This window comes from Pseudophryne corroboree, chromosome 7, assembly GCF_028390025.1.
Source record: "Pseudophryne corroboree isolate aPseCor3 chromosome 7, aPseCor3.hap2, whole genome shotgun sequence".
Taxonomy (NCBI): Eukaryota; Metazoa; Chordata; class Amphibia; order Anura; family Myobatrachidae; genus Pseudophryne; species Pseudophryne corroboree.
In genome coordinates this window covers 206,108,564-206,252,742 of record NC_086450.1, presented here as the reverse complement: position 1 = coordinate 206,252,742, position 144,179 = coordinate 206,108,564, and positions in this window count along the sequence as shown.

The window sequence follows — 144,179 nt, the reverse complement described above, 5'->3', positions numbered from 1 at the left end:
AGCTACAAGGGGCACAGTACAAGGGGGCAGCTACAGGGCCACAACTACAAGGGGCACAGTACAAGGGGGCAGCTACAAGGGGCACAGTACAAGGGGGCAGCTACAGGGCCACAACTACAAGGGGCACAGTACAAGGGGGCAGCTACAAGGGGCACAGTACAAGGGGGCAGCTACAGGGCCACAACTACAAGGGGCACAGTACAAGGGGGCAGCTATAAGGGGCACAGTACAAGGGGGCAGCTACAGGGCCACAACTACAAGGGGCACAGTACAAGGGGGCAGCTACAAGGGGCACAGTACAAGGGGGCAGCTACAGGGCCACAACTACAAGGGGCACAGTACAAGGGGGCAGCTACAGGGCCACAACTACAAGGGGCACAGTACAAGGGGGCAGCTAGTGCTACAGGGCCACAACTACAAGGGGCACAGTACAAGGGGGCAGCTACAGGGGCACAACTACAAGGGGCACAGTACAAGGGGCACAGCTACAGGGGCACAACTACAAGGGGCGCAGCTACAGGGGCACAACTACAAGGGGCACAGTACAAGGGGCGCAGCTACAGGGGCACAACTACAAGGGGCGCAGCTACAGGGGCACAACTACAAGGGGCACAGTACAAGGGGGCAGCTACAGGGGCACAACTACAAGGGGCGCAGCTACAGGGGCACAACTACAAGGGGCGCAGCTACAGGGGCACAGCTACAAGGGGCGCAGCTACAGGGGCACAACTACAAGGGGCGCAGCTACAGGGGCACAACTACAAGGGGCACAACTACAAGGGGCACAGCTACAGGGGCACAACGTCAAGTTGCACAGTACAAGGGGCGCAGCTACAGGGGCACAACTACAGGGGCACAACTACAAGGGGCGAACATCTTCCCGCGTCAGTGAGGGCATAATATTCATTCATTCGTTTGTAAGTATAATTTTCATTTTTATAGGTACCGACCCTTTTGGATTCTACTGGACAAGTGGACGTGACCGGCGTGGGATGTAGGTAAGTAATCTGTCTCTCATTCAGGTATCGTTACTGTTATTTTATTTTATGTGCGGCCCAAACCAAATTTTCATCTTCTAATGTGGCCCAGGGAAGTTGAAAGGTTGGACACCCCTGGTCTAAATAAAAATAAAAAATACCCAGAAAGACCAAAAAAATCTCAATATGTATTGTTTGGAGCAGAGAAGGGAAAGGAAAGAGGAGACATGATAGAAACTTTCAAATATATCAAGGGTATTAACAAAGTCCAGGAGGGAAACATTCTTCAAATGAAGAGACGTATTAGAACAAGAGGACCTGCACTGAAACTGGAGGGAAGTAGGTTCAGGGGAAATTTGAGGAAAAATTACATTACAGATAGAGTAGTTGACAAATGGAATAGCCTCCCATCAGAGGTGGTAGAGGCTAAGACAGTAGAGTAATGCAAACATGCATTGGAAAGACATAAGGATATCCTTATAAAGAAATAACGATGAAATAAGGTTTGAGGTAAAAATATGGTAAAAAAGGGGCAGACTAGCTAGGCCAAATCTTATCTTATCTGCCATCACATTCTATGTTTCTTTGTCATTCACTTTGATTTTTGGGGTATCCGAACTCCAGGTCGACACCAAAAAGGTCCACACACCTTAGGTTGACTCCAATTGGTCGACATGGACAAAAGGTCGACATGAACAAGGTCGCCATGGAAAAAGGTCAACATGAGTTTTTCACATTTTTAAAAACTTTTTCATACTTTACGATCCACGTGGACTACGATTGGGAATGATAACATGTGCTGAGCACAGCGGTAGCAGAGCGAGGCACCTTGCCCGAAGCATGGCGAGTGACGCGAGCCATGCGAGAGAACATAGTGCACTAATTGGGCTTCCTGGTCACTCTACGAAGAAAGCGAAACCAAAAAAACATAAAAAACTCATGTCAACCTTTTTCCATGTTTGACCTAAGGTGTGTCGACCAATTGATGTCGACCTAAGGTGTGTCGACCTTTTTGGTATCAACCTGGAGTCCCATACCCAGTTTTTGGCAACTGTGAATTTTAAGTTTGCACCGTCATGCCCCCAATGTGCCCACCAGCTTAGCATGAACACTGGCTGGCGCCTGGCTATAGACACTATAACATGTGACAGCCTTAGCTAATTAGAATTAGCCTGTCTTATTGGCTAATGCTGTCACGTGACAGCATACAGAAAAAGCCATTGTTTCAGTGAGAAGCAGCTGCAGCACAGCAAGCCGATAAGAGTCTGCCTGTTGAATTTTGGCTCCTGCTGACTGCGGCATGTCGCAGCAATCAGTGTATCAAGTCATGGGCCAAGAGGCACATCAGTGGTCACACCCACATAGCACTGGTCACACCTACTTCACTTCCCAAAATTCTCAGCCCCAGGCCCATGTGGTCCTTAATACAGCCCTGACCCAAGGCCAACATTGCTGTGGACTGGATCATACAGCCCACCAAGAGCCTTTAAAATCTGGCTAGAACAAAATGCAATATGTAACACTTATCCTTGTGTACAGTATTAAATGCCTATTTCTTTATAGATTTTAAGCTTTTGAGCTCTCTGTTACCTGATCTTGTTTAATTACTATTCTATTAGTTTTGTTCCCAATTGTAAATCACAACATAATATGCTGGTGCTATATAAGGAAATGTTAACAAATATTGAAAGTCATTAAAGCAGCATTTCCAGCATTTTCTGTAAAAGAGAGGCAAGGAGAGAGGAGCGAGAGAGAGGGTGTCAGGGAGAAAGAAAGGGATGAGAAGGGTCGTGAGAGGGAGGGTTGTGAGCGGGAGTGAGAGAGTGTGTGCCAGGGAGGAAGGGAGAGAGAAAGACAGGAGCAAGATACAGTGAGTTTCAGGGAGAGAAAAAAGGAAAGACAGGAAGATAGAGGGTATCAGTAAGAGAGAGGGAGAGAGAAAAGCAGTGTCAGGGAGAGAGAGTGTCAAAAAGAGTGCGAGGGAGAGAGAGAGACAGCGTCAGGGAGAGATAAAATAAGAGAAAAGAGTGTTAGAAAGAAAGGGCGAGAGAGCGAGGAAGGAGCGAGCAGGAGAGACACTACAAGAGAGAGGGTTAGGGAGAGGGAGAGAGATGGAGAAGGAGTGAGCGAGAGACACTACCTGACTATAGCACAGGAAAGGCGGGGCATAGATGGATATATAGATGGGGTGGCATAGACAGAGCACCATATGGGGCATAGATGAATAGATGGACAAACAGACATAGGGGGGCATAGAATGACGGATGGACAGAGCACCGTATGGGGCATAGGCAGAGACAGATGGATGTGGGGAACATAGATGGACGGACAGAGCACCCTGGGGGTATAGATGGACAGACGTATGAGGGTGGGGCATAGACGGACAGAGCACAATATGGGGCATAAATTAATAGACTGACAGACGGACATGGGTGGGGGGCATAAACAGACAGATGATAGGGGAGAGGAGAGTTTACCACCAGCGGGAGTGTGTGGCATGGATTATTAGTGCTAATGGGTCACGTGCCCCAGGTACTGGAATTGGGGGGCGCTATTAGGGAGGCAGAATCTGTTGCCGCTTATGTGAGGGCACTGCGTGCTGAAACGTTGCACTGTGTCAAATTGTGCACAGAGCTGTTATTTGACTGGAGTGCCACCATTTGGTGTAATGCATGGAGAGGCTGCTTAAAAAGGACTTTGTCGGAGGGCACACAGCACAGTATTATATGGTCTCTTGGCATGCCGGATTGTGTATAGACACATATAAATAAATATATACACACATATATATATATATATATATATATATATATATATATAGAACAACCAGTCAGGCGGCACTCCAATTCCTTCAGAGAAAACACATTGGACAAGCCGGTGCCCTCCAACTGAAGAAGGGAGAATCCTTCCCCAAACACACACCATCTGTTAGGCGGCACTCACGGTGGAGAAACAGGACAAGAGCCTAAAGAGCTGTCAACGTTTCAATGTAAGTAAAATTAAATTTTCATCAGAACAATAAAACCGTACAAACATACATACCTAAATAGCCTCCTCTGATTGTGCATGGCGCCGTCCGCCCGCCGCGTCCCGCTCGGTCCAATGACGTCATCTGCAGGCGCAGGCGTCCGGCGTCATGACAACCGAATGAAGCACACTACAGAAATTAAGAAAACATAAGAAAAACAAATGTGAACAAATTTTAACATATAAAATCAATACCAATACAAGATGAACGAACAGTGTGCACCTTTAGAGAATCAAAGCTGTTATACCTTTTACATTATTCAAAATTGGAGTCATAAATAGCAAAATGCAAAATGTCAGATGAAACAATCTGTACACAGGAGGTAATACCACTCACTGCATAAAGTATAAACGTCTAAAGACATAAATGGCTCAAGAGAACAATGCCCAGTGCACAATAGCTAGTACAGGTTGAGTATCCCATATCCAAATATTCCGAAATACGGAATATTCCGAAATACGGACTTTTTTGAGTGAGTGAGATAGTGAAACCTTTGTTTTCTGATGGCTCAATGGACACAAACTTTGTTTAATACACAAAGTTATTAAAAATATTGTATTAAATGACCATCAGGCTGTGTGTATAAGGTGTATATGAAACATAAGTGAATTGTGTGAATGTACACACACTTTGTTTAATGCACAAAGTTATAAAAAAAATATTGGCTAAAATGACCTTCAGGCTGTTTGTATAAGGTGTATATGAAACATAAATAAATTCTGTGCTTAGATTTAGGTCCCATCGCCATGATATCACATTATAGTATGCAATTATTCCAAAATACGGAAAAATCCGATATCCAAAATACCTCTGTTCCCAAGCATTTTGGATAAGGGATACTCAACCTGTATTGGAACTTACATTAGTACAAGGAACTTACATTAGTACAATAGCTAGTATTGCAACTTACATTAGTACAAGTAGAAAGTAACAGCTGACTATAGCCGGAGGTAGCGCGGAGAACATCCAAACTCCACACATACTCAGTCAGCGAAAAAGATCTAATTCATACAGACAGCCATTACCCACTAAATAAAACATGCAAGACCTTGATGCTCATTGAGCCCTCTCGGGGACAGTGTGTCAAGGAGGTGAATCCACTTAGCTTCCCTTTTCTCTGACGTCCTAGTGGATGCTCGGAACTCCGTAAGGACCATGGGGAATAGACGGGCTCCGCAGGAGACTGGGCACTCTAAAAGAAAGATTAGGTACTATCTGGTGTGCACTGGCTCCTCCCTCTATGCCCCTCCTCCAGACCTCAGTTAGAATCTGTGCCCGGCCAGAGCTGGGTGCACCTAGTGGGCTCTCCTGAGCTTGCTAGAAAGAAAGTATTTGTTAGGTTTTTTATTTTCAGTGAGATCTGCTGGCAACAGACTCACTGCTACGTGGGACTGAGGGGAGAGAAGCAAACCTACCTGCGTGCAGCTAGCTTGTGCTTCTTAGGCTACTGGACACCATTAGCTCCAGAGGGTTCGAACACAGGGCCTGACCTCGATCGTCCGTTCCCGGAGCCGCGCCGCCGTCCCCCTTGCAGAGCCAGAAGACAGAAGAAGGAGATAAAATCGTCGGCAGAAGACTCCGGTCTTCATTAAGGTAGCGCACAGCACTGCAGCTGTGTGCCATTGCTCCCACTGCACACCACACACTCCGGTCACTGTAGGGTGCAGGGCGCTGGGGGGGGGGGGGGGGGGGGGGCGCCCTGGGCAGCAATAAGTATACCATTTTTAGTCAGAAACAGGACAGAAGCCCGCCGCTGAGGGGGCCGGGCCTTCTTCCTCAGCACACCAGCGCCGTTTTCTCTTCACAGCTCCGCTGGAAGGAAGCTCCCCAGGCTCTCCCTGGCAGTATCCTGGTACACAAAGGGTGAAAAGAGAGGGGGGGGCACATAAATTTAGGCGCAACAAATTTGTATATACAGCAGCTACTGGGTAAACACTGAGTTGTAGTGTAATCCCTGGGTTATATAGCGCTGGGGTGTGTGCTGGCATACTCTCTCTCCAAAGGGCCTTGTGGGGGAACTGTCCTCAAATAGAGCATCCCCTGTGTGTGTGGTGTGTCGGTACGCGTGTGTCGACATGTCTGAGGTAAAAGGCTCCACTAAGGAGGTGATAGAGCGGATATGTGTGTGAGAGGGTGTCTCCGTCGACAACGCCGACACCTGTTTGGATATGTGTAAGTGCTAAGGTGAATTTATTGCACAAAAAGTTAGGGAACAGACAGGAAATCTACCCATGTCTGTCCCTATGTCACAGAGACCTTCAGAGTCTCTCAATGCTCACTATCCATAATAACAAACACTGGTATCGACATGGAGTTTAACTCCACTGTCGACTACGATAATGCAAAGTTACAGCCAAGATGGCTATAAGGTATTCAATATATAATTATTGAAATAATAGATGATTTGCATATCACTGATGACTCATCTGTCCCTGACACGAGAGTACACATGTTTAAGGGGAAGAATGCTGAGGTAAATTTCCCTCCTCTCATGAGGAAAAAGAGCGGGAATCTCCAGACAAGAGATGGCAGCTTCCCACAAGAGAATTCTCAGGCTGTATCCTTTTCCCACTAGGGCCAGGATATGTTGAGAATCTTCCCCTGGGGTGTCCTGTTTGCACAGACGGTAGCACTTACTATTCTCAGGGATCCTGCAGATAGCGTGCACATTCTAGTATACTACCCAGACCGGCGATTGTGTCGGCATGGGTTTATAGCGCTGTGGCAGCGTGGACAGGTACCTTATCAGCAGAGATGAGACCCTAGTATGCAATATAAATATATTAAAGATGCTGTCTTAAGTGATAGATATATAGTTATAAAGCATGCCCAAAGAGACATGAGTAAACTGGGTCCTAGAGTCAAAGCTATGTCGATCTCTGCTTGACGTGTCCTGTAGAATATGCATTGGACAGATGATGCCGACTTAAGAGGCATATAGAAGGCTGAGGATTGTGTGGAGAAGGGTTCTCGGGCCTGGTCTCCACAGCTATAGCTGGTAATTCTGCTAGTTTGCCTTATATTCCTGCACAGCCTAAGAAAGCACGACATTATTAAATGCAGCCTTTCGTATAAAGAAACAAGAAAGTCTGAGGGGCGTCCTTTCTTGTCAGAGCCGGGCAGTTAGTTCCCAGGAACAGAAGTCCTCCCCGGCCCCTACAAAAATCCACCAATGTCGCTGGGGCTCCACAGGCGGAGCTAGGCCCGGTGGGGACACGCCTTCGTAAGTTCAGCCACAAGTGGGTTCACTCCCTGTTCGATCCCTGGGCAATGGATATTGTGTCTCAGGGATACAAGCTGGACTGTGAGAAGATGCCCCCTCACCGACGGCCCTGCAGGCTTCCCCCCAAGAGAGGGAGCCAGTGTTATCTGCAATTCATAAACTGTATCTTTAACAGGTGGTGGTCAAGGGTCCCCTCCTTCAACAAGAGGGTGTTATTATTAGACCATGTTGTAATCCCGAAACCAGACGGTTCGGTCAGACCCATATTGAATTAAAAATCCCTGAACATATACCTGAGAAGGTTCAAGTTCAAGAGGGAATCGCTAAGAGCGGTCAGTGCAAGCCTAAAAAGGGGGAGACTTTATTGTGAATCGGGACATAAGGGATGCATACCTTCAGGTCCCCATTTATCCAACTCATTAGGCGTACCTCAGAATTGCGGTACGGGATTGTCATTACCAATTTCAGATGTTGCCGTTTGGTCTCTCCACGGCCCCGAGAATATTCACCATGGTAATGGCGGATATGATTGTGCTCCTGCGGAAGCAAGGTGTCACTGTTATCACGTACTTGGACGATCTCCTCATAAAAGCGAGATCAAGAGAGCAGTTGCTGAACAGCGTATCACTTTCTCTGGAAGTGTAACGGCAACACGGCTGGATTCTATATATTCCAAAGTCGCAGTTGTTTCCTACAGCTCATCTGCCTCTCCTAGGCATGATCCTAGACACAGACCAGAAAAGGGTTATCTCCCGATAGAGAGAGCTCAGGAGCTCATTACACTGGTCAGGAATCTATTAAAACCAAAACAGGTGTCAGTGCATCACTGCACTCGAGTCCTGGGAAGGATGTTGGCATCATACGAGGCCATCCCCTTAGGCAGGTTCCATGCGAGGACCTTCCAATGGGACTTACTGGACAAGTGGTCCGGATCACCTCTTCAGAGGCATCGGTTAATCACCCTATACCCTAGGGCCAGGGTGTCTCTCCTGTGGTGGCTGCAGAGTGCTCACCTTCTCGAGGGCCGCAGATTCGGCATTCAGGACTGGATCCTGGTGACCACGGATGCATTGCAAGCCTCCGAGGGTGGGGGGCAGTTACACAGGGAAGAAATTTCCAAGGTCTGTGGTCAAGTCAACTGACTTGCCTTCACATCAATATCCTGGAACTAAGGGCCATATACAACGCCCTAAGTCAAGCGGAGATCCTGCTTCGCGACCAACCGGTTCTGATCCAGTCAGACCGCAGGGGTTCATGTAAACCGCCAAGGCGGCACAAGGAGCAGGGTGGCGAGGGTAGAAGCCACCAGAATTCTTCGCTGGGCGGAGAATCAAGTAAGCGCACTGTCAGCAGTGTTCGTTCCGGGAGTGGACATCTGGGAAGCAGACTTCCTCAGCAGGCACGACCTCCACCCGGGAAAGTGGGGACTTCATCAGGAAGTCTTCACGCAGTTTGCAAATTGATGGGAACTGCCTAAGGTGGACTAGATGGCGTCCCACCTCAATAAAAAGCTAAAAAAGGTTTTACGCCGGGTCAAGGGACCCTCAGGTGATAGCTGTGGTCGCACTAGTAACACCGTGGGTGTTCCAGTCGGTCTCTGTATTCCCTCCTCTTCCTCTCATACCCAAGGGCTGAGAATTGTAATAAAAGGAGGAGTGAAAACAATATTCTTTGCTCCGAATTGGCCAAGAAGGACTCGGTACCCGGAGCTGCAGGAAATGCTCTCAGAGGACTCAGGGCTTCTGCCTCTCAGACAGGACATGTTGCAACAGGGGCCCTGTCTGTTCCAAAATTTACTGCGGCTGCATTTGACGGCATGGCGGTTGAACGCCGGATCTTAGCGGAAAAGGGCATTCCGGATGCAGTTATTCCTACGCTGATAAAGGCTAGGAAAGACGTGACAGCAAGACTTTTTCACTGTATATGGCGAAAATAGGTTGCTTGGTGTGAGGCCGGGAAGGCCCTACAGAGGAATTCCAGCGGGGTCGATTCCTGCACTTCCTACAGTCAGGAGTGACTATGGGCCTAAAATTAGGATCCATAAAGGTCAAGATTTCGGCCCTATCCATTTTCTCTAAAAATTAACTGGCTTCACTGCCTGAAGTTCAGACGTTGTTCCGGGGGTGCTGCATATTCAGCCCCCTTTTGTGCCACCAGTGGCACCCTGGGATCTTAACGTTGTGTTGGATTTCCTGAAATCCCACTGGTTTGAGCCACTTAAGACCGTGGAACTAAAGTATCTCACGTGGAGACTCCAAGTTGCTGGACGTAGTCAGGGCTTTGAAAATATATGTTTCCAGAACGGCTGGAGTCTAGAAGACTGACTCGCTGTTTATCCTGCATGCACCCAACAAGCTGGGTGCTCCTGCTTCAAAGCAAACTATTGCTCGCTGGATCTGTAGCACGATTCAGCTGGCTCATTCTGCGGCTGGATTGCCGCATCCAAAATCAGTAAAAGCCCATTCCACAAGGAAGGTGGGCTCTTCTTGGGCGGCTGCCCGAGGGGTCTCGGCTTTACAGCTTTGCCGAGCGGCTACTTGGTCGGGTTCAAACACCTTTGCAAAGTTCTACAAGTTTGATACCCTGGCTGAGGAGGACCTTTTGTTTGCTCATTCGGTGCTGCAGAGTCATCCGCACTCTCCCGCCCGTTTGGGAGCTTTGGTATAATCCCCATGGTCCTTACGGAGTTCCCAGCATCCACTAGGACGTCAGAGAAAATAAGAATTTACTCACCGGTAATTCTATTTCTCGTAGTCCATAGTGGATGCTGGGCGCCTGTCCCAAGTGCGGACTTTCTGCAATACGTGTATATAATTATTGCTTAAATAAGGGTTATTGTTATGAGCCATCCGTTGAGTGAGGCTCAGTTGTTGTTCATACTGTTAACTGGGTAAGGTTATCACAAGTTGTACGGTGTGATTGGTGTGGCTGGTATGAGTCTTACCCTGGATTCCAAAAATCCTTTCCTTGTAATGTCAGCTCTTCCGGGCACAGTTTCCCTAACTGAGGTCTGGAGGAGGGGCATAGAGGGAGGAGCCAGTGCACACCAGATAGTACCTAATCTTTTCTTTAGAGTGCCCAGTCTCCTGCGGAGCCCGTCTATTCCCCATGGTCCTTACGGAGTTCCCAGCATCCACTACGGACTACGAGAAATAGAATTACCGGTGAGTAAATTCTTATTTTCATTCATTCAGATCTAGGATGTGTTATTTTAGTGTTCCCTTTATTTTTTTGAGCACTATATATATATATTTATATAAAATATTAGTGGTACTGAGCGCTCCCCCTCTTTCTAGCCAAAGCAACCAAGTCACAACTAATATCAACAGTCCTGTCGCACTCCCTCCTCTTGATAAAGGGGTGGCTGCTCTTCACCAAATTGCCAGTTGTTTCCAAAATGGGCTCAACAGTTCAACTGTAAAAAAGTGAAAAAAGCGCCTCCTAGTGCAGTATCTATAACGACACAATTTCCATCCACCACCTCCTGACACCTACAAAGTGTGCAAGTACCGTATCTGGTGGTAATCCAACCACCCTTTCTCAGGCAGATTTAATATAACCACATGTAGTTCAGCAAGCACCGATTGTCCACGATCCCAAAATCCAAGTATGTCACATAGAAGAGATTTAAACGGACATGATAGTGCAACACGTTTTACACAAGTTTAATAGTAATAATAAACACATATAAATGCCCGTACATTTATAATAAATAAAACAGCTTATGTGATATAACACTTCCTCCCATCTGCAGTAAGGGTGACATTATAGTCCTTCCTTAACGCGTTTCGTCCATTTTGACTGTGCTGGACTTCCTCAGGAGTATGAGGTGTCATGCTCCCTGACTCCATATTTATACCCATATCAATCACATGAATGAGGGGGCGTGTGTAATCATAATCACAGGAATTGAGATCATTTCATGTGTATTCAATGTAAACATAGGTTTTCTATCTCTAAAAGAAATCTATTAACAGCCTCCATAGTAGCTCCATTTGTTCTGGATAAGTAGCGCTAGTTGGACTTTTTACTTTTTATTATTATTGTGCTGCAAAAAATGATGTTGTTGATGAACATCATCCTGATCACGCGCGACCGCCGGAAGTCACGCTGACCCAGATGACATCATCCCGCATCGCGAGAGCATGGCCGGCGGCGGCACGCATGCGCAGAGTTTTCTGGTCACAGTGCCGTCTCACGCACGGCACCCACCACCGTCCGCTACTCTCTCATTCAGCATAGTTGTCTCTCAGTGAGCGCCATCTTTCCGGAGACCACATATCAATTCTGTTAAAGTACATTAGTATACATTTCTTTTCAGGCAGAAAATATTCTTAAAAACAATAAAAATTAATTTTGTAATTTAAAATCTAAAATAAAGAGGGAGTTACAAATATCATAGAGATAAACATCATAAAAAAACACATTTAAATAATAATTAAATTATAATAAGGGAAATCATTGCTCTATTCATAAAAACGGGGCTATTTCATAATTGTCATTTAAACCTTTTGGGGTAAGGGAATCAAGTTCATAAATCCAGTCCATCTCTCACTGTGATAATTTTTTCTCATGATCCCCTCCTCTAGGGCCCAGCTTTACATTCTCTATTGCTTTCTCTTACGTCCTAGAGGATACTGGGGTCCACATTAGTATCATGAGGTATAGATGGGTCCAATAGGAGCCATGGGCACTTTAAGAAATAAATAGGGTGCGCTGGCTCTTCCCTCTATGCCCCTGCTACAAGACTCAGTTTAGAAAATGTGCCCGGAGGAGCTGGTCACGCTTTGGAGAGTTCCTGAAGAGTTTTCTATATTTATTTTATTTTTTGTTATTTTCAGTCAGGGCTGTTTAGGCAACAGCCTGACTGCTTTGTGGGACTTAGGGGGGAGAACGACCCAACTTCCTAGAGAGTTAATGGTTCCGTTTCTCATGCTGACAGGACACTGAGCTCCTGAGGGAGCTATTCGCAAGGCACACCATGGTGCAGCGTACTCTCCCGCAGCAACGCTGTCACCCCCTAACAGAGCCTGAAGTAAGAAGAGTGGTGAATACAGCGCCGGTGCCCCGGTAAGCGGGTCGCCAGCGGGAATGGCCGCACTAGGGTAGGAGCGCAGCTCTCAGCAAGCTGCGCTCAGGGGTGATTCAGATGGACACATGCTGCGGTGCGGTCCCGCTGTGAGGGGCGGTCTGAATCTCTTATGTTACCCACACTGGCTGACACACAGCATTAACAGTGTCCAGGCATCTAGTCAGCGCTGTAAAATGATTCCTCAGGGCCAGTATAATCTCTGAAGTGAGGGAAGCCGCGTGCCATTTTAGGGGGCGGGTTTCCCACTTAGCGGTTCCAGCGGCTCTCCGGCGCCATTTCTTCTGTAGCTCTGGGTGACACAGCACTGCTGAAGGCGTGCAGCTCCTCTGACAAGACCGTATGCTCCACTGTGGTACCAGGGCGTCTTAGTGAAGGGGGGGGGGAGCAGTTTGGGTATTATTATACTACACTATATATAATATATATATATATCGTGCCCCAGCTTAGTTTTACTACTGCTCATAGGGATGCTGTGTGGCTGGCTCCAAGCTCTGTATCTCTCTGATACTTTGCCTACATATACTGTGTTCCCCGTTGGTGTGGGTGTGTGTGTGGGTGTCCCTTACCACATCTAGGGACTGCGTTTCTTGCACAGCTGAATGTCTATCATCTCCTGGGGACTCACTACCCTGTACTCAGGATAGTGTGCACTCCCATGTTATCACGTAAGGTACTGGGGCGGCGTCTTTGAAAGACACGGCTGACCGCAAGATTGAGACCACTCTCAAATCTTTGTGCACTTTGGCTGGGGTGGCTCAGAGACCCACTATTACTTGCGCATGGATCACTAAGGCTATTGCCAAGTGGTCAGGTATTCTAATTGATGATTTAGATTCCTTACCAAGGGATGATGTTGTTTTACTCCTACAGCATATCTAGGATTCTGCTAACTTTATGGTTGAAGCCATTAAGGAAGTTGGTCTACTCAACACACGCACCACTGCCATGGCAGTATCTGCACGCAGGGGCCTGTGGCTGCGCCAGTGGACGGCGGATGCAAATTCCAGACGCAGCGTGTAAGGCCTACCATTCACGGGTGAGGCTCTGTTTGGTGATGAACTGGATAAGTGCATATCCAAAGCTACGGCGGGAAGTCTACGTTCCTTCCTTCCACAGCAGCACCAGCTAGGAAAACCTACTCGGCCCCAACACTGCAGTCCTTTCGTACAGCGAAGTTTAAAGGCAAATCCAAAGGTTCTGCTACCACCTTCAAAGGGAATAGATGTAAATCCAGAGACCCACAGCTGCAGGTTCTCAGGATCAGGCCTCCGGGTCTGCTTCCTCCAAACCCTCAGCATGATGGTGGCGCACACTGCCTGGAAGACGGGCAGGTGGGAGCCCAGTTGATTTATTTCAGTCACACATGGGCAGCTTCCTGCCAAGATCCCTGGGTAAAAGATCTTATCACCCAGGGATACTGACTGGAATTTCAGAAACTCCCACCTCCCAGATTCTTCAAATCAGGCTTGCCAGCTTCTCCAGAAGCAAGTTTGACCTTACAGGCAGCAATTCAAAAACTGGTACAGACTCAAGTCATTGTTCCAGTTCCTCTTCACCTACACAACATGGGTTATTATTCCAACCTATTTGTAGTACCAAAACCGGACGGTTCAGTAAGGCCCATTTTAAATCTCAAGTCACTGAACCCGTACTTACGGGTGTTCAAATTCAAGATGGAGTCTCTGAGAGCGGTGATCTCATGTCTGGAGGAAGGGGATTTTGTGTTGTCTCTGGACATCAAGGATGCGTACCTTCATGTTCCAATCTGGCCGCCTCACCAGGCTTATCTACAGTTTGCGTTACAGGACTGTCACTACCAGTTTCAAGCCCTGCCATTTGTCCTCTCCACGGCACCGAGGGTGTTCACCAAGGTGATGGCAGAAATTATGTTTCTCCTCTGCATGCAGGGGGTGAACATTATACCATACCTGGACAACCTGCTGATCAAGGCACCGTCCAGAGAGAAGTTGTTGCACAGCATTGCCCTGTCGACTCGCCTACTCCAGGATCATGGGTGGATTCTGAACCTGCCGAAATTTCACCTGTACGCAACAAGGAGACTTGGGAATGATACTGGATACAGAGGAAAAGAAAGTGTTTATTCCAATGGAAAAGGTATTGGTGATCCAGTCAGTGGTGGAGGATGTCCTGAAACCGTCCCGGATATCAGTGCATATTTGCATCCGCCTCCTAAGAAATATGGTAGCCTCTTACGAGGCACTACAGTACGGAAGGTTTCACGCAAGGCCCTCCCAGCTGGATCTGTTGGACAAGTGGTCCGGATCGCATCTTCACATGCACCAGACGATACGTCTGTCTCCAAAAGCCATGATCTCCCTTCTGTGGTGACTTTAGACATCTCACCTGACCGAGGGTCGCTGGTTCGGGATTAAAAATTGGGTTCTGCTAACTACTGACGCAAGCCTCAGAGGTTGGGAAGCAGTCACCCAAGGGTAACAGTTTCAAAGAAAATGGTCAAGTCAGGAGGCCATTCTTCCAATCAACATTCTGGAACTAAGGGCCATATACAACGCCCTTCTACAGGCGTCACATCTTCTTCAAGATCAAGCTCAGTCGGACAACGTGACGGCTGTACTGTACATAAACCGACAGGGAGGAACAAAGAGCAGAGCTACGATGTCATAAGTAACAAAAATTCTCCTCTGGGCAGAAAGACACATGGTGGCATTGTCGGCAATCTTCATTCCGGGAGTAGACAACTGGGAAGCGGGCTTCCTCAGCAGGCATGACCTCCACCCAGGAGAGTGGGGCCTTCACCAACAGGTGTTCGAGTCCTTGCCACGTTGGTGGGAAATTCTGCAGATAGACCTGATGGCCTCTAATCTCAACAAGAAGCTTAACTGCTATTGTTCCAGGTCGAGGGACCCACAAGTTGTGGCGGTGGACGCTCTGGTGACTCCATGGCTTTACCAGATAGTTTACGTGTTCCCACCTCTGCCACTGATCCCAAGAATTCTCAAAAGAATAAAAAGGGAAAAGGTTCATGCAATTCTCATTGCTCCAGATTGTCCGAGAAGGGCCTGGTACGCGGATCTACTTGGGTTGCTCCTGGAGGACCCGTAGCCTCTACCTCTGCGAGAGGATTTTCTGCAACAGGGGCCGTTAGTCTATCAAGATTTATCGCGGCTACGTTTGACGGCATGGAAGTTGAGCGTCCGATTTTAGCCCGGAAAGGCATTCCGAACAAGGTTATTCTGACCCTGATCCAAACTAGGAAAGGGGTACCATCTAAACATTACCACCGTATTTGGATAAAATATGTCTCGTGGTGTGAAATTCCTGCACTGGAATTTCAACTGGGACGTTTTCTCCTTTTTCTACAGTCAGGTGGGCCTACGTTTGGGTTCCTTGAAAGTCCATATTTCGGCCTTGTCCATTTTCTTCCAGAAACAATTGGCTTCCCTTCCTGAGGTTCAGACGTCTTGAAGGGTATTCTACACATCCAACCACCCTTCGTGCCTCCCGCGGCACCTTGGGATTTTAACGTGGTGTTGCGTTTTCTGCAATCGGACTGGTTTGAACCTTTACAGGAGGTTGACGTTAAGCTTCTTACGTGGAAGACTGTTACACTGTTGGCCTTGACTTCCGCAAGGCGTGTGTCAGAACTAGGGAAGTTGTCTCACAAAAGCCCCTATTTGATTTTTCATGAAGATAGAGCTGAACTCAGAACTCGTCAGCAATTTCTTTCTAAGGTGGTGTCTGCGTTTCATATCAACCAACCTGTTGTGGTTCCGGTGTTTATGGACACCTCGGCTACCTCTAAATCCCTTAATGTGGTGAGGGTTTTGAGGATATACGTGAAGAGGACGGCTCGTCACAGAAAATCTGACTCGCTGTTTGTTCTCTATGATCTCAAGAAAATTGGGTGTCCTGCTTCAAAGCAGTCTATTGCTCGCTGGATCAGGCTTACTATCCAGCAGGCTTATTCATCGACAGGATTGCCGGTTCCTAAAGTACAGGCTCACTCTACTAGGTCGGTGGGTTCTTCCTGGGTGGCTGCCCGGGGTGTCTTGGCTTTACAGCTCTGCCGAGTGGCTACTTTGTCAGGTTCGAACACGTTTGCTAAGTTCTACAAGTTCAATTCTTTGGCCTCTGAGGACCTTCAGTTTGGTCAATCAGTTCTGCAGGAACCTCAGCACTCTCCCACCCGGTTTGGGAGCTTTGGTACATCCCCATGGTACTAATGTGGATCCCAGTATCCTCTAGGACGTAAGAGAAAATAGGATTTTAATTACCTACCTGTAAATCCTTTTCTCATAGTCCGTAGAGGATACTGGGCGCCCGCCCGGTGCTTTGTTTCTGCACTGTTATTTGGTTAAGTATTGTTATTGGTTCAGCCATTGCAGTTCCTATTCAAGTTGGGTTAGCTTGGCTTTCCTCTTGTTTGTGTGTGCTGGTTCGAATCTCACCACTGTTCTGTTAAAACCTTTTCTTGAAGTATGTCCGTCTCCTCTGGCACAGTTTCTAGACTGAGTCTGGTAGGAGCAGGGCCGGTGCAAGGTTTCTCAGCACCCTAGGCAAATAGTCAGCGGCCGCCCCTGCCAAAATACCGAGCCCTCAGGTAAAATTTAGGGATAAGATATTAGGACTGTTTTAGCAGTTTGGGTTTAGGTGTCCAGATTAGGGGCTATTATTAGGGAGGTGTGTGTGTGTGTGTGTGTGTGTGTGTGTGTGTGTGTGTGTGTGTGTGTGTGTGTGTGTGTATATATATTAGTGATGAGCGGATTCGGTTTTACTCGGTTCTCAAAACTGCATCTTATTGGCTCACGGATGTCATGTGTTTTGGATAGCCAAGAAGATGCCGTTTTGAGAACCGAGTAAAACCGAACCCGCTCATCACTAATATATATATATATATATATATATATATATACACACATAGACAAACACACACACACACACACACACACACACACACACACACACACACAGTGGTTGAAGTGGAAATTTTGAAGTGGGGGTATGGAAAAGTGAAGGTTGTAATTATGCGCACGCTACTCCGAAAAAAGGGTGCGTGGCCACTTAAAAGGGGGCGTGCCCTTCAGTGTAGTTTACCACCCCTTATACACATTTTGCACCACAATAGTAGGACCCCTTATATTTTCTAGTACTGGTGCCCCTTTCACATTATACCACACAGTATGAGCTGAAAATCACATTATAGCACACTCTATGAGTCAAAAATCACATTATTGCACACAGTATGAGCCGAAAATCACATTATAGCACACGGTATGAGCCGAAAATCACATTATAGCACACGGTATGATCCGAAATTCACATTACAGCACACGGTATGAGCCGAAATTCACATTAGAGCACACTGTATGAGCCAAAATTCACATTATAGCACACGATATGAGCCGAAATACACATTGTAGCACACGGTATGAGCAGAAATTCACATTAGAGCACACGGTATGACCCGAAATTCACATTAGAGCACATGGAATGAGCCGAAATTCACATTATGCCATGTGGAATGAGCTGAAATTCACATTATGCCACACACAAAGCCACATATCTACATACTCACAGCCACATACAGTATACACACACACATATATACATATAAACACACAGCCACATACATATATATACACACACACAACCACATTTACACACACACACTGTCCCCACCCTGATACTCTCCTCCACCAGTTCCCCTCTGCTTACCAGTTGCCAGGTAGCCGGGGGCATCAGCATACGGGAGCCGGAGCTGGGCAGCTATGCTGTGGAGTGGGAGCTGGCCACCCAAGTTGTCATCAGGAGAAAGCCGGAGCTGGGCAGCCGAGCTGTCAGGGGGGCGGGAGCCGGAGCCTTGGCATAATCATGCCGCATGCAGGAGCCGCAGCAGATTTGAAATAGTAGCGCCGCGGTCAGCTTGATGTGGCGGCGGACCGGCGGGGGACAGTACTTGAAGAAGTGTCAGGATAGCATACCGTTGTACACCAGCTCACTTCAGGCACGGATATATATATATATATATATATATATAAAATTGATACTGCGGCACTCAGAGTCGTACAAAAAGTGCAAAGTGTAGTCAAAAAAATTTACATCACATAGTCCAACATTTCGGGGTGCCTAACCCCATTGTCACACCTTGACAAAGGGGTTAGGCACCCCGAAACTTTGAATTGTGTGATGTAAATCTTTTGGACTACACTTTGCTCTTTTTAAATGACTCCGAGTGCCGCAGTATCAATTCTATATACTATCCTCCGCACTGAGAGCACCGGGCCAATCAACATCCAAAACGGAGTGCCGGGCTGATGGTAATATATATAAAAAATATATATGGAATACATATGATATCTTGGCGCTTAGGATGCCAAAATACTGACAGCGGTATCCCAGAGATTAAAATCCCAACACTTTCTAATTAAGTAAGCTCACCCTGACCCCTAACCCCCCCTCCCCCAAACCCTAACACACCTTTCGCGCAGCCTGACCCTAATTGCCTCCCAGCTTAATCCTAACCCTCCCCGTTGGTACCTAACCACCCCCTTCCTGCAGCCTAAACCTATCCCTCCTTCTCCCCCAGCCTAACCCTCCCCAGGTGTGCCTAACCCTGACCCTCCCCCTACCCGCAGCTTAACCCTAATCCTCCCCCCTCAAGCCTACACCTAACCTCTCCCCTCCCTCCCCAGTCCCACCCACCCCCCACCCCCTGCGGCTTACTTCTCTAGGGTCGTGGCAGTTCAGGATCCCAGCATTCGGAATAGCGGCTCCGACATTAAGATTCAAGTTGGGACTCCGGCGTAGGTATTCCGAGAAGTGGCCGGATTCTGAACACAGAGATCCTGACTGCATTCCATATAGATTTTATGCATTAGCAACTTAGACCCATCCTAACTATACATATATATATATATATATATATATATATATATATATATATAATATATATATAAACACAGGGTAGTGTGATGCTGTGTGACACTGGGGCTGTAACTCACACTTCTGTAATGTTGCACAGAACCCAACCTCACTCCCCAACCACATAGAAGTCCCCCTGCGTATCCACAGCACCGGTGGGGGGGGGTGGGGGGAGGGGCAACATGTCGGGATAGCGTCCACACGGCAGTCACGGTGTAGGAGGAGGTGGCTCAGCCCCGTCTGCACGGAGCAAACAGATGCAGGCCAGGGAGAGCAGATGCCGGACGCTGAAAGGGAGCAATGTATGGTGCAGCGCCTGCACGTACCTTCGCTGCTACTCACCACTCGGCAGGATGAGTTGCGAGGTGGGGACAGGCAGGAGGGGGGGGGGGGAGTGAGAGACACTTTTTTTTTTCTTTGCTGCACTCAGAGCCGCCCCTGAAGTGTTGCCGCCCATAGGCAGCTGCCTAAAGCTGCCTAATGGTGGCGCCGGCCCTGGGTAGGAGGGGCATAGAGGTAGGAGCCAGCCCACACTATTAATTTCTTAAAGTGCCCATGGCTCCTAATGGACCCGTCTATACACCATGGTACTGATGTGGACCCCAGTATCCTCTACGAACTACGAGAAAAGGATTTACCGGTAGGTAATTAAAATCCTATTTTTATAGTTATGCTCTTTACATCTGAATTATGGAACATTTTAAAATCTATAGATTGTAAGCTTGCCATCCTACCTCTATGACTGTTTGTTATTACCCAGTTTTGTTATATCAGTTATTTCCAATTGTAAAGCGCAATGGAATTTGCTGCAATAAACAAGAAGCTGTTAATAAATAAATAAATAAATAAATAAATTATGGAACATTTTAAAATGTCTTGGGATAGTATGATGATCCTGTTTATTTTTGATACTTCTTATGTGCTCCTGCATTCTAATTTTCAGAGGCAGTTTGGTCTTCTCTATTTATCTTAAATGACAAGGGCACTCTAATTGGTCGATCACCCATGCAGTATTGCAAGTCATCTTGTCCTTTACTTTATACATTTTTGAGTCATCCGCATCAATGTTGTAGGAATGTTCTAGGAGTCGGATGAATAACTTGACAAACGTTACAATGATTACACGTATATAAGCCTTTCAAGTTACTATCCCACAAGCCTCTCTGTTTTGACTTTACCTTTGATAGCATACTTGGAGCTATGAATTTTTATTGTTTTTAAGAATACTTTATACCAAATATGCTGAATGATAGAGTAGCGGACGGTGGTTGGCACCGTGCGGGAGATGGCACTGTGACTGGTAAACTCTGCTCATGCGCGCCGACGCCGGCCATGCTCTCGCGATGCGGGATGACGTCATCCGGGTCAGCGTGACTTCCGACGCTCGCATGTGATCGGAATGACGTTTATCAACAACATAATTTTTTGCAGCACAATAATAATAAAAAGTAAAAACTACAACTAGCGCTACTTATCCAGAACAAATGGAGCTACTATGGAGGCTGTTAATAGATTTCTTTTAGAGATAGAAAACCTATGTTTACATTGAATACACATGAAATGATCTCAATTCCTGTGATTATGATTACACGCGCCCCCTCATTCATGTGATTGATATGGGTATAAATATGGAGTCAGGGAGCATGACACCTCATACTCCTGAGGAAGTCCAGCACATTCAAAATGGACGAAACGCGTTAAGGAAGGACTATAATGTCACCCTTACTGCAGATGGGAGGAAGTGTTATATCACATAAGCTGTTTTATTTATTATAAATGTACGGGCATTTATATGTGTTTATTATTACTATTAAACTTGTGTAAAACGTATTGCACTATCATGTCCATTTAAATCTCTTCTATGTGACATACTTAGATTTTGGGATCGTGGACAATCGGTGTTTGCTGAACTACATGTGGTCATATTAAATCTGCCTGAGAAAGGGTGGTTGGATTTCCACCAGACACGGTACTTACATGCTTTAATGGGTGTCAGGTTGGTGGTGGATGGAAATTGTGTCCTTATAGATACTGCACTAGGAGGCGCTTTTTTCACTCTTTTACATATATATATATATATATATATATATAAAGAAAAAGAAAAGGCTGCGGCACTCCGTTTGCAAAATGTTGGTGTATTGATTAAAAGGTCATGACAGCAGTACAAATAGCAGCGTACCGTTTTCAAGCTGCGTGCTGCTGAAAGGGAAAACAGAATAAACAAGAATAACTTAGATATACTTACTTAAATACCCCCCGCCGCTGAGAGAAGCCGGGTCGCGGCAGCGTCCCGCATGGAGTCCGTCCGTGACGGGCGCTTGCCGATGACGTCATGCCGCACAGCGTAAGGAGGTTCCAGGGGAGCGTGAAGCGTTGCCTGGCAACCGGACGCTGAGGACTGAGATCTCTCCCCGGCCTCCCACAGCAGCTGAAGGAGACACAAACTGATCGTTTTTAGTGAAAATTATGCATGCATGTGAAATAATAAAAATCGATTTGAAATAACAAAAGACACATATGTGCAATACAGTGAGGGCGCAAGCGGTATACTTGAACACACACTGATACGGGCAACAGGTAACCATGGTGATAATGATAACAAAACGACATGTCCAGGAAGAAATTAAGTGAACCTACAACATAACACAAAAGGGAAGAAACAATCATTACGGAGCCTGGATATTCTCATACTATCATAGGCCTCTCATAGTAAATAAAGAGGGAGGGCAAGCTGGTGGCCCAATGGTATACATTACTTATATATAAGCTACATGCAAGCGTAACGTATCACATGTACCAAATATAGTGGGTGTTACTAAACAATAAGATACCCTATTATAGAAAAGTGTTCCAATTATAGCGTTCGTTCAATCCAGCTGGTGATACTGTATTAAGACGGTGTATCCACGACATCTCACACTTCAACAGCTTTCCATTGCGGTCGCCGCCACGAAGTGATGGCGGAATGTGATCAATTAACATATGTTTCAGCGAAGATAGTGGATGTCCGAACTGTTGGAAATGTCGGGCAACAGGTTGATCGGAGCTTCCACTGGCAATGGCCTTTCCAATGGAAGATCTATGAAGTGCCATACGTTCGCGTGCTGTACGAATTGTTTTGCCCACATAATACAGATTGCATGGGCAGATAATAATGTAGATCACATGGGTGGAAAGACATGACAGGGTATGCTTCAAAAATATATTTTTTGAAGTGTGAGGATGTTGAAATGATGGACCAGTTAGCATATGAGAACAGGTGGTGCATCGCGGGCATTTGTAGCAGCCTGGTGGTTTTGTCATGAAGTGAGGCACCGGAGCCGGTCTATCAAAGCCAGTGATGTCCGTGTGGACAACCATGTCCTTAATATTTCGTCCTCTTGTGAAACACGCCATGGGCCTTTTAGACTTGAAACAGGGTAAAGCTTCATCGGATGCTACAATGGGCCATAAAGCACGACTCGCTCTCTGAACCACTTGACTGGATGTGGAATATTCCATCTTCCAAGGAATTATTGATTGAGTGTCCTTCACTTTGGGAATGAGCAATTGGGACCGGTCCAATGCTAAAATTTCCACTTTTAGTTTCTTTAAATCAGTGAGGTTGTATCCTCTGGCCACAAATTTGTCAATTATAGCATCAATGCTGTTGGCTGCTATTGTTTTATCGCTTGCTATCCTGGCCACCCGCATCATTTGTGATTTGGGCAGACCTCGTTTGAGGGGTTTAGGATGGAAACTGGAGGCTGATAACAAAGTGTTCCGGTCGGTGGGTTTGGAAAACACCTCGGTTCGTAATTTGTGGTCTATGATGGACACTTGGACATCCAAATAGTGGATTGAAACTGTGCTATAGTTAACCGTGATCCTGATGGTGGATGGTCGGGAATTGATGGTTTCAATAAGATTCAGCAAGGTTTTTTCATCGCCCAACCATAGCATGAATAGGTCATCGATGTAGCGCATGTATATTGAAATGTGACATGCACTCTCTGGAGCAGTAAAGAACATGGATTCTTCTTCAGCAAACATAAATATGTTAGCGTAGCTAGGTGCTACATTGCTGCCCATGGCACATCCCGACAATTGCCGATAGAATGTGCCATTGTAGATGAAATAATTGCGTGTTAATGTAAGTTCAAGTAACTGCATAAATACATCGATGTCGAGATCTGAAATTTCTTCTTCCAGATAGAACGTTCTCACTGCTGCAAGTCCCTGTGCATGGGGAATCGATGTGTAAAGACTATTGATATCCATGGTGACTAGAAGTGCATTTGCTGGGATATCAGTAATGACTTCCAATCGGTTGAGAAAGCTTGTGGTATCCTTGATTAATCTTGCATGTCGAATCACATAAGGTTGTAGAATCTGATCGAGATACATCGCTATAGGCTGGTACAAAGAGTCACGAGCCGAGATAATTGGGCGCCCTGGGGGAGACGCGGGGTCCTTGTGAATCTTAGGGACAGTATATATTATCGGACTCACTGGGAATGGTTGTTGTAAGGCCTGTAGGAGAGAATCATCCAGCTGGCCATTGGCTTTAGCCTGCTGCAGAATACCTGTGAGTTCTACTTGGTACTGATAAGTCGGATCGCCATCAAGCTTCTGGTATACGGCTGAATCAGCTAGTTGTCGTTCGATTTCCGCCATGTAGGCCCCCAGGTCCTGGACCACGATGGCGCCCCCCTTGTCTGCTGGACGAATTACAATGTCTCTGTACTCAGACAGATTTTTGAGGGCAAGGTGTTCATCCCTGCTTAGGTTTTGGTGTAGTCTGGGTTGAGCGTCCACAAATTTCTGAACCGAAGCATCCATCAATCGGGAAAACGTTTGTATGGAAGAGTTTTGTGAAATAGGGTCAAACTTAGAGCGGCTTCTCTTCCTTAAAAATTGTTGTGTAGGTGATGTAATAGGGACTTCCGGGGAATGTTGAAAATGCTCCTTTAATCGGAGCGATCTGGAAAATCTGTAAAGATCGATGTTCCAGGTGAGATCGTGATGTTTGTTGGTCGGCACAAAGGAGAGGCCCTTGTTGAGGACTTTCTCCTCTGTCTCAGTGAGCACGCGGGAAGAGAGGTTGTAAATCATTTTTTCTTTTGGGAGGGAACTTCTTTTTTGCCTCGAGTTTTGACCCCCGCGGCGGGTGGCTTTGACTTTACAGCCTGGTCTTTTGTTTTCTTGATCTGACCGCCTGGGGGCAGAGAGGTCACCTCTAAAGGGTCATCAGAATCCCGGATTTGAAAGTCACTGTCGCTGTTAGAAGTAGCAGTGCCTCTTGACCTGGCTTCACGGCGTTGCCGCCAACCTTGGCGAGATCCTCCCTTTTGTGATCGCATGGAAGGACGATCACCACCCATTAGCCAATGGTAGACTCTGTTGGTCTCGTAGTCTTGTACGACTGTGTCATATTTCTTGAGCTTGAATTTGGACAATTCCTTCTGATAAGTTTCAATAGTTGATTTAATTTTGGAAAGCCAATTGGTGCCCGTGTCAGCAGATAAAGTAGGGACGTTGGTCGTTTGAAATTTGTTAATTTTCTCTCTCACCAAGTGGAGTTCTTTTTCAGATTCTTTAATCACAAGTAACATGAGATCAAGTCCACACTTGTTGACAATCCCTATCCACTGCTGACAAAATTCCGGGCTGTACCGACCGATAGTTGGTGCATTGCGACAGCGGAAGCCGCGTGGTATCATCTTCTCCTTGAAGTATTTAGTCAAGGTAACTCCATGCATGAGATAGTCGATTTCACGTTTTTTTAACTTAACTAGCTGTTGAAACACTTCTTCAGCTGAAAGATCCGATGCAAAGGAAGGCCACGGTTCTTTAGATAGGATACCTTCTGCCTCCTCGTCAGTAAAGCTGCATAGTAGTCCTTTAGTTCGGGGCATGCTGCGGCAACCTGATGCAAAGCCACCACTGTCGTCCGACTGTGCTTCCATGATGAGATGTGTCAATGTTCCAGGAGGGGTGAATAAATGCAGCTGGTGGTGCAGGGTTCCGTGCGGAGTCTGGTGACTCACAGAAAGACAGTCCAAGGGATGAACCCGCACTCTGATGCTGATATGTCGAAATAAATAGAGGATGCCCTCAGCAAATGTAGATGCAAAGAAAAAGAAAAGGCTGCGGCACTCCGTTTGCAAAATGTTGGTGTATTGATTAAAAGGTCATGACAGCAGTACAAATAGCAGCGACGTTTCGGTACTCGCAGGTACCGTTTTCAAGCTGCGTGCTGCTGAAAGGGAAAACAATGGCACATTCTATCGGCAATTGTCGGGATGTGCCATGGGCAGCAATGTAGCACCTAGCTACGCTAACATATTTATGTTTGCTGAAGAAGAATCCATGTTCTTTACTGCTCCAGAGAGTGCATGTCACATTTCAATATACATGCGCTACATCGATGACCTATTCATGCTATGGTTGGGCGATGAAAAAACCTTGCTGAATCTTATTGAAACCATCAATTCCCGACCATCCACCATCAGGATCACGGTTAACTATAGCACAGTTTCAATCCACTATTTGGATGTCCAAGTGTCCATCATAGACCACAAATTACGAACCGAGGTGTTTTCCAAACCCACCGACCGGAACACTTTGTTATCAGCCTCCAGTTTCCATCCTAAACCCCTCAAACGAGGTCTGCCCAAATCACAAATGATGCGGGTGGCCAGGATAGCAAGCGATAAAACAATAGCAGCCAACAGCATTGATGCTATAATTGACAAATTTGTGGCCAGAGGATACAACCTCACTGATTTAAAGAAACTAAAAGTGGAAATTTTAGCATTGGACCGGTCCCAATTGCTCATTCCCAAAGTGAAGGACACCCAATCAATAATTCCTTGGAAGATGGAATATTCCACATCCAGTCAAGTGGTTCAGAGAGCGAGTCGTGCTCTATGGCCCATTGTAGCATCCGATGAAGCTTTACCCTGTTTCAAGTCTAAAAGGCCCATGGCGTGTTTCACAAGAGGACGAAATATTAAGGACATGGTTGTCCACACGGACATCACTGGCTTTGATAGACCGGCTCCGGTGCCTCACTTCATGACAAAACCACCAGGCTGCTACAAATGCCCGCGATGCACCACCTGTTCTCATATGCTAACTGGTCCATCATTTCAACATCCTCACACTTCAAAAAATATATTTTTGAAGCATACCCTGTCATGTCTTTCCACCCATGTGATCTACATTATTATCTGCCCATGCAATCTGTATTATGTGGGCAAAACAATTCGTACAGCACGCGAACGTATGGCACTTCATAGATCTTCCATTGGAAAGGCCATTGCCAGTGGAAGCTCCGATCAACCTGTTGCCCGACATTTCCAACAGTTCGGACATCCGCTATCTTCGCTGAAACATATGTTAATTGATCACATTCCGCCATCACTTTGTGGCGGCGACCGCAATGGAAAGCTGTTGAAGTGTGAGATGTCGTGGATACACCGTCTTAATACAGTATCACTAGCTGGATTGAACGAACGCTATAATTGGAACACTTTTCTATAATAGGGTATCTTATTGTTTAGTAACACCCACTATATTTGGTACATGTGATACGTTACGCTTGCATGTAGCTTATATATAAGTAATGTATACCATTGGGCCACCAGCTTGCCCTCCCTCTTTATTTACTATGAGAGGCCTATGATAGTATGAGAATATCCAGGCTCCGTAATGATTGTTTCTTCCCTTTTGTGTTATGTTGTAGGTTCACTTAATTTCTTCCTGGACATGTCGTTTTGTTATCATTATCACCATGGTTACCTGTTGCCCGTATCAGTGTGTGTTCAAGTATACCGCTTGCGCCCTCACTGTATTGCACATATGTGTCTTTTGTTATTTCACATCGATTTTTATTATTTCACATGCATGCATAATTTTCACTAAAAACGATCAGTTTGTGTCTCCTTCAGCTGCTGTGGGAGGCCGGGGAGAGATCTCAGTCCTCAGCGTCCGGTTGCCAGGCAACGCTTCACGCTCCCCTGGAACCTCCTTACGCTGTGCGGCATGACGTCATCGGCAAGCGCCCGTCACGGACGGACTCCATGCGGGACGCTGCCGCGACCCGGCTTCTCTCAGCGGCGGGGGGTATTTAAGTAAGTATATCTAAGTTATTCTTGTTTATTCTGTTTTCCCTTTCAGCAGCACGCAGCTTGAAAACGGTACCTGCGAGTACCGAAACGTCGCTGCTATTTGTACTGCTGTCATGACCTTTTAATCAATACACCAACATTTTGCAAACGGAGTGCCGCAGCCTTTTCTTTTTCTTTGCATCTACATTTGCTGAGGGCACCCTCTATTTATTTCGACATATCAGCATCAGAGTGCGGGTTCATCCCTTGGACTGTCTTTCTGTGAGTCACCAGACTCCGCACGGAACCCTGCACCACCAGCTGCATTTATTCACCCCTCCTGGAACATTGACACATCTCATCATGGAAGCACAGTCGGACGACAGTGGTGGCTTTGCATCAGGTTGCCGCAGCATGCCCCGAACTAAAGGACTACTATGCAGCTTTACTGACGAGGAGGCAGAAGGTATCCTATCTAAAGAACCGTGGCCTTCCTTTGCATCGGATCTTTCAGCTGAAGAAGTGTTTCAACAGCTAGTTAAGTTAAAAAAACGTGAAATCGACTATCTCATGCATGGAGTTACCTTGACTAAATACTTCAAGGAGAAGATGATACCACGCGGCTTCCGCTGTCGCAATGCACCAACTATCGGTCGGTACAGCCCGGAATTTTGTCAGCAGTGGATAGGGATTGTCAACAAGTGTGGACTTGATCTCATGTTACTTGTGATTAAAGAATCTGAAAAAGAACTCCACTTGGTGAGAGAGAAAATTAACAAATTTCAAACGACCAACGTCCCTACTTTATCTGCTGACACGGGCACCGATTGGCTTTCCAAAATTAAATCAACTATTGAAACTTATCAGATGGAATTGTCCAAATTCAAGCTCAAGAAATATGACACAGTCGTACAAGACTACGAGACCAACAGAGTCTACCATTGGCTAATGGGTGGCGATCGTCCTTCCATGCGATCACAAAAGGGAGGATCTCGCCAAGGTTGGCGGCAACGCCGTGAAGCCAGGTCAAGAGGCACTGCTACTTCTAACAGCGACAGTGACTTTCAAATCCGGGATTCTGATGACCCTTTAGAGGTGACCTCTCTGCCCCCAGGCGGTCAGATCAAGAAAACAAAAGACCAGGCTGTAAAGTCAAAGCCACCCGCCGCGGGGGTCAAAACTCGAGGCAAAAAAGAAGTTCCCTCCCAAAAGAAAAAATGATTTACAACCTCTCTTCCCGCGTGCTCACTGAGACAGAGGAGAAAGTCCTCAACAAGGGCCTCTCCTTTGTGCCGACCAACAAACATCACGATCTCACCTGGAACATCGATCTTTACAGATTTTCCAGATCGCTCCGATTAAAGGAGCATTTTCAACATTCCCCGGAAGTCCCTATTACATCACCTACACAACAATTTTTAAGGAAGAGAAGCCGCTCTAAGTTTGACCCTATTTCACAAAACTCTTCCATACAAACGTTTTCCCGATTGATGGATGCTTCGGTTCAGAAATTTGTGGACGCTCAACCCAGACTACACCAAAACCTAAGCAGGGATGAACACCTTGCCCTCAAAAATCTGTCTGAGTACAGAGACATTGTAATTCGTCCAGCAGACAAGGGGGGCGCCATCGTGGTCCAGGACCTGGGGGCCTACATGGCGGAAATCGAACGACAACTAGCTGATTCAGCCGTATACCAGAAGCTTGATGGCGATCCGACTTATCAGTACCAAGTAGAACTCACAGGTATTCTGCAGCAGGCTAAAGCCAATGGCCAGCTGGATGATTCTCTCCTACAGGCCTTACAACAACCATTCCCAGTGAGTCCGATAATATATACTGTCCCTAAGATTCACAAGGACCCCGCGTCTCCCCCAGGGCGCCCAATTATCTCGGCTCGTGACTCTTTGTACCAGCCTATAGCGATGTATCTCGATCAGATTCTACAACCTTATGTGATTCGACATGCAAGATTAATCAAGGATACCACAAGCTTTCTCAACCGATTGGAAGTCATTACTGATATCCCAGCAAATGCACTTCTAGTCACCATGGATATCAATAGTCTTTACACATCGATTCCCCATGCACAGGGACTTGCAGCAGTGAGAACGTTCTATCTGGAAGAAGAAATTTCAGATCTCGACATCGATGTATTTATGCAGTTACTTGAACTTACATTAACATGCAATTATTTCATCTACAATGGCACATTCTATCGGCAATTGTCGGGATGTGCCATGGGCAGCAATGTAGCACCTAGCTACGCTAACATATTTATGTTTGCTGAAGAAGAATCCATGTTCTTTACTGCTCCAGAGAGTGCATGTCACATTTCAATATACATGCGCTACATCGATGACCTATTCATGCTATGGTTGGGCGATGAAAAAACCTTGCTGAATCTTATTGAAACCATCAATTCCCGACCATCCACCATCAGGATCACGGTTAACTATAGCACAGTTTCAATCCACTATTTGGATGTCCAAGTGTCCATCATAGACCACAAATTACGAACCGAGGTGTTTTCCAAACCCACCGACCGGAACACTTTGTTATCAGCCTCCAGTTTCCATCCTAAACCCCTCAAACGAGGTCTGCCCAAATCACAAATGATGCGGGTGGCCAGGATAGCAAGCGATAAAACAATAGCAGCCAACAGCATTGATGCTATAATTGACAAATTTGTGGCCAGAGGATACAACCTCACTGATTTAAAGAAACTAAAAGTGGAAATTTTAGCATTGGACCGGTCCCAATTGCTCATTCCCAAAGTGAAGGACACCCAATCAATAATTCCTTGGAAGATGGAATATTCCACATCCAGTCAAGTGGTTCAGAGAGCGAGTCGTGCTCTATGGCCCATTGTAGCATCCGATGAAGCTTTACCCTGTTTCAAGTCTAAAAGGCCCATGGCGTGTTTCACAAGAGGACGAAATATTAAGGACATGGTTGTCCACACGGACATCACTGGCTTTGATAGACCGGCTCCGGTGCCTCACTTCATGACAAAACCACCAGGCTGCTACAAATGCCCGCGATGCACCACCTGTTCTCATATGCTAACTGGTCCATCATTTCAACATCCTCACACTTCAAAAAATATATTTTTGAAGCATACCCTGTCATGTCTTTCCACCCATGTGATCTACATTATTATCTGCCCATGCAATCTGTATTATGTGGGCAAAACAATTCGTACAGCACGCGAACGTATGGCACTTCATAGATCTTCCATTGGAAAGGCCATTGCCAGTGGAAGCTCCGATCAACCTGTTGCCCGACATTTCCAACAGTTCGGACATCCGCTATCTTCGCTGAAACATATGTTAATTGATCACATTCCGCCATCACTTCGTGGCGGCGACCGCAATGGAAAGCTGTTGAAGTGTGAGATGTCGTGGATACACCGTCTTAATACAGTATCACCAGCTGGATTGAACGAACGCTATAATTGGAACACTTTTCTATAATAGGGTATCTTATTGTTTAGTAACACCCACTATATTTGGTACATGTGATACGTTACGCTTGCATGTAGCTTATATATAAGTAATGTATACCATTGGGCCACCAGCTTGCCCTCCCTCTTTATTTACTATGAGAGGCCTATGATAGTATGAGAATATCCAGGCTCCGTAATGATTGTTTCTTCCCTTTTGTGTTATGTTGTAGGTTCACTTAATTTCTTCCTGGACATGTCGTTTTGTTATCATTATCACCATGGTTACCTGTTGCCCGTATCAGTGTGTGTTCAAGAATACCGCTTGCGCCCTCACTGTATTGCACATATGTGTCTTTTGTTATTTCACATCGATTTTTATTATTTCACATGCATGCATAATTTTCACTAAAAACGATCAGTTTGTGTCTCCTTCAGCTGCTGTGGGAGGCCGGGGAGAGATCTCAGTCCTCAGCGTCCGGTTGCCAGGCAACGCTTCACGCTCCCCTGGAACCTCCTTACGCTGTGCGGCATGACGTCATCGGCAAGCGCCCGTCACGGACGGACTCCATGCGGGACGCTGCCGCGACCTGGCTTCTCTCAGCGGCGGGGGGTATTTAAGTAAGTATATCTAAGTTATTCTTGTTTATTCTGTTTTCCCTTTCAGCAGCACGCAGCTTGAAAACGGTACCTGCGAGTACCGAAACGTCGCTGCTATTTGTACTGCTGTCATGACCTTTTAATCAATACACCAACATTTTGCAAACGGAGTGCCGCAGCCTTTTCTTTTTCTTTGCATCTACATTTGCTGAGGGCACCCTCTATTTATTTCGACATATCAGCATCAGAGTGCGGGTTCATCCCTTGGACTATATATATATATATATATATGTATATATATATGTATATATATATATATATATATATACACAAATTTCCAAATGCAGCACTCCTGGACTTATCAAATAAATCACGACTATTGTACCTGCCTGTCTGAGCCGTGATTTATTTGATAAGTCCAGGAGTGCTGCATTTGGAAATTTGTGTGGATACATGTACGTGAGGGCACCCGGACGAGTACTGTGACTAGAAGGAGAGCCGGACCATACGGAGATATATATATATATATATGTATGTATAAAATATACGTATATACATACATACATACACATATTTATTTTTTGGGGGGGAAAATTACTGGTATCCGGTTGATAGATAGACAGTGTCTAGTTAGACAGTCACTAGATAGACACCATGTTAGACAGACATTAGGTCAACAGGGTCAAAAGTTCAACATGAAAAGGTAGACAGTACAAAAGGTCGACAGGGTCAAAAGGTCGACATGAAAATGGTCGACATAAAGAAGATAGACAAATGTTTTTTTTTTTAAATGTAACATGTATTTGGACTATTTCATACCTTCTCTATCCATGTCGGCATAGAGTTGGTTATAAACCTTGTGGCGAGCCACCGAGCCCGAAGCGTGGCGAGGGTATGCCTTTCTACAACTGGGGGTCCCAGATGACAAATCTATTCACACAAACCACAAAAATGCCAAAAACATGGTGTCTACCTTTTTCATGTCGACCTTTTGATCATGTCGACCTTTTGTACTGTCGACCTTTTGACCCTGTCGACCTTTTGACCCTGTCGACCTAATGTCTGTCTAACATATGGTGTCTATCTATTGACGGTCTAACCAGACACTATCTATCTTTTATACCGGAACCAAAATTACTACCTTGTCCCGGGTGACGGAAATCCTAGTTTCGGCACTGTGGAGGAAAGGAAAAACATTTCATCTGAAAGGATAACGAAATGCAGAAATAATAAAACATTAATATGTAGCTAGCCAGAGGCGGAACTACCGCCAGTGCAACCAGTGCGTTGCACTGGGGCCCGCCTCTGTCCAGGGGCCCAAAGCATGTAATGAGTCAAACTGACTCATTACATGACGCTGTGTGCTGCGGGCAACCGCTGCCCGCAGCACACAGCCGCCCGGAGAGGAGCGCAGCGGCACGGGGGTAAGGAGGAGGAGGGAGGTGGTGGAGGGAGCCGCAGCAACACTTTGTTACTGGTGGAGGCGCTGCTGCTGCTGCCCCTCTGCTTCACTATAGGCTGTCTTCCGAAGAACAGCAGCAGCAGCGCCTCCACCAATAACAAAGCGCTGCTGCGGCTCCCTCCTCCACCTCCCTCCTCCTCCTTCTCTCCTGCCCGGGAATCGTCAGAAGCTGCACCGAGGAGCCTGAGCCAGCGGAGAGGGTAAGTATAATTCTTCTTTCTTTCTGTCTTTCTTGGGACTGCCTGCCGCAATGTGTAAAAATGGGGAATCTGCCTGCCGCAATGTGTAAAAAGGGGGAATCTGCCTGCCGCAATGTGTAAAAATGGGGAATCTGCCTGCCGCAATGCATAAAAATGGGGAATCTGCCTGCTGCTATGTGTAAAAATGGGGAATCTGCCTGCCGCAATGTGTAAAAATGGGGAATCTGCCTGCCGCTATATGTAAAAATGGGGAATCTGCCTGCCGCTATATGTAAAAATGGGGAATCTGCCTGCCGCAATGTGTAAAAAGGGAAAATCTGCCTGTCGCAATGTGTAAAAAGGGGGAATCTGCCTGCCGTAATGTGTAAAAAGGGGGACGCTGTCTGCCGTAATGTGTAACAAGGGCACGCTGTCTGCCGTAATGTGTAAAAAGGGGACGCTGTCTGCCGTTATGTGTAAAAAGTGTACGCTGTCTGCCGTAATGTGTAACAAGGGCACGCTGTCTGCCGTAATGTGTAAAAAGTGTACGCTGTCTGCCGTAATGTGTAAAAAGCGGGACGCTGTCTGCCGTTATGTGTAAAAAGTGGACGCTGTCTGCCGCTATGTTTAACAAGGGCACGCTGTCTGCCGTTATGTGTAAAAAGTGTACGCTGTCTGCCGTTATGTGTAAAAAATGTACGCTGTCTGCCACTATGTTTAACAAGGGCACGCTGTCTGCCGTTATGTGTAAAAAGTGTACGCTGTCTGCCGCTATGTGTAACAAGGGCACGCTGTCTGCCGCTTTGTGTAACAAGGGCACGCTGTCTGCCGCTATGTGTAACAAGGGCACGCTGTCTGCCGTTATGTGTAAAAAGGGGACGCTGTCTGCCGTTATGTGTAAAAAGTGCACGCTGTCTGCCGTAATGTGTAAAAAGAGGGACGCTGTCCGCCGTAAGGTGTAAAAGGGTCTCTACCTGGTGTAGTGGTGCTACTGTGCGGCGTAATTTGAATAATGGAGACTACTGTGCACCGTTTTATGAATTGGTATTATTTTGTGGCCACACCCCTTGCCCACGAAGCCACGCCACTATGTATTTTTGCGCGCGCCTACGGCGCGCACTGCCCCTGTTTTGCATGCAGGGGGTGGGGCTCCAATGTCGTTTCTTGCACACAGTGCTAAAATGTCTAGTTACGGCACTGTTGCTAGGTATCCATTTCCCTGGCCCTGAGCAGGTCCCCCTCACCAGATCCTCTTCAGGGGTGAGGGGGTGGACTTGGATGGGATGGGGGGGGGGGGGGGGGCAAAGCATTTGTCGCACCTGGGCCCACCGCTCGCTAGTTCCGCCACTGTAGCTAGCAATGATTCTATATTTTATGTTCTGGATCTACTGTATCTGTCTATATTATATTAGATGTATTCCCAATGTATTGTCTACGTTTTTTTCACTTTCCGCCTCTCTATCTTTAGCCCTCACTCCCCACTCCTCTAATTCACCCTAATACTCTGTTTCTCTCTACCATATCAACCCCCCCTACACACACACACACACACACACACACACACACACACACACACACACACACACACACACACACTACCACAATGCACTCTGTCTCTCTTTCTTTGCTGACATGGTTCCCCCTCTTTCTCTCCCCTATTTATTTTTTTCTATTCTTCCTTTTCTTTATCTCCTGCTCTTGTCCCCCCTTTTGTATTTCCTCTCAATCTCTCTCTCCCTCTGTGTCTAGCTGTTCTTCCCCATCAGTTGTTGTTAAATATTATTAATATTAGTTATATATGATTCATGAATAAAGAGAATTATGGGCCATTCATTTCCTGGCTGGAGGAGCTGATGGCCCAAAGCTGAATGGAAGGACTTAAAGCTAACCCCCTACTGATGTGAAGGTGCAAACAGCGCTCCTAATTTGTAGCACAAATTTGGAGTCGGCCTATTGTAGTGTTGTTGCAAAGTAATGCAGATGCTGTTTTCTCCCAGGTTGTCAGCTCTGACACAAGCAGCTTTTATATGCTGGCTGGAGGCAAGTGCTCCATAAATGTGGGTTGGTGTCTGAGACATCCACAGTTATTCTAAATGGGGGAAGTGGTTGATAGTTAAAATATATATAGATTTCGGAGGAATTATCCATCCAGACTGCCTTTGCAGACCTCTCTGATATAATTAATGAGATGAAACTGCACAGCGTTCATGCTACATAATAATAATTTTATTTATATAGGGCTCTTTCTCCAATACAACTCAAGACGTTTAATAGACTGAACATAAAATAGTACAGAAACAATGAAGTACAGAAAAGATTTTCATAAAATACAGAAAGCATAGAGATACTAAAGGGACATTACGGAAATGCTTGAGTATACAGGAAAGTCTTGTGTCTGTTTTTGAAGGATTCTAGAGTGGGGGACTCTCAAACTGTGCGGGGAAATGAGTTCCATAGAGTCGGAACCGTATGACGAAAAGCTCGACCCCCAGATGAATTATGGGAGATTATAGGTATTGCTAAAAGTCCTTCATCTACGGACCGCAGTAATTGACTGGGGCAGTATGGAATTTAAAAGCTGATTCAGGTACCTTGGGCCCTGGTCATGTAGTGCTTTGAAACTCAGTAAGCCAATCTTGAAGATGATTCGCAATCTTACAGGCAGCCAGTGAAGGGAGGAAAGAATGGGTGTTATGTGGCTAGAACTGGGCTGTTTGGTTAACAGCCTCCCAGCTGTGTTTTGCACCAGGTAGAGAGCATTGTAGTAGTCTAATCGAGATGATTCAAATGCATGTATGACTTTTGGCAGATTTTCTGAGAGAATTAAGTGCTTGATGCTATGTTCTTCAGATGAAAGAATGAGGATTTGATTGTGGCTGATATCTGATGTTTAAGCGTCAAGCCACCATCCAGGATAACGCCAAGATTCTGCACATGATCAGTGGTTTCTAATTCTGAATCCCCAAATGTATGTCCAGATTGTTGGCTATGCTGCAGTCTTGTCCTTTGATGTTGCGGTCCTATAATAAGGACCTCTGTTTTATCCAGATTAAGTCGCAGCCAACTGGCACTCATTCAATCCTGGAGCTCAGCTAGACAGCCATTTAGGGTTGCTATTGGGTTCTCAGTGCCCAGAGCAAAGGACAAGTACAGATGTGTATCATCTGCATAGCAGTTTTAGACCATTATTTCACCCAGTGGTAGCATGTATACTGCAAAAAGCATGGGGGATAGTTAGTGATGAGCAGGTTCGGTTCCTCGGGATCCGAACCCCCCCCCCCCCCCAGAACTTCACCCATTTTACACGGTTCCGAGGCAGACTCGAATCTTCCCGCCTTGCTCGGTTAACCCGAGTGCGCCCGAACGTCATCATCCCGCTGTCGGATTCTCACGAGATTCGTATTCTATATAAGGAGCCGCGCGTCGCCGCCATTTTCACTCATGCTTTGGAGATGATAGCGAGGGGACGTGGCTGCGTTCTCTCAGTTTCTGTGTTCAGTGTGCTGCAAATATATACTCAGTGTGCTGCAAATATCTGTGCTCAGTGTGCTTGCAAATATCTGTGCTCAGTGTGCTGAAAATATCTACGTTCTCTGCCTGAAAAACGCTCCATATCTATGCTGCATTGTAGTATATCGTAGGAGAGGACAGTGCAGAATGTTGCTGTGACCACCAGTATATATATATATATATATATATATATATATATATATATATCCCAAATGGGACTGGCACTCTCCTGGCTGGCGTTCAAGTACCCCGGTGCCTTCTGTGGTAGCAGCAATGTAGAGATCCAAAAAGAACAGCGGCACTCGAGGATTTTGATGAAGCAATCAAATTGTATTCAAAAAAATTGTTTACAGGAAAGCCAACGTTTCGGGGCTTACATGCCCCTTTGTCAAGGTGTGTTACTGTGAGAGGTGCAGGAGCTTACCTTATATCCCCGTGGAGTTCAAACGCAGTGCAGGTGTGTAGATGGAGCCGCCTCACACGTCACAGAGCCGCGACCGGAAGTCCGGCGGCTCCATCTTCCACAAACGAAGTAAAACAGACATACAACATTAAACTTACCTATATAGCGTCCCCCTGCCAGCACACTCGATCCAGGAGACGCGTGGAACTTCGTTTGTGGAAGCACTAGCATCACCTGAGGAAGGGACCTGATGTGTCCCGAAATGCTGCATTGTGTCAATTATGCCTGTGCTCTGTAAGAGTAATCCTGCATCACAGCTTTCTGAGGTTGTGCTCACCCAGATTATGCACTGATGCAGGCTGTTGACTATTTTGGACATTAAATCATATGCATTTATTCATAGTCCTGGAGTGCCGTGTCCTGTTCTGAACATTCACTTGTTCTGATTCTACCATATACTATTGTTTGGACAAAGGCACACAGGCGGTTGGACAATACAAGGAGTGCCGGATTATTTGGATATTGTTTGTATTGGGGTATGGCAAATCCCCTATGTATACAGGCACCCACTGCACTTTATATTTTTTAACATCACTGTGCTAGTGATTTATTACCACAATTAGTGGAGAGCATTTACAACATGGAAGACGCTGACACTGATAGAGGTGAAGCAAATATTTCTACCCATACATCATCTCAAACGGGGGACACATTGAGTTTCAACAAAGCACAGGCTGACCGCATCTTGTTCGCAGCGGATTGTGTACCAGAGGCATCTGATGATACAGTCGACGACATATTTAAACAACTATTACGCCTAAAAAAACGAGAGACGGACTATCTGTTACATGGCTCCACTTTATCTGACTATTTCAGACAAAAATTGATCCCCAGAGAGTTTCGTGTCCGCAATACCCCAACAATAGGGAGGACAAATCCCGAATTTTGCCGCAGATGGATTTCTGTTTTGAACAAATGCAGTTTCGACCTGATGCTTCTCGTCATAGAGGAGTCAGGACGAGAGCTGCAGATTGCCAAATCCAAAATTGAGGTTCTTAATGCCACACACGTTGGAATCATGTCTGACCCAGGACATGCAGCAATCTGGTCTAAATTAACACAACAAATTGAGAATTACAGGAAAGAGCTGCTGAAATTTAAGAAATCAAAATTACAAGTAGTTCATAATGACTATGAGGATTTCCAGGTCTACCGATGGCTGACGGGTACAGATTCTGTGAAGTCTAATTATAGAACCCAGACACGTACATCATACCGGCAAAGAAGGGGACGTCCGGATAAAGGACATCATTCATCCAACAGCGACAGTGATTTCGTGGTCGCTGACTCAGACGATGCCATCTCTGCTAATCGTCCCCCTTTAGGGGCTACTACCAGGGCCAGGGCAGAGGCTGGCCCAAGCCAACGAGGCGCGGTGGACAAACCCAAAGGATCCACAAAAGGAACCAAATCCAAGAAAACAACTTGATTTTCAACTTATCTTCCAGGCAATTAACATCTATTGAAGAATCTGTTCTGAATAAAGGACTCTCTTTTGTCCCGACTAATCAACATGATCTCTTTGAGTGGCAAGCTGATTTACATCAAATGAATAGGAAATTGAGGCTACGGGAATTTTTTCAAAATTCAATCAGTCAACCACAAACTGATTCGACCAATCAAATTGTCCGCAAGTACAGCACATCAACATTTGATCCTGTTTCTAATAATCCATCGCTGAAAACATTCGGGCGGTTAATGGATGATTCAGTGAGCAGATTTATAGCGACTCCGAAGCCGATATATCATAACCTATCACTAGATCAGCGTAAAGCGTTAAAAGAACTTAGTTCAGATAGATCTATAATTATCCGTCCGGCGGATAAGGGCGGAAGCATCGTGCTGCAGGATCGGGCCCAGTATGTTGAAGAAATCATGAGGCAACTTGCATGTTCAGAAACCTACACTAAACTGGAGACTGACCCGACAATGAGATTTCATAAGGAACTTAACACTGTATTGGAACAGGCGGTCCAGAACAAGTTAATAGAACCTAAACTAAAAGAAGCCCTTATTCCCAAGAATCCGATTGTTCCTTGCTTATATACATTACCTAAGGTTCAGAAATATTTAGTGAACCCCCCTGGCAGGCCTATCGTTTCTGCGAGGGGTTCTCTATATCAACCAACTGCAGAACTTTTGGACTCTCTCCTCCAACCACATGTGACCAAACTACGTACTTACCTGAAGGACACCACTACATTCCTTAGAAAAATCATGGAATTTGAAGGACTATCAGACGACACATTACTATGCACGATGGATGTCTCCTCTCTCTATACTTCGATTCCGCATAGAGAGGGTTTAGAGGCAATGAGTAGATTTATTGGTAATCTTGATGATGAATTGGGCCTGGACAAAACACTATTTCTGAAGCTATTAGAATTAGTGCTTACTAGGAACTATTTTCTGTTTAATGGTTTATTTTATTTACAGTGAGCTGGCTGTGCCATGGGCAGTAGTGTGGCACCGGCATATGCCAATGTTTTTATGTTTGATCAAGAACAGAAATAATTTTTTGAAAATCTGAATTATAGTCATAACATTGTGTGGTTCATCCGTTACATCGATGACTTATTTATGTTATGGAACGGGAGTAGATGTTAGGTTCCTGGTGCTCAGAACAAGGAAGATGTTATGAAGTGAGTCCAGAGCACCAGGATGTAACGCTGGGAAAGGGGAATGGAAAGGGAATAGCCCCTGGCGCCCTATCTCCGTTGTCTCGCCCGTGCTGTCAGTACACTCTTGCAAGACTATGGTTGCTTGAGCCCATGGCAGCCGCGTTTGAAGGGCGGATTACGTCTGCCCAACTTCGATGCCCCCTCAGGTCTTAATGAGAGACAAAGAGTGTACCGAGACAGGGTGATAACAAGGGGCCCTCTTACTGAAACAACCAAAGCCAGGGGCTACTAACTAGCCTAAAACTAAATGTATGTGTGGCTTGCCGCCAAAGGAAAAGAACAACAAAGGAAATGCTCACCACACGCCGACACAATACTTTTGTGTCCCGGTGGTGACAGCATAAGCAGAACCCTCTGCAAAACACCAGTGACAGAAATAATAACGGAATACAGCGGCCTAGGCCGACGGACGCGGCAGAGCCGCTACTCACGGAACCAGTACGAATACTGGCAAATGGACAGGAACTCCAAATGCTGCTGACACAGACTCTCAGAACTGGAGGACCAGCAGAATCCCAAATGACAGACCGGTGGACACCAAGAAGCCAGAAACTTGACCAGGCACAGGCAAAGCCACTGGACCTCAGGACAGGAACGCCTCACGGCAGGACACGGGATCAGACACAGGAATCGACACAGGGACTGACACAGGAATCGACACAGGAAGCAGTTCGACTGACACTGCTACACAGGAGCTCAGGAACTAGCAGTAACCAAGCTCAGAACTCAAGCAGACTGGAAACCTAGAAATATCACCAGCGTCTGTGAATAGCACTGAGCCAGCATATAACAGAGAGGCCTAATTAATAATCTCATGCAGCTGCCCTGTTGCATGACTCCAAACTGACAAGATGCAATTAGCAGCCAGGTGAGGCTGAACACATGGGAACAAGCTGCAATTACACAGACTCACCAGCGGCAGCAACCAAGAGTACTCTTAAACAGAGCAACGGGAAATCCTGGCCTGCGAAACAACTTATAAACATAAAATACCTAACTGACATGCAAAACAGGAATGAGCCACAGCCGTGGCTCATAACAGTAGAATAGCCTTTGAGGAAATGATGCACAATATTAATCAAACACCAGGACCAATTAAATTTACTTTTGTTTGTAAATCAGATCAGATTGATTATTTAGATGTGACAATTCACCTGAAGCGGGGCCAATTAGTTTCGACGGTGTTTTACAAAAACACGGATCGCAACTCTTTGTTAGATGCCAGCAGCCACCATCCAGTATCATTAAAGAAGGGCCTTCCCTATTCCCAGATGTTAAGAGTGGCTCGCATAACCAGCGACCCTAATCAGTTAGAGGACGCATTACAAATAGTGGTCAATAAATTCAAAAAGAGGAGTTATAATTCTAAAGAGCTGGCGTTGACTAAAAATAGAGTGATGTGTCAAGATCGGACAGTGATGCTCCAAGACACCTCTATCAAAAATCGTGAGGAAAATAAGTTTATCTGGTCCACCAGATACTCTACCTCCAGCCCTATTATACCCCGTGCCAGCAAGGCTTTATGGCCCATCATTAAAACTGATAAGTGTTTGCCTTGTTTTCAAAATACTCAAGTTATGACCAGCTACAAACGTGGCCGCAATTTGCGTGACCATTTAGTTAAAACCGACATCACGGATTATACCCCCAAACCAGGTATGTTTGGATCGGTTAAAAAGGCAGGCTGCTACAAATGCCCCTCGTGCATCACATGTTCCTCTTTGATTACAGGGTCTTCTTTCATACATCCCGTTAGTAAACAAAAATTCTTGATTAGACATGTTTTGAATTGCACCACTAGATTTATTATTTATTACATCATCTGCCCTTGCCAATTAATATATGTTGGTCTTACCACCCGCACTTTGCGGGAACGTATGGCATTACACCGGTCCAATATCAATCAGGCTTTAACAGGTAAATCTAATGAACAACCTGTGTCCAGACATTGCTGTGCTAAAGCACACATGTTATCTGATCTCCGTTATCAAATGATAGACCATGTTCCACAATCATTGAGAGGAGGTGACAGGGTTCTGGCACTCCATAGATTGGAAGCTAAATGGATAGTTACGTTAAATACACTGCACCCTGCAGGTTTAAATGAAAAAATGAATTGGAATTACCTACGATATAAATGAGGGACGGGATGAGGGTTCTGCTGGGATATACTATATGAGTTTGATGTTATAAGACATTTCTTCTCTGCATGTCGCCTGTTCTATACAGATGTTACTACTGTTTAGATAACTCATAGTGCCCCACGTAATATAGTTAAAATAAAATAATGTATGTCTTCCCCTCCCTCTTAAGTCAGCTACCAATACGTACCATGTTTGTTATCGTGTGAGATGAGATTTGTATATACAGATAATGTGCTATACATGTGGCAGCACATTTCTGTTATCAATCTGGTTCACACAGCTTTTTTAAAATATATTGTTTGTTTATCTCCACTTTGTGTGTTTATATCACTTTTCACAATATGTTTTTTGTACTAGGTATATGGCTCCCCCTGTCAGGCTAACCAGCCAGGGACAGCGTGTGCTACTCCGCACATCGGGTTTCCATGGCTACCGCCGCTTCCCGATGATGTCATCGTCCAAGCGTCTCGGCCGGACCGGAAGTTCCACGCGTCTCCTGGATCGAGTGTGCTGGCAGGGGGACGCTATATAGGTAAGTTTAATGTTGTATGTCTGTTTTACTTCGTTTGTGGAAGCACTAGCATCACCTGAGGAAGGGACCTGATGTGTCCCGAAATGCTGCATTGTGTCAATTATGCCTGTGCTCTAAGAGTAATCCTGCATCACAGCTTTCTGAGGTTGTGCTCACCCAGATTTTGCACTGATGCAGGCTGTTGACTATTTTGGACATTAAATCATATGCATTTATTCATAGTCCTGGAGTGCCGTGTCCTGTTCTGAACATTCACTTGTTCTGATTCTACCATATACTATTGTTTGGACAAAGGCACACAGGCGGTTGGACAATACCAGGAGTGCCGGATTATTTGGATATTGATTATATATATATATATATATATATATATATAGCAGTACGGTACAGTAGTCCACTGCTCTACCTCTGTGTTGTCAAGTATACTATGCATCCATACCTGTGCTGCATTTTAGTTGTGCGCAGTATATAGTAGGAGGGGACTGCAGAATGTTGCTGTGACCACCAGTATATATATATATATATATATATATATATATATATATATAGCAGTACGGTACAGTAGTCCACTGCTCTACCTCTGTGTCGTCAAGTATACTATGCATCCATACCTGTGCTGCATTGTAGTTGTGCGCAGTATATGTGATACCCTGAAACTGCAGCCCAAATCAACTGTGGCACTACAGGTGCCAGCATGACTTTAATAAAAGTAAAATGTTTGCTGGAGTTGCATAAGCACTGTGCCAGCAGCCTACAGCTTGCAGCACAGAAGGAGTTAACAGTACAGCTCATAGCAATACAGATAAGTCTGCAAAATGCAAAGGGCATGACTCACTCATTTGCAGACTCAGAGCGGGAAACTGAGAGCGGGAAAGACAGAGTGGGAAATCCCTGATTTAGAATGTGACCCTGGGAATGCAAGGTTATAAAAAGGTTGTCCTGCAGTGAGAGAGAACACAGCTACAACAGAATGAGAGCAGCAGCAGCAGAGCAGAGAGCAGACAGACAGTGAGGAGAAGCACATGTTTTAGCTAGCTGAAGTGTGGTGGATTAACCAGAAAGATGTAGCCCCAGTGAGGGCTCCCCACATGTTTAGGTGGGGAGTGATGCCAGCCACAGCAAAGCATTTGACAGAGGGAGACATCGCAGTGTGAGAGCAGCAGTATGCAGAATCCAGTGAAAGGGTGATGCCAGGAGAAAAGTGTACTCAAGGTGTGAGTCTCAAGAGGTATCTGGGTGAAGTGGTCGGAAGCCACGTGGCGTGAGTAAGCGCCCCCCATGGAAAAGTATCTCGAGAGGTATCTGGGTGAAGTGGTCGGAAAGCCACGCGGCGTGAGTAAGCGCCCCCAAGGAAAAGAATCCTCGCTCAGTAAGAGAGAGAGAGACGGTAACCTGATGTGTAGCACTACTGGTCACAGAATGCACTGGTATGTACTGATGTTCGCTATATATATGCCGCTGCGACTAAGCGATGCGCTGGAGGAGGTGCCCTGATATGGGATCCACTGTAACTGATATGCTTTGTGCTGGAGGAGTGTTCACAAGTTATCCCTGAAATATCCGTTTGATGTTGAAATAAACTTTATGCTGTTTTTCTGAGATGGCCTGGCGCCCAATTCTTTATGCGCTGCACCGACACCTGTAGTCCACACCCACAATGTACTTGTAGTTAAAGACCTGATTCTTCAGGGGACCCTCTGGTAACTGTGCCTGAACACATGACAAGCCGGGGTAAAGTAAGTGTGATGTACTATACACAGTGACTGCAGATTTTGCATACCAGATACCAGTAGGGTATCACATATATAGTAGGAGGGGACAGTGCAGAATGTTGCTGTGACCACCAGTATATATATAGCAGTACGGTACAGTAGTCCACTGCTCTACCTCTGTGTCGTCAAGTATACTATGCATCCATACCTGTGCTGCATTTTAGTTGTGCGCAGTATATAGTAGAAGGGGACAGTGCAGAATGTTGCTGTGACCACCAGTATATATATAGCAGTACGGTACAGTAGTCCACTGCTCTACCTCTGTGTCGTCAAGTATACTACAAAAGTTCAGTAAAATTACCCAAAAATCAAAATTAAAAGCGTCTGATGAGAAGCGTAAACTTGCCAATATGCCATTTACGACTCGGCCTATGTTCATGGCTAGTGGTTCAGATTCACTCATCCTCTAACTAGAAAACTGCAGCGCCACTCCTAGATTGGCCAGGTGTTTGTGTCGGCCACTTGGGTCACTTAGCTTAGGCACACAGCTACCTCACTGCACCTCTTTTTTTGTTTGCATCATATGCTGTTTGGGGACTATTTTTTAAATCTGCCATCCTGTCTGACACTGCAGTGCCAGTCCTAGATGGGCCAGGTGTTTGTGTCGGCCACTTGGGTCGCTTAGCTTAGTCACACAGCTACCTCATTGCACCTCTTTTTTTCTTTGCATCATGTGCTGTTTGGGGACTATTTTTTAAATCTGCCATCCTGTCTGACACTGCAGTGCCACTCCTAGATGGGCCAGGTGTTTGTGTCGGCCACTTGGGTCGCTTAGCTTAGTCATCCAACTACCTCATTGCACCTCTTGTTTTCTTTGCATCATGTGCTGTTTGGGGACTATTTTTTAAATCTGCCATCCTGTCTGACACTGCAGTGCCACTCCTAGATGGGCCAGGTGTTTGTGTCGGCCACTTGGGTCGCTTAGCTTAGCCATCCAGCGACCTCGGTGCAAATTTTAGGACTAAAAATAATATTGTGAGGTGTGAGGTGTTCAGAATAGACTGGAAATGAGTGGAAATTATGGTTATTGAGATTAATAATACTATGGGATCAAAATGACCCCCAAATTCTATGATTTAAGCTGTTTTTGAGGGGGTTTCGTAAAAAAACACCCGAATCCGCCGAAAAATTTTCAGGGAGGTTTTGCCAAAACGCGTCCGAATCCAAAACACGGCTGTGGAACTGAATCCAAAACCAAAACACAAAACCAGAAAAATTTCCGGTGCACATCACTAGGGATAGTATACATGTACTATAATATGGACTACTGCGTAGAGAAACCGTGCAGTGCAGTATAGGATAAGAGGATACAAAGACACTAAATGACCATCACTTGACCTCCAAAACGACATTTTAATTTTCTTCCCATAGCATAATATGTTTTTTTCCCTCTGCTATCATGTGTGAGCATCATGACTGAGGCCTTACGAAGGGACAGAAGTACATTCTACCTTAGTACAGAGGCAACTGGTGTCAGTCTCACTCCAAATTCCAGCTGCTAAAAAAAAAAAAATGGTTCCCTGGTCCCTGTTGAAGCAAAACAACTATAAATCTTATTTTATATTACCACTTCTTGTATTACCTACTTGCTAATGTAAAAAAAAAAAAATAGTTTTATTCTGTGTCTTGACTGGCCCATGCTTTTAGAAATAAACAAAAGACATCTCACAAGCACATCTGGAGATCGGCCCCTACTCTACATCCTTGCTGACAAATGCCAGGTGACTTTGATCCACTAAATAATGATCTTTTAACCAATTTGTGTTATAAGCCCCTTCCCGAAAAGGAGGATTAGCGATAACACATTTCCCTGAAGAAGGCTTTTTTAGCAGCAGAACTTTTTTTTTTTACATCCGAGTTCTTGTCTTCCAGGAAATAATGTAAAATGTTTCATTGTCATTTATAGAAAAGGGAGATTACAAGGGTGCTGGGAAAATGATCGCAAAAGGGGAAACCTGTTCCCAAACGAAAATGTAGCATATGATTATATTGTGCATACATTTTCAGCGAGAATGGTATATCTATAGCAATTGCTGACCCTGGGAATTAAATTTGCTTAGTATAAACATGTGATGCTGTACAATCTTCCAATATTTTGGGTAAAATAAAAGGTAATCGTGTGTCCCAGTGGACTTATTTATGTGGGGCAGACCACCACGTCCCTCCGTGAGTGTATGGCTCTCCACCGGTCAGCTATAAAAGCAGCTCTGGAAGGGAAGAAAAATGACCAACCGGTGGCTCGTCATTTTAAATTGGCCAACTATACACTATCACAACTGAAGTATACTATTCTGGATCATGTACCTACATTGAACCGTGGAGGAGACAGAGCAAGGATACTGGCGCAAAAAGAAACAAAGTGGATTTATTTGTTAAATTCTCTCACACGAATGGTCTTAATGAGCAGTAGCTTTGGAATGTATTTTTGTAGTGATGACCAGCCAGTGCCATAACTAGGCATTTTAGCGCTGTGTGCAAGAAACTGCATTGGCGCCCCCCGTATGTAAGATAGGAGCAGTGTGCGCCGCAGGTGCGTGAAAAATATATAGGGGCGTGGCTTCATGGGGAACGGGCGTGCCACAAAATAATACCAATTCATACTACGGTGCACAGTAGTCTCCATTATTCAAATTACGCTGCACAGTAGCGCCACTACACCAGGTAGAGCCCCTATTACACACTACATCAGACAGTCCCCCTTTTTACACATTACGGCAGACAGCATCCCCCTTTTTACACATTACGGCAGACAGCATCCCCCTTTTTACACATTATGGCAGACAGCGTCCCCCTCTTTACACATTACGGCAGACAGCGTCCCCTTTTTTACACATTACGGCAGACAGCATCCCCTTTTGTACACATTATGGAAGCCAGTCCCCCTTTTTACACATTACGTCAAACAGCGTCCCCCTTTTTACACATTACGGCAGACAGCGTCCCCCTTTTTACACATTACGGCAGACAGCATCCCCCTTTTTACACATTATGACAGACAGCGTCCCCCTTTTTACACATTACGGCAGACAGCGTCCCCCTTTTTACACATTACGGCAGACAGCGTCCCCCTTTTTACACATTACGGCAGACAGCGTCCCCCTTTTTACACATTACGGCAGACAGTCCCCCTTTTTACACATAATGGCAGACAGCGTTCCCCTTTTTACACATTACGGCAGACGGCGTCCCCCTTTTTACACATTACGGCAGACGGCATCCCATTTTTACACATTACGGCAGACGGCGTCCCCTTTTTATACATTACGGCAGACGACGTCTCCATTTTTACACATTACGGCAGATGGCGTCCCCCTTTTTACACATTATGGCAGACAGCGCCCCCATTTTTATACATTGCGGCAGACAGGATAGAGAGAGAAAGACAGACAGATAGATACTTACCATCTCTCCACGCTGGCAGTCAAGCTCCTCGGTGCTGGCAGATCTCTCGGTGCAGGCAGGAGAGAAGGAGGAGGAGGGAGGGGGACTGGAGCCGGTGCAGCGCTATGTAATTGGTGGTGGCGCTGCTGCAGCTGTCCTCTCTAATTCCGCATTGGCTGCCCGGCGCCGCTGTGAATGCTGGGATGAGGGAAGCGCATCCCAGAATTCACAGCAGCGCCGGGCAGCCAATGCAGATGGAGAGGGTACTGCTGCAGCGGCGCCACCACCAATTACGTACCACCTCCTTCTCCACTGCCTCCAGCGCTGCTGCTCTCCTCCTCCCCTGCTTCCGGACCAGCTTCTTCAGCGCAGCGCACACAGCAGAGGCGGCTTGTAATGAGTCATTTTGACTCATTACAAGCCGCTGGCTGTTGCGCCCTAAGAGCAACTGCACTGTGTGCCAGGCACACCTGGCACACACGTAGTTACGGCGCTTATATATATATATATATATATATATATACACCGTATATACTCGATTATAAGCCGACTTTTTCAGCACGTTTTTTTGTGCTGAAAAAGCCACCTCGGCTTATAATCGAGTCAGCGTTAGGAGGGACACGGAGAGCGCAGCGCGCGGCTCTCCTGTGTCCCTCCTGCATCTCCGGCGGTGTGTGTGTGTTAAAGGAAGTGCACGAACCGGCACTTCCTTTAACACACGCCGGAGACGCAGGAGGGACACAGGAGAGCCGCGCACTGCGCTCTCCGCGTCCCTCCTTCAGAAGACAGCGCGGGAGCGACGGTAAGTATCTAGCACTGTGGGGCATATCTGGCACTGTGGGGCACATCTGGCACTGTGGGGCACATCTGGCACTGTGGGGCATATCTGGCACATCTGGCACTGTGGGGCATATCTGGCACCGTGGGGCATATCTGGCACATCTAGCACTGTGGGGCATATCTGGCACTGTGGGGCACATCTGGCACTGTGGGGCATATCTGGCACTGTGGGGCATATCTGGCACTGTGGGGCATAGCTGGCACTGTGGGGCATATCTGGCACATCTGGCACTGTGGGGCATATCTGGCACTGTGGGGGCATATCTGGCAGTATGAGGGCATATCTGGCACTGAGGGCTGTGTACGGCTAGAGCTGCATTTACCACCCTAGGCTTATACTCGAGTCAATAAGTTTTCCCAGGTTTTTGGGGTAAAATTAGGTGCCTCGGCTTATATTCGGGTCGACTTATACTCGAGTATATACGGTATATATATATTTATTTATTTATATTTCTATATCTATCTTTCTCTGGCTGGGTCCACAGGATAACATTGGGATATTGTCGAGCGACAGCGAAAATGGCACCAACACGGTCACGAGCTTTCTGGCCTCCGAGGATGCATTGGGGCCTTCAACATATAGTCCCGCCCACTGACTCAGTCAGATCAGTTTTTTGCTTGGTGCGGCAGGAAGCCGCATGGTCGCAGGGCTGTTGTGGAAGCAGCCTCAAGCTTTCTGTTATTTTATTTTTATAGACTTACTATATTGTTTTTTTGAGCGACTTATCTTAACAGCGTCTTAAACGCATTCTGGAAAGAGTCGCTCCAACAACTCCCCACCGGGTCACAACAACGCTTACCTTCGGGTATCAGTGCTGTCTCGACGGGCGTCTGTGTCGGATGTTCTAGCAGGTCCAGCAGACGTAACCAAGCTGTGGCCGGAGCATGGGGAGACGGTGAGTATATGGACTTCCTCTTACTAGAGGGGTCAGGACACAGCTACACTGATTTTGGTGGAGACTACAAACAGTGTGTTGATGCGCCGAACATCTAGAGTGCGACAGCGCTATGCTCCAGGGATCATAGGCGCCAGGACTAGGTAGTGGCCGCGATCCTGGGAGTTTAAGTCAACAGGGGGATTCAGACGCTCTCCTGGCCATCCCTCCTCCGAGTTCATGGCCAGTTACCGCGTGTTTCTCGTTTCATGAACTAAATGACCTCACTTCCGGCTCAGACACTACCACGAGGATACTCGGTCTCAGCTTAGACGCTGCGGTTGTGTACACTGGAGATAAACCCGCCCAGACCGAGTCGCAGGCCTTAGCGTCTGCATACACGTGGAAGTCGCTCAGCGTCCGTGTACGTTGGTGAGCGTCCGTGTCCGTTATCAGTTATCAAGAGCGGCAGTGTACACCAGTAGCGTCTGAATCCACTCAGCGTCTTACGAGCGTATTTGCTTGGATATGGAAGTGTGGTGAGTCTCCCTGTATCCCGCTCTACGGAGGCAGAGTATACAGTACTAAAAATTCTCTCTACTTCTTATATATTGTTAATTTTTAGTACCTATTGCATTTGAGACCTGTATATTACTGTGTTTTCTGCATGCTATGTTGAAAAAAGAACCAGTTTAAAACAGAAGTACAATTTTCCTACTTATGTATAAGTTGTTATGGAGGTTGTATTCTCATATGGCAATGTCTAATGCTTTAACATGTGACTGACTGCTAGTATGTGTGTGCTGACTTTTCTGTGTAATGTCAGTCCTGTTCTGACCCTCAAATCAGGTGTACTGTGGTCAGATTGATCTCACCTCTATATACTGACATATAGGGTGATTTTCAGTCACAAATTGTGTAGTCAATAACAGGTTAATACCATGTCTGTGAGCGGCAAAAGTGATGAGGAGAATTTATCAAGCACTCCTACAGCCCTAACATGCTTATCTTGTAAGTCAGGGGTAATTGATATGAATCAATTGGTCACTTATGAGGGTTTGTGTGCAAACTGTTTGCTTTTCAGCGAAGTAAAAAACAGGAGTTGGTTCAACCTCCAACAGAGCCACCATGGAATATGTTCGCAAAGACTCTGTCTTCAATAGCGGACAGGTTAGCTCCGGTAGCACCACCTCAAGGGTTAGGTTACACTATGAACCCATACATGCAGCTCCCTTCCTATGGTTTGGTTCCAGTAGCCTCTACAAGCAACCAAGGGACAGGTAAGACTAAGACAGATACGTCTGTGTGGCAGACTACACAAGATGATACATCGGATGATGATGATACAATAGATTCAACTCCGTATGATGATCAGTCGCAGAGCTTTAGTTCAGAAGATGTAGCTGAACTTATTAATGCTGTGAAGGCTGTTCTCTCGTTGGAAGAGCCAGCCAAGACAGTGTTAAAAGCTAAAGCACCTGTATTTAAACGAACAAAATCAGTGAAAGCTGAATTCCCAGCGTCAGATGAGCTGACGGAAATGATGGATGAGCCTTGGGCAGCGCCCAGTAAAAAGTATAAGATTCCTAAGAGATGGGATTCTTATTATCCATTTTTTGCTGTGGATTGTTCTAAAAGAGAAGTTCCTCCAAAAGTAGATGCACATGTTCTGCGACTTGTGCATAAATCTGCTTTACCACTGTCATCTACCTCATTGAATGATGTCACAGACAGAAGGGTAGAGAGCCTTTTGAAAAATATTTTTTCTCTAGTAGGAGCATTGGTAAGACCTGCTATGGCTTCGGCCTTGGTAGCAAAGGCCATGGGCGAGTAATAGAGGAACTATAGAATGACATCCCTTCTCCTACTAGAGAGCAAGAGGATCATTTTTGCAGTTTAAGACAATCTGCCCAGTATTTGGAAGAAGCAGCAATTGATGTAGGTACAGTTGCTTCTAAAGCTTCAGCCTTGACAGTAGTCGCTCGCAGAGCAGTTTGGCTACGTACCTGGAAAGCAGATGCGGAGTCCAAGAAAGAATTGGAAGCATTGCCTTTTGTCGGCAATATATTATTTGGAAAACCTTTATCGGATATCCTAGAATCAGAGGCTGAATCGAAAAACGTCAGATTTCCGGCTGCTTATAACCCTAAGTCCAAGGGTTTAAAATTTTGCTCATTTCGTTGGCAAAGCAAAGCGAAAGCTAAAGAGGAGCCTAAGCAACCCCAGTTTAAATCCAGGGGTAGGAAGCAGTGGGCTAGCAAAAAGCCAGCTTCCAAACCTGAACAGAAACCGTCAGCCTGAAGAGACGGGCTTCCGCCTGGAGGATTCCAGGGTTGGGGGCCGACTCCTTCTTTTTGCACACATATGGCAACAGTCAACAGCAGATGCTTGGGTGCAGAAGGTAGTATCTCAGGGGTATGGGTTCCGATTCAGGAGGCAGCCTCCTCAAAGATTTTTTTGCACCAGCCCGTCTCGTATAGAGTCGAAGGCCAATGCCCTGGAAGAAGCAGTCCAAAAATTACTGCAGTCAGGTGTGATTGTCCCAGTACCTCCATCACAAAGTGGAGAGGGATTTTACTCCAATCTATTTCTAATCCTGAAGCCAAATGGGTCATATCGACCAATTCTAAATCTGAAAATGTTGAACAAATACATATGGATCCCGAAGTTCCACATGGAGACGTTACGCTCCATAATGTTGGCTATGGAACCGGGAGATTACATGGTATCTCTGGATGTACGGGATGCTTACCTACATGTGCCTATAGCACTGTCGCATCAGTGTTATCTCAGGTTTGCCATCCTCCAGGAACATTTCCAGTTCCAAGCTCTGCCTTTCGGGCTAGCTACAGCACCCAGGGTGTTTACCAAGATCATGGTGGTTATGGCAGCATGTCTGCGCAAACAAGGGATAAGAATATTCCCATACCTAGACGACCTGTTAATCTTAGCACAGTCGCAAGATTTACTGTTGAGCCATCTTCAACAGACGATAGTTTGTTTACAGAGACACGGGTGGCTCATAAATTGGGAAAAGTCGTCCCTGAATCCATCACAGCGGATGGTTCATTTGGGAGCCATATTGGATTCAGACCTACAGAAAGTTCTCTTACCGGAGAAAAAGATAGTCAAGGTGCAGGTCATGGCTCAGGAAGCGTTGCAAGCCCAGACAATGTCAGTCCATGCAGCAATGCGACTGTTGGGTCTGATGGTATCAACCTTCGACATAGTGCTATATGCGCAATTCCACTCCAGACCATTGCAGCACCTTATTCTGAACAAATGGAACGGAAATCATCAGACGATAAAGAAGCAGATGATAAAGATTCCAGTAAATGTAAAAAGGTCTCTAGCGTGGTGGCTACAGACAGACCATTTAAACAAGGGGAGACCCTTTTGGATAAAAGAGTGGCAAGTCCTGACAACAGATGCCAGCCTGCAGGGCGGTACTCTGAAGCCTATGGTTCCAGGGAAAATGGACCGCAAGGGAAAGTCGCCTGCCAATAAATCTGTTAGAAATAAGAGCCATTTACTTGGCTCTGGTTCAGGCAAATGACAATCTACAAGGAAGACCAGTCCAGATCTGCTCAGACAATGCTACGGCAGTAGCATACCTCAATCATCAAGGAGGAACTCACAGCAAGAGATTGATGGAGGAAGTAACTCCCATTCTAAAATGGGCAGAACTCCATCTCCCAGCATTGTCAGCAGTATTTGTCCCGGGTGTACTAAACTGGGAAGCAGACTTTCTCAGTCGGTACACCATTCAGGAAACCGAATGGGCACTACACCCAGAAGTGTTTCGGACACTGGTGAACAGATGGGGTCTACCAGAGATAGACCTTATGGTGTCTCGTCTGAACAACAAAGTTCCAAGGTATGGATCAAGAACAAGGGACCCAGGAGCGGTCCTTGTAGACGCACTGTCAGTAGAATGGAGGTTTCAGCTGGCGTATCTGTGCCCGTCAATATCTCTGTTACCCACAGTAGTGAGAAAGATAAAACAGGCAAAAGGAGTGATCATTCTAATAGCTCCAGCTTTGCCAAGAAGGCATTGGTACACAGATCTGTTGAGAATGTCCATGGAAGCACCAATACTGCTCCCTCAACGTCCAAATCTGCTAATGCAGGGTCCTTGTTGTCACAGTCATCTGGATCGCCTGTCTTTGACGGCGTGGCTGTTGAAACCTCTATCTTAGAGGCTAAAGGTTTTTCGAAACAAGTAATCCAAACTATGCTTAGAGCAAGAAAGCCTTCTTCGGCCCGTGTGTATCATAGAATATGGCAAACCTATATTCATTGGTATACTGGAAAAAATTTAAATCCGAGATCTTTTAAAGTAGCTAGGATTTTGGATTTCCTTCAGGCAGGATTGGATAAAGGGTTGAAAGTTGCTTCCTTGAGGGTTCAAGTTTCAGCGTTAACTGTATGGTTTCAGCAGAAGATTGCTGATTTACAGGATGTACGTACATTTTTTCAAGGAGTAGTACATATTCAACCTCCATTTGTTCCTCATGCAGCTCCCTGGGATTTGAATTTAGTTCTTAAATTTCTCCAGGGTCCTCTGTTTGAACCACTTGAGAGAGCAAATCTTAAGTGGTTAACGGTTAAAGTTCTTTTTTTACTGGCAATGGCGTCAGCCAGAAGAGTGTCAGATTTAGGAGCATTATCATGTAAGTCTCCTTTCCTAAGTTTTTTTCCAGACAGAGCAGTTCTCAGAACGAGATCTAGCTATCTTCCAAAGGTGGTATCAAAGTTTCACCTGAATGAAGAGATTGTAGTCCCAGCTTTTCAGGTATCGGGACTATCTGCGGGAGAAGCGTCGCTGGACGTGGTCCGGGCTTTAAGAATCTACATAGATCGTACTAGTGCCATCAGGAAAACAGATTCTCTCTTCATCCTCTACGGATTCCATAGAAGAGGATGGCCTGCTAGTAAACAGACGCTGGCGAGATGGCTCCGAATGGTAATATCAGAAGCTTATTCTCATGCAGATCTCCCTATTCTGGCTAATGTCTCTGCACACTCTACACGTAAGGTAGGTCCTTCTTGGGCAGCACAACAGGGTGCTTCAGCAGAACAGATATGTAGGGCAGCCACATGGTCTTCCATAAACACATTCATTAGACATTATGCCTTGGATACTTTTGCCTCTCATGACGCAGACTTGGGGCAAAAGGTCCTCCTGTGCAATTAGGAGCGTCCCCACCACTAAAATGGCTTGGGAATCCCAATGTTATCCTGTGGATAATCCTGTGGACCCAGCCAGAGAAATATACGTTATGGTAAGAACTTACTGTTGATAACGTGATTTCTCTTATGTCCACAGGTATCCAGAGGGATCCCACCCTGACGCATCTGATTTGAGGATCTAGGCAATCACTAAAATCTCTTCCTTCTTGTATGGAAGGGTGTGCATGTGTTTTCTTATCGCCTAAACAGGTCTCTGCCTGATGTTCCTGCCTAAAATCGCTGTGGTAAGAACTGATCTGACTGAGTTAGTGGGCGGGACTATATGGTGAAGGCCCCAATGCATCCTGGGAGGCCAGAAAGCTCGTGACCGTGTTGGTGCCATTTTCGCTGTCGATCGACAATATCCCAATGTTATCCTGTGGATACCTGTGGACATAAGAGAAATCACGTTATCAACGGTAAGTTCTTACCATAACGTATCTATCAATCTATCTATCTATCTATCTATCTATCTATCTATCTATCTCTCTATCTATCTATACACATATATATATATGGCACTCTAAACACCAGAACCTTCTTTAAAGATACTGATGCTAATAGCTTCATTCCGCACAACAGTTGCCACCTTAACAGATGGAAGACGACAGTACCTTACTCACAATTTATGAGGATGAGAAAGAACTGCAGTGATTTGTCCAGCTATTGGGAACAATCGTCAGCCTTGGTACAACAATTTGTTGATAGGGGATATGATAAGACATTGCTTCGAAACGATCAAATCCGAGCATCAAAGATCGATAGAAAGAGATTCTTTGCAATAGAAGGTATAAGAAAGGAGAATCAAAAGATTGAGAGACCATTCATTACCCAATTTAATCAAGAGAACATGAAAATTAGACGTATTTTGAACCAACACTGGCATCTTCTGCTCAGAGATCCCATTTTGGGTCCACACTTGCCTGATAGACCTAATGTAGTATTTAGAAAGTCCAGACACCTTAAAAACATTCTGGCCCCAAGCCAGTTACAATCCTGCCAACCTCAAAGAGGTAGCTCTACTAAGCACCCTTTAATGTTAAGAACAGGTCTATTCCCTTGCAATAAATGCATCTGCTGTTGTCACGTTGACAAAAAAAGTTCTGGCTGGAAAGATGAAAGAGGCCGACTACATAAATTGAGAACTGTAGTAACATGTAACACTAATTATGTCATCTACAAAATCGATTGTCCCTGCAAGCTTTCATATATTGGTAGAACTAAGAGATGTCTGAAAACAAGAATTCAGGAGCACTTACATAACATCAGGAATAAAGTTCAGAATCATAGTCTCCCTCGACACTTTCAGGAATGTCACAATTCTGAAATCCAGGGTCTGACGTTCACAGTTCTTGATCACATCACGGAGAACAAAAGAGGAAGTGATAGGGATCTTTATTTAGCCCAGAGAGAATCCTACTGGATATACACCTTGAACACCCTTATCCCTAATGGACTCAATGAGAACATTGATACGGCATGTTTCCTTTAGTGAAGGCTTCTAAAGAGTACATTCATCACGTCTTGTCCCTCATAGGACAAACCTTGTCTTCTCCCTTTTTCTCCTTTTTCATCTTACCGGCTCTGTCTCTCCCCTTTCACCCCCCTCCCACCCACCTATTGTATGTAGCAACTTTGTGTGACTGATTCAATATGTTACTAATTAGTTAGCATAGTATTCAGAATGCTGAGTTTTTGTATAATGACAATAGTTAGGAATAACATCATGTTAGGGAGCAAAGCAAGATTGTTATGTTCACATTGCAAAAATAACTATATGTACTGTACCCATTCTGTACAAATGGAGCCTTTATCTTTATAATATGAATTAGATTGAGCCACAAGTTACTGTCAGTATTAATTTAAAATGTGATAGCTATTAGAATATTTAATTAAGGAAACACTGTATAAAGCAACATAACAGCCTGGATCAACACCAGAACTGTAAACACAAACTAAATCCATGGCCTTATCTTTATATTTATTTTTATATACACTCTTAAGATAGCTTGTTATAGTACACATAGTATTCTAACCAATATATAGGGTTAAACCTTTAATTAAGGTACTGTTCAACCTATATTGTTAAACTAACACTTCTGTTCACTAACTATTGATATCTTTGCTTCCCCACTGGGACACCAGCACCTCGCGGCAGGAGCAAATAAGGGAACACACAGTCGGCCTTGCGTAGCGCTGGTCGTCATAGCGCTGGAACGCAAGCAGCTCTAGTTCCGCATCACGTGGTTGGCCGTGACACGGACTGACGGGGACAGCTCCCCTGGCACTTTGCGGTGCTCGGATTGTGGCGCCGAAAGAGTACGTCTGGGAGGGGCGCCATATATGACGTGTATAAGTGGAATGTGAGACAATTTAATCTATACTACCTCCACTAAACATCCAGCTCGATGTATGTCCCGCCCCCCATTATCCCCATTGGTTAGGTATACTGCCACTCTGTAGCTCAGGTGCACACTTGACTATCTTTATTGTTATATTAGGGACAATTGGACTAATTAAGGTTTATATAGCACTTTTCACATAATATGAAATGATGTAAACATTAGAGATGAGCGCCTGAAATTTTTCGGGTTTTGTGTTTTGGTTTTGGGTTCGGTTCCGCGGCCGTGTTTTGGGTTCGACCGCGTTTTGGCAAAACCTCACCGAATTTTTTTTGTCGGATCCGGGTGTGTTTTGGATTCGGGTGTTTTTTTCAAAAAACCCTAAAAAACAGCTTAAATCATAGAATTTGGGGGTCATTTTGATCCCATATTATTATTAACCTCAAAAACCATAATTTCCACTCATTTTCAGTCTATTCTGAATACCTCACACCTCACAATATTATTTTTAGTCCTAAAATTTGCACCGAGGTCGCTGGATGACTAAGCTAAGCGACCCTAGTGGCCGACACAAACACCTGGCCCATCTAGGAGTGGCACTGCAGTGTCACGCAGGATGTCCCTTCCAAAAAAACCCTCCCCAAACAGCACATGACGCAAAGAAAAAAAGAGGCGCAATGAGGTAGCTGACTGTGTGAGTAAGATTAGCGACCCTAGTGGCCGACACAAACACCGGGCCCATTTAGGAGTGGCACTGCAGTGTCACGCAGGATGTCCCTTCCAAAAATCCCTCCCCAATCAGCACATGACGCAAAGAAAAAAAGAGGCGCAATGAGGTAGCTGTGTGAGTAAGATTAGCGACCCTAGTGGCCGACACAAACACCGGGCCCATTTAGGAGTGGCACTGCAGTGTCACGCAGGATGTCCCTTCCAAAAAACCCTCCCCAAACAGCACATGACGCAAAGAAAAAAAGAGGCGCAATGAGGTAGCTGACTGTGTGAGTAAGATAAGCGACCCTAGTGGCCGACACAAACACCGGGCCCATTTAGGAGTGGCACTGCAGTGTCACGCAGGATGTCCCTTCCAAAAAACCCTCCCCAATCAGCACATGACGCAAAGAAAAAAAGAGGCGCAATGAGGTAGCTGTGTGAGTAAGATTAGCGACCCTAGTGGCCGACACAAACACCGGGCCCATTTAGGAGTGGCACTGCAGTGTCACGCAGGATGTCCCTTCCAAAAAACCCTCCCCAATCAGCACATGACGCAAAGAAAAAAAGAGGCGCAATGAGGTAGCTGTGTGAGTAAGATTAGCGACCCTAGTGGCCGACACAAACACCGGGCCCATTTAGGAGTGGCACTGCAGTGTCACGCAGGATGTCCCTTCCAAAAAACCCTCCCCAATCAGCACATGACGCAAAGAAAAAAAGAGGCGCAATGAGGTAGCTGTGTGAGTAAGATTAGCGACCCTAGTGGCCGACACAAACACCGGGCCCATTTAGGAGTGGCACTGCAGTGTCACGCAGGATGTCCCTTCCAAAAAACCCTCCCCAATCAGCACATGACGCAAAGAAAAAAAGAGGCGCAATGAGGTAGCTGTGTGAGTAAGATTAGCGACCCTAGTGGCCGACACAAACACCGGGCCCATTTAGGAGTGGCACTGCAGTGTCACGCAGGATGTCCCTTCCAAAAAACCCTCCCCAATCAGCACATGACGCAAAGAAAAAAAGAGGCGCAATGAGGTAGCTGTGTGAGTAAGATTAGCGACCCTAGTGGCCGACACAAACACCGGGCCCATTTAGGAGTGGCACTGCAGTGTCACGCAGGATGTCCCTTCCAAAAAACCCTCCCCAATCAGCACATGACGCAAAGAAAAAAAGAGGCGCAATGAGGTAGCTGTGTGAGTAAGATTAGCGACCCTAGTGGCCGACACAAACACCTGGCCCATCTAGGAGTGGCACTGCAGTGTCACGCAGGATGGCCCTTCCAAAAAATACTCCCCAAACAGCACATGACGCAAAGAAAAAAAGAGGCGCAAGCTCTTCCCGTCCAGTGTTGGGAAGGTCAGGCATCGCAACCGACACAATTGGACTCTCCTTTGGGATTTGTGATTTCGAAGAACGCACAGTTCTTTGCTGTGCTTTTGCCGCAAGTCTTGTCTTTTTTCTAGCGAGAGGATGAGTGCTTCCATCCTCATGTGAAGCTGAACCACTAGCCATGAACATAGGCCAGGGCCTCAGCCGTTCCTTGCCACTCCGTGTGGTAAATGGCATATTGGCAAGTTTACGCTTCTCCTCCGACAATTTTATTTTAGGTTTTGGAGTCCTTTTTTTACTGATATTTGGTGTTTTGGATTTGACATGCTCTGTACTATGACATTGGGCATCGGCCTTGGCAGACGACGTTGCTGGCATTTCATCGTCTCGGCCATGACTAGTGGCAGCAGCTTCAGCACGAGGTGGAAGTGGATCTTGATCTTTCCCTAATTTTGGAACCTCAACATTTTTGTTCTCCATATTTTAATAGGCACAACTAAAAGGCACCTCAGGTAAACAATGGAGATGGATGGATACTAGTATACAATTATGGACGGACTGCCGAGTGCCGACACAGAGGTAGCCACAGCCGTGAACTACCGTACTGTACTGTGTCTGCTGCTAATATAGACTGGTTGATAAAGAGATGTCGTAGTATGTATGTATAAAGAAGAAAGAAAAAAAAACCACGGGTAGGTGGTATACAATTATGGACGGACTGCCGAGTGCCGACACAGAGGTAGCCACAGCCGTGAACTACCGTACTGTACTGTGTCTGCTGCTAATATAGACTGGTTGATAAAGAGATGTCGTAGTATGTATGTATAAAGAAGAAAGAAAAAAAAACCACGGTTAGGTGGTATACAATTATGGACGGACTGCCGAGTGCCGACACAGAGGTAGCCACAGCCGTGAACTACCGTACTGTACTGTGTCTGCTGCTAATATAGACTGGTTGATAAAGAGATGTCGTAGTATGTACGTATAAAGAAGAAAGAAAAAAAAACCACGGTTAGGTGGTATACAATTATGGAGGGACTGCCGAGTGCCGACACAGAGGTAGCCACAGCCGTGAACTACCGTACTGTACTGTGTCTGCTGCTAATATAGACTGGTTGATAAAGAGATGTCGTAGTATGTATGTATAAAGAAGAAAGAAAAAAAAACCACGGTTAGGTGGTATACAATTATGGACGGACTGCCGAGTGCCGACACAGAGGTAGCCACAGCCGTGAACTACCGTACTGTACTGTGTCTGCTGCTAATATAGACTGGTTGATAAAGAGATGTCGTAGTATGTATGTATAAAGAAGAAAGAAAAAAAAACCACGGTTAGGTGGTATACAATTATGGACGGACTGCCGAGTGCCGACACAGAGGTAGCTACAGCCGTGAACTACCGTACTGTGTCTGCTGCGACTGGATGATAAATAATGATATAAAAAATATATATATATCACTACTGCAGCCGGACAGGTATATATATTATATAATGACGGACCTGCTGGACACTGTCTGTCAGCAGAATGAGTTTTTTATAGAATAAAAAAAAAAACACCACACAAGTGAAGTCACACGACGAGTGTTTAACTTTTTCAGGCAATCACAATATAGTATACTACTAACTATACTGGTGGTCAGTGTGGTCAGGTCACTGGTCAGTCACACTGGCAGTGGCACTCCTGCAGCAAAAGTGTGCACTGTTTAATTTTAATATAATATGTACTCCTGGCTCCTGCTATAACCTATAACTGGCACTGCAGTGCTCCCCAGTCTCCCCCACAATTATAAGCTGTGTGAGCTGAGCACAGTCAGATATATAATATATACATAGATGATGCAGCACACTGGGCTGAGCAGTGCACACAGATATGGTATGTGACTGTCTTGTACTCCTGGCTCCTGCTATAACCTATAACTGGCACTGCAGTGCTCCCCAGTCTCCCCCACAATTATAAGCTGTGTGAGCTGAGCACAGTCAGATATATAATATATACATAGATGATGCAGCACACTGGGCTGAGCAGTGCACACAGATATGGTATGTGACTGAGTCACTGTGTGTATCGTTTTTTTCAGGCAGAGAACAGATATATTAAATAAAACTGCACTGTCTGGTGGTCACTGTGGTCAGTCACTAGTAAACTCTGCACTCTCTTCTACAGTACTCCTAAGCTCCAGTAAATCAGGTCAATCTCTCTCTCTCTCTCTCTCCTAATCTAAATCACTGTACTCCCTAACAGCTGCTCCCCGTCCCCAATCCTCCCCACAATTATAACTAAGTCACTCAGTCTTTACTCTTTTCTACTATAACGGAGAGGACGCCAGCCACCTCCTCTCCCTATCAATCTCAATGCACGTGTGAAAATGGCGGCGACGCGCGGCTCCTTATATAGAATCCGAGTCTCGCGATAGAATCCGAGCCTCGCGAGAATCCGACAGCGTCATGATGACGTTCGGGCGCGCTCGGGTTAACCGAGCAAGGCGGGAAGATCAGAGTCGCTCGGACCCGTGAAAAAAAACATGAAGTTCGTGCGGGTTCGGATTCAGAGAAACCAAACCCGCTCATCTCTAGTAAACATATCAGAAGTTTTATGTTTACACACAGAATCAATTGCACTAACAACAAAAGTATATTCTTATATTAGATAAGCACAGGTTAATTTAGTATCTATTAGCCCAATTAGGGAAGTGATGTCATAACACTTCCCCTATATAAGTTCAAATCCAGCTCCCATGCTGCATTGCATGGATACTGGATCACAACAGGCTGTTCTTGGGAAAGTAAGGATATTTCATGTGTTTTAGAAAAAGGCACCATTTAATTTATGATTTTGTATGTATACTTTCACCAATAGGCTCAAAAGATACTTAACTTTTGAAATAACCTATATATTGGTAAACATTATGTTTAAAAATACATATAAATATATATATATAGATATTTTGGTTTGATACCCTGTTATGATCCACAAACTGTAGTGTGTTCTCTATATGATGACAAACAACACCATTCAGGTGGATGTCCCATTACATACCTGTTATGCTGTGAGCAATGTTTAATCCCATAGGTCTATGATGTATTATATATACACATAGGTATAGGATCTAATTAGTCCTTTTGCACATTGGTATAGCATCATTATATTAATTATTTATAGTCATCTATTACCATTATTTATTTGACCTTTTAGGTCTTTACCTGTGTGAAACTATAAGGACAACATATCCGTATCCACTTTTCACGCCTATAGTTGATCCATGAGGTATGTTATGGTACTTGATGAGCCTTGTCTGAAAACCCCCCAGTAAATTTATATTTATATGATTGTGAAATCTGATGTACGTAATAGCCCTTTATCATTGGGGTCCTTGATGATATGCTCAATAGTATCGTTTTGAACTAACATCATGATGCCTCACTTAAAATTATGTCAGTATATACTAACCAATTAGGCGGATACATTGTGATTTATATATTAGATACACGTGTGTCCCTCCAATTGGGGACACTAATGAAAATTGGTAAAACTGTTAAGGTTAGCTCCCTTCCCCTCTCTTCTTATCTCTTAGTCCTAAGGAGATCTGGCATATTCTAATTAGTACTGATTAACTTGCTAGGTCCTGTTTGGCATGAATTTGCTGATTCCGCTATTCCTTTGAAGGCTAAATATAGGAATTATATGAATTCTGAATATTGAATCCACGAGGTATGTGTTCCCTTAGACATATGGACTTTATCATAGTTAGAAACTTATTAGATTACAATTAAAAATCAATTATGTTCTAAAATTAGGCCGGTTTGAAGCCTCAGCAGTACCTATTAGGGATGTTTTGAAGTCACTCTTCGAACAATTCTGATCGACCACCTTGACTGAGTACTTTTAGATCGACGTTAATATCAAAAGGTATGTCAAGCATCTAAGATACAAATGGACTTTCATTATTTCTATAATTTTTGGAATGTTTTCAATCATGTTGATGGTCTATTGATCATCTCTAGCTCTGTTCCAACATGTCTCGCACATTTTTGTTATTGGACTGTTCCATGTATTATATTGTTCTATTATATGTAATACTGTATAATATATTGACTAGTTGTCTTATGATTTTTAGACATACCCCTGATGAAGTCTAGTCACTAGACGAAACGCGTTGGTTTTTTTTACTTGATGTGTTCTCTGAATATCCTATGAGGAAGGATTTAAGATATTGCTTAAAATTGTCTACATTCCTCCACAACTTCATGGATGGATCATTATAAGAGAAATTACATCATAATGTCTATGTAATATGATGGATATGTCATTTTGTAAATTTTAATAAACTTTTATGAAGGAACAGTTCATGCTTTTGTTTTAAAATTGGAATATTTGTGAAACCCATAGGGTTCTGTACATTCTATGGGTTACACTAATCCCTGGGCGCCAATTTCCCCCTTTTTTCCACATATATATATATATATACATATATATATATACATACACACCCCTTTTTACACATAAGGCAGCAGAGAGAGTTGTGTGTGTGTTTGTGGTGTGTGTGTGTCTGTCCCCCATCCATCTGTTACTGTGATGCGGCATCGAGGAGCAGCAGCAGGCACTCACACACAGTCCAGGTGCTCACGATCCCCCTACAGCGCTGAGGTGCCGGTCTCCCTCGCAGAAGCGGCTCATATGCGGCAGTAGGCGCCTGACCTAGTGCTCCCGCTCCCTTTCCCTCTCCTTATCAGAGACGGCGGCGGGGCTGACAGGTGCAATTACCACCCGACAGCATGTAACACTTGGCGCCTGCGCAACCGCTCCAGTCCCAGGCAGAGGCGGCGGCTGAACACAGGCGCCGGTGGACAGCAGAAATTTCAAGTTCAACACTCTCTCAGTACATACAACGGCTGTACGTGCGGGGTGTGATGCCAGATGGTGCGCCTTCAGTGCAGTTGCGCTGTGGGCAAGGCACCATCGGCACACACCTAGTTACGGCCCTGTGACCAGCACCATGTAGTTCTAGTAGCATGGGGTCCAAGTGTATAGTTGTTATGAGCCACGGCTGTGGCTCATTTCCATTTTGCATTTTGGTTATGTATTTTATGCTATACTTCTGTTTATGTTCCCCGTGGGTGTCATGGGGTGCTCGGATCTCACCCTTAAGGAGATGATACTGTTATGAACCACAGGTAGTGGTTCATTCCTATTTTATGTTTATAAGTTGTCTTGCAGGCCAGGATTTCCCGTTGCTCTGTTTAAGAATACTCTTGTTTGCTGCCGGTGGTGAGTCTGTGTAATTGCAGCTTGTTCCCATGTGTTCAGCCTCACCTGGCTGCTAATTGTATCTTGTCAGTTTGGAGTCATGCAACAGGGCAGCTGCATGACATAATTAATTAGGCCTCTCTGTTATATGCTGGCTGAGTGCAATTCACAGACGCTGGTGATATTTCTAGGTTTCCAGTCTGCTTGAGTTCTGAGCTTGTTCCTGCCAGTTCCTGAGCTCCTGTATAGCAGTGTCTGTCTAGCTGCTTCCTGTGTCGATTCCTGTGTCAGTCCCTGTGTCGATTCCTGTGTCTGATCCCGTGTCCTGCCGTGAAGCGTTCCTGTCCAGAAGTCCTGTGGCTTTGCCTATGCCTGGTCGAGTTTCTGGCTTCTTGGTGTCTACCGGTCTGTCGTTTGGGATTCTGCCTGTCCTCCAGTTCTGAGAGTCTGTGTCGGCAGCGTTGGGGGTTCCTGTCCGTTTGCCAGTATTTGTACCGGTTCCGTGAGTAGCGGCTCTGCCGCGTCCGTCGGCCTAGGCCGCTGTATTCCTTGGTTATATCTGTCACTGGTGTTTTGCAGAGGGTTCTGCTTATGCTGTCACCGCCGATACACAAAAGTATTGTGTCGGCGTGTGGACAGCATTTTCTTTGTTGTTCTTTTCCTTTGGCGGCAAGCCGTACATACATTTAATTTTAGGCTAGTCAGTAGCCCCTGGCTTTAATTGCTTCAGTTAGAGGGCCCCTTGTTATTACCCTGTCTCAGTTCACTCTTTGTCTCTCCTTAAGACCTGAGGGGGCATCGGAGTTGGGCAGACTTAATTCGCCCTTCAAACGCGGCTGCCATGGGCCCAAGAAACCATAGTCTCGCAGGAATGAATTGACAGCACGGGTAAAACAACGGAGGTAGGGTGCCAGAGGCTATTCCCATTCCATTTCCCTTTTCCATTATTACGTCCTGGTGCTCTGGACTCTCTTTATAACATCTCCCTTGTTCTGAGCACCAGGAACCTAACAATAGTATTAGTCCCCCTTATTATTAATATAGCAGATCTTCCTTTATTATATTAATTTCTACAGCATTCAGGTGGCATTTCTATCCTTGGCACTAAGCTGTGCACAGTCGTCTGGCTTATAGCCCATTCGGGTGCTCAGTTAGAAGGGGCACCGTTATTTTATGTTCTAGGTACCAGCTAGATTATAACTCATTATAGATATGGATTTTTAGCATCACTAATCCACAATATTAGCACTTTTTTTTCACTTTTCTGTTATTGTACAGTCCTATATAGCAGGGTACATGTTTGAATTATGCACTTTATAATTGTGGAAAAAGCCGTTTGCTCTCCTGCCACCTTTCCCTCAGGTGAGCTCGCGCATTGAACCAGAGGATCGTGGTTACCTAGCAACCATAAACAACACAGCCAGCTGCGTCACGCAGCAGGTGACCGGAAACGCTGTCAGCCCAAACTTCCGGTTCCAGCGGGAGGCCAGACGGACGTCAGCGGGAGAAGCACACTTGGACACCATTTAAGGCAGGGTAAGTACACCACAAGGCCATGTTAGTATATCTTTTTTTCACAGCACTGCATCTTGATAAAAAACGTCTATAGGACGTTGAAATGTCAGTGATACTAGATATGCTGTTCTATTATTTGTAACTACAGCTCTTAATACATTTGATGATTTGAAAAAGTCCGGTGAGTGCCACCTGGTTCTTGAATTGCCATGGGGGTTATGCTTGCAAAGTATTCCCCAGAGAACCCAGCTGAGATATAGATATATATATATATCTATAGAAAAAAGAGATTCTCATGGGAGCTAGACCACCTCAGATGTCACAAACAGATGTATTTATTTTTAAAAATTTAACAGTAAAAACTGTAGCATTATATAAAAACATCAATAAAACATGCAAATGGCTTTGTACCATAAATGAACAATACAGACTGATAGTTATCTGACGAATTCTATATTGGTGATATCCACAATTGGATCGAATATCAATTCTTCCAATAAAGCGTTCAGAAGTATGTTCAAATTCATAAATGCGTGAATGCCCAATTCATAAATGCATGAATTCCCAACGCGTTTCGTCCATACAGGACTTCATCAGGGGTCGTAATCTGAGTGGTTGTTAGAAAGAGGAAAATAAACTATATGATAATTACATTTATCACGATCTTACTAGATTTCAATTATCTACTTACATACCAATATGGTCAAGGTTTGTAAGATTCAAAATCCCATCCAGCTTTTGCCGTGGGTGTGTACAATATTCTCAAAGATAGAAGATCTAAAAATGTCACCATCAGAATTGATATTGGATTAGAATGACCATATACATGTACAACAGGAATTAGAAACAAAATCAAGGAAGGAGGAACAAACATAGTCGGGTGATGGAGGAATAGATGCAATAAACTCTTTACCAATGCCCATAATAATCACTTAGTTAATCACCGTTGAATGCAACAATATATTGCTTATTATCCAAAACAGGGATAATGGTAGATAAGTATATTCCATTATATCATAGGTAATCAAACAGAACTACTCACATTCCAATATTCGTGTCTATCATATAAAGTTCACCAATGTATATAAAAAGAAAAATTGCTGTGACAGTGACCTATGAATTGAAAATATAAAAAAAATATATATATACACTGAAAATGACTAATCTTTAACAGCATTAATTATAAACAGCAGATTCTCACTTACATTACATATATTAAAGTCTAACCATATGCAATATATATTTTACAAATGGGATGAACCCAAATAGTTCTTATATATACAGTACAATTGCACTATTTATAAGGGACCATGTTGAACTCAATAGCTAATCAAAAATTGTATTTTTATATAGATTCTAACACATGGTTATTATTAATCCCAAATTATGTCATACCCCATTCTCCAATATTTATGTTATACCTACTTCTGATGTTGGGTAATGACCAATTCAACAGCCATTATAAATCAGGACAACGCCTAACATGCCTTATTGCAAAATTACAGCTCTAATTAAGATCTAATACTTATTTCTCATTGAACTGCAGAGTATTATATATTATAACTCCTGGATAGTTAAATTACATTCATAATTATTCAAATTTGGTCTGATTTATGGAAATTGCTGCTATATCAAATTGATAGTAAGAAATCCAACACTGCAGCTGTATTGTTTCAATTTATAAATAATGAGGGAACGTCTTAAGCTCACCTTTTGGGTGTAAATTGACAAATCCAATTCTGAATGAGTATACTATAGTAGACTCAAACTGAGTCAATATCCTGGAAAAGAGATTAATTCATAGGTCACTGTCACAGCAATTTTTCTTTTTAGTTCATTGGTGAACTTTATATGATTTATATGATAGACACGAATATTGGAATGTGAGTAGTTCTGTTTGATTACCTATGATATAATGGAATATACTTATCTACCATTATCCCTGTTTTGGATAATAAGCAATATATTGTTGCATTCAACGGTGATTAACTAAGTGATTATTATGGGCATTGGTAGAGAGTTTATTACATCTATTCCTCCATCACCCGACTATGTTTGTTCCTCCTTCCTTGATTTTGTTTCTAATTCCTGTTGTACATGTGTCATTCTAATCCAATATCAATTCTGATGGTGACATTTTTAGATCTTCTATCTTTGAGAATATTGTACACACCCACGGCAAAAGCTGGATGGGATTTTGAATCTTACAAACCTTGACCATATTGGTATGTAAGTAGATAATTGAAATCTAGTAAGATCGTGATAAATGTAATTATCATATAGTTTATTTTCCTCTTTCTAACAACCACTCAGATTACGACCCCTGATGAAGTCCTGTATGGACGAAACGCGTTGGGAATTCACGCATTTATGAATTGGGCATTCACGCATTTATGAATTTGAACATACTTCTAAACGCTTTATTGGAAGAATTGATATTCGATCCAATTGTGGATATCACCAATATAGAATTCGTCAGATAACTATCAGTCTGTATTGTTCATTTATGGTACAAAGCCATTTGCATGTTTTATTGATGTTTTTATATAATGCTACAGTTTTTACTGTTACATTTTTAAAAATAAATACATCTGTTTGTGACATCTGAGGTGGTCTAGCTCCCATGAGAATCTCTTTTTTCTATTCCTAATTCTGTGCCTTGTCTGACAGGAGGCATTTCTCAGTGGTACGAGCTTTATTGTATATTAGCGCAAAAAAAAGGGTACTTTATTTTTTGATATATATATCTATACTATATATATATATATATCTGGGATTCCAGTAGTCGGGATCCTGACAGTCAGTGGATTCCCGATGGACAGAATCCTGACAGCTCCCGCTGGTAAGTATGGTAAGATGGGTTATGGTTAGGAACTAGGGGGAGAATTATGGTAGGGCTGCAGGGGTAGGGGAGCACTCACTCAAACTCAGTACTCACCTAGTTTACACTCCAAACTGTAATTCTCCTCTGAATTCAGGGAATGTTAGTTCCCAAACATTGCAATCATTTGTTAAGCTGACCAGCCTCTTCACGGCATTCCCTATTGGTCAGTCCAACCACTGATTTTAAACAATATGAGAATTTCTCTGAGGCATCATTTGGATTAGCACATACCACTGGCAATGCAAATGTATGAGATATATATACATACAGGGTGATTCAAAAGTTGCAGTACACCCTTTTGTTTCAAAAACTGTGCAGGAAATGGGAAACTTAATACTCCAGTAAGGTATGGGTGAGGTGGGCAGCTTTGACACGGAAACTTTGTTCTCCAGACATCAAAATGACCTCAATTCTCTCCTCTTTTGTCAAAGTCATCTTCAGGTACCTGCAACAAAAAAAGTGTTGTAACTTTTGAACCATAACTGCTATTTCAAATCTGTTTGACATGTAACACGACCCCTTTTCCATTTAAAAAAAAACTGACTTAGATTCAAGATGGCTGATTTCAAGATGGCGCCTGTGACGACAAAGCCGGCATGTTGTGTCGCGCAGTGGTAAAAGACACACAGTTACTTTCCTAGCGCTGGTCCTACCCATGGACTCCACTAATTGCCAATATGTTATTAGATATACAGTATGCTAGGAAGTATTGTACTGTATTGTGTTATTATTATATTGTACAGTTATGTTTTATTTGTTATATTTGGAATATGAAGTTTATTTGGTTATACTGTGTTCAAAGTGTGTAATTGTTAACAGGAAAAAGTCTATGGGGCCCTATACACGGAAGAGATGTGTGCTGAGCAAACCGCTCAGCACACATCTCTCCCGCCGCTCAGCACAGCGCGATGTGTGCTGAGCATGCGGGGGGAGACGGGGGAGCCACTCATTTCACCCAGCGGGTGAAATGAGCGACGTGCTAGATTGGCCTGCACGGCAGGCCAATCTAGCACCAGCGATAGCGATGTGCGGGGCTGCGCATCGCTGAGGGGGCTACACACGAGTGATCTATGCTTAAAATCTAAGCAATCTAGTCAGATTGCTTAGATTTTAAGCATGGATCTCTCCGTGAGTACCCCCCTTATACCAGAGTGTTAGTAACATAGTTAAATCAATTAATTGTAATCAAAGTCCCCTAACTGTACAATCAGATGTGATTAGGATGAGTATGTTAAGTAGTAAACAGGTTATATATGGAGCTGCAGGTAATCTGATCCTATACACCTCATTGTTTACAGGAGCCCAGTCACCTCGTCTCCACTCCTCTGTGACCTCACCTGTGTAATGAATAGACAGGGTATGGTATAAAAGAGAGCAGTGAGCTTTACTGGTGAGGAAGAGATCTGCACAGAAGGTCAGAGACTGGATATACTTCTGAAGTGCAGGTGCTAACTAGGCATTGCGGTGCCGTCAGTGGCGAGAAGCCATGGCGAAGAACGCTGTATGAGCTGGTATCCCAGGCCAGGGGACACAGAACCATGGCCAGCATGTACCAGCAGGAGTAAGCAGGAGAGTCTGTAATCATATACTACTGTGGGGATTTTGGGGAACATTTACTAAGCAGTGATAAGAGTGGAGAAGTGAGCCAGTGGAGAAATTTCCCCATCAACCAATCAGCAGCTCTGTATCATTTTATAGTATGCAAATTATAGATGTTACTTCAGTGCTGATTGGTTGCCATGGGCAACTTCTCCACTGGTTCACTTCTCTGCTCTTATCACTGCTTAGTAAATGTACCCCTTAGTAAATCAGATACAGATGGCTCCTTCCTAATCTGTCCCTTTGATAGGATTAGTTGATCCAGGGCAGTTGGACTTAATCCCCTGCTGTAATGACTTAATCCCCATCCGTTTTCTCTCTGTATTGTATTGCTACTGAGAACAATAGATGAAAGGCTTATGCTAATAAGCCTTTTTGCACCTAGGTGCAGCAGAGAAGACTAGAAGAGCGAGGCTCCATCTCTACCATCCTGGCTTATAATTGTTAATGTTTAGTGTACGGTGTGTGTATATTTACAATGGAGGGCATTTGCCATTTTACTAAACTGTTTACCTGAGTGATGAGAGAATCCGTATCTTCACAAATTGTGCAACCAGTGGGATCACTCAGTCCCAGTTACCCTGGGTAAGGTTGTGAGAGGTGTTAGTGGAGGGCACCTAAGAGCCTTGTAAACAGTTTGGGACACAGTAGCTAGGTCTCTTGCTGAAAAGTTATAGCGAGATATGTCATGGTACGTTTGGAATATCAGCAGTATGGAGGTAGATACAGAAGATTACAAAACCCTGAAGAAGCGAGCTCTGCACATACGCTGTCTTATAAGAGGCATTAAGTTTAAGGCAGCGGATGAAAAGGGATCCCTAAATGCAAAATTGGTGCTATGGGATTAAGAACACCCTTGTGATGTGGAGGAGGACTCTGAGGAGTCGGACGACGAGGAACAAGTGATGGAATGATTGAGACTTGCAGCTGGGACATTCAATGACAATAACCGCAGTGAGAGCAGAGGATCGGAGGTGGAATCCCAAGGGTTAGCACAACCCCATCTGAAAGACCTTGGAAAAGGGAAGGTTGGAGAAAGGTTTGAAAGGACATTGGAGGTATTACAGGCTCGTCTAGAAACGCTGGGAGATGACGAGATGATCAGATGCGGGTAATAAAGGAGGTGCTGGGACTACCACACAACAGTCCTACAGTGCTGACTCTTGCACCAGCAGCCACCATTCTACAGACTCCCCTGTGCCATCAGGAAGTACCTCACGGAAGGTGCCAGTGACGCAACCTGTTGTCTGAAGTTTCATGCGGAGGAGATTCACAAAAACAGCAACTGGGTCAGAGGATGGAGAGTTCGAGCAGTCGGCTGATGGAATCCACTCTGAGGTGGCATGAACAGACCATCTTCAGACAGAAGACAGTGGTGTCTGGATCATACAGCGCAGGTAAATGCAGTGACTGCTACCCTGCACTACCCTATACAAGGAATATCTGAGGAAGGGCTGAGTTGCAGCATTCCTCTGCAAATGAATTACCTTTCAGCTAAGGTGCCTATGGTGGGAGTGCTTGATACCCCACACACAGAGAACAAGACACAGAGTGAGGATCTGCGAGATACAACTACAGACAAAGCAGAGGTGCTGCTACCTAGCTTTCCTTTTTCAGAGCTGGGAGATGAGGAACTAATGGCTGAATGCCAGTTTTGGGATGTTCCATCTCCAAAACACATTGTAGGTAAAGTGATGCCACAGAACACAAGGATGTTGTGCAACAAAAGTGTTAGGATTCTGGCTGCTCAGCCTACTACAATATGCTGGGGGAGGCCGAAGAAGAGAGAGAAGCAAAGACCATAATATTAACACCCCAAGGGGAAATACCATGCACCTTTCCGTTAAGTGAGATGAAAGATGAGGAAATGGTAAATGAATGCCAGTACCAAAAAGAAGTCAGTGTCAAGGAAACTTAGGAGTCCGCAAGGGTTGAGGACTTACACACGCAGAAGAGATCTAGTCTGCCAGTAACACTTGAACCAGCTGTCCAGTGTGCTATGCTGGGGAAGGCTGTCATCGATCAGCTGGATGCCCGAAGACACCACCTGAAACCGCTTCTTATCCCAGTGGGAGTAGCAGCAGCGCCGGAACACAATCCATTGAATATGGACGAGCTGACTGAGGCTAAGAAAGATAATGGAGACTTAGACATCCAGGTGGATGCTAGGAGGCACTGCCTGCTACAGCTTCTCTCTACCATGAGTGAAACAGCCACCCAGGATATGACCACCAAGTTTCCCAAAGGGTTTGAAAAGAAGGAATTTCCTGGCATCTACAGTGAGGCTGTTATTATGGAAGATGTGTCCATGTTCCCAAGAATTTCAGAATCCCCAGGTTTGGAGGCCACTTGGCAGTAGCCCACTTGATGGGTGGGGGAGGAGGAGGCAAGCCACTGTCCAGATGCACCAGAGGTGATGGAAGTAGGGTTACCAGAGAGTACAGTGTTGGGGAGGAAGAGATCTGCACAGAAGGTTAGAGAGTAGATGGACTTCTGAAGTGCAGGAGCTGACTAGGCATTGTGGTGCTGTCACTGGCGAGAATCCATGGCAAAGGGTGCTGTGTGAGCTGGGATCCCAGGCCAGGAGACACAGGAATACTGCCGGTATGTAACCACAGGAGTAAGCAGGCGTCTGTAATCCTATACCACTGTGCGGAATTAGTAGGTGAGATACCATCCTGGTTTACAATTGTTAATGTTATTGTGTAATGTGTGTGTATATTTACAATAAAGGGCATTTGCCATTTTACTAAACTTTACCTGAGTGATCAGAGAATCCGTATCCTCACAGCGCCCATGTTCGGTACATACCCTAAAAGATAACCTCACCCATACCTTACTGGAGTATTCAGTTTTCCCATTTTCTGCACAGTTTTTGAAACAAAAGAGTGTACTGCAACTTTTGAATCACCCTGTGTATGTATGCGTGTGTGTCTGTATATATATATATATATATATATATATATATATGTTGTGAATGCCAAATTGCTTTCTCACAAATATTTAAAATGCCCACTCTAATATATACTCCTGCGCCAGGCGCATCTTATTACCATATACGAGAAAAGTGCGCTGTACATCGCAAAACACTGCATCCCATAAGAGAAAACAATATGCCCACACATTATCTGAGTTCCAAAGCTCATTGATGTATATATTTGTTATTAAAAGGATATGGATTCAATGTATTACAAAGTACAGTATACCTATAGTTACATGGTTACACTCAGACAGTAAGCAGTTAAAACATACAGTTACAGACAGTTACATACAGTTACAGGCCAGCAATACAATACCATTCCCTCAATGCTTATGTTTCTCTCTCTCTCTCTCTCTCTCTCTGTAAAATCATGCTGGCACTCCATCTTACTCTGAGACCAAACAGCAACTGACCTCCTGTGTGATCAGCAATGTGTTGTCTAGTTTTTGGGGGAGGGGACTCTCATTCATGATGAGTCACTGGTTTGTTCGTGTGCTGATCAGGTTCAGCCTTGGGGACGTCTGAGGGGGGCTGGCCTGAGCTTCCTGTCCACTACCTGTTTGGAATATCTATTGTTCTAACAAAAGTGATTTTAGCTTACATACATTTAATCATAATTATTTGTTGCAATGTCCTACAACTTTATAACAAGTATCAAATGAATCTACACATTAATCTGGTTGCCTAAATACCAAATATGACAGGTGTATCTGATTTCGTTCAAATAATACACATACATGACATTACTTCATTATATAATTTTAAATCGTCTTGATGTCTGACGCTTGATATTATTATAATTATGTACTGTATGAAATAAGTGTCGAATCCATCTCAGTGGCATGTCCGTGTAAATGCGTGTGTTACTATATATTGCTGTGCTCGCTGCGCGTATTTGCAAGTATAGCGACTCATATGTGTGTAGTTTGTATGTTATTTTTATGTCATATTTTTGACTTCGACAGTCCACCCTTTGGCAGCAAACAATAACTGCCATCAATTATTAACATAAGAAAAAAAAATATTTCATACAATAATCGGTGACCTAGACACAAGTATGTATGCATTTCGCAAATCAGACACTTGACTATATTTGGGGAAGACAGGGAGGAGGACGAGACATCCTCTATATGCACTCTGCGGTCACGGGACCACTGGTTGGGTGTGGGACAACATTCAACCTATAGAGTATGCTGGGACAGTGCTTTGGCCTATAATGTCTGATTTTGCGACAAACATTTCACACATACAGTGTCTTTGTACACTGATGTTTGGATTCGATTGAGGTTCTGCTGGGTAGATGAAGAAGACACAAACAAATCGTGAAAGTGACATATAAAGTTTTCATGATCTACATATTCCTATCATTTTCTGAACATTGTTTCCATTTCTGGAACGTATGCTAGGTCTGTCATTGAACAAGGGTTATAAGTAGTGTCCTTCCTAAATAACATAAACCTTCGGAGTTCGGGGAGAGCCACTCATAAACCTTTCTTCCACATATATTAATGAGCTCTTTATCTGCAATGTGTGAATAGCCATTGTCTGATTGTTCCTGATTACCTCTGAACTCCATAACTACTAGAACTTTGATTTTTCTCTGACTTTAACAAACTGATCGGCTAATCCTGGGATCCTATAAGGAAATCACTCCTTCCTCCAGAACCCGTTCCAGTCCCACACTCGACTCCTCATAAAAAAAACCCTCACAAAAATAGAATATCCTGAAAAAAAAATGATTGTCGGGAAAGAGAGAAAAGAGAAATAGAACAAAACAACTCTTGTTCATAACAAATCAATTACAATGACTGGTCTTTCTTTAGTACGCTCAGGTAGTGTTCAACAGTGCCGCCTCTTAGTCTTCACGGAACAGAGTCTCTGGTGATACTTTTGCGATCTCACTCCATTTACGAGTTCCTTCCGGACTACCGACTTTCCTGCAATGGGAATTGTGGACCCAAGTCTCTCTCTCGGCTACTTTCACTGGGATAGTGCTGTCAGCAAAACTTGGTATGGTCCTTCCCACCTGTCTATTAGGCAGCCTGAGCATAAGAACAATCACACAGTCTCTTGGTTCACAATCAAGACAGTTAGTATTTGGCATACCAGCAATCAACAGTTTCAAGTTCTTTTGTCAAGTTCTCAAATGCTGGCTCATCTCAATAAGGTATTGTACTGTCACCTCATTGGTGTATTTTTTATCATTGTGCGGATCAATCATGACATGAGGTTGTCTTCCAATAACAACCCAAAAAAGAAACAAAAACAAAAACAAATTTCGAAGAGGGTATTTCGTTGAGTGAAGATCTGGGAGTGGTTCCGAAGCTTCATAATACTAGTGGCAGTATCTATGATCACAATGGTACAATTTCAAGCTTTGCTCCTACTTCTAGGGGTACCATTATCTACACACAAATTTCTGCACAATTTTTCTTTGCGGTAAACACAGCAGCATCCGTGGCGGCAGGAAATGCCTCTACCCAGTTTGAGAAAACATCAGTGCACACCAATACATAACAATAATTTCTAAAGGGTGTTAACTGTACGAAGTCGATTTGTATTTCCTGAAAAGATCCATCTGCAGGAGGGATATGGGATGGCTCTGTTGGTATTGCTTTACCAATATTCTTCCTCAAGCAAGCAAGACAGGTCATTGCTCTCTTACCTGCATGAGAATAGAATCCTGGCGCACACCAGTAGGCTCTCATCAGCCTGCACATACCCTCTTTGCCTAGATGAGTCAGACCGTGTGCCACCTCAGCTAGACTTGGAAGGTATGCTCTGGGGGCTACTGGCTTACCGTGTCCACCTGTCCACAGTCCTGAGGACTCCTGGCCATACCCCTTTGTCCTCCAGACTGCCTTTTCCTGTAGGGAACACACATTTTTCATTTTAATTTACTATCGTGTGTTTGCAATGTAGAGTACGAGTAGCATAACTCAAAAAAAAAAAAAAAAAAGAAACATCTCTAGAGGAGAGAAAGAAGAAGAAAATGAAAAAGAAAATGTCAGGTTTGCCATTCACCAACAGGCATATCAATGTCTATACAAAATTTCCCTTCACCAGTATTCCCATTCTCCACCCTTTGTGCATGACAAGGCACACTGCAGTAATACTGGTGTCATCATGCTGTTGATATACTGGGTTTGGGCAGAACTCTGAAGGACCTAGGCATGTGGATTTTGAACTGTACTTGGGTCCATGTATTGTACCACCCTGTGTGAACGCAAAAGATGAAGAGGAAAACTGTAGAGAAACAGAATAGAGGTTGGTGACAGATGAGTTTGTAGAGGTGAAGATTTTATAAAAATTTGACAACTGGATTGGGCACTACGGGGAAGTGATTCTCTACTTGGTCTACTCCCCTTAAAAAAAAATTCTGTGTGTGTCGTATCGTTATTGGGACTATCCCAGCCATCAATCCAGTGTCCTGTCATTCCTAAGTTCATAGGGAACCCGGTATCTGTGAGATCATTTCCTCTACCTGTGATGGACATGCATCTAGAACAGTAGATTGCGACATTAGTCTTTGATGGTGTCTAACATACTTTATACTTCCTGAGCGGGAGCACAGTATATGTATATCATATCTAAAAAAATTAAGTTAATCAGGGGCCATTTCTGCTAGTAAAAAGAAGCAAAAGTTTAGAGGCCCCATCTTGACCCCAGCAAGTTTTGTCAAAGGGTAATGTTGCATTTATTTTGTTCTTCCCATTAGCCGAATCTGTGTTTTCTATATGGCTTATGATTCCTTACTATATGTCCCCTGGTCCCGTCTATGTGTTTAATAATGTGGCTTGTGTTTTCTGTCTAGGGGATCTATATTGACTATGTGTCCTACTACTCCTACAATTTCTGGCAAAATGCCCTTCCTTCCTACAATTGTAACATATTATTGACCATTAGGGATCTGGGGTTTGGACTGATGGGTCTTTCTTGTCTGTGCTAGTATACTTACCGTCCTCAACCTCTCCACCTGTTGTTCTCTGCGCCTAGCACTATTCTTGTGATGTTCAATAGCACACTATCTAAGATTAGCTACTGTGACCCCTTTCCAATTTTGCAAAGAAGTCTGAACCCTGACACTCAATGCCTTATTGAGCCTGTCCATTTGCACAGAGACAGCCACCTCCCATTTGCCGAATTCGTGTTTACCAGTGGTCTTATCCAGATGGAGAGTTTTCTATTACTGCAAGAGACAAAAAAAAAAAAAAGTTTAACAAGCTTCTAGGTCATGCGAAGTATTTATTCAATCCTTCTCATCCCGTATTAAGGGTCTGTACATGGTCCAACAAACATTTCCGAGCTCATCTTGACTAGGGGCATTACTAGGAATGAATACTTCTTATATGGTAACTGAAAGAAATACCTGGGGGTTACCTCGTCTCTGTCCGCTTTCCTACTGGCAAATACTAATGTGCGGACAGGTTTTTTCTCCATTTCTGACGTTACTTTCTTGATTTTTTTTGTTTTTTTATGTTTTACTATATATGTACACGAATGATACCATACTTACCTGTTCCACTGGTCTCAGCCACTTCCCCCACAGGCTACTGCTCTTCTTTTACCGGTTGGATTCTCCTTTGGGTACATGAGAAATGGCTGAAAACAATCAGGTCACCTTCTCCTCCTAAATAAAACTTCAACATTCATTAGTACATAGATAGGTTACAGTCATATTTTTTCATATTTTTATTATTTTCTATAGTTTGTATGCTGGCTGTAACTGCTTCCACATCTACATATGGCGGTGTACTTGCATTCTCTTTTTTTCTTCCTACTTGTTTATTGTTGCAACAAGTTCAAACAGTTCTTATATTTCCATTCTTGTCTTATATGACTTTGGTTAGACATACCACCTGCAATAAGTTAGGATCAAACTCACCAACCCCTCTTGCTGCCACAGGTTTAAACACATTGTATGTCTGACCCTTTGTTTTCGGGATTTTATCAGACATATTCTTATCCTTAAGTTCTGCAATACCTCTGGTTCATAGCTGCCCACCTTAAGGAATGGTCCCCTATCTTTGTCAGTCATACATAACCATTCATTGCAAAAAGCCTCCGTGCGTGAACCATACTTTTCACACATAATAAACCTTGCTGACCCTCTCGGTCGCAATTCTGACCTTTTCGGTCCCTCTTCTTCAGCCTGAACCCTAGCTACTAAACGCCCACTGCTTGTGCAATTGGATCCCATCACAGAGTTTTTGCCAATAAACGCAATCCCCAATGCACAACGCAGATAGACAGTGAAAGACACCTAGCGCTTTCACTCGCTCCTTCTCCGCTGAGTACCACGGCTCACTCCAATAGTGAACACCGCGTACCCAGTGAGGCCCTATCGGTTTCTATTTACTGGAAGTGTTAGGAGTGACTTACCTTTTCCAGTAAATATCCGCCGCTGGAGATTTTCCTGAGAGAGACCAGCGAAAACTCCCTATACACTTATACACAAATCACGCTTGCGTATGCTCTACACAGCGCTAATGATACAGTGATTTTACGCAAAAGCTCGTAAAAGGGGTATCAAGTTGTGCTATGTATATCGCACCCACAAACGCGCAGTCCAATCGCACAGCGTATAGGTACTTGTTACCTATCTGCCATACAACCACGGGTCAATGTACAAACTGTGACCCTCAGCTCGGAGCGTAACAAAAAACCTTTTTACTTCAATACTACACAATGCACAATTCCCTATTACGCTCCTCTGCAAATCTCCTCACGATTTGCGTATTAAACCTTATACTAACGTGAGTCAGCCGCCTCACGTCACCAAGCCTCCACTTACTTGATGTACCACACTACGGGATCCCGAATTCCCTGGGTTCAATATCCACTCACTCCTGCGTTCGCTCACTCAAATACACTTTGGTTTTTTTTCTGTACAGAAAATTTCAATTCATTCAGATAGGCAGCTCTACCCCAGAGGCAATACAGTTTTTAAACTAAATTTAGAATAACCTGCTTTTGAAATCTGATAGTTATGTGCTATTGTATTAAATGTCTACTATCCCACCTTTGAACTAAATGACAGTATTGTGTAATTTGTACTTAGCGCCCGCATTCTTACGCACTTTGCGTAAACACGCGACCGTGCGTGTCTCTTACACTGCTTGCGCAGTCCTTTACTTTGTCCGAGACATGTGTACAAAACCCTGCATCCGCAATAAAACAAATCACACAGCTCTATAAATGTGAACAATACTAATTACTATTGCCCACTAGACACATACCGTATATACTCGAGTATAAGTCGACCCGAATATAAGCCGAGGCACCTAATTTTACCCCTGGGAAAACTTATTGACTCGAGTATAAGCCTAGGGTGGGAAATGCAGCTCTAGCTGTACAAAGCCCTCAGTGCCAGATATGCCCTTCTACTGCCAGATATGCCCCCACAGTGCCAGATATGCCCCACAGTGCCAGATGTGCCAGATATGCCCCACAGTGCCAGATATGCCCCACAGTACCAGATGTGCCAGATATACCCCACAGTGCCAGATGTGCCTGATATGCCCCACAGTGCCAGATATGCCCCACAGTGCCAGATGTGCCTGATATGCCCCACAGTGCCAGATATGCCCCACAGTGCCAGATATGCCCCACAGTGCCAGATGTGCCTGATATGACCCACAGTGCCAGATATGCCCCACAGTGCCAGATATGCCCCACAGTGCCAGATATGCCTGATATGCCCCACAGTGCCAGATATGCCCCACAGTGCCAGATGTGCCAGATATGCCCCACAGTGCCAGATGTGCCCCACAGTGCCAGATGTGCCCCACAGTGCTAGATACATACCCTCCGTCGCTCCCGCGCTGTCTTCTGAAGGAGGGACACGGAGAGTGCAGTGCGCGGCTCTCCTGTGTCCCTCCTGCATCTCCAGCGGCAGCGGTATGTGTTAAAGGAAGTGCCGGTTCGTGCACCTCCTTTAACACACACACCGCCGGAGATGCAGGAGGTACACAGGAGAGCCGCGCGCTGCGCTCTCCGTGTCCCTCCTAACGCTGACTCGATTATAAGCCGAGGTGGCTTTTTCAGCACAAAAAAACGTGCTGAAAAAGTCGGCTTATAATCGAGTATATACGGTACTTGTTCTGTATAAACTTTTATGCAGACCTGCGTTTGTGTCTTTACACTTACTTCCTTAAAATACTGTTATTTCAAATTTACCTATATAGCAACAAATGTATCCTATTTCACACAGATCTATAATGACTCTAGCAATAATCAGTAATTTAAATGATATGATTCAGATTGGATAGCTATCTTGCAGAACATACTGATATAAATATACACATAATTATAATAATATTATATATATGTACCATTCACTGGTCCCCTACCTCTTATTTGCATATCAAAGCTATTTGCTTTTCCACTGCAAAAAAAAAAAGCAGTTACACAGGTTAATTTGCATTTCAATGGCTATCCTATAGCAAGCAGATTCTACAAGTCTTGGAAGGAAAAGAGAAAAAAAAAACAAAACCCTTTCTTTCCTTTTTCTATCTGTGTGCAATTTCTTACCCCAAGCCAAGCATTTATCTTACCATTTACTCTCACTAGGCCCAACTAAAACTATTTGTAATTGACTATGGCATGGGTTAAATAAATGCATTGGTAACTCATAAATGGTGTTTGATGTGACCAAGGAAACTGATTGTTCTGAGCAGAATGAAAATCAGCTATTTAGAAAATGACCTTCCTAAAATGGCCACTGCTCCTCCCCCTTCCACATCCATGAGGTTTACACAAAATGGTGGACAGGCCATGTGGTTAGTCCAAAATGGAGGACAGACCATGCGGCTTCCTTTGTCACAAAGAAATCACACATTATACAAGCACCAGAAGTTATTTTAGGCCTGAGTTAAAAAAAAACTATATCAAGGCTATGCAGCAACTTTTAAATGTACTTTTAAACCTACTTAACAGATAAACAATCCAATCTGAATCAAACACAATATGACTTATTTGAACTTTGTTTTGCAACAATAAAAATACATTATAGCATTTTAAATATTATGAGAAACGCATTGTCCCTTGAAATTTCATATCATTGGCTTACTGATATCACAACAATACACGTGGATGTTATTCATCAGCGTCGCGATGCGTCCATCGGAGCCGGTCGATCACAGCCGCATTTGTAATGTACAGTGCATCATTAAGACCCTGATATCGCGGATGAGCCCCCATCTGTGAATGCCAAATTGCTTTCTCACAAATATTTAAAATGCCCACTCTAATATATACTGCAGACGCCAGGCACATCTTATTACCATATATGATAAAAGTGCGCTCTACATCGCAAAACACTGCATCCCATAAGAGAAAACAATACACCCACACATTATCTGAGTTCCTAAGCTCATTGATGTAAATATTTGTTTTTAAAAGGATATGGATTCAATATATTACAAAGTACAGTATACCTATAGTTACATGGTTACACTCAGACAGTAAGCAGTTAAAACATACAGTTACATACAGTTACAGTTACATACAGTTACAGGCCAGCAATACAATACCATTCCCTCAATGCTTATGTCTCTCTCTCTCTCTCTGTAAAATCATGCTGGCACTCCATCTTACTCTGAGACCAAACAGCAACTGACCTCCTGTGTGATCAGCAATGTGTTATCTAGTTTTTGGGGGAGGGGACTCTCATTCATGATGAGTCACTGGTTTGTTCGTGTGCTGATCAGGTTCAGCCTTGGGGATATCTGAGGGGGGCTGGCCTGAGCTTCCTGTCCTCTACCTGTTTGGAATATCTATTGTTCTAACAAAAGTGATTTTAGCTTACATACATTTAATCATAATTATTTATTGCAATGTCCTACAACTTTATAACAAGTATCAAATGAATCTACACATTAATCTGGTTGCTTAAATACCAAATATGACAGGTGTATCTGGTTTTGTTCAAATAATACACATACATGACATTACTTCATTATATAATTTTAAATCATCATGATGTCTGACGCTTGATATTATTATAATTATGTACTGTATGAAACAAGTGTCGAATCCCTCTCTGTGGCATGTCCGTGTAAATGCGTGTGTTACTATATATTGCTGTGCTCGCTGCGCGTATTTGCAAGTATAGCAACTCGTATGTGTGTAATTTGTTTGTTCTTTTTATGTAATATTTTTGACTTTGACAATATATATACGTACGTACATACATACATACATACATACATACATTAGAGATGAGCGGGTTCGGTTCGTCAAGATCCGAACCCCCCCCCCACCCCCGTACTTCACGTGGTTTACACGGGTCCGAGTCAGCCTCAGTTCTTCCTGCCTTACACGCAAAACCCAAACGGGGGAAAACGTCATCATCCCGCTGTCGGATTATCACGAGATTCGGATTCCATATAAAGAGCCGCGCGTCGACGCCATTTGCACTCGTGCATTGTCGAGATAGAGGACGTGGCTACGTTCTCTGCCCAAATAGCCCAATATCTGCAAATCTCAGCTCAATATCTGTGCTCAGTATCAGTGCTGCATTGTGGAGACCAGTATATGGTATTACAGTACAGTAGTCCAGTGCTGTTCTCGCTGCCCAGTGTCACTCAGTACTATTATCCTGAACAGTTCACAGCAGTGGCGGAACAAGCAAGCGGTGGGCCCAGGTGCGACAAAATGCTTTGGGCCCCCCCCCATCCAAGTCCACCCCATGGGCAGTGCGCGCCGTAGGCGCGCGCAAAAATACATAGTGGCGTGGCTTCGTGGGGAAGGGGTGTGTCCACAAAATAATACCAATTCATAAAGCGGTGCACAGTAGTCTCCATTCTTCAAATTACGCCGCACAGTAGCACCACTACACCAGGTAGAGACCCTTTTACACCTTACAGCGAACAGATTCCCCTTTTTACACATAACGGCAGACAGCGTGCACTTTTTACACATAACGGCAGACAGCGTGCCCTCGTTACACATAGCGGCAGACAGCGTGCACTTTTTACACATTACGGCAGACAGCGTCCCCATTTTACACATTACGGCAGACAGCATACACTTTTTACACATAATGGCAGACAGCATGCCCTCGTTACACATAGCGGCAGACAGCATCCCCTTTTTACACATTACGGCAGACAGCATACACTTTTTACACATAATGGCAGACAGCGTGCCCTCGTTACACATAGCGGCAGACAGCGTGCCCTCGTTACACATAGCGGCAGACAGCGTGCACTTTTTACACATAACGGCAGACAGCGTGCCCTCGTTACACATAGCGGCAGACAGCGTGCACTTTTTACACATTACGGCAGACAGTGTCCCCATTTTACACATTACGGCAGACAGCATCCCCATTTTATACATTACGGCAGACAGCATACATTTTTTACACATAATGGCAGACAGCGTGCCCTTTTTACACATTACGGCAGGCAGATTCTACCTTTTTACACATAGCGGCAGGCAGATTCCCCATTTTTATACATAGCGGCATGCAGATTCCCCATTTTTACACATTGCGGCAGGCTGATTCCCCCTTTTTACACATTGCAGCAGGCAGATTCCCCATTTTTACATTGCGGCTGGCAGATTCCCCCTTTTTACACATTGCGGCAGGCAGATTCCCCATTTTTATACATAGCGGCAGGCAGATTCCCCATTTTTATACATAGCGGCAGGCAGTCCCCCCTTTTTACACATTGCGGCAGGCTGATTCCCCCTTTTTACACATTGCGGCAGGCAGTCCCAACAAATAAAAAAAGAAAGAGACAGAAAGAAAGAAAGAAAGAAAGAAAGAAAGAAAGAAAGAAAGAAAGAAAGAAAGAAAGAAAGAAAGAAAGAAAGAAAGAAAGAAAGAAAGAAAGAAAAATTATACTTACCCTCTCTGTTGGCTCAGGCTCCTTGTGCAGCTTCCCGGGCAGTAGAGAAGAAGGAGGAGGGAGGTGGAGGATGGAGCCGCAGCAGCGCTGTGTTATTGGTGGAGGCGCTGCTGCTGCTGCCCCTCTGCTTCACTATAGGCTGTTCTCAGAGACAGCCTATAGTGAAGCAGTGGAGCAGCAGCAGCAGCGCCTCCACCAGTAACAAAGCGCTGCTGCGGCTCCCTCCTTCACCTCCGTCCTCCACCTTACCCCGTACCGCTGCAGTGCGCGCCGCTCCTCTCCTCTCTCTCCGGGCGGCTGTGCGCTGCGGGCAGCGGTTGCCCACAGCGCACAGCGGCATGTAATGAGTCAGTTTGACTCATTACATGCTTGGGCCCCTGAACAGAGGCGGGCCCCAGTGCAACACACTGCTTGCACTGCCGGTAGTTCCGCCTCTGGTTCACAGTGTATCTGTGCTCATTATTATCATTGCTGCATCGTGGTGACCACTGACCAGTATATGGTAGTACAGTACAGTAGTTTAGTGCTGTTCTCGCTGCCCAGTGTCAGTTCTATTATCCTGAACAGTTCTCAATATCTGTGCTCATTATTATCAGTGCTGCATTGTGGTGACTAAAAGTCCAGTGTCTTGTGCTGCATCTTGCTGCTGTAGGGTGCTGTGGTAGTGTCCTGTCACTGTGCATAGGTTATCATCATTCCAGTCACAGTGGTATCTGGTATCTATCTAGTGGTATCTAATTCCAGACATTACTGCCGTCTAATTCCAGATATATTACTGGCATATAATGCCACACATTAAAAAATGGAGAACATAAATGTGGAGGGTAAAATAGGGAAAGATCAAGATCCACTTCCACCTAGTGCTGAAGCTGCTGCCACTAGTCATGGCAAAGACGATGAAATGCCATCAACGTCGTCTGCCAAGGCCGATGCCCAATGTCATAGTATAGAGCATGTAAAATCCAAAAAACAAAAGTTCAGTAAAATGACCCAAAAATCTAAATTAAAAGCATCTGAGGAGAAGCGTAGACTTGCCAATATGCCATTTACGACACGGAGTGGCAAGGAACGACTAAGGCCCTCTCCTATGTTCCTCATGACTAGTGGTTCAGCTTCACATGAGGATGGAAGCACTCATCCTCCCACTAGAAAAATGAAAAGAGTTAAGCTGTCAAAAGTATAGCAAAGAACTGTGCGTTCTTCTAAATCACAAATCCCCAAGGAGAGTCCAATTGTGTCGGTTGCGATGCCTGACCTTCCCAACACTGGACGGGAAGAGGTTGCGCCTTCCACCATTTGCACGCCCCCTGCAAGTGCTGGAAGGAGCACCCGCAGTCCAGTTCCTGATAGTCAAATTGAAGATGTCAGTGTTGAAGTACACCAGGATGAGGATGTGGGTGTTGCTGGCGCTGGGGAGGAAATTGACAAGGAGGATTCTGATGGTGAGGTGGTTTGTTTAAGTCAGGCACCCGGGAAGACACCTGTTGTCCGTGGGATGAATAAGGCCATTGACATGCCTGGTCAAAATACAAAAAAAAATCACATCTTCAGTGTGGAATTATTTAAACAGAAATGCGGACAACTGGTGTCAAGCCGTGTGTTGCCTTTTTCAAGCTGTAATAAGTAGGGGAAAGGACGTTAACCACCTAGGAACATCCTCCCTTATACGTCACCTGGACCGCATTCATCAGAAGTCATTGACAAGTTCAAAAACTTTGGGTGACAGCAGAAGCAGTCCACTGACAGTGGCAACTAAATCCCTTCTTCCTCTTATAGCCAAGCTCCTGCAAACCACACCACCAACTCCCTCAGTGTCAATTTCCTCCTTAGACATTAACGCCAGTAGTCCTGCAGGCCATGTCACTGGCAAGCCTGACGAGTCCTCTCCTAACTGGGATTCCTCCGATGGATCCTTGGACGCCTACTGCTGCTGGTGCTGCTGTTGTTGCTGCTGGGAGTCGATCGTCATCCCAGAGGGGAAGTCGGAAGACCACTTGTACTACTTCCAGTAAGCAATTGACTGTCCAACAGTCCTTTGCGAGGAAGATGAAATATCACAGCAGTCATCCTGTTGCGAAGCGGATAACTCAGGCCTTGACAACTGTGTTGGCGTTAGACGTGCGTCCGGTATCCGTCGTTAGTTCACAGGGACTTAGAGAATTTCTTGAGGTAGTGTGTCCCCGGTACCTAATACCATCTAGGTTCCACTTCTCTAGGCAGGCGATACTGAGAATGTACACAGATGTCAGAAAAAGAGTCACCAGTGTCCTAAAAAATGCAGTTGTACCCAATGTCCACTTAACCACGGACATGTGGACAAGTGGAGCAGGGCAGACTCAGGACTATATGACTGTGACAGCCCACTGGGTAGATATATTGCCTCCCGCAGCAACAACAGCGGCGGCACCAGTAGCAGCTTCTTGCAAACGCCAACTCGTTCCTAGGCAGGCTACGCTTTGTATCACCGCTTTCCATAAGAGGCACACAGCTGACAACCTCTTACGGAAACTGAGGAACATCATCGCAGATTGGCTTAACCCAATTGGACTCTCCTGGGGATTTGTGACATCGGACAATGCCAGCAATATTGTGCGTGCATTACATGTGGGCAAATTCCAGCACGTCCCATGTTTTGCACATACAATGAATTTGGTGATGCAGAATTTTTAAAAAAATGACAGGAGCGTGCAAGAGATGCTGTCGGTGGCCCGAAGAATTGCGGGCCACTTTCGGCATTCAGCCACCGCGTGCCGAAGACTGGAGTACCAGCAAACACTCCTGAACATGCCCCGCCATCAGCTGAAGCAAGAGGTGGTTACCGAGGTGTAATTCAACCCTCTATATGCTTCAGAGGATGGAGGAGCAGCAAAAGGCCATTCAAGCCTATACATCTGCCTACGATATAGGCAAAGGAGGGGGAATGCACCTGACTCAAGCGCAGTGGCGAATGATTTCAACGTTGTGCAAGGTTCTGCAACACTTTGAACTTGCCACACGTGAAGTCAGTTCAGACACTGCCAGTCTGAGTCAGGTCATTCCCCTCATCAGGCTTTGCAGAAGCAGCTGGAGAGATTGAAGGAGGAGCTAAAACGGAGCGAGTGGTCAATCTGTTGAAATCAGAGCACTACATTTTGACCACCGTGCTCGATCCTAGGTTTAAAGCCTACGTTGTATCTCTCTTTCCGGCAGACACAAGTCTGCAGATGTTCAAAGACCTGCTGGTGAGACACTTGTCAAGTCAAGCGGAACGTGACCCGCCAACAGCTCCTCCTTCATTTTCTACCACCACTGGAGCTGCCAGGAAAAGGATAAAATTTCCAAAACCACCCGCTAGCGGTGATGCAGGACAGTCAGGAGCGATAGCTTACATCTGGTCCGGACTGAAGGACCTGCCAACGATTACTGACATGTCGTCTACTGTCACTGCATATGATTCTGTCACCATTGAAAGAATGGTGGAGGATTATATGAGGGACAGCATCCAAGTAGGCATGTCAGACAGCCCGTACGTATACTGGCCGGAAAAAGAGGCAATTTGGAGGCCCTTGCACAAACTGGCTTTGTTTTACCTAAGTTCCCCCCCCCCCTACAGTGTGTACTCCGAAAGAGTGTTTAGTGCAGCCGGTCACCTTGACAGTGATCGACGTACGAGGTTACTTCCACAAAATGTGGAGAAGATGATGTTCATCAAAATGAATTATAATCAATTCCTCCGTGGAGACATTTACCAGCAATTGCCTCCAGAAAGTACACAGGTACCTGTGGATTCCAGTGGGGACGAATTAATACTCTGTGAGGAGGGGGATGTACACAGTGAAAGGGGTGAGGAATCAGACGATGAGGAGGAGGTGGACATCTTGCCTCTGTAGAGCCAGTTTGTGCAAGGAGAGATTAATTGCTTCATTTTTGGTGGGGGCCCAAAGCAACCAGTAATTTCAGCCACAGTCGTGTGGCACACCCTGTCGCTGATATTATGGGTTCGTTAAAGTGTGCATGTCCTGTTTATACAACATAAGGGTGGGTGGGAGGGCCCAAGGATAATTCCATCTTGCACCTCTTTTTTTTTATTTATTTATCTTTGCATCATGTGATGTTTGAGGCCAATTTTTTTAAGTGCCATCCTGTCTGACACTGCAGTGCCACTCCTAGATGAGCCAGGTTTTTGTGTTGGCCACTTGGGTCGCTTAGCTTAGTCATCCAGCGACTTTGGTGCAAATTTTAGGACTAAATATAATATTGTGAGGTGTTCAGAATAGACTGGAAATGAGTGGAAATTATGGTTATTGAGGTTAATAATACTATGGGATCAAAATTACCCCCTAATTCTATGATTTAAGCTGTTTTTGAGGGGTTTTTGGAAAAAAACACCCGATTCCAAAACACACCCGAATCCGACAAAAAAAATTCAGGGAGGTTTTGCCAAAATGCGTCCGAATCCAAAACACGGCCGCCGAACCGAATCCAAAACCAAAACAGAAAACCCGAAAAATGTCCGGTACACATCTCTAACACACACACACACGCACGCACACACACACACACGCACGCACACACACACACACACACACACACACACACACACACACACACACACACTTTCAATACATTATAAATATTTTCATTTCTTCACCACGTTTGCAGAACCAAAAGCCAGAATCTGTATCAGGCATTGCCTTGGGCCTCCAGCAAGCTAATGCATATGTATATGTCTGCAGAGACTCATCTAGCCCTGGTAACAGGTAGACACTGGCTTGCATAGATAGATAAGTAGATAGTGTCCCTGGCACGTACATCATCAAATCTTATGCTTGATGATTACTGACACAACTGATGAAATCTACAGAGGGGATAAGTAGGCAAACTGATGTCTTTCAGCTTAGCAGTTGTAGCAGTTATCCTTGACACTGTTCCGTCCTTATGTACAGTAAGTTTCTGCCTGGGATAGTAACATACCACCCAACACCAGAGAAAGACAGAACTTTTCATAGAGTGAATTAACACCTCTGCAGACCTCTGGATCCATGCACCATCACAACACATCATAAAACAGCCTAAAATAACCAGATAAAATACAACAAGGCATCAAACATTTAATATACTCTGTGAAGACGATATTATAAATTTAGAAGCTTAAACATAGTGAAAATTTCTGAACCAGTAAAGAAGTTTCTCCATGCAGATTTCTGTCTCAATCCCAAGGGATGACCAGTGTACATTAACCAACATATCTTGTGACAAATTTGGCATGGCAGACAATTGGCAAATGTGTGACCTCCAAAAATGATTATCCTAAACATGAAAATGTGTCCTGAGGGAATCTGATATTGTAGAGCAAACTTTCTTTTAGAGATTGTGAACCCAGGCCAGGTGTGTGAAAAATATCCAGGGGCAGGGGTACATCAGAGTTTAAAGAATGGATTTACTCAGGAAATCACATTGTTCATAAAAGAGTGAGGTGTCTCTGGGTCCATGCATGAAATATATTTATTATACACTTTGCAGCTGTAAAGTGCAGGCCATAGCAAATAAAATGTAGTTCCCTCTCCAATAGCTGTCTACAAAGCCATGGGGAATGTGCTCTGTTTTGCAGCTTCTTCCTACCCTCCCTTCCCATCTCCTCTCTTCATCCATCTGTGAGGGTCATTTCGATTTGATCGTAGCTGTGCTAAATTTAGCACAGCTACGATCATGAACTCAGAAATGCGGGGGACGCCCAGCACAGGGCTAGTCCACCCCGCATGTCAGTGCCGCCCCCCCCCCTAGCTGAAGTGCTAAGACATCGCACAGCGGTGGGGGGGGGGGGAGGCGGCACTGAGTGTGCTACACATGCGTTCTCACACTTGCACAGCTAAAATACACTGCCCTATGGGCGGCGACTATCTGATCGCAGCAGTGCAAAAAGCGCTTGTAGCGATCAGGTCTGAATTAGGCCCCAAGTCATTGGGTCTCATTTATATAGTGCAAAACTGCCAATGTGCAGTGTAAAACCCTATAAAGGGGTGTCCTGTGACTGTGAGCACATTCATCTATATTTGTGTGAAGTCTTAGCTGATAGAAGAAGTTGGGTGGTGTAGGGGGCAATGTGCATCTGCTAGGTGACCTGAAAAACATAAACTATTGAGGGTACTGGAGGACTGACTTTGGGAACCACTGGTCTGTACAACTGCTGTGTAATTCAGTTCTCTGGTTGCCACAAAAGAGAGACTATTCCATTCTAGCTCATAAAATACATTGTGTATAACCGTGCGCTCTTCCTTTGTCCTCTGTACTTACATATTGACTCAGTCTACTAAGACATAAATTATACTTACCTACACCCTTTATGGCCTGGAACTGATGACTAAGCTAGTAGTGCAGCAAGGTAATAAAAAACAGTGAGAGTCTCTGAACAAGGTAATTGCAGGAACTCACTGAATAGCACACAACTAGGCCGTGGACATTTGCAGGTCTCCACAAGCTATATCCTATGGAGCCTTGCCACAAAGTTCATAGAATAAGCTCTTCTTTTCCTTCTGGTGGTGTGACTTTGGTGTTCCTTTACAGTCCACACTCATCCAAAAAGTAAAGGAAAAGAGTATAATGGTGAAAGTAACACATAAATATATATCCAATGATTAAAATCCACCAATAATGATAATACAATTTGCGTACCAGAATCCGGCACTTTTTAGAGTGCCGGATTCCTGTTGGGACGGATACCCCCGATCTCCCCACAAAGGAACTGGTAGGTCTGTCTGGTCACCAGACAACCTACCAGTTCCTTTGTGGGGAGATCAGGGGTATCTGTCCCAACAGGAATCCGTCACTCTAAAAACCCGGGAGGGTATCTGATAATATATGCTGTTTGTGGGTGGGCACGCTTGACACCCAACCGATTTCTGGTACGCAAATTGTATTATCATTATTGGTGGATTTTAATCATTGGATATATATTTATGTGTTACTTTCACCATTATACTCTTTTTCTTTACTTTTTGGATGAGTGGACTGTAAAGGAACACCAAAGTCATACCGCCAGAAGGAAAAGAAGAGCTTATTCTATGAACTTTGCGGCAAGGAGATACTTAGACAGCAAGGTTCCATAGGAAATATCTTGTGGAGACCTGCATAGGGATTGGAAATTGTACTTTGTTCAGAGTGTATTATCCCAGGGGTGCGCACAACCGCAAACATCAGACTCTATGTACTATTATTCTGGGGTGTTGTGACCACCCTAGCGGCTGTTTGCTGCACCATTTTTTGAAGCGCTGGTTATATTCATATTTTGTTATCTAGTTTGATTAATATACTGATGTTTCCCCAATTTATATGTTTATTACAGTCTCTGCTGCTTCTACTCACTCAAAGGGATGTGAAACTGATTGTCAGTATTTGAAGAGTTCATGCAACAATGCAAATGTCCTTGTATTGCTCTTCTGACATTACAGCAATCTAAGTGTTATGGAGGCATCAGCTTTCCACTAGTGCTACAGTATAACCATGCCACAGAACTGAGATATTAAGTAATTAGGTTCATGGTCAGGAACTCAGGATTCATACACAAACACTCCCCATGAAAGGCATTTCCTGACATACAGTCTTATTAGTATTATCCATTCACTTGACTCTAAATTCCGGCAGCAGGTGCATGATATTCCATTATTATGATCAAATTATGGCACAATCTAAACTGTGATAAATCCATATTTCTACCTTTCTTAGGTAATCCCAAGTTTCAGTGTGGTGAAACAGCTTTTCCTTTTACCAAATTGTATTCTGATGGGGAGACTCTATAGGCTGCATGATAGATATACTGTATCTACTAATTGCCAACTGACATTTGCACAGGCGAATTGCACTGATGTAATACTTCTTAGCTCAGCATTATGTCAGTGCTTCCATTAGATGATTCTGAGATCGCGATTGGCTTAACTCATGGAACTGCTTGTTTCTATCTACTCCTGCTCCCCAAAGAGCAATATTCATTCAATATTTGGATGTAGTTGATATCCATACACTATGGGATGTAGTTGATATCCCGATGATCAAGATACCGGCTGTCACTCACAACACGTGCGCATGGGCTAGAAAGGATTGCAGATTCTGCTTTTTAGCAGAATCTGCAATCCGTACTGAATAACCCCCTATCTTAGGTATACTCCCAAGTGGTCAAAGAGTACCTAGAGGCTGTCAGAAATGACTTATAATTAGTGCTGCAGCACAGAAAACTCTGTTGTAGACTTGGATCAGTGCTGCGCCTCCCACCTTGAATGTATTTAAAGAGAAACTGTTTCATGTATTTAACAAATGGCTTGAAACCACCTTGATAAGAAAAAAAATAGAAAGATAATACTCCTGGGGTTTGGGGCTCAATGGTCATGTCACTCAGAAGGAATCAATTTGGTCTATGAAATGAAATATTGCAGCCAATCATACAGAAGGGGTGTAGTAGGGTATGCCGCCATCGGGCTCCCGGCGACCAGCATACCGGCGCCAGAATCCCAACCGCCAGCATACCGACAGCGTGGTGACCACAAATGAGCCCCTTGCGGGCTTGCTACGCTCACCACACTGTGGGCACGGTGGCGCGCTACGCGCGCCACACTACCTATTCTCCCTCCAGGGGGGTCGTGGACCCCCAAGAGGGGGAAAAAGTGTCGGTATGCCAGCTGTCGGGATTCTGGTGCCAGTATACTGTGCGCCGGGATCCCGACAGCCAGCAAACTGAAGACCACCCATACAGAAGAGCTCTGCCCTATCACAAACCATTGGAAACATTAACTCTCATCAAAAGAATGTCACACATAGCATGTTGGAAGGACTTAAATAAATCACTTCTGTCACTTGTATTTCTTTAGCTGAGCAACCAGCTTTGCTATATATTAATATTCAGCAGTGTGTTTTTAATTTAGTCATCTTTTTTCTGCGGGACATTTCTACAGTAAGCCAAGCACAAGAAGCCAGACTCATCTGATGAAGCACATACCAATCAGAATGTTTTCACAGAACTAAACCATGCTTAGTAAATTAAAACTTTTCTTCATAGATCAAAAACTTTGTGCACAATCTTTTATTAACTAGATTTCAGGGCTATAGCCTCATTTGTGGTGGCTACTTTTGTATTAATGGGATTGCCTCTATGACACCACAAAATAAAATGACCTCCATGAGAATAAGCAAGCTCAGCACCATCACCCAAATATGAAAAAGGATGGAGGATGTTTAAATGCCTCAGTGGTTGTGTGGCTGCTAGGCAGGCCTCTATGGTGGTCATTGGAGCACAGGGCCTCTCCGACTGACATGGGCTCAGGGTCTCTCTGTCAAGGGGAGCAGGGCATTTCTGATGGTCATGGAAAAACAGCGGTTCCCCAGTTGTTCCGGGGGAACAGGGCATTTCTGATGGTTATGGGGCACAGGGCTTCTTTGATGGGCATGGCAGCACAGGACCACTCTTTTAGTCATGGTAGCTCAAGGTATTTCTGATTTACTGGCAGCTCAGAGCCTCTCCAATGGTCTTTGCAGCTTAGAGCCTTTCTGATGATTTGGGGGCTCACAGTGTCTCAGATGGCCATGGGTGGCTCAGAATCTCTCAGATGAAGGCTCAGTGCATTTCTACTGGTCATGGAGGTGCAGGGCCTTTCCGATGGTTGTGTGGGTGTAATGCCTCTTCAATGGTTGTGGGAGTACAGGGCTTCTCTGCTGTTCATGGTGACACAGATCCAGTCTTACAACATGTTGGTGATGGCCAGAGGCTCTGCGTTGGTTGTGATAGAACTAGACCCAGGGGCAGGCTGGACAGGGGGCAGAGTGCCATCTGCCCCCCAGGACAGTGCAATTTAAGTATTTAAGGGCTGCCTGTCTAGGCAGGCAGAGGATGCTTCTGCTTCCCTTGGCCACTGTTCATTTTTAGTAAACTTGCACCTAGTTGAATGTATATACAGTATATAGGTACTGCCCGTTGTTTCATTAGCTATTTTAACCACGCCCACATTACACAAACCACACCCCTAACATGCCCATTTTTGCATTGTAGTCCCTGTGAAAAGCTGGACCACTTGCTTGAGTCTGTCCCCAGGCTGAAAAATGCCAGCCAGCCCCTGACTGGACCTCTCTGGTTGTCATGGAGACACAGGGTCTCTCCGATATATGTTGGGGGCTCATAGCTTATCCAGTGGTTGTGTAAGTGCAGCGACTTAGGAGTCTATTTACAACTTGGATGGAGATAAAGTGGACAGAGATAGAGTACCAGCCAATCAGCTCGTGTCATTTTTCAAACCCATCCTGTAACATGGCAGTTAGGTGATTGGCTGGTACTTTATCTTCAACCACTTTATCTCTAGAGATGAGCGGGTTCGGTTCTCAGAGAACCGAACCCTACCGGACTTTCCCTTCCGAGTTCAGTTCCGAGCCAGGCTCGGGTTTTCCCGCCTGACTCGGAAACCCGAATGCAGCAAAACATCATCATCCCGCTGTCGGATTCTCGCGGGATTTGGATTCCATATAAGGAGCTGCGCGTCGCGGCCATTTTCACTCAAGTCTCGGAGAGTGTATTGAGAGGACGTGCCCTCAGTGTTCAGTGTCTGCATGGGGGTGGGAAAGTGGGGTGGCGAGCTGTGTTGTGTTGTCCAGTGTAGTCAGTGTATTGTGCTGCATCAGTCCAGCCAGTCACAGTGTTGGTGTACTCTGCTGCCATATATCCAGTGTATCTGTATAAAGTGGTGCTGTGTTTTACTGTCCAGTCCAGTGTAGTCAGTGTATTGTGCTGCATCAGTCCAGCCAGTCACAGTGTTGGTGTCCTCTGCTGCCATATATCCAGTGTAACTGTATAAATTGGGGCTGTGTTGTGCTGTCCAGTCCAGTGTAGTCAGTGTATTGTTTTGCATCAGTCCAGCCAGTCACAGTGTTGGTGTCCTCTGCTGCCATATATCCAGTGTAACTGTATAAATTGGGGCTGTGTTGTGCTGTCCAGTCCAGTGTAGTCAGTGTATTGTGCTGCATCAGTCCAGCCAGTCACAGTGTTGGTGTCCTCTGCTGCCATATATTCAGTGTAGCTGTATAAAGAGGTGTTGTGTTGTGCTGCATCAGACCAGTGGTAGTGTCCTGTCTCATCAGTCATTCCAGTGACAATATATGCTGTTGCTATATGTCCAATGCTACAGTATTATAACAATAATAACAACAACCACAAGTCCCTTACAGTCTTGTTGTGTTGTGCTGCATCAGACCAGTGGTAGTGTCCTGTCCATCAGTCATTCCAGTGACAATATATGCTGTTGCTATATGTCCAATGCTACAGTATTATAACAATAATAACAACAACCACAAGTCCCTTACAGTGTTGTTGTGTTGTGCTGCATCAGACCAGTGGTAGTGTCCTGTCCATCAGTCATTCCAGTGACGATATATGCTGCTGCTATATGTCCACTGCTACAGTATTATAATAATTATAACAACAAGCACAAGTCCCTTACAGTGTTGTTGTGTTGTGCTGCTTCAGACCAGTGGTAGTGTCCTGTCCATCAGTCATTCCAGTGACGAGGCAGTCACAGTGTTATACGCTGCTGTTTACAACAGTGTGGAGAGCACCCGTAGGGCGGGATGAATCACCTAGTATTATTATAATAGCTCCAAATAAAAGGGTTATTATCCAAATTAATTTTACAGGCTTTGCCGTGTGTGTGTGTGTGTGTGTGTGTGTGTGTGGTTTAGGGGTACGCTATCCTGTGCCACCAATATTGTGCGTGTATAACATCTGGGCAAATTCCAGCACGTCCCATGTTGTTTGTGCTGCACACTTGTGTCGCTTAGATTAGTCATACAGCTACCTCATTGCACATCTTTTGCTTTGCATGATGTGCTGTTTGGGGAATAGTTTTTTTAAGTGCCATCCTGTCTGCAACTGCAGTGCCACTCCTAGATGGGACAGGTGTCTGTGCCGCACACTTGTCACTTAGCTTGGCCATCCAGCTACCTCATTGTACCTCTTTTTCTTCTTTGCATCATGTGCTGTTTGGGCCTAGTTTTTTTAAGTGCCATCCTGTCTGCAATTGCAGTGCCACTCCTAGATGGGCCAGGTGTTTGTGCCGCACACTTGTGTTGCTTAGCTTAGTCATACAGCCACCTCTGTGCAACTTTTAGGCCTAAAAACAATAGTGGGGGTAATTCCAAGTTGACAGTGGCAGATATAACATTTGCAGAGAGAGTTAGATTTGGGTGGGTTATATTGTTTCTGTGCAGGGTAAATACTGGCTGCTTTATTTTTACACTGCAATTTAGATTGCAGATTGAACACACCACACCCAAATCTCTCTTTCTCTGCACATGTTATATCTGCCTCCCCTGCAGTGCACATGGTTTTGTCCAACTGCTACAAAATTTCCTGCTGCGATCAACTTGGAATTACCCCCATTGTGAGGTGTGAGGTGTTCAGAATAGACTGGAAATGAGTGGAAATGAATGTTATTGAGGTTCATAATACCGTAGGAGCAAAAGTACCCCCAAATTCTGTGATTTTAGCTGTTTTTATTTTAAATCATCCAGATCCAAAACCAAAACACGAAAGGGTAGTTTTGTCAAAACCAAGCCAAAACCAAAACACAAAAGTGGAATTAGAGCCAAAACCAAAACACGAAAAGTTCCCGCCGCACAGCTCTATTTATCTCCATCCAAGGCTTAGTAAATAGACCCCTTAGTGGGCCTAATTCTGAGTTGATCGCAGCAGCAAGTTTGTTAGCAATTGGGCAAAACAATGTGCACTGCAGGGGGGGCAGATATAACATTTGCAGAGAGAGTTAGATTTGGGTGGGTTATTTTGTTTCTGTGCAGGGTAAATACTAGAGATGTGCACCGGAAATTTTTTTCGGGTTTTGTGTTTCGGTTCCGCGGCCGTGTTTTGGATTCGGACGCGTTTTGCCAAAACCTCCCTGAAAATTTTTTGTCGGATTCGGGTGTGTTTTGGATTCGGGTGTTTTTGTTTTTTTTACAAAAAACCCTCAAAAACAGCTTAAATCATAGAATTTGGGGGTCATTTTGATCCCATAGTATTATTAACCTCAATAACCATAATTTCCACTCATTTTCAGTCTATTCTGAACACCTCACAATATTATTTTTAGTCCTAAAATTTTCACCGAGGTCGCTGGATGGCTAAGCTAAGCGACACAAGTGGCCGACACAAACACCTGGCCCATCTAGGAGTGGCACTGCAGTGTCAGGCAGGATGGCACTTCAAAAAAATAGTCCCCAAACAGCACATGATGCAAAGAAAAAAAGAGGCGCACCAAGGTCGCTGTGTGACTAAGCTAAGCGACACAAGTGGCCGACACAAACACCTGGCACATCTAGGAGTGGCACTACAGTGTCAGGCAGGATGGCACTTCAAAGAAATTGTCCCCAAACAGCACATGATGCAAAGAAAAAAAGAGGCGCACCAAGGTCGCTGTGTGACTAAGCTAAGCGACACAAGTGGCCGACACAAACACCTGGCCCATCTAGGAGTGGCACTGCAGTGTCAGACAGGATGGCACTTAAAAAAATAGTCCCCAAACAGCACATGATGCAAAGAAAAATGAAAGAAAAAAGAGGTGCAAGATGGAATTGTCCTTGGGCCCTCCCACCCACCCTTATGTTGTATAAACAGGACATGCACACTTTAACGAACCCATCATTTCAGCGACAGGGTCAGCCACACGACTGTGACTGAAATGACTGGTTGGTTTGGGCCCCCACCAAAAAAGAAGCAATCAATCTCTCCTTGCACAAACTGGCTCTACAGAGGCAAGATGTCCACCTCATCATCATCATCCTCCGATTCCTCACCCCTTTCACTGTGTACATCCCCTTCCTCACAGATTATTAATTCGTCCCCACTGGAATCCACCATCTCAGATCCCTGTGTACTTTCTGGAGGCAATTGCTGCTGGTGAATGTCTCCACGGAGGAATTGATTATAATTCATTTTGATGAACATCATCTTCTCCACATTTTCTGTAAGTAACCTCGTACGCCGATTGCTGACAAGGTGAGCGGCTGTACTAAACACTCTTTCGGAGTACACACTGGAGGGAGGGCAACTTAGGTAGAATAAAGCCAGTTTGTGCAAGGGCCTCCAAATTGCCTCTTTTTCCTGCCAGTATACGTACGGACTGTCTGACGTGCCTACTTGGATGCGGTCACTCATATAATCCTCCACCATTCTTTCAATGGTGAGAGAATCATATGCAGTGACAGTAGACGACATGTCAGTAATCGTTGGCAGGTCCTTCAGTCCGGACCAGATGTCAGCACTCGCTCCAGACTGCTCTGCATCACCGCCAGCGGGTGGGCTCGGAATTCTTAGCCTTTTCCTCGCACCCCCAGTTGCGGGAGAATGTGGAGGAGCTGTTGACGGGTCACGTTCCGCTTGACTTGACAATTTTCTCACCAGCAGGTCTTTGAACCTCTGCAGACTTGTGTCTGCTGGAAAGAGAGATACAACGTAGGTTTTAAATCTAGGATCGAGCACGGTGGCCAAAATGTAGTGCTCTGATTTCAACAGATTGACCACCCGTGAATCCTGGTTAAGCGAATTAAGGGCTCCATCCACAAGTCCCACATGCCTAGCGGAATCGCTCTGTTTTAGCTCCTCCTTCAATGTCTCCAGCTTCTTCTGCAAAAGCCTGATGAGGGGAATGACCTGACTCAGGCTGGCAGTGTCGGAACTGACTTCACGTGTGGCAAGTTCAAAGGGTTGCAGAACCTTGCACAACATTGAAATCAATCTCCACTGCGCTTGAGTCAGGTGCATTCCCCCTCCTTTGCCTATATCGTGGGCAGATGTATAGGCTTGAATGGCCTTTTGCTGCTCCTCCATCCTCTGAAGCATATAGAGGGTTGAATTCCACCTCGTTACCACCTCTAGCTTCAGACGATGGCAGGGCAGGTTCAGGAGTGTTTGCTGGTGCTCCAGTCTTCGGCACGCGGTGGCTGAATGCCGAAAGTGGCCCGCAATTCTTCGGCCACCGACAGCATCTCTTGCATGCCCCTGTCGTTTTTTAAATAATTCTGCACCACCAAATTCAATGTATGTGCAAAACATGGGACGTGCTGGAATTTGCCCAGATGTAATGCACGCACAATATTGCTGGCATTGTCCGATGTCACAAATCCCCAGGAGAGTCCAATTGGGGTAAGCCATTCTGCGATGATGTTCCTCAGTTTCCGTAAGAGGTTGTCAGCTGTGTGCCTCTTATGGAAAGCGGTGATACAAAGCATAGCCTGCCTAGGAACGAGTTGGCGTTTGCGAGATGCTGCTACTGGTGCCGCCGCTGCTGTTCTTGCTGCGGGAGGCAATACATCTACCCAGTGGGCTGTCACAGTCATATAGTCCTGAGTCTGCCCTGCTCCACTTGTCCACATGTCCGTGGTTAAGTGGACATTGGGTACAACTGCACTTTTTAGGACACTGTTGACTCTTTTTCTGACGTCTGTGTACATTTTCGGTATCGCCTGCCTAGAGAAATGGAACCTAGATGGTATTTGGTACCGGGGGCACAGTACCTCAATAAAGTCTCTAGTTGCCTGTGAATTAACGGTGGATACCGGACACACGTTTCTCACCACCCAGGCTGACAAGACCTGAGTTATCCGCTTTGCAGCAGGATGACTGCTGTGATATTTCATCTTCCTCGCAAAGGACTGTTGGACAGTCAATTGCTTACTGGAAGTAGTACAAGTGGTCTTCCGACTTCCCCTCTGGGATGACGATCGACTCCCAGCAGCAACAACAGCAGCGCCAGCAGCAGTAGGCGTTACACTCAAGGATGCATCGGAGGAATCCCAGGCAGGAGAGGACTCGTCATACTTGCCAGTGACATGGCCTGCAGGACTATTGGCTTTCCTGTGTAAGGTGGAAATAGACACTGAGGGAGTTGGTGGTGTGGTTTGCAGGAGCTTGGTTACAAGAGGAAGGGATTTAGTGGTCAGTGGACTGCTTCTGCTGTCATCCAAAGTTTTTGAACTTGTCACTGACTTATGATGAATGCGGTCCAGGTGACGTATAAGGGAGGATGTTCCTAGGTGGTTAACGTCCTTACCCCTACTTATTACGGCTTGACAAAGGCAACACACGGCTTGACACCTGTCGTCCGCATTTGTGTTGAAATAATTCCACACCGAAGAGCTGATTTTTTTCGTATTTTGACCAGGCATGTCAATGGCCATATTCGTCCCACGGACAACAGGTGTCTCCCCGGGTGCCTGACTTAAACAAACCACCTCACCATCAGAATCCTCCTTGTCAATTTCCTCCCCAGCGCCAGCAACACCCATATCCTCATCCTGGTGTACTTCAACAGTGACATCTTCAATTTGACTATCAGGAACTGGACTGCGGGTGCTCCTTCCAGCACTTGCAGGGGGTGTGCAAATGGTGGTAGGCGCAAGCTCTTCCCGTCCAGTGTTGGGAAGGTCAGGCATCGCAACCGACACAATTGGACTCTCCTTGGGGATTTGTGTTTTAGAAGAACGCACAGTTCTTTGCTGTGCTTTTGCCAGCTTAAGTCTTTTAATTTTTCTAGCGAGAGGAGGAGTGCTTCCATCCTCATGTGAATCTGAACCACTAGCCATGAACATAGGCCAGGGCCTCAGCCGTTCCTTGCCACTCCGTGTCGTAAATGGCATATTGGCAAGTTTACGCTTCTCATCAGACGCTTTCAATTTTGATTTTTGGGTCATTTTACTGAACTTTAGTTTTTTGGATTTTACATGCTCTCTACTATGACATTGGGCATCGGCCTTGGCAGACGACGTTGATGGCATTTCATCGTCTCGGCCATGACTAGTGGCAGCAGCTTCAGCACGAGGTGGAAGTGGATCTTGATCTTTCCCTATTTTAACCTCCACATTTTTGTTCTCCATTTTTTAATGTGTGGAATTATATGCCAGTATCAATAGCAATGGCCTACTACTATATATACTGCGCACAACTGAAATGCACCACAGGTATGGATGGATAGTATACTTGACGACACAGAGGTAGGTAGAGCAGTGGCCTTCCGTACCGTACTGCTATATATACTGGTGGTCACTGTCAGCAAACTGCAAAACTAAAATGCACCACAGGTATAGAATCTAGATGGATAGTATACTTGACGACACAGAGGTAGCTAGAGCAGTGGCCTTCCGTACCGTACTGCTATATATACTGGTGGTCACTGTCAGCAAACTGCAAAACTAAAATGCACCACAGGTATGGAATCTAGTGATGTGCACCGGAAATTTTTCGGGTTTTGTGTTTTGGTTTTGGATTCGGTTCCGCGGCCGTGTTTTGGATTCGGACGCGTTTTGGCAAAACCTCCCTGAAAATTTTTTGTCGGATTCGGGTGTGTTTTGGATTCGGGTTTTTTTTTTACAAAAAACCCTCAAAAACAGCTTAAATCATAGAATTTGGGGGTCATTTTGATCCCATAGTTTTATTAACCTCAATAACCATAATTTACACTCATTTTCAGTCTATTCTGAACACCTCACACCTCACAATATTATTTTTAGTCCTAAAATTTTCACAGAGGTCGCTGGATGGCTAAGCTAAGCGACACAAGTGGCCGACACAAACACCTGGCACATCTAGGAGTGGCACTGCAGTGTCAGGCAGGATGGCACTACAAAAAAATTGTCCCCAAACAGCACATGATGCAAAGAAAAAAAGAGGTGCAATGAGGTAGCTGTGTGACTAAGCTAAGCGACCCAAGTGGCCGACACAAACACCTGGCCCATCTAGGAGTGGCACTGCAGTGTCAGACAGGATGGCACTTCAAAAAAATAGTCCCCAAACAGCACATGATGCAAAGAAAAAAAGAGGCGCAATGAGGTAGCTGTGTGACTAAGCTAAGCGACCCAAGTGGCCAACACAAACACCTGGCCCATCTAGGAGTGGCACTGCAGTGTCAGACAGGATGGCAGATTAAAAAAATAGTCCCCAAACAGCACATGATGCAAAGAAAAAAAGAGGCGCAATGAGGTAGCTGTGTGACTAAGCTAAGCGACCCAAGTAGCCAACACAAACACCTGGCCCATCTAGGAGTGGCACTGCAGTGTCAGGCAGGATGGCACTTCAAAAAAATTGTCCCCAAACAGCACATGATGCAAAGATAAAAAGAGGCGCACCAAGGTCGCTGTGTGACTAAGCTAAGCGACCCAAGTGGCCGACACAAACACCTGGCCCATCTAGGAGTGGCACTGCAGTGTCAGGCAGGATGGCACTTCAAAAAAATTGTCCCCACATGATGCAAAGAAAAATGAAAGAAAAAAGAGGTGCAAGATGGAATTGTCCTTGGGCCCTCACACCTACCCTTATGTTGTATAAACAGGACATGCACACTTTAATGAACCCATCATTTCAGCGACAGGGTCTGCCACACGACTGTGACTGAAATGACTGGTTGGTTTGGGCCCCCACCAAAAAAAGAAGCAATCAATCTCTCCTTGCACAAACTGGCTCTACAGAGGCAAGATGTCCACCTCATCATCATCCTCCGATTCCTCACCCCTTTCACTGTGTACATCCCCCTCCTCACAGATTATTAATTCGTCCCCACTGGAATCCACCATCTCAGGTCCCTGTGTACTTTCTGGAGGCAATTGCTGCTGGTGAATGTCTCCACGGAGGAATTGATTATAATTCATTTTGATGAACATCATCTTTTCCACATTTTCTGGAAGTAACCTCGTACGCCGATTGCTGACAAGGTGAGCGGCTGCACTAAACACTCTTTCGGAGTACACACTGGAGGGAGGGCAACTTAGGTAGAATAAAGCCAGTTTGTGCGAAGGCCTCCAAATTGCCTCTTTTTCCTGCCAGTATACGTACGGACTGTCTGACGTGCCTACTTGGATGCGGTCACTCATATAATCCTTCACCATTCTTTCAATGGTGAGAGAATCATATGCAGTGACAGTAGACGACATGTCAGTAATCGTTGGCAGGTCCTTCAGTCCGGACCAGATGTCAGCACTCGCTCCAGACTGCCCTGCATCACCGCTAGCGGGTGGGCTCGGAATTCTTAGCCTTTTCCTCGCACCCCCAGTTGTGGGAGAATGTGAAGGAGGAGCTGTTGACGGGTCACGTTCCGCTTGACTTGACAATTTTCTCACCAGCAGGTCTTTGAACCTCTGCAGACTTGTGTCTGCTGGAAAGAGAGATACAACGTAGGTTTTAAATCTAGGATCGAGCACGGTGGCCAAAATGTAGTGCTCTGATTTCAACAGATTGACCACCCGTGAATCCTGGTTAAGCGAATTAAGGGCTCCATCCACAAGTCCCACATGCCTAGCGGAATCGCTCTGTTTTAGCTCCTCCTTCAATGTCTCCAGCTTCTTCTGCATAAGCCTGATGAGGGGAATGACCTGACTCAGGCTGGCAGTGTCTGAACTGACTTCATGTGTGGCAAGTTCAAAGGGTTGCAGAACCTTGCACAACGTTGAAATCATTCTCCACTGCGCTTGAGTCAGGTGCATTCCCCCTCCTTTGCCTATAATGTGGGCAGATGTATAGGCTTGAATGGCCTTTTGCTGCTCCTCCATCCTCTGAAGCATACAGAGGGTTGAATTCCACCTCGTTACCACCTCTTGCTTCAGATGATGGCAGGGCAGGTTCAGGAATGTTTGATGGTGCTCCAGTCTTCAGTACGCGGTGGCTGAATGCCGAAAGTGGCCCGCAATTCTTCGGGCCACCGACAGCATCTCTTGCACGCCCCTGTCGTTTTTTAAATAATTCTGCACCACCAAATTCAATGTATGTGCAAAACATGGGACGTGCTGGAATTTGCCCAGATGTAATGCACGCACAATATTGCTGGCGTTGTCCGATGTCACAAATCCCCAGGAGAGTCCAATTGGGGTAAGCCATTCTGCGATGATGTTCCTCAGTTTCCGTAAGAGGTTGTCAGCTGTGTGCCTCTTATGGAAAGCGGTGATACAAAGCGTAGCCTGCCTAGGAACGAGTTGGCGTTTGCGAGATGCTGCTACTGGTGCCTCCGCTGCTGTTCTTGCAGCGGGAGGCAATACATCTACCCAGTGGGCTGTCACAGTCATATAGTCCTGAGTCTGCCCTGCTCCACTTGTCCACATGTCCGTGGTTAAGTGGACATTGGGTACAACTGCATTTTTAGGACACTGGTGACTCTTTTTCTGACGTCTGTGTACATTTTCGGTATCGCCTGCCTAGAGAAATGGAACCTAGATGGTATTTGGTACCGGGGACACAGTACCTCAATCAAGTCTCTAGTTGCCTCTGAATTAACAGCCAAGGCCTGAGTTATCCGCTTTGCAGCAGGATGACTGCTGTGATATTTCATCTTCCTCGCAAAGGACTGTTGGACAGTCAATTGCTTACTGGAAGTAGTACAAGTGGTCTTCCGACTTGCCCACTAGGATGACGATCGACTCCCAGCAGCAACAACAGCAGCGCCAGCAGCAGTAGGCGTTACACTCAAGGATGCATCGGAGGAATCCCAGGCAGGAGAGGACTCGTCAGACTTGCCAGTGACATGGCCTGCAGGACTATTGGCTTTCCTGTGTAAGGTGGAAATTGACACTGAGGGAGTTGGTGGTGTGGTTTGCCGGAGCTTGGTTACAAGAGGAAGGGATTTAGTGGTCAGTGGACTGCTTCCGCTGTCATCCAAAGTTTTTGAACTTGTCACTGACTTCTGATGAATGCGGTCCAGGTGACGTATAAGGGAGGATGTTCCTAGGTGGTTAACGTCCTTACCCCTACTTATTACAGCTTGACAAAGGCAACACACGGCTTGACACCTGTTGTCCGCATTTGTGTTGAAATAATTCCACACGAAGAGCTGATTTTTTTCATATTTTGACCAGGAATGTCAATGGCTATATTCGTCCCACGGACAACAGGTGTCTCCCCGGGTGCCTGACTTAAACAAACCACCTCACCATCAGAATCCTCCTTGTCAATTTCCTCCCCAGCGCCAGCAACACCCATATCCTCATCCTGGTGTACTTCAACAGTGACATCTTCCATTTGACTATCAGGAACTAGAGATGAGCGCCTGAAATTTTTCGGGTTTTGTGTTTTGGTTTTGGGTTCGGTTCCGCGGCCGTGTTTTGGGTTCGACTGCGTTTTGGCAAAACCTCACCGAATTTTTTTTGTCGGATTCGGGTGTGTTTTGGATTCGGGTGTTTTTTTTCAAAAAACCCAAAAAAACAGCTTAAATCATAGAATTTGGGGGTCATTTTGATCCCAAAGTATTATTAACCTCAAAAACCATAATTTACACTCATTTTCAGTCTATTCTGAATACCTCACACCTCACAATATTATTTTTAGTCCTAAAATTTGCACCGAGGTCGCTGTGTGAGTAAGATAAGCGACCCTAGTGGCCGACACAAACACCGGGCCCATCTAGGAGTGGCACTGCAGTGTCACGCAGGATGTCCCTTCCAAAAAACCCTCCCCAAACAGCACATGACGCAAAGAAAAAAAGAGGCGCAATGAGGTAGCTGACTGTGTGAGTAAGATAAGCGACCCTAGTGGCCGACACAAACACCGGGCCCATCTAGGAGTGGCACTGCAGTGTCACGCAGGATGTCCCTTCCAAAAAACCCTCCCCAAACAGCACATGACGCAAAGAAAAAAAGAGGCGCAATGAGGTAGCTGACTGTGTGAGTAAGATAAGCGACCCTAGTGGCCGACACAAACACCGGGCCCATCTAGGAGTGGCACTGCAGTGTCACGCAGGATGTCCCTTCCAAAAAACCCTCCCCAAACAGCACATGACGCAAAGAAAAAAAGAGGCGCAATGAGGTAGCTGACTGTGTGAGTAAGATAAGCGACCCTAGTGGCCGACACAAACACCGGGCCCATCTAGGAGTGGCACTGCAGTGTCACGCAGGATGTCCCTTCCAAAAAACCCTCCCCAAACAGCACATGACGCAAAGAAAAAAAGAGGCGCAATGAGGTAGCTGACTGTGGAGTAAGATAAGCGACCCTAGTGGCCAACACAAACACCGGGCCCATCTAGGAGTGGCACTGCAGTGTCACGCAGGATGGCCCTTCCAAAAAACCCTCCCCAAACAGCACATGACGCAAAGAAAAAAAGAGGCGCAATGAGGTAGCTGACTGTGTGAGTAAGATAAGCGACCCTAGTGGCCGACACAAACACCTGGCCCATCTAGGAGTGGCACTGCAGTGTCACGCAGGATGGCCCTCCCAAAAAACCCTCCCCAAACAGCACATGACGCAAAGAAAAAGAAAAGAAAAAAGAGGTGCAAGATGGAATTGTCCTTGGGCCCTCCCACCCACCCTTATGTTGTATAAACAGGACATGCACACTTTAACCAACCCATCATTTCAGTGACAGGGTCTGCCACACGACTGTGACTGATATGACGGGTTGGTTTGGACCCCCCCCCAAAAAAGAAGCAATTAATCTCTCCTTGCACAAACTGGCTCTACAGAGGCAAGATGTCCACCTCATCATCATCCTCCGATATATCACCGTGTACATCCCCCTCCTCACAGATTATCAATTCGTCCCCACTGGAATCCACCATCTCAGCACCCTGTGTACTTTGTGGAGGCAATTGCTGCTGGTGAATGTCTCCACGGAGGAATTGATTATAATTCATTTTAATGAACATCATCTTCTCCACATTTTCTGGATGTAACCTCGTACGCCGATTGCTGACAAGGTGAGCGGCGGCACTAAACACTCTTTCGGAGTACACACTTGTGGTAGGGCAACTTAGGTAGAATAAAGCCAGTTTGTGCAAGGGCCTCCAAATTTCCTCTTTTTCCTGCCAGTATAAGTACGGACTGTGTGACGTGCCTACTTGGATGCGGTCACTCATATAATCCTCCACCATTCTTTCAATGGTGAGAGAATCATATGCAGTGACAGTAGACGACATGTCCGTAATCGTTGTCAGGTCCTTCAGTCCGGACCAGATGTCAGCATCAGCAGTCGCTCCAGACTGCCCTGCATCACCGCCAGCGGGTGGGCTCGGAATTCTGAGCCTTTTCCTCGCACCCCCAGTTGCGGGAGAATGTGAAGGAGGAGATGTTGTTGACAGGTCGCGTTCCGCTTGACTTGACAATTTTCTCACCAGCAGGTCTTTCAACCCCAGCAGACTTGTGTCTGCCGGAAAGAGAGATCCAAGGTAGGCTTTAAATCTAGGATCGAGCACGGTGGCCAAAATGTAGTGCTCTGATTTCAACAGATTGACCACCCGTGAATCCTTGTTAAGCGAATTAAGGGCTCCATCCACAAGTCCCACATGCCTAGCGGAATCGCTCCGTGTTAGCTCCTCCTTCAATGTCTCCAGCTTCTTCTGCAAAAGCCTGATGAGGGGAATGACCTGACTCAGGCTGGCAGTGTCTGAACTGACTTCACGTGTGGCAAGTTCAAAGGGCATCAGAACCTTGCACAACGTTGAAATCATTCTCCACTGCGCTTGAGACAGGTGCATTCCACCTCCTATATCGTGCTCAATTGTATAGGCTTGAATGGCCTTTTGCTGCTCCTCCAACCTCTGAAGCATATAGAGGGTTGAATTCCACCTCGTTACCACTTCTTGCTTCAGATGATGGCAGGGCAGGTTCAGTAGTTTTTGGTGGTGCTCCAGTTTTCTGTACGTGGTGCCTGTACGCCGAAAGTGTCCCGCAATTCTTCTGGCCACCGACAGCATCTCTTGCACGCCCCTGTCGTTTTTTAAAAAATTCTGCACCACCAAATTCAAGGTATGTGCAAAACATGGGACGTGCTGGAATTTGCCCATATTTAATGCACACACAATATTGCTGGCGTTGTCCGATGCCACAAATCCACAGGAGAGTCCAATTGGGGTAAGCCATTCCGCGATGATCTTCCTCAGTTGCCGTAAGAGGTTTTCAGCTGTGTGCGTATTCTGGAAACCGGTGATACAAAGCGTAGCCTGCCTAGGAAAGAGTTGGCGTTTGCGAGATGCTGCTACTGGTGCCGCCGCTGCTGTTGTTGCGGCGGGAGTCCATACATCTACCCAGTGGGCTGTCACAGTCATATAGTCCTGACCCTGCCCTGCTCCACTTGTCCACATGTCCATGGTTAAGTGGACATTGGGTACAGCTGCATTTTTTAGGACACTGGTGACTCTTTTTCTGAGGTCTGTGTACATTTTCGGTATCGCCTGCCTAGAGAAATGGAACCTAGATGGTATTTGGTACCGGGGACACAGTACCTCCAACAAGTCTCTAGTTGGCTATGCAGTAATGATGGATACCGGAACCACGTTTCTCACCACCCAGGATGTCAAGGCCTCAGTTATCCGCTTTGCAGTAGGATGACTGCTGTGATATTTCATCTTCCTCGCAAAGGACTGTTGGACAGTCAATTGCTTGGTGGAAGTAGTACAAGTGGTCTTCCGACTTCTCCTCTGGGATGACCATCGACTCCCAGCAGCAACAACAGCAGCGCCAGCAGCAGTAGGCGTTACACGCAAGGATGCATCGGAGGAATCCCAGGCAGGAGAGGAATCATCAGAATTGCCAGTGACATGGCCTGCAGGACTATTGGCATTCCTGGGGAAGGAGGAAATTGACACTGAGGGAGTTGGTGGGGTGGTTTGCGTGAGCTTGGTTACAAGAGGAAGGGATTTACTGGTCAGTGGACTGCTTCCGCTGTCGGCCCAAGTTTTTGAACTTGTCACTGACTTATTATGAATGCGCTGCAGGTGACGTATAAGGGAGGATGTTCCGAGGTGGTTAACGTCCTTACCCCTACTTATTACAGCTTGACAAAGGGAACACACGGCTTGACACCTGTTGTCCGCATTTCTGGTGAAATACTTCCACACCGAAGAGCTGATTTTTTTGGTATTTTCACCAGGCATGTCAACGGCCATATTCCTCCCACGGACAACAGGTGTCTCCCCGGGTGCCTGACTTAAACAAACCACCTCACCATCAGAATCCTCCTGGTCAATTTCCTCCCCAGCGCCAGCAACACCCATATCCTCCTCATCCTGGTGTACTTCAACACTGACATCTTCAATCTGACTATCAGGAACTGGACTGCGGGTGCTCCTTCCATCACTTGCAGGGGGCGTGCAAATGGTGGAAGGCGCATGCTCTTCACGTCCAGTGTTGGGAAGGTCAGGCATCGCAACCGACACAATTGGAGTCGGACTCTCCTTGTGGATTTGGGATTTCGAAGAACGCACAGTTCTTTGCGGTGCTACTGCTTTTGCCAGCTTGAGTCTTTTCATTTTTCTAGCGAGAGGCTGAGTGCTTCCATCCTCATGTGAAGCTGAACCACTAGCCATGAACATAGGCCAGGGCCTCAGCCGTTCCTTGCCACTCCGTGTGGTAAATGGCATATTGGCAAGTTTACGCTTCTCCTCCGACAATTTTATTTTAGGTTTTGGAGTCCTTTTTTTACTGATATTTGGTGTTTTGGATTTGACATGCTCTGTACTATGACATTGGGCATCGGCCTTGGCAGACGACGTTGCTGGCATTTCATCGTCTCGGCCATGACTAGTGGCAGCAGCTTCAGCACGAGGTGGAAGTGGATCTTGATCTTTCCCTAATTTTGGAACCTCAACATTTTTGTTCTCCATATTTTAATAGGCACAACTAAAAGGCACCTCAGGTAAACAATGGAGATGGATGGATACTAGGATACAATTATGGATGGACTGCCGAGTGCCGACACAGAGGTAGCTACAGCCGTGGACTACCGTACTGTACTGTGTCTGCTGCTAATATAGACTGGTTGATAAAGAGATGTAGTATGTATGTATAAAGAAGAAAGAAAAAAAAACCATGGGTAGGTGGTATACAATTATGGACGGACTGCCGAGTGCCGACACAGAGGTAGCTACAGCCGTGGACTACCGTACTGTACTGTGTCTGCTGCTAATATAGACTGGTTGATAAAGAGATGTAGTATGTATGTATAAAGAAGAAAGAAAAAAAAACCACGGGTAGGTGGTATACAATTATGGACGGACTGCCGAGTGCCGACACAGAGGTAGCTACAGCCGTGGACTACCGTACTGTACTGTGTCTGCTGCTAATATAGACTGGTTGATAAAGAGATGTAGTATGTATGTATAAAGAAGAAAGAAAAAAAAAACACGGGTAGGTGGTATACAATTATGGATGGACTGCCGAGTGCCGACACAGAGGTAGCTACAGCCGTGGACTACTGTACTGTGTCTGCTGCTAATATAGACTGGTTGATAAAGAGATGTAGTATGTATGTATAAAGAAGAAAGAAAAAAAAAACACGGGTAGGTGGTATACAATTATGGACGGACTGCCGAGTGCCGACACAGAGGTAGCTACAGCCGTGGACTACCGTACTGTACTGTGTCTGCTGCTAATATAGACTGGTTGATAAAGAGATGTAGTATGTATGTATAAAGAAGAAAGAAAAAAAAACCACGGGTAGGTGGTATACAATTATGGATGGACTGCCGAGTGCCGACACAGAGGTAGCTACAGCCGTGGACTACTGTACTGTGTCTGCTGCTAATATAGACTGGTTGATAAAGAGATGTAGTATGTATGTATAAAGAAGAAAGAAAAAAAAACCACGGGTAGGTGGTATACAATTATGGATGGACTGCCGAGTGCCGACACAGAGGTAGCTACAGCCGTGGACTACTGTACTGTACTGTGTCTGCTGCTAATATAGACTGGTTGATAAAGAGATGTAGTATGTATGTATAAAGAAGAAAGAAAAAAAAAACCACGGGTAGGTGGTATACAATTATGGACGGACTGCCGAGTGCCGACACAGAGGTAGCTACAGCCGTGGACTACCGTACTGTACTGTGTCTGCTGCTAATATAGACTGGTTGATAATGAGATGTAGTATGTATGTATAAAGAAGAAAGAAAAAAAAACCACGGGTAGGTGGTATACAATTATGGATGGACTGCCGAGTGCCGACACAGAGGTAGCTACAGCCGTGGACTACTGTACTGTGTCTGCTGCTAATATAGACTGGTTGATAAAGAGATGTAGTATGTATGTATAAAGAAGAAAGAAAAAAAAACCACGGGTAGGTGGTATACAATTATGGATGGACTGCCGAGTGCCGACACAGAGGTAGCTACAGCCGTGGACTACTGTACTGTGTCTGCTGCTAATATAGACTGGTTGATAAAGAGATGTAGTATGTATGTATAAAGAAGAAAGAAAAAAAAAACCACGGGTAGGTGGTATACAATTATGGACGGACTGCCGAGTGCCGACACAGAGGTAGCTACAGCCGTGGACTACTGTACTGTGTCTGCTGCTAATATAGACTGGTTGATAATGAGATGTAGTATGTATGTATAAAGAAGAAAGAAAAAAAAACCACGGGTAGGTGGTATACAATTATGGATGGACTGCCGAGTGCCGACACAGAGGTAGCTACAGCCGTGAACTACCGTACTGTGTCTGCTGCGACTGGATGATAAATAATGATATAAAAAATATATATATATCACTACTGCAGCCGGACAGGTATATATTATATAATGACGGACCTGCTGGACACTGTCTGTCAGCAGAATGAGTTTTTTATAGAATAAAAAAAAAAACACCACACAAGTCACACGACGAGTGTTTAACTTTTTCAGGCAATCACAATATAGTATACTACTAACTATACTGGTGGTCAGTGTGGTCAGGTCACTGGTCAGTCACACTGGCAGTGGCACTCCTGCAGCAAAAGTGTGCACTGTTTAATTTTAATAATATGTACTCCTGGCTCCTGCTATAACCTATAACTGGCACTGCTCCCCAGTCTCCCCCACAATTATAAGCTGTGTGAGCACAGTCAGATATATACATAGATGATGCAGCACACTGGGCTGAGCAGTGCACACAGATATGGTATGTGACTGAGTCACTGTGTATCGTTTTTTTCAGGCAGAGAACGGATTATATTAAATAAAACTGCACTGTCTGGTGGTCACTGTGGTCAGTCACTACTAAACTCTGCACTCTCTGCAGTACTCCTAAGCTCCAGTAAATCAAGTGTCTCTGTTTAAAATCAATCTCACTCTCTCTCTTCTAATCTAAATGGAGAGGACGCCAGCCACGTCCTCTCCCTATCAATCTCAATGCACGTGTGAAAATGGCGGCGACGCGCGGCTCCTTATATAGAATCCGAGTCTCGCGATAGAATCCGAGCCTCGCGAGAATCCGACAGCGTCATGATGACGTTCGGGCGCGCTCGGGTTAACCGAGCAAGGCGGGAAGATCCGAGTCGCTCGGACCCGTGAAAAAAAACATGAAGTTCGGGCGGGTTCGGATTCCGAGGAACCGAACCCGCTCATCTCTATCAGGAACTGGACTGCGTGTGCTCCTTCCAGCACTTGCAGGGAGCGTGCAAATGGTGGAAGGCGCAAGCTCTACCCGTCCAGTGTTGGGAAGGTCAGGCATCGCAACCGACACAATTGGACTCTCCTTGGGGATTTGTGATTTAGAAGAACGCACAGTTCTTTGCTGTGCTTTTGCCAGCTTAAGTCTTTTAATTTTTCTAGCGAGAGGATGAGTGCTTCCATCCTCATTTGAATCTGAACCACTAGTCATGAACATAGGCCAGGGCCTCAGCCATTCCTTGCCACTCCGTGTCGTAAATGGCATATTGGCAAGTTTACGCTTCTCATCAGACGCTTTCAATTTTGATTTTTGGGTTATTTTACTGAACTTTTGTTTTTTGGATTTTACATGCTCTCTACTATGACATTGGGCATCGGCCTTGGCAGACGACGTTGATGGCATTTCATCGTCTCGGCCATGACTAGTGGCAGCAGCTTCAGCACGAGGTGGAAGTGGATCTTGATCTTTCCCTATTTTAACCTCCACATTTTTGTTCTCTATTTTTTAATGAGTGGAATTATATGCCAGTATCAATTGCAATGGCCTACTACTATATATACTGCGCACAACTGAAATGCACCACAGGTATGGATGGATAGTATACTTGACGACACAGAGGTAGGTACAGCAGTGGCCTACTGTACTGTACTGCTATATATATTATATACTGGTGGTCAGCAAACTGTGCAAAACTGAAATGCACCACAGGTATGGATGGATAGTATACTTGACGACACAGAGGTAGGTACAGCAGTGGCCTACTGTACCGTACTGCTATATATTATATACTGGTGGTCAGCATACTGTGCAAAACTGAAATGCACCACAGGTATGGATGGATAGTATACTTGACGACACAGAGGTAGGTACAGCAGTGGCCTACTGTACAGTACTGCTATATATTATATACTGGTGGTCAGCAAACTGTGCAAAACTGAAATGCACCACAGGTATGGATGGATAGTATACTTGACGACACAGAGGTAGGTACAGCAGTGGCCTACTGTACCGTAATGCTATATATTATATACTGGTGGTCAGCATACTGTGCAAAACTGAAATGCACCACAGGTATGGATGGATAGTATACTTGACGACACAGAGGTAGGTACAGCAGTGGCCTACTGTACCGTAATGCTATATATTATATACTGGTGGTCAGCAAACTGTGCAAAACTGAAATACACCACAGGTATGGATGGATAGTATACTTGACGACACAGAGGTAGGTACAGCAGTGGCCTACTGTACCGTACTGCTATATATTATATACTGGTGGTCAGCAAACTGTGCAAAACTGAAATGCACCACAGGTATGGATGGATAGTAGAGATGAGCGCCTGAAATTTTTCGGGTTTTGTGTTTTGGTTTTGGGTTCGGTTCCGCGGCCGTGTTTTGGGTTCGACCGCGTTTTGGCAAAACCTCACCGAATTTTTTTTGTCGGATTCGGGTGTGTTTTGGATTCGGGTGTTTTTTAAAAAAAACACTAAAAAACAGCTTAAATCATAGAATTTGGGGGTCATTTTGATCCCATGTTATTATTAACCTCAAAAACCATAATTTCCACTCATTTTCAGTCTATTCTGAATACCTCACACCTCACAATATTATTTTTAGTCCTAAAATTTGCACCAAGGTCGCTGGATGACTAAGCTAAGCGACACTAGTGGCCGACACAAACACCTGGCCCATCTAGGAGTGGCACTGCAGTGTCACGCAGGATGTCCCTTCCAAAAAACCCTCCCCAATCAGCACATGACGCAAAGAAAAAAAGAGGCGCAATGAGGTAGCTGACTGTGTGAGTAAGATAAGCGACCCTAGTGGCCGACACAAACACCGGGCCCATTTAGGAGTGGCACTGCAGTGTCACGCAGGATGTCCCTTCCAAAAAACCCTCCCCAATCAGCACATGACGCAAAGAAAAAAAGAGGCGCAATGAGGTAGCTGACTGTGTGAGTAAGATAAGCGACCCTAGTGGCCGACACAAACACCGGGCCCATTTAGGAGTGGCACTGCAGTGTCACGCAGGATGTCCCTTCCAAAAAAACCTCCCCAATCAGCACATGACGCAAAGAAAAAAAGAGGCGCAATGAGGTAGCTGACTGTGTGAGTAAGATTAGCGACCCTAGTGGCCGACACAAACACCGGGCCCATTTAGGAGTGGCACTGCAGTGTCACGCAGGATGTCCCTTCCAAAAAACCCTCCCCAATCAGCACATGACGCAAAGAAAAAAAGAGGCGCAATGAGGTAGCTGACTGTGTGAGTAAGATTAGCGACCCTAGTGGCCGACACAAACACCGGGCCCATTTAGGAGTGGCACTGCAGTGTCACGCAGGATGTCCCTTCCAAAAAACCCTCCCCAATCAGCACATGACGCAAAGAAAAAAAGAGGCGCAATGAAGTAGCTGACTGTGTGAGTAAGATTAGCGACCCTAGTGGCCGACACAAACACCGGGCCCATTTAGGAGTGGCACTGCAGTGTCACGCAGGATGTCCCTTCCAAAAAACCCTCCCCAATCAGCACATGACGCAAAGAAAAAAAGAGGCGCAATGAGGTAGCTGACTGTGTGAGTAAGATTAGCGACCCTAGTGGCCGACACAAACACCGGGCCCATTTAGGAGTGGCACTGCAGTGTCACGCAGGATGTCCCTTCCAAAAAACCCTCCCCAATCAGCACATGACGCAAAGAAAAAAAGAGGCGCAATGAGGTAGCTGACTGTGTGAGTAAGATTAGCGACCCTAGTGGCCGACACAAACACCGGGCCCATTTAGGAGTGGCACTGCAGTGTCACGCAGGATGTCCCTTCCAAAAAACCCTCCCCAATCAGCACATGACGCAAAGAAAAAAAGAGGCGCAATGAGGTAGCTGACTGTGTGAGTAAGATTAGCGACCCTAGTGGCCGACACAAACACCGGGCCCATTTAGGAGTGGCACTGCAGTGTCACGCAGGATGTCCCTTCCAAAAAACCCTCCCCAAACAGCACATGACGCAAAGAAAAATAAAAGAAAAAAGAGGTGCAAGATGGAATTGTCCTTGGGCCCTCCCACCCACCCTTATGTTGTATAAACAAAACAGGACATGCACACTTTAACCAACCCATCATTTCAGTGACAGGGTCTGCCACACGACTGTGACTGATATGACGGGTTGGTTTGGACCCCCCCCAAAAAAGAAGCAATTAATCTCTCCTTGCACAAACTGGCTCTACAGAGGCAAGATGTCCACCTCATCATCACCCTCCGATATATCACCGTGTACACCCCCCTCCTCACAGATTATCAATTCGTCCCCACTGGAATCCACCATCTCAGCTCCCTGTGTACTTTGTGGAGGCAATTGCTGCTGGTCAATGTCTCCGCGGAGGAATTGATTATAATTCATTTTAATGAACATCATCTTCTCCACATTTTCTGGATGTAACCTCGTACGCCGATTGCTGACAAGGTGAGCGGCGGCACTAAACACTCTTTCGGAGTACACACTTGTGGGAGGGCAACTTAGGTAGAATAAAGCCAGTTTGTGCAATGGCCTCCAAATTGCCTCTTTTTCCTGCCAGTATAAGTATGGACTGTGTGACGTGCCTACTTGGATGCGGTCACTCATATAATCCTCCACCATTCTTTCAATGGTGAGAGAATCATATGCAGTGACAGTAGACGACATGTCCGTAATCGTTGTCAGGTCCTTCAGTCCGGACCAGATGTCAGCATCAGCAGTCGCTCCAGACTGCCCTGCATCACCGCCAGCGGGTGGGCTCGGAATTCTGAGCCTTTTCCTCGCACCCCCAGTTGCGGGAGAATGTGAAGGAGGAGATGTTGACAGGTCGCGTTCCGCTTGACTTGACAATTTTCTCACCAGCAGGTCTTTCAACCCCAGCAGACTTGTGTCTGCCGGAAAGAGAGATCCAAGGTATGCTTTAAATCTAGGATCGAGCACGGTGGCCAAAATGTAGTGCTCTGATTTCAACAGATTGACCACCCATGAATCCTTGTTAAGCGAATTAAGGGCTCCATCCACAAGTCCCACATGCCTAGCGGAATCGCTCCGTGTTAGCTCCTCCTTCAATGTCTCCAGCTTCTTCTGCAAAAGCCTGATGAGGGGAATGACCTGACTCAGGCTGGCAGTGTCTGAACTGACTTTACGTGTGGCAAGTTCAAAGGGCATCAGAACCTTGCACAACGTTGAAATCATTCTCCACTGCGCTTGAGACAGGTGCATTCCACCTCCTATATCGTGCTCAATTGTATAGGCTTGAATGGCCTTTTGCTGCTCCTCCAACCTCTGAAGCATATAGAGGGTTGAATTCCACCTCGTTACCACTTCTTGCTTCAGATGATGGCAGGGCAGGTTCAGTAGTTTTTGGTGGTGCTCCAGTCTTCTGTACGTGGTGCCTGTACGCCGAAAGTGTCCCGCAATTTTTCTGGCCACCGACAGCATCTCTTGCACGCCCCTGTCGTTTTTTAAATAATTCTGCACCACCAAATTCAAGGTATGTGCAAAACATGGGACGTGCTGGAATTTGCCCATATTTAATGCACACACAATATTGCTGGCGTTGTCCGATGCCACAAATCCACAGGAGAGTCCAATTGGGGTAAGCCATTCCGCGATGATCTTCCTCAGTTGCCGTAAGAGGTTTTCAGCTGTGTGCGTATTCTGGAAACCGGTGATACAAAGCGTAGCCTGCCTAGGAAAGAGTTGGCGTTTGCGAGATGCTGCTACTGGTGCCGCCGCTGCTGTTCTTGCGGCGGGAGTCCATACATCTACCCAGTGGGCTGTCACAGTCATATAGTCCTGACCCTGCCCTGCTCCACTTGTCCACATGTCCGTGGTTAAGTGGACATTGGGTACAACTGCATTTTTTAGGACACTGGTGAGTCTTTTTCTGACGTCCGTGTACATTCTCGGTATCGCCTGCCTAGAGAAGTGGAACCTAGATGGTATTTGGTAACGGGGGCACACTGCCTCAATAAATTGTCTAGTTCCCTGTGAACTAACGGCGGATACCGGACGCACGTCTAACACCAACATAGTTGTCAAGGCCTCAGTTATCCGCTTTGCAGCAGGATGACTGCTGTGATATTTCATCTTCCTCGCAAAGGACTGTTGAACAGTCAATTGCTTACTGGAAGTAGTACAAGTGGGCTTACGACTTCCCCTCTGGGATGACCATCGACTCCCAGCAGCAACAACAGCAGCGCCAGCAGCAGTAGGCGTTACACGCAAGGATGCATCGGAGGAATCCCAGGCAGGAGAGGACTCGTCAGAATTGCCAGTGACATTGCCTGCAGGACTATTGGCATTCCTGGGGAAGGAGGAAATTGACACTGAGGGAGTTGGTGGGGTGGTTTGCATGAGCTTGGTTACAAGAGGAAGGGATTTACTGGTCAGTGGACTGCTTCCGCTGTCACCCAAAGTTTTTGAACTTGTCACTGACTTATTATGAATGCGCTGCAGGTGACGTATAAGGGAGGATGTTCCGAGGTGGTTAACGTCCTTACCCCTACTTATTACAGCTTGACAAAGGGAACACACGGCTTGACACCTGTTGTCCGCATTTCTGTTGAAATAGTTCCACACCGAAGAGCTGATTTTTTTGGTATTTTCACCAGGCATGTCAACGGCCATATTCCTCCCACGGACAACAGGTGTCTCCCCGGGTGCCTGACTTAAACAAACCACCTCACCATCAGAATCCTCCTGGTCAATTTCCTCCCCAGCGCCAGCAACACCCATATCCTCCTCATCCTGGTGTACTTCAACACTGACATCTTCAATCTGACTATCAGGAACTGGACTGCGGGTGCTCCTTCCAGCACTTGCAGGGGGCGTGCAAATGGTGGAAGGCGCATGCTCTTCACGTCCAGTGTTGGGAAGGTCAGGCATCGCAACCGACACAATTGGACTCTCCTTGTGGATTTGGGATTTCGAAGAACGCACAGTTCTTTGCGGTGCTACTGCTTTTGCCAGCTTGAGTCTTTTCATTTTTCTAGCGAGAGGCTGAGTGCCTCCATCCTCATGTGAAGCTGAACCACTAGCCATGAACATAGGCCAGGGCCTCAGCCGTTCCTTGCCACTCCGTGTGGTAAATGGCATATTGGCAAGTTTACGCTTCTCCTCCGACAATTTTATTTTAGGTTTTGGAGTCCTTTTTTTACTGATATTTGGTGTTTTGGATTTGACATGCTCTGTACTATGACATTGGGCATCGGCCTTGGCAGACGACGTTGCTGGCATTTCATCGTCTCGGCCATGACTAGTGGCAGCAGCTTCAGCACGAGGTGGAAGTGGATCTTGATCTTTCCCTAATTTTGGAACCTCAACATTTTTGTTCTCCATATTTTAATAGGCACAACTAAAAGGCACCTCAGGTAAACAATGGAGATGGATGGATACTAGTATACAATTATGGACGGACTGCCGAGTGCCGACACAGAGGTAGCTACAGCCGTGAACTACCGTACTGTGTCTGCTGCTAATATAGACTGGTTGATAAAGAGATGTCTATGTAACTATGTATGTATAAAGAAGAAAGAAAAAAAAACCACGGTTAGGTGGTATACAATTATGGACGGACTGCCTGCCGAGTGCAGACACAGAGGTAGCCACAGCCGTGAACTACCGTACTGTACTGTGTCTGCTGCTAATATAGACTGGTTGATAAAGAGATGTCTATGTAACTATGTATGTATAAAGAAGAAAGAAAAAAAAACCACGGTTAGGTGGTATACAATTATGGACGGACTGCCTGCCGAGTGCAGACACAGAGGTAGCCACAGCCGTGAACTACCGTACTGTACTGTGTCTGCTGCTAATATAGACTGGTTGATAAAGAGATGTCTATGTAACTATGTATGTATAAAGAAGAAAGAAAAAAAAACCACGGTTAGGTGGTATACAATTATGGACGGACTGCCTACCGAGTGCAGACACAGAGGTAGCCACAGCCGTGAACTACCGTACTGTACTGTGTCTGCTGCTAATATAGACTGGTTGATAAAGAGATGTCGTAGTATGTATGTATAAAGAAGAAAGAAAAAAAAACCACGGTTAGGTGGTATACAATTATGGACGGACTGCCGAGTGCCGACACAGAGGTAGCCACAGCCGTGAACTACCGTACTGTACTGTGTCTGCTGCTAATATAGACTGGTTGATAAAGAGATGTCGTAGTATGTATGTATGAAGAAGAAAGAAAAAAAAACCACGGTTAGGTGGTATACAATTATGGACGGACTGCCGAGTGCCGACACAGAGGTAGCCACAGCCGTGAACTACCGTACTGTACTGTGTCTGCTGCTAATATAGACTGGTTGATAAAGAGATGTCGTAGTATGTATGTATAAAGAAGAAAGAAAAAAAAACCACGGTTAGGTGGTATACAATTATGGACGGACTGCCGAGTGCCGACACAGAGGTAGCCACAGCCGTGAACTATCGTACTGTACTGTGTCTGCTGCTAATATAGACTGGTTGATAAAGAGATGTAGTAGTATGTATGTATAAAGAAGAAAGAAAAAAAAACCACGGGTAGGTGGTATACAATTATGGATGGACTGCCGAGTGCCGACACAGAGGTAGCTACAGCCGTGAACTACCGTACTGTGTCTGCTGCGACTGGATGATAAATAATGATATAAAAAATATATATATATCACTACTGCAGCCGGACAGGTATATATATTATATAATGACGGACCTGCTGGACACTGTCTGTCAGCAGAATGAGTTTTTTATAGAATAAAAAAAAAAACACCACACAAGTGAAGTCACACGACGAGTGTTTAACTTTTTGAGACAATCACAATATAGTATACTACTAACTATACTGGTGGTCAGTGTGGTCAGGTCACTGGTCAGTCACACTGGCAGTGGCACTCCTGCAGCAAAAGTGTGCACTGTTTAATTTTAATATAATATGTACTCCTGGCTCCTGCTATAACCTATAACTGGCACTGCAGTGCTCCCCAGTCTCCCCCACAATTATAAGCTGTGTGAGCTGAGCACAGTCAGATATATAATATATACATAGATGATGCAGCACACTGGGCTGAGCAGTGCACACAGATATGGTATGTGACTGTCTTGTACTCCTGGCTCCTGCTATAACCTATAACTGGCACTGCAGTGCTCCCCAGTCTCCCCCACAATTATAAGCTGTGTGAGCTGAGCACAGTCAGATATATAATATATACATAGATGATGCAGGCATGCAGCACACTGGGCTGAGCAGTGCACACAGATATGGTATGTGACTGAGTCACTGTGTGTACCGTTTTTTTCAGGCAGAGAACGGATATATTAAATAAAACAACTGCACTGCTGGTGGTCACTGTGGTCAGTCACTAAACTCTGCACTCTCTTCTTGTTATGCACACCAGTGCCTGCAGGAAGGTACTGGTGTCAGAACTGTTATGCACTCCAGTGTCTGCAGGAATGTACTGGTGTTTGAACTGTTATGCAAAACAAATGGACTCACAGACAAACTGGGGAATATGACATAACGTACACAGAAGGTGATAGGGTAACAAAATACACACAAAGTGAACAGAGAAGCCCAGAGGCTAAGGAACTGGGTATCTCCCTTGTATTAGAATTGCTCAGATAGAAAAAGCAAGATGTTGTGTTTTAATACGTAGAGAACCCGAAATGCTGTTGCTAAGGGCAACAGCAAAACCCTAAAGGGTTACCAACGGGTGTGGCAGTAAACTCCTTGGTCAGAGATGGAATGATAGACACAAGGAGAGTCTCCACAATCCTATTTCTCACTTGCAGTGCACAGGTTTTAGCTTACTGCCACTAAACTGACCCCTGACACCTAGCACAGTGAGACAGGATTAGACAGGCAAGTCTTAGAATACAGCCGCAAACTTGCTAAGTTCACAGAGTAGTAACAGAACCCCAGCAAGCTAAACGACTGACTCCAGTCTTACTGCTAGGTCTGGATTGGCAGAGTGTAATACCAAATCCCCAGGCCTATTTGCAGTAAGCAACAAACAAATACAAAGCTACACAGTACTGGCTAACTTTCATGAACTGACTAACCAACAAAGATTCAGCAGCATCTGCTTACTCTGAAAAGAGGCCTTATAAAGCAGGTGCTGTCCACGCCCCACTCAGACCTCACAGACTGTGAGCACAAAAACCAGCACCGGATCCCCTGCCGTGCACAGAGCCTATAACCACTGCACAGCAAAAGACCCGAACCGGAGTATCAGCTGCGCTCAGGTTACTCCACTAGCACTTGTCTCCCGGTTGCCATGACGACGTGGCAGCACAGGGCAGGAGACCCTAACAGTACCCCCCCTCTGACGAGGGGTCAAAGAACCCCTACCACCGGGTTTATCGGGGAACTGCGAGAAGAAAGAGCGTATCAGTCTGGGGGCATGAAGATCACAACTGCGCACCCACGACCGCTCCTCCGGGCCATACCCCTTCCAGTGCACCAAAAATGACAGCCGACCCCGAACCACCTTGGAGTCAAGAATCCTTTCAACAACAAACTCCCTCTGACCACGTATCAGAAGAGGGGAAGGTCTTCCACTGGAAGAAGGATTACTAATCGCCCGTTTTAAAAGGGAACAATGAAATGTTTTATTGATACCCAAAGAACGGGGCAGATCTAACTGAAATGCCACCGGATTGATAACCCTGGTGATCTTATAAGGGCCGATGAACCGGGGGCCTAACTTATGAGATGGCTGTCTCAACTTCAAATTCTTGGTAGACAACCAGACGAAGTCTCCTAATTTGAAGCTGCAGGGACTTTTCCGCTTATCAAAAACCCTTTTGGTCACTAATGACACAGACACAAGGGCTTTCTTCACTTTCCGCCAAATACCTCTAAGGACCGAAACCACAGAGGAACCACCAGGCGTGGAGTCCAGGGGGTCAAAAGAATTGGCCTTAGGATGATGCCCATACACACAAAGGAAGGGAGAGATCCCTGTAGCAGAGTGAGCCGCGTTGTTATAGGCAAACTCCGCCATGGACAGATGAGCAACCCAGTCAGTCTGACACTTGGAGACATAACACCTGAGGAACTGCTCCAAGGACTGGTTCACCCTTTCAGTCTGCCCATTAGACTGCGGATGGTAGCCTGATGACAAGCTGACAGAAATCTGGAGATCGGAACAAAATGCCCTCCAGAATTTGGCCACAAACTGGGATCCGCGGTCAGAGACCACATCAAGTGGCAACCCGTGGAGACGCACAACATGCAGCATAAATAATTCAGACAGGCGTCTGGCTGATGGCAGCCCAACCAGTGGAACGAAGTGCGCCATCTTCGAAAACCTGTCAACGACAACCCAGATGGCTGTCATCCCCGAGGATTTGGGCAAGTCCACCACAAAATCCATTGAAATGTGGGTCCATGGCTTAGATGGAATAGAGAGTGGATGTAATGGGCCAACAGGAACCCCTCTAGGAGTCTTATTTCGGGCACAGATGTCACATGCCCGAACCCACTGATCCACATCCTTAGCCACCGAGGGCCACCACACCGCCCTAGATAGCAACTCCCGAGTTCTGGCAATACCCGGGTGACCTGCCGACTTCTTGGCATGGAATTCCAGGAACACTCGCTGTCTTAACCTAGGAGGCACAAACAAAAGACCTACCGGAAGGTCTGGAGGAGCCTGCTCCTGTGCTCTAAGGACTAATGATAAGAGGTCCTGGGTAATGCCCACTTTAATACATGATGGGGAAACAATGGGCAACGGCTCCTCGGTGGTCTCCTGGATTGGAGCAAAACTCCGCGAGAGCGCATCAGCCTTGATGTTTTTTGACCCAGGGCGATATGTTATCAAAAAATTAAAGCGAGCAAAAAACAAAGCCCATCGTGCCTGCCTGGCATTGAGACGCTTCGCTGACTCTAAATATGCCAGATTCTTATGGTCAGTGAGAATTGAGACCACAAACTTAGCCCCCTCAAGCCAGTGTCTCCACTCCTCGAGTGCATCCTTAATAGCCAACAATTCCCGGTTACCCACGTCATAATTCATCTCGGCAGGCGAAAATTTACGGGAAAAGTAAGCACAGGGATGAAGGCGATTATCAGACACTCCCATCTGAGAAAGCACTGCCCCAATACCCATCTCAGAGGCATCCACCTCCACCACAAAAGGACGCTCTGGATCTGGGTGTCGCAGCACCTTGGCCGAAACAAATGCCCTTTTGAGACGGGCAAAAGCCGCTTTAGCCTCACAAGACCAGTGAGCAACATCCGCCCCTTTCTTAGTGAGTGCCACCAAGGGCGCCACTATAGACGAAAATCCAGCGATAAATCGTCTATAAAAATTCGCAAAGCCCAGGAAACGCTGAAGCGCCTTCAAACTAGTGGGCTGCACCCAATCCAGGACTGCCTGTACCTTGGAACCCTCCATTTGGAAACCTTCTGGGGAGATAATATATCCTAGAAATGCGATTTGCTGAACTTCAAATTCGCACTTCTCCAGCTTCGCCCCAAGCCGGTGGTCTCTGAGTTTCTGGAGGACTAAGCGTACATGCTTCCGATGTTCCTCCAGGGAATGGGAGAAGATTAGGATGTCATCTAAGTATACAACTAAGAATCTATCCAAATATTCCCTGAGCACATCATTCATGAAATCCTGGAAGACTGCAGGGGCATTACAGAGCCCAAAAGGCATCACCAAATATTCATAATGCCCTGAGTGGGTATTAAAGGCAGTCTTCCATTCATCCCCCTCTCTTATTCGGATTAGATTGTACGCACCGCGTAGGTCAATCTTAGAAAAAATGGTGGCAGTACGAAGCTGGTCAAACAAGACCGAAATGAGAGGCAGTGGGTATGAGTTTTTAATCGTGATACGGTTCAATTCCCTGAAGTCGATGCAGGGTCGCAACGAACCGTCCTTTTTACCCACGAAGAAGAACCCCGACCCAACTGGAGACTGTGAAGGTCTGATAAATCCCTTAGCCAAGTTCTCCTGAATGTACTCTGCCATAGCCTGAGTCTCAGGACGTGACAGGGAGTACAACCTGCTCTTGGGAAGCTTAGCATTTGGCAACAAATCAATGGCACAGTCATAGGGGCGATGGGGAGGTAGTACCTCTGCAACTTTTTTGGAGAACACGTCCGCAAAATCTGCATAACACCCTGGCAATCCTGGCAAACTTAGCTGCGAGAGCCTGACTGGAAGGCTCAAGCAACTCCTGAAACAATCAGTACCCCAACTAAGAATCTCCCCAGAGACCCAGTCAAATTGAGGATTGTGGGCCCTTAACCAGGGTAACCCCAACACCAATGGGGCAAAAGTACAGACAGTCACATAAAAGGACAATTTTTCAGAGTGTGTGGCTCCAATAAACAAAGAAATCTGGCTAGTGCAAGAGGTAATTTTACCTTGGGATAATGGTTCCCCGTTTAACCCACAAATCTCAATTTCCGATGCCAAGGGTACTAAGGGAACAGAGTGTTTCAGGGCGAATTGGCGGTCCATAAAAACCCCGTCGGCCCCACTGTCCACAAAGGCCTCAGTCTTGACAGTTTGACCGAGGATCTTCAAGGTCACCGGAATGATAAAAGTCTTCTTGGGAAATTCTGACTTCTGGCCTGACAGGATATTTCCCATCACCCTCAGGCCCTGAAGTTTTCCGGCTTTTCTGGGCATGATACTACCACATGACCTTTATTCCCACAGTACAAACACAACCCCTGCTGTCTCCTCCGCGTCTTCTCACGCGAGGAGAGGCGGGTAGCCCCAATCTGCATAGGCTCCTCAGAAAATTCCTCAGAGTCTGAGGTTCCCTTGGGAAGGAAGGAAATCTCAGTCTCCCTTTCAAGCCTACGCTCTCTCAGCCGTCTATCCACCCGGATGGATAACTGCATGAGCTGATCCAAGCTATCAGGCAAGGGATATTGTACCAGTTGGTCCTTTATCTGGTTAGAAAGACCTCTTCGGTACTGGTGTCTCAGGGCTGGGTCATTCCACTGGGTATCATGGGCCAACCTCCGAAACTCCGTACAGTAAACCTCAACTGGCCTTCGCCCTTGCTTAAGGATCGAAATCTGAGCCTCGGCTGAGGCCGTCTTGTCAGGGTCATCATACAACATGCCCAGTGCCGTAAAAAAAACATCAACACTTTTAAGCGACGGACAGTCAGGCTGCAACCCATATGCCCAGACCTGTGGGTCTCCTTGTAGCAAGGAAATCACTATGCCCACCCGCTGAATCTCCGACCCAGAAGACTGAGGCCTAAGCCGGAAGTATAGCTTGCAGCTCTCCTTGAAACAAAAGAACTGCGAGCGATCTCCAGAAAAACGATCCGGGAGATTTACTTTCGGCTCCTTAACCCCTGCAGGTGCTGCTGCTGCGGGAGCTCCGCCAGCAGCCTGGGAGGTGTGCATTTTAATGGACAAATCATTAAATTGACGAGTCAGGACCTGCACCTGATCGACCACCTGTTGCAACGTATTTTGAGGGGTATGCTCCATATTCCCACAAAATTTCAACAGGAGTATTAGGCTGCTGAATATGTTATGCACACCAGTGCCTGCAGGAAGGTACTGGTGTCAGAACTGTTATGCACTCCAGTGTCTGCAGGAATGTACTGGTGTTTGAACTGTTATGCAAAACAAATGGACTCACAGACAAACTGGGGAATATGACATAACGTACACAGAAGGTGATAGGGTAACAAAATACACACAAATTGAACAGAGAAGCCCAGAGGCTAAGGAACTGGGTATCTCCCTTGTATTAGAACTGCTCAGATAGAAAAAGCAAGATGTTGTGTTTTAATACGTAGAGAACCCGAAATGCTGTTGCTAAGGGCAACAGCAAAACCCTAAAGGGTTACCAACGGGTGTGGCAGTAAACTCCTTGGTCAGAGATGGAATGATAGACACAAGGAGAGTCTCCACAATCCTATTTCTCACTTGCAGTGCACAGGTTTTAGCTTACTGCCACTAAACTGACCCCTGACACCTAGCACAGTGAGACAGGATTAGACAGGCAAGTCTTAGAATACAGCCGCAAACTTGCTAAGTTCACAGAGTAGTAACAGAACCCCAGCAAGCTAAACGACTGACTCCAGTCTTACTGCTAGGTCTGGATTGGCAGAGTGTAATACCAAATCCCCAGGCCTATTTGCAGTAAGCAACAAACAAATACAAAGCTACACAGTACTGGCTAACTTTCATGAACTGACTAACCAACAAAGATTCAGCAGCATCTGCTTACTCTGAAAAGAGGCCTTATAAAGCAGGTGCTGTCCACGCCCCACTCAGACCTCACAGACTGTGAGCACAAAAACCAGCACCGGATCCCCTGCCGTGCACAGAGCCTATAACCACTGCACAGCAAAAGACCCGAACCGGAGTATCAGCTGCGCTCAGGTTACTCCACTAGCACTTGTCTCCCGGTTGCCATGACGACGTGGCAGCACAGGGCAGGAGACCCTAACACTTCTACAGTATCAGCCTCAGGTCAATCTCTCTCTCTCTCTCTCTCTCTCCTAATCTAAATGGAGAGGACGCCAGCCACGTCCTCTCCCTATCAATCTCAATGCACGTGTGAAAATGGCGGCGACGCGCGGCTCCTTATATAGAATCCGAGTCTCGCGAGAATCCGACAGCGTCATGATGACGTTCGGGCGCGCTCGGGTTAACCGAGCAAGGCGGGAAGATCCGAGTCGCTCGGACCCGTGAAAAAAAACATGAAGTTCGTGCGGGTTCGGATTCAGAGAAACCGAACCCGCTCATCTCTAATGGATAGTATACTTGACGACACAGAGGTAGGTACAACAGTGGCCTACTGTACCGTAATGCTTTATATTATATACTGGTGGTCAGCAAACTGTGCAAAACTGAAATGCACCACAGGTATGGATGGATAGTATACTTGACGACACAGAGGTAGGTACAGCAGTGGCCTACTGTACCGTAATGCTTTATATTATATACTGGTGGTCAGCAAACTGTGCAAAAATGAAATGCACCACAGGTATGGATGGATAGTATACTTGACTACACAGAGGTAGGTACAGCAGTGGCCTACTGTACCGTAATGCTATATATTATATACTGGTGGTCAGCAAACTGTGCAAAACTGAAATGCACCACAGTTATGGATGGAGAGTATACTTGACGACACAGAGGTAGGTACAGCAGTGGCCTACTGTACCGTACTGCTATATATTGTATACTGGTGGTCAGCAAACTGTGCGAAACTGAAATGCACCACAGGTATGGATGGATAGTATACTTGACGACACAGAGGTAGGTACAGCAGTGGCCTACTGTACTGTACTGCTATATATATTATATACTGGTGGTCAGCAAACTGTGCAAAACTGAAATGCACCACAGGTATGGATGGATAGTATACTTGACGACACAGAGGTAGGTACAGCAGTGGCCTACTGTACCGTACTGCTATATATTATATACTGGTGGTCAGCATACTGTGCAAAACTGAAATGCACCACAGGTATGGATGGATAGTATACTTGACGACACAGAGGTAGGTACAGCAGTGGCCTACTGTACCGTACTGCTATATATATTATATACTGGTGGTCAGCAAACTGTGCAAAACTGAAATGCACCACAGGTATGGATGGATAGTATACTTGACGACACAGAGGTAGGTACAGCAGTGGCCTACTGTACCGTACTGCTATATATATTATATACTGGTGGTCAGCAAACTGTGCAAAACTGAAATGCACCACAGGTATGGATGGATAGTATACTTGACGACACAGAGGTAGGTACAGCAGTGGCCTACTGTACCGTAATGCTATATATTATATACTGGTGGTCAGCAAACTGTGCAAAAATGAAATGCACCACAGGTATGGATGGATAGTATACTTGACGACATACAGAGGTAGGTACAGCAGTGGCCTACTGTACCGTAATGCTATATATTATATACTGGTGGTCAGCAAACTGTGCAAAACTGAAATGCACCACAGGTATGTGTGGATAGTATACTTGACGACACAGAGGTAGGTACAGCAGTGGCCTACTGTACCGTACTGCTATATATTATATACTGGTGGTCAGCAAACTGTGCAAAACTGAAATGCACCACAGGTATGGATGGATAGTGTACTTGACGACACAGTGGTAGGTACAGCAGTGGCCTACTGTACCGTAATGCTATATATTATATACTGGTGGTCAGCAAACTGTGCAAAACTGAAATGCACCACAGGTATGTGTGGATAGTATACTTGACGACACAGAGGTAGGTACAGCAGTGGCCTACTGTACCGTACTGCTATATATTATATACTGGTGGTCAGCAAACTGTGCAAAAATGAAATGCACCACAGGTATGGATGGATAGTATACTTGACGACACAGAGGTAGGTACAGCAGTGGCCTACTGTACCGTAATGCTATATATTATATACTGGTGGTCAGCAAACTGTGCAAAACTGAAATGCACCACAGGTATGGATGGATAGTATACTTGACGACACAGAGGTAGGTACAGCAGTGGCCTTCTGTACCGTACTCCTATATATTATATACTGGTGGTCAGCAAAATTATGCACTGTACTCCTACTATATACTGTCTACAATGCAGCTCAGATATGGAGTGTTTTTCAGGCAGACAACGTATACTGGTGGTCACTGGTCAGCAAAACTCTGCACTATACTCCTCCTATTTAATATTATACTGGTGGTCCCCAGTCCCCACAATAAAGCAGCACACTGAGCACAGATATGGAGTGTTTTTCAGGCAGACAACGTATACTGGTGGTCACTGTCAGCAAAACTCTGCACTGTACTCCTGCTATATAATACAGCTGCTCCCCAGTCCCCACAATTAAGCAGTGTGAGAACAGATATATGCAGCACACTGAGCACAGATAAGGAGCATTTTTTTCAGGCAGAGAACGGATAAAACTGGTGGTCACTGATCAGCAAAACTCTGCACTGTACTCCTCCTATATTATACAGCTGCTCCCCAGTCCTCCCCACAATTAAGCAATAAAGCACAATCAAGTTCAACAATAAACGGAGAGGACGCCAGCCACGTCCTCTCCCTAACATTTCCGAGGAACCGAACCCGCTCATCTCTAATAGAATCTAGATGGATAGTATACTTGACGACACAGAGGTAGGTAGAGCAGTGGCCTTCCGTACCGTACTGCTATATATACTGGTGGTCACTGGTCAGCAAAACTCTGCACTGTACTCCTCCTATATAATATACTGGTGGTCCCCAGTACCCACCATAAAGCAGTGTGAGCACAGATATATGCAGCACACTGAGCACAGATATGGAGCGTTTTTCAGGCAGACAACGTATACTGGTGGTCACTAGTCAGCAAAACTCTGCACTGTACTCCTCCTATATAATATACTGGTTGTCCCCAGTACCCACAATAAAGCAGTGTGAGCACAGATATATGCAGCACACTGAGCACAGATATGGAGCGTTTTTCAGGCAGACAACGTATACTGGTGGTCACTGGTCAGCAAAACTCTGCACTGTACTCCTCCTATATAATACTGCTGGTCCCCAGTCCCCACAATAAAGCAGTGTGAGCACAGATATATGCAGCACACTGAGCACAGATATGGAGCATTTTTCAGGCAGAGAACGGATAAAACTGGTGGTCACTGATCAGCAAAACTCTGCACTGTACTCCTCCTATATAATACAGCTGCTCCCCAGTCCCCACAATTAAGCAATAAGCACAAACGGAGAGGACGCCAGCCACGTCCTCTCCCTAACATTTCCAATGCACGAGTGAAAATGGCGGCGACGCGCGGCTCCTTATATAGAATCCGAATCTCGCGAGAATCCGACAGCGGGATGATGACGTTCGGGTGCGCTCGGGTTAACCGAGCCATACGGGAGAATCCGAGTATGCCTCGGACCCGTGTAAAATGGGTGAAGTTCGGGGGGGTTCGGTTTCCGAGGAACCGAACCGCTCATCACTAGTAAATACTGGCTGCTTTATTTTTACACTGCAATTTAGATTTCAGTTTGAACACACCCCACCCAAATCTAACTCTCTCTGCACATGTTGTATCTGCCTCCCCCTACAGTGCACATGGTTTTGCCCAACTGCTAACAAAGTTGCTGCTGCGATCAACTCAGAATTACCCCCAGTGATAGTTGTAGGGATGCAGAGCCTCTCATAAAGTCGTGGGACTGCAGGGCCTCTCAGATAGCTGTGCGGGCTTGAATAGATTTATGGCAGTTGTTTCTCAATATTGTGGCTTTGTTTGTGATGTTTCCGTTTGTAATTAAAGATTGCCATCAACACACAACACATTATAATTACTGTTGATGATAATAAGCAAGCACAGGAGCACCACCCAATATGTAGAAAAGATGGAAGTTTGTTTCTTTCTGTGGTGGTGGAAATGATGGCCTCTCTAATTATACTAGGGGTGATGTCCCTTCCAATGATTTTGGAGGCAATGGCATCTCCAAAGGTCATAAGATTGATGACCTAACGATGAATGTTGTGTGAATAATGCTGCTTTACTGTATATTTAAAATAAAGCATTTACAGTATGAAAACTGTTGAACTGAATTTTGTGTAGAATAGGTTTAGAATATGTGGCATTGTTTCCAATATAGTTTCATTAATGAAAGCAAATGCCTAAAGCTGGGTACACTTTAGACAATTTTTTGAACGATTTATTGTTTTGAGCTGAATCAAAATAATAAATCATCCACATTGTCGTGTACACACTATCGCGCACTCCCGTGCATTGTTTGTTGCATGTTCCCAGCTGCCATACATGCTGGTCAATCTAATGATATTGTTAACGATTTTCAGTAAATTGCCTAGTGTGTACGCCCTACTTACATATATACCTGATATACAGTTAACATCCAAATGACCAAAGACGCAAGATATATTGTTCTGTCGATTGCACTGTATTGTTTGTACGGGAGTTAAAGTTTAACAGTCCCATAGGGGTGTAGTATGAGTGGCCGGCGAGCGGGATCCCGATCGCCAGCTTGCCAGCAGGGGGGCAATCGCAAATGAGCCCCATGCGGGCTTGGTGGCGCGCGTATTTATTCTCCCTCTAGGGGGGTTGTGGACACCCAAGTGGGAGAATAGTTGTTGGTATGCCTGGTGTCAGGATTCTGGCGCCGGTATACAGAGTGCCGGGATCCCAACAGGCGGCATACTGAATGCTACCCATCCCATAGTAGTTATGATGGCTGCTTTTGTGGTTGGAAATGGAGGGATTGCCACAGATATCTGATATATCTGCTGCAGTTCCTCCTTCTTAAATCCTTTGTTTACTGATTTCAGGAGATTTCCCATAAAATTACTTTCTTTATAACTATTCCCCCATACATTGGTGTAACCAAGGGAAGTGGCACGGGGGGCTGCGCCCCTCCACCACCCTATCATTTCTGGTGAGGTTTCAATGGAGAGTGGCAGGCTGGGCCAGGAGGCAGGGTGCCATCTGCCCCCCGGGTCAGTACTGGTTTAGTTCTACAGGGCTGCTTGCAGGCCAGCTCTGCATATATGTGGCTGGCTGCTGGACACAGACAGAATGGCAGCTGCTGTGGACGCTTCCAGCCACTCTGTGTACTTTCAATCGGAGCTTCTGGTCAGATCCGCCTCTCTAAGCTCCTCCCACTAGTCTCACAACAGGTGCACCACAGCAGACAGGGGAGGAGAAAGCCACTGTCAAGCAATAGGAGCAGCATTAAAAGAATGGGAGACCACACCAGGTAATTTTGCTCTCACTGCTGGGGGAGTGGGGAATTCTCTGAGGTGGACCATAAAGGGAGGGGGGGGGGGGAGTGGAGTGCTGCGGGGGAGGGAGTGCTGTGGGGGTAGGGGCCATAAGGCGGTCATTGTGTTCTGTGGGGGAGGGGGAGTAGCTGTGATAAGATTAATAAGGGAGGGGGGTCAGTGAAAGGGGCAGTAAGTGACATCAGGGAGTCAGTTAGTACACTGAGGTGGGCAGTACGGGTGCTGTGAGGGTGTGCTGTGGGGGTCAGGTAATGTGATGTGAGGTGGTCAGTGAGTGCTATGAGGTCAGGGTGTGCTGTGAAGAGCTCAGTGTTATATGGAAGTGTTGACAATGAGAAATGGCTATGGAGGGTGTAATGAGAGACAGCTATGAAGTGGGCAATCAGGGATAAATGCAGGTAGGACTCAGAGGCGTAACTCTGGGAGACAACGGAGTCATCTGCCGCCGGGCTTCTGCTCTGAAGGGGGGCACCTCTCCTCCCATTCTGTGACACCATAGAATTAAGTTAATTGATATCTGCCACTATCTCTTCAGTGACCGACTTCCTCACTGGTCCCTGCACCTTACAAATCACATCCTCTTTATTATACTGTAGATACACATTTTACAAGTGTCTTACCCAGGATAGAAACCACAACCTATTACACTGGAAGCACTGTTTGTTCCTGTATAGGAAACATGAGAATTCTAACTATATAAAGTTACTTCTCTGACAATTATACGTAACGTCATATAGTTAACATTCTCATGCGTACTGTACAGGAGCAAATAGCTCCATCAGTAAGGTGTCTGCTGTCAGTGTAACAGGTCATGGGTTCTAATCCTGGGTATGACTGCTAAGAAATGTGTGATTTAAAATAAAAGACAATGAAGTGTATATATACAGTGTATTAAAAAAATTCAGAACACTACACACACACACACACACACACACACACACACACACACACACACACACACGTGTGTGTGGTATGGAGAATTCTGAATTTTTACGGACACATACATACTTATATTTATCTAAATATATGGGGGGGGGGCACCAATATTTATCTTGCCTCCGGGCAACTGGGACGAACTTACGCCACTGGTAGGACTTGATGAGACAGCAGGAAGATATGTATAGATGGCTTGTGGAAAATACGGGGCCACTTGATTGCATTTGCCCCCCAAGGCACAAAGTTGCCAGCCAGCCACTGATCACAGCAACCGTGGCTCTAACAGCAGGTCCATCCAGCAACTGCACATGTGCTGGGAAGATTGAGTGTGCCACCAATGGGAGATGCAACGCTGCGAGAGGGGATTATTGGAAGGGCCATAAGGGGTGAGACCGCTGTGATCTCAACATTGAAAGAGGGAGGAGGGGGGATGAACAATGCATTGTACTGTGAACATTAAAGGGGGGTGAGTGGAGTGTGCTGTGAACATTGAATGGGGAGGGGAAGTATACTGTGCTGTGGACATTGAAGGGGCTGGGGGTAGTGCTGTAAACATTTAGGACGGGTGCTGTGCTGTGGACACTGACAGGGATAGGGGGAGAGTACCGTGGGCAATGAAGGGGCTGGGGGAGTGTGCTGTGAACATTAAAGGAGGGAAGAATGTGCTGTGCTGTAGACATTGAAGGGGGAGTAGGGAGAGTGCTGTAACTGAGGACATTGAAAGAGCAGGTGGGGGGAGTGCTGATGTGTGGACATTGAAGGGTCTAGGGAATGGGAGAAGTGCTGTTGGGGTGGGTGGACATTGAAGGGGGGTGGAGTGCTGTGCTGTGTGCATTGCTTTTTAACTGCACTGTCTCTGCTTTATCTTAATGATTATGTGACTCGTGATTCAGCCAAGGTGCTCAAACTGTGGAGAGGTGCCAGTAGGCCTCCGTTGCTTGAAACAGCCACCCAGAGGCGTTATCGCACTGATTGCAACTAAAACCCAACTAAAGTAATAAGCACAATCGTGAAAAGACCCGTTTGGGCGCCCAAACAGGTCTCTACGTGCATTTCAGCTCGCTACTCCCAGGGGGTAGCAAGCTGAAAATAACTTGTTGCAACCGTCGGCAGCAACATTAGAATATTGCCATCCTGTTCCCGTTCATACCTTGTGTTGTCTTACTTGATCCCACTAGCCTTTAAAAAGGTCCCTGTTCGGACCGACCGATTGGCATATGGCATATATCCATTTGGCATAAAACCATTTAAAATTGCATCTCTGAAGTCTGGTGAGTGCCATTTCATCCCCCCAGGGGGCCATATATATAAGGTGGGGTACCTTGGCGAGCGGTTTGCAGGCTTCCGTGCATTGGCCAATTCACTAACTAAACCCCCATCATTTATTTATTGATGTTGTGAGGATAAGTGAGCTTGCTATGGTGAGTATTGAACTTTCTGTTTGTATGTATTTGGGTAGGTGGCCATGGGCTACATGCACCCCACCCTATGAGTGGTGAGTGCAGACTTCTGGGGTGGCGAGTGCTGTGGTTTTATATTTGTTTGCATATTGCAGGGTTAATCTTTGGTTAACTCTTATTAACTGTGGCCACAGGCCTTTTCATGCACCCCTGTGTAAATTCATTTGTTCTAAACCTGTGTCAGCTGCTCCTTAGTAATTTATCAGCCAGTGTCAGGTGACTAGTGTACCTTTAAAATCCATAAGATGTGTGGCAGGTACACATTAAACCTAGTGGGCATATTTGCAGTTATATTATGTGTGATACAGTTGCCAGATTTTAATTTTTAAGACTCTGTGATAGTGTAGGACCTGCAAGAAGGTGGGGTACCTTGGCGAGCAGTATGCAGGCTTCCGTGCATTAGCCAATTCACTAACTAAATCCCCATCATTTATTTAATGATGTTGTGAGGATAAGTGAGCTTGCTATGGTGAGTGCTGAACTTTCTGTTCTGTTTGTATGTATAATATATACATATATATATATATATACACATGTCTATATATATATATATATAATGTGTATGTATGTACGTATGTATGTATGTATGTATGTATGTATGTATGTGTGTGTGTATATATACATATATATATATATATATATATATATATATATATATATATATATAGTTTTATGGCCACAAGCATTGGCGTTGCAGCCGGGGATTCACATAAAATCTTCAGTGACACCATTGACTGGATGTTAAGTAGGAATTTCTTCCTTTTCTCACTTTGTTTTCCGCAGCACTTAATGCTCTTTTCAGCCATGTAGCACACAAGCAGCGGCAATATATCCTGAAGACGAGACTAGGTCTTGAAACGAGCCGTTGAGTATTTGCCATGCTGCATATTTAACCATTGCTTGACCATGGAATTTGTCATGGACCATTAAAACCCTTTTTCCAGTAACCTGGAGTGACGTGCCATTTGCTTATTCAGCAATAGAGGGACTATACAAACACAGCACGGGCACCCAGGTCACTGCTTTTCCTCATATCAGGAGTGCCGGATAATTTAAAGATACATATATATATATATATATATATATATATATATAGTTTTATGGCCACAAGCATTGGCGTTGCCGCCGGGGATTCACATAAAATCATCAGTGACACCATTGACTGGATGTTAAGTAGGATTGAAGGATTGTTAAAGTTATATTGTTTCAACCCTACATTGGATACGTTTATACCCAGAATTCTTCACTATTTATGTGCACCAATAAGCATGGCCATGCACACAGACTTATACTGGACTAAGAGACTTTGGGGGATGAGAGACTAAAGGGGGATACTCACGGAGCGATCGCTGCTTCAAATCTAAGCAATCTGACTAGATTGCTTAGAATTTAAGCATGATCGTACCGTGTGTACCCCCCACAGCGATAGCGATGCGCAGTCCCACGCATCGCTATCGCTGGTGCTAGATTGGCCTAGCACCAATCACCCGCTGGGTAAAATGAGCCCCCCCCGCACACACGCTCAGCACACATCTCTCCCACGTCGGCCCGTGAGTGCTGGCCTTTAGAGAGACTGAGACAGATGAGATTACTTTATGCTCTAAAGATGCAATGCAGTAGCTGATGACTTTATTGTAAAATATATATTGTTGAATGGTAAAACCATATGTAGGGATTAAATGTCTATGTTAAATGTGTATTACCCCATTCTAATAGTTAATTATAAAGATACATGAATTATTATATTGTGTATATGTTAACCTAACTGGAACATTGCTTTCTAGTTTGAAAAGAGCAGAGCAGTATAATAAAACACTTTAAAGTATGTTTCTGCAACAGGATACATTGGTTTCCATAGGAAAACATCGGGGGGGTAGAGTGGATCTTGATCCAGAGGTACCAAAGGGATCAGTACGAAATCCCGCTGGATGGGATCCCGGTGGTCGGAATCCCGACACCGAAATCCCAACCAGCAGAATCCCGACAGGGGGGCAAGCGCAACGCAGCCCCTTGCGGTCTCGCTGCGCTCGCCACGCTGCGGGCACGGTGCCTCGCTGTGCTCGGCACACTGATTTATTCTCCCTCTATGGGTGTCGTGGACACCCACGGATGGAGAATATGTTGGGATTGTGCCAGCCGGGATTCCGGTGTCGGTATTACGACCGCCGGGATTCCGTCCGGCGGGATCTTGACCACATCCTGTACCAACAGGCTAAAGCTGTAGGCTGTCCCAAGATGCATTGGGGCCTCCACTATAAACCCCACCTCCAAGCACTGAGAGCTCAGTTTTGAGTTGCTGCCTGCAGCATCAGGTCACATAACAGGAGGCCCTGAAAAAGCTTTTCTAAGAAGATTTCAGCGCTGTATAGGGGTCATTCCGACCCGATTGCTCGCTGCAGTTTGTCGCAGCGCAGCGTTCGGGTCGGAACTGCGCCGGCGCATGGCAGCCATCGTTGCCTAGCGATCGCCTCTGAGACGGAGGCGGTTGCTGGGCGGGAGGGGGCTGAACGGCAGTGGAAGTCCAGCATAGGGGAAACTGCGCTTAACCTGTAGCCCTTCCCCCGGCCCAGGGCACCATCTCTGAGTAGATTTTCCCGCCCTGGAGCTGCCTCACACTCTCCCTCATTCCCTGACAGAAACGCTGGGTGCCATCTTCTGAGCATAGTTGCTACTAGACTCTGGTATTGCAGGGCAAGGTCTCCCTTGTAAAGCCGCCTGTATACTGCACTGTAACTTTACAAACACTTGAGTATTCTACATGTGTTTATACAGACAGCGTTAGTTAGGAAAGAGTATACCTGTTACAGAATATATTGTGCGAGTATTCTGATATATACCTCCAGTCTAGGACTGCGCTGTGTTTTATATATATATATATATATATTTGTTCAATGCAGTTTTATTGTGCTAATATTTTCTGCATTGCCTACGACTGTGTGTGCCTGTATCTGCTGTTTGTTTTCACTCTCAGTGTTTCCCAGATATAACTGTCACTATATTTATTCGCAGGTGTTGTATTTTGCCTGGCAATATCGTACTTAGTCGCTCTGTTGTTGCATTCTCACATAATGTCTAACAGAAAGGGCAGTAAATCAGTGGAAGCTCCTGCATCATGCAAAGCATGCTCCAGGGATTTACCAGAGGGGGAAGTGTTTTATGACTGTGTACTAAATGTTATACGCCTCCCAGTCAGTCAGCAGCTCATGCAATGGAGCACCCTGGGCTGTGATCACCAACCTACTGGGTACACTGGTGAAATGCCTAGCGCCTCCTATGGGACCTCCGGTGCACTGCATCTCATATTGTCCCTATGGTTAATCCGCCTTGGGTGGAAAAATTGTCTAACCAACTGCAGCAATGTGTCAGTTTTTGGTTAGACAGAAACCTACACTAGATCACTCCCGTGTCTCTGGGATCGCGATTCAACCGATCCAAATCGTATTCCAACCGGAATTTGTACAATGGCCCCCGCAGGTGCATGCGCCCGCACTTTCTGTAGAGAAGGGGTGGCGCAGAAAAAGCGATCGCCTCTGCCTGTCAATCAGGCAGAGGCGGGCGGCAACGCTTCATTTCCAGGGAGGAGACGGAGCGTTGCAGGGACGGGTCGGAGCAAACGGTGGGCGGAGGTGGACGAATGGGGGCGTGTCGTGGGCGTGATTGTGGTGGCTGCGTGACGTCACACACAGCCACTGCGATCAGGAAACTGGTGGCGAGTCTCCTGCGGCTGCAACTAAGCTGCTCCGGCAGGAGGATCCCACAGTTTCTGCTAACAAGCAGAAATTGCAAATGCTTTGCAATTTCTGCTTATTCAACTGGGGAGGCTCTGGTCAGCATGCTGGTCGGCCTTGCCCAGTGATTAGCAGAATTTGCTATCCTTACTGAATTAGCCGCTTAATACAGGGAGGCTATTCCCTCTGCCAAAAACGGGCCTTGGCTCGCTATCCTCTCCCTGCAGAGTTTTGTATAAATGGGAAACTCCACCGCTTGTGGTTTCTCACGTCACCTGCCTTGTGGTGTCATTCACTCTGCCTGTCACCACTATCACCTCACTGAAGTAACCAACAGATAAGTGTGTGGAGGGATGCCTGAAGTCTGTATACTCCCTTACTAATGCCATTGATAGACCTACTATAGCTGCCTCCTGGGCTGCAATTGAGGCATGGGTTCAGGCATTAGAGGAAGAGCTGTCCGAGGATATATATGACTATGCCAGACAATACCTGTCTCACAATACCACCACCTGATACGTCCAGGAGGCGTCCTCTGAGGCGGGTGTATTGGCAGCCAAGGCGTCAGCCACGTCTGCCCTGGCTTGCCACATACTGTGGTTGAGGTCATGGAAAGTGGGACTGAACTCCAAAAGACCTTGGAGGTACTCCCCTTCACTGGGGACATTATGTTTGGGGTAGACCTAAATAAAATAGTGTCTGAAATAGCAGCCGCTAAGACGGCTTTTCTCCCCACTGCTAATCCTTCTGCACAGAAGGCATGTACCACTTTCCATTCATTCGGCCTCAAGGGAATGCAAAAGGTCAGGCATTCCCGAGACAATCTCGTGTTCCCAAAGCCACAACGCCCAAGGCCAAACAACCCTGGGCATCCCATCAGCCTGCTTCAAAACATGACAAGCCCGCTGCATGACCGGGCAGACCTCCCTCTGGGGGATCCCAGGGTGGGAGACAGACTTCTACAGTTCACCCAGATCTGGTTTAAGACCACTTCAGATGCATGGGTACTGGAAGTTGTCTCTCATGGGTACTCTGTCTCGTTCAAGAGACGTACTCCTCGCCAGTTTTGCACTACAGCCCGCCTTTCACATCCGTTAAAGGTGTAGAATCTACAAACTGTGGTGAGTTCCCCCCTTAGTACAGGAGTGATTGTGCCGGTCCCAGAGAGGTAGAGGTTATTATTCAACCCTGTTTCTATACTGAAACTCAATGGGTCCTTCCGGCCTATTCTAAATCTCAAATCTTTGAACAAGTTTGTGAGAGTGTCCAGGTTTCATATGGAATCATTGTGCTCCATTGTACTGGCTAGGGAACCCAGAGACTATATGGTATTCCTGGATATACAGGATGCATACCTGCATATACCTTTTGCCATATCGCATCAGTAGTTTCTGCGGTTTTCTAATGGCAGCCTCCATTCCAGTTCCAGGCTCTGCCATTTGGACTGGCTGCAGATCCTCAGATCTTCACAGGGTCATGGCTGTTATTACGGCCCATCTCCATCACAAGGGAGTCAGCATCCTGCCGTATCTAGATGACCTGATGATTCTGGCAAATTCCCACAAAGTCCTCCTCTGTCATCTGCAACTGAAGGTAACATTCCTGCAAGACCACGGGTGGCTTATCAAATAGACAAAGTCCTCGCTGGTCCCAGCTCAGAGGAGGTGCGGGGGGTACTCTTGGACACACACAGTTAGAAGACTGTTTCTGTCTCCAGAAAAAGTCCTGAAGATTTAGGACAGGATAAGAAACTTCCTCAGTTGTCCTAGGGTGTCTATACACTCAGCGATGCAAGTACTTGGCCTGATGGTATCGGCCTTCGGCATGGTAGTGTACGCTCTATTTCATTCCTGCCCACTACACAGGTTAATCCTGTCCAAGTGGGACGGCCTGCCTTATTGGATCAGATTTCACATGATCTCTTTGACTCCGGAGGTTCGCCCGTTGCTGACCTGGTGTATCCAGGACCAGCAAGAGCAGGGGCTGTCCCTTCTGGGTCCCCGACTGGGTTTCTTCTGACAATGAATGCCTGTCTGTGGGGATGGGGAGCGGTGTTGCAGCAACACTCTTTTCAAGGTCGTTGATTTAAGGAGGAATCATTCCTTCCAATAAATATTCTGGAGCTGAGGGCAGTGTTCAATGCACTATTTCTCACCCTACCTCTAGTACAGAACAGGCCTGTTTAAGTATGATCAGACAACGCCACTATGGTGGCATACATAAACCATCAGGGCGGCACTCGAGGTCGCATAACAATGAAGGAAGTGTCAAAAATCTGTTGTTTGGTGGAACGCCATCTGCTAGCCATATCGGCAGTGTTCATTCCAGGTGTCCTGAACTGGGAAACGGACTTCATCAGTCACCAGGATGTACACGCCGGAGAGTGGAGTCTTTATCCAGAAATCTTTCGACTCCTAGTGGACAGGTGGTGTCTACCTGACATAGACCTCATGGCATCTCAACACAATCACAAGGTTCTGGTCTTCAGTTCAAGGATCAAGGAACCTCAAGCAGCGTTCATGGATGCACTGGTGGTTCCATGGAATTTTCGGATGCCCTACGTGGTCCCTCCAGTGTCTCCTGCCAGGATACTACAGAAGTTCAGTCAAGAAGGAGGAATACCACTTCTAGTCGCTGCAACGTGGACTCGACGGCAATGGTTCTCAGACCCGCAGGGTCTATCGACGAAGCACCCCCTTCTACTTCCTCAGCTCCCAGACATCCTCGCAGAGTACTTGTCTCTACCCAGGCCTTTGACGGTGTGGCTCTTGAAGCATCACTCCTGAGAGCCAAAGGATTTCCAAGGCGGTTATACAAACTATATGAAGGCCTGCAAACCGGCATATGCCTTGATTTAATAAAAGGTCTGGAATTCTTAATTCACCCAGTGTGCTGATAAGAATCATGATGTGTCTACGTTCAGAACTTCCAGAATCTGGCTTTTCTGCAATGAGGCCTTGACTTAGGTCTCTGTCTGGCCTCCCTCAAGGTTCACATATCTTCCTTGTCGGATGGTTTGAGAGAAAAATTGCGTCTAAACCTTACGTTCATACTTTCACCCAGTGCGTACTGGAATTCAGCCTCCCTATGTCCCTCCTGTGGCTTCATGGGATTGACTGTTGTACTAAAAGCCCTGCAAGAGTCTCAAATGAATCTCTTGAGTCTGCGAACCTTAAATGGCTCACGGCCAAGGTCCTGTTCTTGCTGGTCTATTGCCTCAGCAAGACGGGTGTCAGACTTTTGCGCCTTGTCCTGTCGTCCACCCTATTTGATTTTTCACAGTGGCCGGGCAGTTCTACAAACTCGACCGGGTTATTTGTTTAATGATTGTGGTTCCAGCCTTTATCTCTTCAGACTTGTCTTCTAAAGAGAGTTCTTTGGATGTGGTAAGGGTTCTCCGTATTTATGTAGAGAGGACTGCCTCTGTCAGGAGGTCAGATTCCCTTTTTTGTACTGTTTGGTTTCCACAAATGTGGCTGGCCTGCGAATAAGCAAACCTTGGCCAAATGTATTAGACTGGTGATGCACAAGCTTATGCGCAGGCTGGACTCCCAGTTCCTGCTATTAAAGCCCAATTAGTCTGTTAGGCCTTCTTGGGTGGCCCGCCGTGGCACGGCCATAGAACAATGTGCAAGGCGGCTACGTGGTCCTCAGTGAACACGTTTATTAGGTTTTATGTCTTTGAGCTTTCCGCCTCCCAGGATGCTTCCTTTGGATGCCGGGTTCTCATACCAGCTAAGGCACGTCCCCTCCCTTGGGGAACTGCTTTAGGACATCCCTGATGCTTTTTGACCCAGTGGCTCAGAGAATCAGATGCTCAGCACGAGTAAGTGATCCAACCTTTAATGAAATCATCATGGAGGTAAAGCAAGAAGAATTAATTGAAACAAGGGAAAAGACCTTTAAGAAAGTCAAAATGGTTACACGCATTCCAGAGATCAACGGGTCAGAGACTAAGCTCATCAATTTAATGGAGGACCAGAACCAGAAATAGATCAATTAATAGCCTTACATAAAGAAAAATTGGCAAGTAACTCTGGAAAAGCTCAGTTGACTGGAGGACAGAGAACTTTGAGAAGAAGAGAGAATTTCCAGCCAAGGGGATGCTTTCGATGTTCTAAACTTGGACATCATGCAGCAGAATGTGAACAACCTTCGGATCCACCAGTATCAACCAAAGTTACTACCTCATGGAGCTTAGTAGTGATGGGAAACAAGCAGGGGGAGTCCGTGGACCCCGCATGAACCCCCGAGCAGTGATAATCTATATTATGGGGAACGCCGAGTGGCACAGCACATTACCTAAAGGTTTGACAAGACTTACTCCATTGGTGATGATGGCTGTGAATGGGCACAGTGGATCAAAAGTATCCATCATTTTCAAGCACTGGTATCGAGAGAATTTTTCTGATCCCCTCACTGGGCTTACAATTTGGCGATTGAGTGAATATATGTATTCCTATTTAGGCTATCTGGTGGTGAATAAAAAATTGTTTGAAGATACTACTGGCCAAAAAGAAGAAATTACAATGATGGCTTTAGTCTGCCCAAATTACCCGGGTGATAAGGGACACGTCTCCATAATTGTAGGGATGATTACACACCTGTTTAAACTAGGGATAAGTGGTTCAGATTTCTTGGAATCCGGACTGCTCCGAACACAGTCCCCTGAGCCATTCGCATGCCCGGCTTGTGAAGATCCCAGCATGCTCATAATCCCGAATGAGGCCGAACGTCATTGTCCCGCGTCGGATTCTCGCAAGACTTTCTATAAAGGCTCGGCGTCCTGGAGCTCGACGACATTTCACATCATGCTTCCAAGCTGCGAGGAGCTCTGCTGTGTTGTGCTGTCCTTTTAAGGGCCCAGGCTGTCACAGTGTTCATCAGAGGCTGTCATAAAGTCTGTGGGGCTGTGTTAGTCAGTGTACGGTAGTAGTGCACAAGGCGCTGTGTTAGTCAGTGTAGTCGTTTACATAAGGGGCTGTGTCAGTCTGTACCGTTTAACGGGGCTGTATCTGTCAGTGTAGTAGTGTACATAAGGGACTGTGTCCGTCAGTGTATACAGTAAAAGGGGCTGTGTCAGTCAGTGTAGTAGTGTACATAAGAGGCTGTCAGTCAGTAGTGTACATCTAAGGGGCTGTCATTCATTGTATCAAGCACAGCTAGTGATTTTTTTGGTGCGGTCACTGTCCATCTAAGGGGCTGTGGTGCTGTCACTGTGTCCAGTGACCAGTTCCCTATGTCCATCTCAGTGGTAATGCAGTGACTACGCAGACCCCACCCTCTGTGTTCACAGTGCGTGTGTGAAAGCAGTGTGGGACAAGCTGCGTCCCTAAAAAAATACAAAATTGTTTGCTGTTTACATTGTTTTGTGTGCACTGCACACCAAAGTATAGTACCGTGTGTGAAAGCGGTCTGACTCCACGCAGTGTGTTACAAGTTGTGTCTCCCCCCCAAAAATAAAATAGAAATTGTTTGCTCTTTACATTGTTTTGTTGTGTGCACTGCACCCCTGATCTGTGAATTGTGAATTGTGATCTGTGAATTGAAAAATGGATAACAGTCAGTTTACAGAACCAAATACTAGCGCTCCAGCTGCTGCCACCAGTCATGATGCAGATTTTATGTCATCTACTAACGCTGATGCTCAAGGGCATAGAGAGTTTACACAACTGGTAAAGAAAAAAAGACCTCAAGCAGTAATAAAAAGAACGATGGTTAATGCAGAAAAACTTTATATTGCCAACAATGCCATTCACGTCACACAGTGGCAAGGAAAGACTCAGCAAATATAGTGGTAGATGCTCAATTAGTTTAGTGATATTCAGGTGCTTGAAAGGGAGGGGTATTTCTAAGCAAGAAACAAAAAACACATTTTATTTCCCCCAGCACCCTGAATGATAGCAGTAACCAGATTTAAATCCCATAAAATATCTTAGAATTCAGAGATCTTGGTTACATATATCTGCGCAAATGTATGTGTAAGCCCCCAAGCCGCGTAAAGGCCTCTCTGTATTATATTGGGGGTCCCTAGCACTATATCTAGGTGCACGGCGTGGCACTCAAAATCAGCATAAGCCAGACAGCCCAGGGCAGCATACC